The following is a 137,242-nucleotide window of genomic DNA, read 5'->3' as shown; positions in this document are numbered from 1 at the left end:
CCAGTCTAGCCATCGCACAACAAGGGATTCACTGGCATCCTACCTAAATGCCTATTTCCGATCTGCAATCCAGTCTATACCTCAATCCTATTCCGGTGCACTATAAGGACCGTCATGGGCATGCCCACATGGTACGACAGCCCGTTCACTAGGTTCCTCACTATACATTTAGTCGACTGGCTGGCTTTGAAGAGATATCACTGTACCTCCTCTTCCCGCAGCTGTATCTAGAAGATTAACAATGCAGCCGCCTACAGGATAAGGATTTTAAGAAGTGGATAGATAAGGTTCTTCTCCTAGTAATCTACCATCACCAGCTGAGCTCGATGGTTCAACACTACTTATTGAGCTATAATCACAGCATATCTAATGCCACGGCTCGTGGGGTCGAGCTCTGGGCTCAGCGAGTAGAATCCACCACTCAGCAGCAGCTGCTGCATTACTTTATCCTACTAGAATCTCTCCATCCGATCTAGGAAGATATCTTACACTGGATCGACTGGCCTGGATTACGTCAGTTTTAGAATATTCAGATCCTTCTATAGACTAAGAACCTGAAGACGATGACTAAGGATTGGACCTAGCAATAGATGATGCAGCGGTTCTATAGGTTTTGGGAACATGCCGTGGACCTCTCGTACACCTCGGCCAATTTTTATTTCGATATCGGAAAAGAGGTCTGTCCGGCCAGCCCCTCATACATCGCTATAGAGGGGGAGCCGACGGAGGAAGAGGATGCCGCACAGATATTAATATAGAAACAATGCTGCTTAGATTTATATACAGCCTGGATCTAGAGTGTATATAGGCCAAAAGAGGACGGACATCACCGGGTATTCTATCCCTTGAGTCTTTTGTATGACACGGGGAGCATCACGTTCGAAACACATTTAAACTCACGGAGTCGCCAGGCTGGCCTGCTCTATAGCCAGTTCTACTCCAGTGTCAAGGAGATCTTTACCGCGGGCAATGTGTATCCTTTCACCAACACCACACTGGAAATATTAGCCTTGGATCCGCAGTTACGGAAGACCTGGCAATCTGTCGGAGGTGGCTTGAGTCATGATCCCGTCGCCTTGATGCGGGCATATCTCTACACCAAGGCACGGTGCCATTGAGCCCTGACCGGATCTCCACGGAACTCATTTGGCACCCGGGAAGAGCACCGCGTGTCGCGACGACTGTTGGATCACATCGACTAAGAGTTTCGACGTCGGAATGTTTATCAGAAGACATTCACGAGTGGAGAGACTGCGCGGCCGTATTACTGCTATTCGATATCCACTATAAGTCGCTGGTTCCAGTAGAATATCAATAAGTTCTGTGTCGGGTTCGAATCGGTATATAGTTTCCATGACCACCACTTCGTCACGTGGGAGCACACTCGCATGATGCTTATGTTCCTTCACTGTTTACAGTTTTCCTATTCTACCGGCCTAATCTAGCAGGTTAGGGGATGTTGGCATGACGTCCGGGTGCAGTCTGACGTCAATCGGCCCGATGGGATCCAGCGGTGGGAAGGATTGGGATTCTGTGATCAGATAGCTTAATATGGTTATGCGTGGTTTCTCGACAAGGTGGATTAGTCTACCATGACCTTCCGGCAGCCCTTTGCGCAGTATATAATGTTCAACAACCCTTCGATGCAAGCCGCGTATTATACTCGGTATCGGCAAGTTCGAGATGTTCGGGTTGATTTTATCCGCGTAGATTAAGTATGTTAATAGATGATAGAATTCAGTGCTGTGCCTACTTACCAGGACTATCTAGAAAAGTACCTTCGTCAGCTCTATCTATATACCTTTTGTAAAGACGTCTTTGCACAGATCCGGCTATTTCTGCAGAAAGAAGCCGTTGAGGCGGCCTTGGCTAGGGAGACTCCCCTATACTAGCCTAGTGTAAATAAGGCGCTACAGGAACAATATCGTTCACTATATCTAGCGACTGGGAATCGGCTAGCCGTGAAAAGAATTGATATGCTCTTTACTTAGCTGTGGGAGTGGAAAGATGGCCGCTTTAAGCGGAAAGGATGGAGTGAGAAACTATATCGGATGCTTTATCGAAAGAGTTTCGAGGCTATTGCCCTGGTTCGTGGAAAGAATGCGGCACGGGCCTGGAAGCAGACCGTCTATCTCTTCTTACTTCGCAGCCACTGGCTTCTTCTATACTCACAGAACGGTAGTTTCATGCGGAAATCTAAAGAGGCTGGACGAGTGATGTGGTGGGGTAGCGTTTACCACAGACTTGATAACTACTATCAACGACTCGCTCAGTACGGCCCTCTCCCCCAGCCATTTCCAGCGTCCTCGATCAAGCATCACCCGGACCGGTATTGGCGAGGATCCTCCTCCGTTCTAGGATATATAGACTATACCGTTCAGCCTAAACAACGCTTAGTGCATCACTCCGACGCAGAAAAATATGAATAATTGCTAGACCTCCAGAGAAAATTCAATAACCATCCTTCTATTATCACTCCATCGGCTCCCCGGATCTATGAAATTCAGCGCATTATTCACGATCCACAAAAGACTTGGGCGCCAATGGAAACCTAGAATATGGAGACTTGCAGTATACAACTACGCAAAGTATTGGAGGAACAGGATCTTCTCCACCATCATGGATACCATCTTCGTGCTCGGAGAAAGAACCGACCGACTGTTTACAACGATTCTAACTCCTCTCCCGAAGTGGGTGACATCTCTGATAAGGATGATATAACATCAGATGAAGAGTCCTTAGGAAAGCGGCAGTTGCGACAGATTGACTATATCCAGAAAATCGAGAAGCAGATGTATCATAATATCCGCCAGAGTCGAAAGAAATCCCCTCAGCATCCTCGACTTTATGCGTCTATGATTAAACTATATGCGGCTTTACTTCAGCGGCTTCCTCATCATCCTAGGTCAATTCTACAACTACTCAATGTGAGGGAGAAACATGGGAAGGAAAACCGATCTATATCCACTCTAAAGCATTCAACTATGATGTAGCTGGCAGATCGTTATATTGTTATTGAAAAGTGGCTACATTTCCTTAAATGGATCCGGTTTTGTTCCTAGTGAGCGTAATTGTATCTATATATATCCGTGCTCAACAATCGAAACGGCACAGGATATACGGAGTTAAATTCAACGTGGAGAGATATGGTTGAATACCAGCAGTGGAATAATACAGATAGAGCAGTCCTACTATAAGATATAATCATCAATGTACTCGATTATCCGATTTATACAAAGTGATTAGCATAATGTGATGAACGATTGCTGTCAAGGCCCAGTGTTACGGGCTAGTCCCGCCTAATGCGCACTGTAAGGGCATATTAAAATAGAAAACATAACATGAAGAAAAGAAGGAAAGAAAACAACAAGATTCTCAGCTCGTACATGCAGTTCATATAGGGATAAGGAGCTCGCTGGTTCGGTCAATTCCTCCGTACGTTCAGCACCGTCTCGGTGCTTGTGAGGGAACTTCGTGTGCCATTCCCGTATGTTCGGGGCTTGCTCGGTAACGTTGGTACGGCCCTGGGAATAGTATCCCGGATGCATTTCCCAAGGGTGTTATCCTTAGGTGTCATGCTCAGCGCCTGTCCGGTACTCGGGAATATCTTCACGTGTCGCACGTTCTCGGTGAGGGCTTGACTGCCCGAACCTATTTCATATGAGGTCAGCTCATAACAGTCACGCTGGGAACGAGGGCGAGCCTTTCTATTTATACCTTTGAGGACAAAGGGCTTCAGAGAGGGGGAGTGATGTTACGAAACCAATCACCTGCATATGCTACGCGATATAAGAAACAGACCGGAAGGAACGATTGGACAACAGAAACGGAAAACCCAAGAAAGATACCGTCCTTCACCGCCTGATGACTAGACCCACCTGATGACTGATTTTTGTAGAAATCGCGAAAAATCGCGAATAATTCAAAGCGCGATATATCAACCAATATGGCTTCATATGAGCTCGCACTTGAAGCGTTACGCTCCTTGAAGCCGGACGAAAAGCCTAATATCAGTTTAGTTGCAAGAACATACGGTGTCAACCAATCAAATCTTTCAAAGCGTTTCCGCGGTGTTACAGGCTCAAAAGAAGCACAATATAATAATCAACGATTACTGAGCAAGGAGCAATCGAGAACGCTTATAAAATGGATCAATCAACTCACTGAGCGCGGCCTGCCACCTACGAATTCCATGTTGGAGAACTTTGCAAGGGAGATATCTGGTAAAGAGCCTGGCAAAAACTGGGCCTCACGCTGGCTCAAGGCTCATTCGGATAAGGTCATTTCTCGCTATTCCAAAGGCCTCGATTCGGATAGAAAGAAGGCAGATTCAGCATACAAATACACATTATATTTTGAGCTTATTGGCCGGAAAATCGAGCAATATAACCTCACGCCAGACCAAATTTATAATATGGATGAGAAGGGCTTTATGCTTGGTGTAAGCACAAAAGAGCGAAGAATCTTTACCCGGCGCAAATATGAGCAAGGAGGATATAAGCAACACCTACAGGATGGAAACCGGGAATGGATAACTACAATTGGCTGTATTTGTGCCAATGGAACCGCTATATCGCCTGCTCTTATCTATATGGCCAAATCAGGTAATTTGCAGGATTCATGGCTTCAAGATTTTGATGCTGAGCAACACCGCTGTTTCTTTGCAACCTCAGAGTCAGGATGGACCAATAATGAGGTCGGATTCGCCTGGTTGGTCAATGTTTTTGATAAAGAGACCAAATCTCAAGCAAGCCGGGGATGGCGCTTGCTTATCCTAGATGGCCATGGCTCCCACGTCACAATGCGCTTTATTGAATATTGTGATAAAAATAGAATCTTATTAGCAATTTTCCCAGCTCATTCAACACATACTTTGCAGCCTCTTGATGTCGCTATTTTCTCACCTCTTTCTACGGCTTATACGGAGCAACTGAGGCGCTTTATAAACGATTGCCAGGGCTTCACCCGGCTTACAAAACGGGACTTTTTTAGGCTTTTTTTGGGCGAGTTGGGAGGCTACTTTTACAAGCGAGAATATACTCTCAGCGTTCAAGCATACCGGTTTATGTCCCTTCAATCCGGACCTCGTTATACAGAAATTTACTAAGAAAATCGAGAGCCGGCCCTCATCTAGCGATTCTGGAGCTTCAATTATTCCCGCTGAGGATTGGAGACGGCTTCGGAAGCTTGTACAAGGCGTTTTTGAGGATTTATATGATCAAAAAGCGATTCAACTCAAGGATACGGTGCTCCACCTTTCTACAGAGAATATTCTACTCAAAAATGAGATTGCAGGTCTACAAAGAGCCCTCATTCATTCGAAAAAGCGCTCAACCAAGGGGAGGGCTTTATTATTCGATATTCCTACAGAAAATGAAGGTGGAGCACTTTTTATGAGCCCGTCAAAGGTGCAGCAAGCGCGGGATAATATACTCAAAAAGGATGAGCAAGCCGCGCAGGAGCAGGCTCGTAAAGATGATAAAAAGCTTCAACAAGAGCTTACAAAGCAAGCCAAAGAGCAAGAAAAGGCTGAAAGAGCTCAAATCCGGCAAGAAAAGCAAGAACAGCGCCTGCAAGAGGCTACGGAAAAACAACGCCTTAAGGACGAGCAAGAACTCGCTAAGTTAGCTCATTTACAGCTTCAAAATGATGTTCTAGCAACTCCAAGTGCTCCAAAAAGAGCAAAAAAGCAAGTTTCCAAGCAAGTAAAGGTAAAAGCGCAGCCTGAGGCTCATACAGAGGATAATGGGGTGGTTGTTACTACAAATCGTAGGGGCCGCGCGATCCGGCCCCCTGCGCGTTTTCGGGACTAATTTTTATGCTTGTTCGATTCCTTATATCTTATTTAGTGCTACACCAGAAATTTATTATAATTTATTCTTATATGGTGTTGTAAAGCTTCAAAATATTTTATATAGTAACCCGTCAAAATCAGTCATCAGGTGGTTCTAGTCATCAGGCGGTGAAGGACGGTAATTGGACTACATAAATCACGTGACCAAAGATATACTCGAAACCACAAAGACACCGATAAGATACGAAGTATATCTTATGAAGGAACGTAATTGGATAGTATATTATATACTTGCTATGGGATACTCAGGAATGAGTATAAAGTATATAATATAAAATATACGGAACAGTGTTACGAATCAACCTGTATGACGCTAATTTATACTATGACCAGGAAGGAAAGGTCACTTTGGATTTGCGAGCGTATGAACCATATGATGACAAGACCGGTGGAAGGATGTCAGGCTGAGACACCTTGGTACGGGACACGCACCAAGTCACGTGGAGATAAGAATAGGATACCACTGATAAGAAAGATAAATGGTAGACACAATGAGCTATGCTCATTGGGTATTGTTTGATCTACCATCTACCATCTACCACAAGTGGTAGACGATATACGACATACGGAACACGGAGGACTGGATATATAAGGACGTTCTTTACCATCATGTATTTAGTTCTTCATAGCTCTTTAATCTAAGTCACTTGATATTAGACTTTGACAGTGAGAGTCAGCAAGGCATTCTAACTCGTACGGGCACCAGGCTGTACGGGGGATCTCTTCTATCCTAGTTACGTTTAAGACTTCCAGACACAAGTTCGACTATTGTTACTTCGTTCACTCAAGCCACTCTATCGACGATTATCAAGGAACCTTTGTGTGGTTCAAACCAAGCCTAGCGTACCTCGACACAACCCTGTTTGACTAAGACAGATCCAGGTCCGTGACATCTACACACAATTATGTAAGGCCACCTGTGCCAGATAACTTTCCCTCTTAGGTAGACACACAATACAATATATTACAGCGTCCCACTCAAATTCTCAGATATGTCCTCCAATCATATCGTCCGGTAAGATATACTCGATATCTTATCGTGGTTTTGTATTTTTCAGTATATCTTTGGTCACGTGATTCCCTTAGCGTCTTTTCAGCGTGTACCGAACTCAGTGATTGTCCTCCAATCATTCTTTCTCGACTGTTTCTTATATCGCGTAGCGTATGCAGGTTTTTTAGTGCGTAACAGTAGAACTGTGCGCGCTATTTTAGTAAGGAGGTCTCTTGGCAAATCCTTGTAATGAGGACCGGTTGATATCCAATGAGAGCAGCTGAGTGGATTTATGCGCTGCAATAACCGTATCCGGGATACCCGTAAAATAACGTCTGTCAACTAGGTAATGCATACTATCCAAAACTCCACACCAAGAGATAGTGTATATCTAGTATGGGACATTCTCCTCTTCTTGATTAAGAATACAGGTTGCTGTTGGAAGCCTGGTAATTAAGGCAGGCTAATCCCTTCTGGGATGCTGCTCAAGCAAGAATCTGGCCAATTAGAGAAGCTCAAATGTATACTAGTGCCTTGGCAGAGGGTAGCGATAAGGGGCGGTATGTGACGGCCGCTAGAGGAAGGGCTTCACCGGCAGGGGATTAGACCTACGGAACGGTGCCCTAGCGGTACCGTTTCTGGGAATAACCTCACACCAGCTGTCGGTGCCATATCCGGACAAGTGCTTCGCTTAGCAGGGCGTAAAGCCGTATATAAGGCCAAGCTGCTGCGAGAGCGAAGCTGTGCTTCCTTTTTCCTCCCCATGTTCAATATTCCGTCGAATAGCTCCCTAGATAGTTGTAATGACAATTCTTGGTTTGGTACCTTCACACGGTATAAGCCCACGCCCACTCGTACATTTGTCAGAAACAAAACAACATTGACAGAAATACATTTTTGTTAAGGAAGCTGTGTTACAAGGATAATACACAATACACAGATTCCGACAGTTGCATACCTAGGTCTTGGTCTGAAATAACACGCCTACTGCAAGCCTTATACCAACGAAGCATACCCTAGGCAGCCCTGTTACAGCAAATACGTATAAGCTAAACTTTCATTGATTGAGGATATTAGAACCCATTTTCATGAAAAAGACTGATGACTCTGTTTCCAATCATCAAAACCAACAAATTCACCATTTGCAGTATCCCCAATGATGTAATCTCTGCTACCAGATGTCTTTTCTGTGATAAATCCTCTCTCATTTGATTGGCTAATCGATGCTTGGTTCCCAGGCCGTATAGAGAACTCTATACAAGGAGCCTTACAAGATGGCCTTGTAGTTATATGGTAGTTATTAGAGTTCGACTTTCTCGCGCATATCAGTGACCGGAGACAGGGTATTGAAGTCGTAACGTAATGAGGACTAGATATGTTTCAATATAGAGCCAGCGCTCTAAGTCGACTGTTGCAACAGTTGGATCACTGTCAACACTAACAAGGACCTGAATCTGAACCGTCTTTATAGTAGAGGCTATCATCGCACTAATATAGTAAAGATCACGTCGGGAGTAAGGATGAGATCTGATCAATATGACAGACAATTGATGGGTTACTCACAAGATTCCAAGGCCCAGAAGACCTGTCAAGCCAAATTTGATGCGAAAATTAAGCTTCAAATTCCATGAGATGTATGCAGAGAAAATTGCCAGGTAAAGATCTGTGGCGGAGTTCAAGGCTATGATAGCAGAAGATTCAGTTCTGGGTTATCAGGGGCTTGATCAAGTGGTACTTACAGCCTTAAAAATATCCATAATATCTTTGGACACGCAGATCCCAGCACTTCCCTTCACCAGTTTTATTGTTTATGGCCGAAGCATGCCCCGGGCATTGTAAGAAAATTATAAGAATGAAGAGGGTGTTTATGATAATTTGTGCTCCGATCAGAGCCCACAGCATGATCCGATGAGGTTTTCTGGTACCTAGTATGCTAATGATGAACATTGTGAAAGCAGTTCGACCAATCACTCCCCCTGCTGAGCAAAATGTCTGGGACAAGTAATCGTACATGATGACTTTGGGAACGTCTTCAGTATTTATATTCCATACTTGCTGACCATATCCATTTTCGATGCCAATCGTGAGTATTGTCGACCCGGTCAAAGAAGTGCACTAAAATAAGACTGTAGTTAACAACCGTATACCTTTCAGACGATTTCACATTGTTATACTGATTGGTGTTGCTAATCAAGGCAAAAATAACCAGCACATCGTCCTGCGCAAACTTCCCCATTCGAGCTTTGGACACAATCCTAAGTATAACGGTCACGATTGAGATCGCTGCGAATATCCAGACATCACGACGCAGCCCCGGCCCTAGGTTCAAGATTGAGGCCCCATTTGTGATGATCATTTTACGCGATGTTGTAAAGAGTGCCGTCAGCTGAAACACTGAAAAGAGCTGGAGGCCCTATGGTTGTGGCATGTCAGATCTGTTCAACGAAGCCTTCCAGATATAGATACCTTCATGAAGCAGATAAATTTCTACATAGATATGACATCGTGTACAAAGACCCAGAGATCGCCGCATAGGGCATACGTTACTCACCCTCAAGGCTTCCTCCTATCTTCAAGACAGAGATGGGGGCTAATTAACAAGTTACCTAGTGCGAGAACGGGCATACCAAATCCCGTGATTGGAGTTTTGTGGTCCAATATTTGGTTAGGAAATGATGCAAAAATTTCCGATAATGAATAAATCAATGATTGGTCTTGAGTAAGAGAAACTATCATTGCGGTTTATCAGTCGGCGGCGGGTTCCGATACCTGGATAGTCCACATATCGGTGGCGCTGACCGTAGATCTTGAACTCGGCATCGCCTATCTTGCGCACGTCGAGTTACTTGTGGGACTTCGAGTCCTTCAATCACCAAGCCGGTTAGCCTTCATTCATTAGTTAATCCAACCCTGTGTGCGAACCGATACGCCACGCTCTCTTCCCAAGTTCCCATCGGTAGGTACTGACTTCAATGAATAGATTTTCGTATCACACCGGAAAGGACCCCGATGAAGATGGTGTATATAGCGGTCAAAAGTTAGTTTTTCAATCCATTGTATTCCAAAGATTCTCGAAAGTCCAGGCGGCTGGGTTCCCGAAGAAAAATTCATCCAAGGGCAAATCTATAGATTGAATCAGCTAGAAGATGATTAATTGGTTAACCGATCGGGAGAAAGAAGCAACGGAAGCAGAGATTTGTAATACCTGTGCATCTTCAGTGGGAATCGTTGGAAGAGTGTCGCTACTATCATTAGGAAGTATCAAATTTTTTAGCCGAAGTCATCTAGATGAAAGTCAGATAAAGGCATAACTTTAAACTGAGCTTGAAGCTTGATTCTGAGGCCTGCACTCACACTCGTCGAATGTACTGGCATTATCATATCCTTGGCTTTGCCTATATCTTCCTGTGATTCCAATACGCGATAATACTGTTTTGTCACCCTATTTATAGCTTCTTCCTTTTCTTTTGTGCTTTCTGATGGGAGCAACACGGATTGTAGGAAGGCAGACGCGGCGGAAATGTACCAGTAGTAGGTGTACCCTGTTCCATGTTGTGTAATTCGTTGTTCTAACATCCCAATAACATCTTCCAGATACTGGATGAGCACGGCGCTATTTGAATTTATGAACAAATTGTCTGCATTTCTCCGCATTGAGTAAACTCGATCTGTAGATAGCCTTCTCACCGAGGGACCAAGAGGGTAGGACTTACTTTTGGTTATCAGGTTCGTGTAAGCACTTTGACATATCACAAGGGCAGCTCGGAAATAATCATTTCTCTGAAGTAAAAGAATGAAATTTCCTGTTTGAGTTAAGTCCGAGTAGAGTTGTACAATCTCTGCAGCGGCAGTGAGACAAGTGATTCTGGATAAGGAATACCGCGAGCTTGTTTGTGTCTGACGTGCAAAGGGCGCGTGGAGCATAACCAAAAATTGTCGAAGTTGGATATCAAGTAATATCCTTACCATTGTTCTCCTTCCGTTGCCGTGCGCCTGTCTATGGCTGCCGCCGCCGGACGGCAGCCTTTGGAGTTCCTTTGTAATCATGTCTTCATAATCCAGAACAGTTTCATGTACAAATGGGGAACTCATGTCATTTATCATTGAATTCAGAGATACTCTCAACGAAAAGCTTGATCTCGAAATGTGGAGATAGGAGGTTGGGGTGTGCTCGCGAAGTGATCTAGATGTCGGTCGACTGTTCTTCTCCAACTCTTCATCATGGACATTGAGTACGGTAGTCGTGTCTGAAGGAACACCGGCAGAAGCAGAAGGCATTCCTCGATCGATTGAGATCTGTAGCTCCATTTCTATTATGGTAGCCCAAAGCCGCCTGCGCATTTCCTGGTCAAAAAAGGAAACCTTCTCTCCTAGTACACTAGGATCACGGTGGAATCCAGCAGACATAGCCTCCCTTAACAGTGTCCCAGATTCCGTCCAGATGCGTTTTTTCTTCACAACATTGATCTGCTTGGCGAATACAATTAGGCAGCGGATTTGCCAGATGGCAAGATGCATGTGCTTGTAGCTTTGGCGCGCCAGCCATTTTTCAGAGACTTCGATCCAGAAGATTGCGCGTTCCCTGGACACGGAACTATCACCAATGTATTTTGGTTGTTCATGCGAAAAAAGGACCTCAACAGAGGCCATGACGAGTAGAAGGATAATCACAACAGCGGAATTAACCTGGTTTGGGTCTTGCCACAACAGCTCGTACTGTTTCTGGAAGCTCTGATAGTGTAATATCCGATATGTAGTTTCGACAGTGTCAAAGTACAGATTGACATGTCTGTCTAAAGTCTCTCGGTCAGGGAGCAATTGTAGTAGTTCATCATGCGTCAGGAACCAAGCATCATCAGCCCTGATACCTTTCCATTTGACCTGCAATGACTTTAATTCCCGCTGAACACGTGGTAAAGCGGTCTGACTGTGGATTGTGTCTTTCATAAAGGAGCGAAGTTCTGGAAACTGGTAATATGGGGTTAGGGTCGTATGATCACAGCGATTTTAGCCTAAGACAATGGAGCCTTACATGAGCGATACAGCTAGTTGCGTTGCTGCCACCATAATATTGGGTTCGGAAATTCTCTCCGCGGAAAATAACCGTTTCTTTTGGGATCGACTCCTGGGACCCCGCAGCAACATCTGCAACATCAGCGTTAATAGCAGGCCTAGCTTCTGCACCATTGGCGGCAAGAGAAACATGCCCCAACAGTTGCCATGTTCCTTGATTCTGGACAGCTTGTACAGTGGATGGGGTGTATTCTTTGCCACTAATATCAAGAAATTGGGAAGCTACTCGTGGTAATGAAGAGTAGGCAAGGTGGTTCCGCGAGGAGATACCATGAGAAGAAGGATCAGGTTGTTGCGGGGCAGACGACGACGGCGGAAGCAAACCTGGAGGGTTTGAGGGCTGTCGCGTCGCAGATAGTGATGATACATCATAAAGATAGGAGCATAATTCTGGTTGTGCGGCTTTTCTACAGCGGCCACACGAAGGCTCCTCGCGATCACATTTCAGTTTTCGGCGTCTACATTCATAGCATGAAAGAGTTTTCCGCTTTCGCTTTGCTTGGATCGGATATGAGCCGATCCTCGGAGACGAGGAAGTCCGAGCTGGAGGAACAGAGGACTGCATTATCACGTGAGGATGCTGGGCGTTCGTCGCGTAAGATGAAGGATGTCGAGGAAAGCGACGGCGGAGACGGAGAAGCCGTCGGAGTCAACTAGGTAGTTACCTAATGGAGAACGCGCTGACTTCGGAGATAAACTTTCCGTTCTGATTGGCCGATTTCCTCTACATTGTTATTGTTGGCTGCCAGAGCCAGATCAGGTTCACGACTCGTGTTCTTAGTCACTTAGAGATAGGCGCCTAGATTGGAAGATGATTTAATTTAATTCAATGTTGATTTCATGGATTGACACGCGACATGCCAAGTCTCAAGGATAGGTAAGAGATTCGAACATCCATCACTAATGGGTCGTTGGCAAAGAATACGCCTATGTCAGAGCTCGATCAGAACCACGCTCATGTATAGACTTCCTGTGCTGTTTCCTCCACTCTTTCTCGGTGTTCATGAGTAGATTTTGCACACATTTGTTGCCCTCTGGGTAGTTCTTGACCTCTTGATATGATAAGAGTCGCCTGACACTGTGAACTGTACTGACAATCGGCACCTGTGTTGTCGATGCTGCTGGTATGTACTGGCGTTCCGGAGGGTTTCCTTCTGTCATCTCGTCTGTTGGTAACGTTCCACGTTGTTCGTTGTAGCAAACAGCCGTTGTTTCGCTCGAAAGTGGCGCGGGTGATGAGGCTATCGTATCCATGGATATCAACAGTTGAAGTTGTTTTGTTGTTGACTTTTCTTTCGTTCCTTAGTAAATATGTTGCTCTCATCAACATGATGTCGCACAAAAAACCCTATGGTTAGGGTTCTGTTATGGTTTTACCCTTGAAGATAAAGATAGAACGAATTCGTTCCTTCCATTCTGTAATGACAAGGGTTTTCCTTTTGTGTATATGATGTCGAATTATATACTATCTCACCGAAAGAAAGTACCGTTTCTTCGTGATGGATTTCTCCACATTGGACACCTTTCTAGCATGTACTCCATGCGGACGCTTTGAGATGGCTCAGGTGAGTTTCATTTTCATAAAGGTATCCACAGCGATGTGGCGAGCATAGAACATCTGTCAAGGATGGGATGGGCATTACAAACTTACATAAACAGCGTCAACTGGAACTGTCCAGTCATTGATAGACAGAGGGATATATTCATAAGAATAAGTCCTGTTCTCGTCGTCCGTTACTTCGCTCCCATCATCGTCAGTGGCATTTGGCTTTTTCGACGATAAAGTTTCGCGATCTGGATTCTCAAGAAAGTCAGGTGAAAGCAGGGATGAATGGCCGGCCCCATCCATGCCCTCATTGAGTGGGAAATGTGTGAAACAAGACAATGACACACCGTGCGCATTTGGCGGATTGTAGTGGTCTGCATATAATGATGATAAAAAGTCCGGTAGGTTAAATATTGAACCAAGGTTAGGTACGCTCGGGAGCAGATGTGTTTCCAAGGATGGGATCAAAAGACCGTTTCTAGGATTGGTATTGCTCGCAGAAATATTGACTGCACTTGCCCTGTCAAGCCATCCATTCAATGTACTTAGTTCCTCTGTTTTCTCATCCCCATCCTGCCATTGCAGGTCGTTGTTCCAGATGCCAAGGTCTGAGAAATCATAGAATAGTAAATCATTGGGGGCGGAGTCAAACTCTGTACCTTGAAACTTTACAGGAATATTGCTCCACTCGGTTTCTTTATGATTATCTTGGCTTCGGGAGACTGTTTGCTGTCCTCGTCCCGTTGTAGCACTCGTTTTCATTCTCTTGCTTATATGCGTTGGGAAGCTTTGAGGAGATCTCCCACGCACAGTTATTGCCGAGCTCTTACTCCGACCAATGGTACGGCTTGTTCCATCCCCCAATATGGCTATTACTGTCACCCGAAGGTAGAAATATTGCCACTAGCACGCTTCTTTGCTGTCGCATGACGGAATTGTAATTTGTCCCAAAATATAGGGATAGAAAGTCCTGAGTTGTTCTCCATGTAATCCGAGATAAATTCGCCATTGTAGTCGCTTTTATCTAGCCAAAGGCAAACTCGAGGAGGCCCTTGGGTTGTTCGTGTTGTTGACACCCGGTCCGAATCATTTTGATCGCTTGACCGCTCCAGTTGCGTCGTGTTTGGCTTTGGGCTTGTGTATATAAGACCCACAGGGACACCCTCGAGGCTCTCTATGGCATCTAACTCAGCATAAAGACCGGTTACTCGTGAGGCGCTAGGACTCCCGTGTCTGATGTCGGTAATTGAAGTCGGCACAGATACTGTTCCCACAACCTTGAACTTATTGCGACGATAGAAAATAAGTCCGATTGTGTCCTTATCGTCCGTGCCGTTTGTAACATCGACCGCATGTTCGTGATGAGTGCTAGGTAAACCAGCTTCATCGTTATGTGTGAACCGGCCTTGTAGATATGCCTGAATCTTAATATTGGAAGACACTAAATTATCCACCGGATCCTCGAAAGATTGGCTTTGGGGCGAGGGAAGAGGCCGGAATGTTAAGTAGCTTTCGTTGCTTGCTGTTCTCTATCGAAGGTGGTCATGGGCATCAAGTGACAGAAGGTCAGGTGTTTACTCATTCCGATCCTGCACAGCACCGACAATGCCCAAACCTGACACTATCCCATTCCCCGACGATTCGTTTCCCTCCACGTTATCAGCGAAGTCGAGGTCTGACATAGTGCCCGGCCTGGTTTCGCTACTTCAAGACCGCGACGATATTACGTCCTCTCACGTAGATAAAGAATATCCGAATCCTACCTGGCCTCGATGCTGTGTCATGTAAGCAGTGAGGAAAGGCAGCTATCAGGGTCCACCGGTCACCGGTACAGACTAGAACTGGGATTGGCAATCTGCGATTCTAGGCCAAGTACTTCGTAGTAGTGTCGCTTGTAGTTTAAAAATCAGGGACGAAAAGATACCGTAGCCCATCACATTTTAGACCATACCCACATAGCACGACATCGGGCGGGCTCTTCTGGTTACATTCAGGTGGTCACAGTTCATCGTGACATAAAGGTACCAGTACTGTACCGGTATGGACAGGCTAAGCGAAATGCCCGCATTGTTGGCGTCGCCCCTACCAGTACTTACCGGTATTCTAAGGTTGCAGTTGGCAGACAGAAACTCGGAAATAATTCTTGGAAAACACAGATTCCCGACTTCAAAGGTTTAGCGTTCATGACAATATGAAACTTATAGCCTTTAATTGCTTGTGATTTCTCTTCTGACTGTGAAATGAATTTGGGATTTCCAGGTAATTTGTGATGTGCGTTGACCTGTCTGAATATATATTCTTACGTGTTTCTAGAAGATGACATATCCAGTGATACCTTAACGTAGGTATAGCTGCACATGCTCTGCTTGTGCCATACATGATAAGATTTTTTTTTATTTTTCCCCTGAAATGCTTTATGTTTTTCGACCACGACCCTCAACTGCGCTTTTGAGGCGACGTTCGGATAAACTTCAACACCGTACCGGTAGGGCTGAGTGTCCCCTCTACATCCGTTTCGATAATTCTCACCAATTCTAACTCTGTATCCGTATCAGCGTCAGAAATTAGCAACTCGAATTATCTTGCGTGACATTACACCAGACTTCGGGGATAATGTATTTGTAACCCGCTGGCTAACAAGAATCGCGTGCGTCTCTTCGTTCCCCTCTTCGAGTTCCCTGTGTAGTTGTGAATATCAATGACAGAGAATGACTAGTACCCTAGCTTCCAGCCTTTCCTTGGGATCACAACCATGCCAAGACTGACGGTCTTTGCTACTCATAGTGGCCGCGTGCCATGATTGTTGACCAGCCACAATAGGAGAATAGGTGTCTGTCTACTGTAGCTGCCATAGAGTTATAGTATAAGCTCTAGGGTTATGACTAGATCGCCAATGGTTCCACGCGCTATGGTGAGTGACTCAAACACCGTACCCTAGTCACTGCTCTTCGAAAGATACTTCGCAGCCTGTGGTAACAACTCTCTTGCTTATACTGAGAAATTCAGACACCTTTCGAAAACCGATGTTTTCCAATATCGGTGGGTAAACAGAATCTCCTACCTGAATTCATGCCAACATTAGTATTAACGGAGCGAAGCAACTTTATAGAAGGACTCGAGTTACCGACCACAATGTGTGCCCTACGATGCTTATGGGGAAATTTTGTCTGATCAGAATGTCGATGTTGTTTATGTAGCGACACCTCATTCTCACCATTATTAGCATGTTATGTTGGCCCTTGTGTCTGGAAAGCATGTTTTGTGTGAGAAGCCGCTTACAGTTAATGCCAACCAAGCGGAAGCGCTATGCAACGAAGCCAAGAAGATAAACCTTTTTCTAATGGAGGCTATGTGGACGCGGTTTCTACCCATAACAAAAGACGTGCTTAATGAGATACGTCGTGGGACTGTCGGCGAGGTCTTGCGAGTTCTTGTAGACACAAGTTTTGGGGACGAAGTCGAGAAAACATGGGGTACGGAACACAGGATGCTTAATAAAGCATTAGCTGGTGGAGCATTGCTTGACTGTAAGTTTGGTAGACTCATTCTGTGTGAGAGTTGCAAGTCATGCAGTTTTGCATCCTATACTTTGAGGTATTGACAAAAGTGACCAGTAGGAATCTACAGCTTGACGTGGGTCTTTTTATCCCTTTATCATGTCCTGCCTAAAACACAACGCAAACCCCCAACGGCAGTTTCAGCTCAGATGACATTGAACTATCTGACTGGCGCGGATGAGGCATCTTCAATTTTACTCACCTTCCCCACGACCGCACCAAGCAACATCGCAGAGTGGAACTCACAAGGTGTTGCTCTTACCAACCTACGGGTCTCTACTGACCCAGATGGTCGGAACATTGCAGGCCCCTCCATTCGTATACAGGGGACACGCGGAGAGATTCAACTAGATGGTCCATCGTTCCGACCCGAAAAGTATCGTATAATCCTCCGCAGCGACAATAAACACGTCGATGGCAGTGGAGTTGTTAAAGAGGTGGATCATCCCATTTCACCGGATGTAAAGGGCATGTACTGGGAGGCTGATGAGGTAGGACGTTGTCTCCGGGATGGTAAAATTCAGAGCGACTTGTTACGCTGGGATGAAACGAATGCAGTTCTGGCTGTTATGGATGAAGCTCGAAAACAAGGCTGACTCTCGTACCCAGATGCTATCGAGAGCATAATTTACTCAAGCTTCTGATGCTAGGCAACCTTTGTCTCCTTGAGGATTATAGTGATGTGATTTGGAAGTTGGAATAGTTCAAATAGATCATAGCTTACAAGGTTGTACCACCAGTCTTCCACTTATGAATAAATATATCCAAGACCCCACGGGAACTCTAATGATAAAAAATAATTATTATCATGCGTCATGATACATTTAAAGAATCCCAATACATAGCCTCGATTGTTTCTTTTCACAAAACCACTACCAGAATTGGGTTTGGCAGAGATTCATAGTAATAAATCACCTCTCCATAATCGCCCCGCTTGTATCTGAATGTAAGATCCTTGAACTGTTTCAAAGTCTAAGGCCGTTACCCAAGCCGTGGTACAAGTTACCGTCACTTGGAAGTATATTTAGGAAGAAGATTCCGCACCGCATGCTGAATAGCGGCTTCGTACCCGAATGTCCCTAAACCGACGATGCAAGCAACAGCTTTATCCGAAAAGTAACTGTGATGTCGCCATTGCTCTCTAGCATGAACATTACTAATGTGAACTTCGATGAACGGTATTGATACACCAAGGAGGGCATCTCGGATGGCAACGCTGGTATGTGTATAGGCTGCTGGGTTGATCACGATCAAATCCACTTTATTCCGAGCTTCGTGAATGCGATCAATCAACTGGCCCTCGTGATTGCTTTGAAATGCGTCCACTGTAACATTATGCTGCTTGCCTAATTCAATACATATGTTTTCAACGTCTTGAAGCGTAGTCGACCCGTAGATATGAGGTTCTCGAAGGCCGAGGAGGTTGAGGTTGGGGCCATTGAGGATCAAGATGGTCGGCATTGCGAGAGTGGTAGGGTGACTTAACGGGCGTCGTGAAGAATTTGACCCCTTCCTTTTTTCACCTTTCAAATGTACTGACAGAACGAAAAAAAAAGACCCTTTGTTTATGCCCAGCTGGGCAGTGGGCGCATGGACGCAGCGTAGTAAGCCTCAATACCAATCAAGCAGTGTATCCGTACAGAGTAACTATGGGTTAAAACGACGAATGTCACAACCCCACCCAACGGGGAAACGCTTTGCCGATGCCAGAGGAGCGCTGCAGCTGCGAAACCTCGGCCGAAACCCCGGCCGACCCACCAATGCCGCCGATTCATTGCTCGCCTCACCAGAATCACCAGCTTAGGTTTCATCGTAGCTAGAATAATAGGATTTAAAGCTGCAAGGCCATGCCGATTCCAATCATCTCTTGTAGTATGGAAATATGTATATTGATCACCGGAATAAAGAGTTGTTGCATTCAGAAATCGGAATATAGTAAGGTGGGTGCATATGGCACTCCGTCAATTAAGTATTAGGTCGTAAACATTCATCCTATGTGTAATGCACATTTCCAGTTAAAGATAGTAGGCATAACGAGTAATAAAGACGCTTCAAGGATGGACATCTGTGTCTGCAGCCTCATGATCATGCTGGGCATCTTGGGCAGTGAAGTATTGTTCTCGTACGGTGCGTCGCATAATGTGGCTGGGTGCAGGTCTGTTCGTAAATATTTCAAATTGAGCAATACCCTGCTCGACAAGCACGTCGAGACCATCGGCGACAATCCATCCTTGAGATCGCCGAGATTGCATATGCCGAATCAGTCGGGTGACCAGAGGTTTGTATGCAAACTAAAGGTTGTTAGCGACTTAAGAGTCTGATATACGAAACGACATAGTAGAAGAAATCATTGACCAACCTCAACAAAAACACCTCCCGTCGGACTACCTAACCAATGTTCTGGGATGAGCAAGTCCGGCGCGTCATTATCACCAACTTTATGTGCAGGGATGCAAGACACAATAATCGTGGGCTGCCACAAATCAGTAGGCCATGGAGCACTGAGTGCAGTGAGGACGGTCAATCGCAGATCAGGGAAGACAGTGGCAAAATAATCCGCAAGTCTACGAGCATTCGCTTCAGTTCGATTGAAAATACAAATGTTTTTAACACCAGCTTTGACGCAAGCATATATGGCAGCACGAGCCATGCCACCAGCGCCGATAATCAGCGCGCTCGTTTGTGATCGTACTGCATTCGCAGGCGAGAGATTTTTCTCGATACACGTACGGATCCCAATGTGGTCAGTATTGTAGCCTTTAAGGTATAACCTTGGACTGTCTTCGCGCGTAGAAATTCTTTCAATAACAACAGTATTGACCGCGCCAATAACTTTGGCATCGAGGCTCATTTCATCCATCATCTGCACAACCTCAGTTTTGTATGGATATACAATGGCAAGCCCACCCTGCGAGTCACGTTGAAAGACTTCGCGAATGCGAGCCAACCGATCACTTTCCACATAGTCACAAATATGCGGCATTCCACATGCAGCGCACGCAGCATTATGCATAGCTGGGGTCAAGCTATATGAAACATTCTGTCCAAAAACCGTGAAATGTTTCTTTGATCGCCAAAAAGAAGAATATAATGCTCTCTGGGCATCTGCCAGAGTGACCCCTCGACTCGTAGCTTGCGATGGGAGGACGACGGGAGATAAAAGAGGGTTCAAGCAAACAGATGAACGGCCAAATTCTCCCGTATTGTAGCAGCTCACCGGAAAGTCACTCAGTTTCTGTGCCTCTAGGATCACCTTGATACACCCAAGATTATCACTAGGTTCATGTGCCTCTCCAGTGAGCCTTATGGCACTGCAGTGTAGTAAGCTTGCTTTGTCAAAGACATCGGGCAGAGTACCCCAGTTCCAGTGTTCGGAAACCGATCCTTTTTGGTGGTATTTCCCAATGATCTTAGAACGGCATTTAGCAAGCTGTAATTGTTTGGCTAGGACTGCACTCGTGTCTAGTGAGACAACGATGATGTCTGGTGCTTGCCGAACAACGAGTTCTAACAAGTTCGCTTGAGCTATATAGCTCGTGGTCGTCGACATCTCTAGGTCAACGATCATAGGGACATGGCAGTACTTTCTCAATACTGCAACTCTTTGCGACAGTTGAGAAAAGATTTCATGTTGATTTCCAGGGGTCATTTCAACCAGTATTACGACTGCGTCCGCTCCAGAGTCAAGCTCCGTGTAGTCGGCTTGAATATCCTCTAACGATGACATTGGAACTTGCAGCGCATACGTGTGCGGGTGTGAACAAATATTGGCAAGTGCCTTTGCATCTTCAAACTGGGGGAAAATGCCATTGAGAAACCGGATGAACTCCCCTTCGGTCGCTTTTAGTTTGAGGGGTCCAAGTGCTTTATCGTCCATCAATGGTTGAGATATATTGAAGAACTCAAAGTTTGCAAACCTGCGGTGCAGCTTCTCACTCAACTGATAAGTTCTATACAGCCGGTTTTTGTCCGAATTGGTTCGGTTGATTATGTTCTCAAGATCCCTTTGAATGTGTATGATAGGGTTTGTCTGGGACAATGATTTCAATAGTCGACGCTGGCGGTTGCTTGCCATGGCAAAGAATCCGACAAGAATGCAACCTTTCTGTCTCGAGCCAATTATCCCACTAGTCACCTCATCTTCCAGATTTCGATATGCCGTTGCCCCATGCGCCTCAATGTATTCTCGAGGAGGGAGCCCTGTCCTCCCCGTGAAAACGGTGTCGAAATCCACAAATTCTCGCCGCAGAGCGGCGGATGCTATCAGACCAAGGGTTTTCTTGCCTGCGCTGGGAAAGCCCACCAGGATAATACTCTCATCACCACGATATTGCCTAGCTAATAGCGGCGACTCGTATAGGCGGTTCTCTGGATCGTCCAGACTGGGCGATCTATTGGGCGGCGACAGGGAAACTATGTGCCTGGAATGGCGCTCCAAGTCCTCTCTAGGATGAGAGTGGCTGCGAGTGGCTTGGCGCGAGGATCCATTGTTCTCTTGTTGCAATTGCGTCTGATCGAAGCTGCGCTTCCGTGAATTATCCAGCGACAGATCGAACGGACTGCGAGAAGGGCCGCCGACGGATGCTGTGTCCATGACTGCGGTCAGTGGGAGGAGGAAAACATCGTTGCCGAAAAGCTGGGGAAGAACCAAAAGGCTAGGAAGAAAATGGGGAATGGAGAGGCCCACTGCCTGCTCAGTGTCTACCGGTAGTGTCAAGTGTCAAGTGTCAAGTGTCGAGGGTCGAGTGTCGAGGGTCGAGTGTCGAGGGTCGAGTGTCGAGTGCCTTCAGAGGAGGATGTCCACCCGGAGGAGCATTAATCCGGCCCACGGGTCGGAACAGCGATTGCCCGGTCTCCACGCTCTTGCCTGGACAACCTCGAACCGCCCTAAGTTAGCATGGAAAGGGAACAGACACAATCTCAACAATCACCCACGCCCATCATACGACTCGGGCTTGCATGGGATTGGTGTATCATCATGACACGCCATGTCAGAACAGGACCCTCCTTCAAAACGCCAGCGAATTAACCAAGCCTGTGATCAATGCCGCAAGCGAAAGTCGAAATGCGATGGGGCCCAACCCAGTTGTTCAACCTGTGATAACCTCGGGAAGCTGTGCACCTATGGAACCCCGGTGAAAAAGCGAGGGCTGCCAACTGGCTATGTCAGAGGTATTGAGGCCTTATTGGGGCTATTTCAGCAGTTTCTTCCCAACGGAGAGTATACGCTGAGGAAAATCTTGAGAGAGAACATTGCGGGGCGAATAGTCGACAGCGAATACCTGGACAATGCGTCGGACATTTGGCGATCTTCCGACTTAGCGAAAGACTTTGATCAGCTGCTGAGTTCGGTGGACAACAACATAGGAAGTAGATTGACCTCAGAGACGATTCAACTTCCCGAGCTGCGAAATGCGGAGACGATAATCCATCAACGGCCGGGCGACCCGAATCTATTCGAAAGACTACAGCATTGCGCAAACCTACCCCCCCCGGATTACCCGCCAAATATTCAAGAGATAGTGGACTTTTATTTTCAGACCACCCACTGTTGGTTTCCGATCGTGGAGCGTCGCATGATCCTAAAGGCCCTCTACCGCGACGACACCGGCAATGGCCTGGACCGTGACTCAGACAACTATAACCTTTGCTTGTGGGCAATAGTGGGTTATACATCGGCCATCGCATCTGGCAAGTCCATTCCGTCGGATACAATCCATCCGCATGGCATTCAGACATATGTCCGGTTTTGCCTGATGAGAAGCGAGAACTCCTTTTCTATCGGTAGCGTTCAAGCACTTTGCATATTGGCGCTTCTCAACATCAGGCTGGAACAGTTCAACACGTCCAGGTTGTTGCTCCTGCAAGCATTCACTATGCTGATAGATGCCAATGTTGAAGAACGACAAAACTCTGAACGATATTATCATACACTGCATGGGTGTTTCTTCCTGGATCAAATACTATCGGCGTATCTATCGACAACCTCATTCTTTCCAAATACCTGGTATTCAATTATTGGTCATCTTGATGAAAATGCTTTGGAGGAGTGGGAGCTTTCTCCGCCCGCCAAAGGTCTTGACCCCTCTCGGATGAATTTTGACCGACAACCTCTTCGCACCATAAGCTCTTTCAACATGACCTGTGATCTAGTGAGCAGGATACCACCTCGTGGCGAGAGTAAGCTTGACAGAGAACAGCTGCAGGCGATCATAACCCATTTACAAAACTGGTATTCGAGCCTAAGAAAACACCACCAACTTCCGAAGCTTGGAACAGCAAATCCGCCTCTCTTCATCCTTCATCTTACTTACAATTTCGTCCTTTTACTCGTCCTTGAAGAGGCCGGCAGGGCTGGACAGCAGCATAAAGCACTAATTGATAAGACAATCTCCTCCAGTATAGAACTTCTAACTCAAGCTCTAGACCCCGGCCATGCATTATATCGAAATCCGCTCCTGATTCTATTTGCGTATCAACTGAAGACCTCGGTTGATTTATCTTATACCTTGACACCGCTAGATATAAGCCCGGCCCTTCGGTCACGCTTCTCTTTGTTGTTTGGCAGTTTTCAAGAAATTTATGATTTTGAGCGATCAACAGCACACAATTACTACCCTGCTGCGATAGTGTCTGAAACAAGTAATATTGCAACGACACACTCTGGCCATCCCCCGACCGTGTCTCCATCAATGGTGGGTAGCCAAACCATCATGTCCGATGATCGAGTCTATGTAAGTACCTCACACTAACATTCAACGGCACTATTTGTTATGCCTTCCCGTCGCTGACGATATCGTTACCCACAGACTCCTGTCAGTGATAGAAATGTGACAACCAGTCTGCCTATAGACGATGCGTCTGTCGAAAGGGATGACCTGGATGTCATTTTCGAGGATATTGCTGCAATGGTCTTGCCCAGAAGGTACTACATCAATGCGTTTTTCAGACGTTGTGTGTGTATTAAGTTCACTAAAACACAAAACAGATATGATGACGAAATCGCCGACTTTGCTCAGAACCTTGGCTTTCTGAGCAATGACCTCAACTTTGACTCGATGGCTTTCCACGGCATTCAAGGTGGTTCTTAAATTACAAGGACATTGATGATACGGATACATAGACACTTGCTTGAGAAGATCTCATAGACGCCCTACGAGCTGAAGGGGAACTCTGTCAAAATCGAGGATATCCGCCCTTAGTTTTTCCCAGGAAGCGATCCCCCTCTTCGCGTGGTCAGCTGGCACGGAAGGGTTGGGATCAACCATCGTTCTTGAGAATAACTCCATAGACACCCAGCCTTCATACCCAAGGTCCTTGAGGATGGTTCTCGCGATGTCTATAACGGGAAGGTAGCCACCTCTGTCTGTTTCGTAGGCGAAGAGCCTTGCATTGCGACTCCACGACATTCTAGGTGGCTGACTTGCGACATGCCATGGATGTCCCACAACTAACGGTGTCTCCATACGCTCAGCATCAACTAGCTGGATAAAGAACACTCTTTTGATGTCAACAGTCGCACGCATTCGGTTGAGGGAAGCTTCGAGGACAGTGTCTGCATTCGGGGTTTTACCCGACGGACTTGCTGGATCAGCCCATATCCGGCCGGCGATGTTGAAGGTGTCCAGGCAACACCCAAAGTTTATTCTGTTCACCCTTTCGACCACTTCCCACGATTGTTCCCAAGTATCAACATAGGTCCCCCAGCAAAGGCTTTCGAAGGCAAATCTCACTGGGGGCCTCTCCTGCAGACCCAAATCGGCAAGTTCGGTCAGGTCACGAACAAGAAGTTGCATGTCATCTGATACATCCTCCTTGGGTAGAAAGTTCGAGGGTATATGAATCAGATCAGTTCTTAGTATCTTGACCAGTCTGAACCATAATTTGATTTCTCGGATTCGTCGCTTGTGTTCCTCACGGTCTAAAAGACCACCGTAAAACCCGAAAGGCTGTAGATTGATGATCGTCAATTCGTAGAGATCACATAAACGACGGATCTCCCCAGCTGCGTCTATTAAATTCTCTTCGTGCGTTCCATTGGTTCCATAGGAATTTGCGAGGTATTCCAAATCCTCGTAGAAGAGCTCAATTCCTTCAAATCCAGCTTCGGCGGCTTGTCGAAGCTTTCCTGGCATGCCGTGTACCCAGGCGCGCCCAAGGGACATGGTTGATATTGCCGGTGCACACTGCATCGTGTGTGGTTGTTTGTGTATTGTTCTTCAAGGCTTTTATTAACCGACCAGCGAAGTGCGGTCAGTTAAAGGTTGTAAATCTCTAATGCAAATGATTCAGGATTAAGAGTCACCTCTGTCTAACAAGCATAAGACCCGAATGACGAGATGCAAATATTAAATGAATAATTTGTTAACAGATCATGAGTCATTAGTGGATGAAATTATTTATTTGGAACAGGAATGCGAACAAAATATAAGATAAATATCAAATACTACTAGGCAAGTCGCTCAAGTCGAATCGAACCAGGGAATTCTGTTCGGGAAAAGCCATTCCCTTGTCACCGGTATCGTCGGAGCAGGCCTCCCGAAGCTTTGATAGGCTGGTCCGGCGTGACCTGACGATGGGACTGAGTCAACCCTAACTCTCTCTAACTTGTCAATTGCGTAAGTGATGAGTTCTAACGTTATTGGATGTTCTCGATTGAATAGTCTTCCAGCATCTTTGAGTGTAAGGGTGTTGCAAGCAACTTCTAGGACAACCATCAGGTATCTGAATATCCTCAGGCGAACTCGGTCGACGAGAAGACATGGGAATAGTTACAAGCTCTGGTAACAAGGCTAAACTCGGATACCTATCTCTGATCACGACAATACTAGCACTATATTCGTTTTCATACACAAGACCCATCTTGCCTTCGAAAGACTCCTTTCGCGGCAAGCATACATAAAGTCTTGGCACGGCGAAACGCTCAGCCGGCGGGGAACCTTTCAACCCGCAGCTTGGGCGGTGGACGGAGGAAAACGGAAAGCTTCTCATTTCATAATTTTGCGCTGTACATGGACAGGTGAAGGAGACAGGTTAAAGAAAGGAGAAGCAATACAGAAAGGTTGTCCGTGCCGGTACATCATCTTTCATTCTTCTTCCTTTGTGTTTTGCTAATCTTGAAACTGAGTGCGATCACAAATTACCACTGCGAATATCCGACAAACTGCGAAGATGGCTTCTGATCTCACCATCGCTCTTCGTGAGTCTTACGAGCATGGCTCATCGTTCTTCAGTGACCCAGCAACACGAGAAACCAAGACAAGAATTCCTCTCCTGGGATATCCCATCCATCACTCCATGGCTCCCTTAGTCCAGAACTACCTGTTTGACGGCAAGAATTTACCATGGCAATACTATTTGTTGGAGTCAAAAGAGCCTAGTGATTTGCTGAAAGTCTTAGACGACTCTGCAGAGAACTGCATTGGTGCAGCTGTGACCATGCCACATAAAGTCACATTCATGTCTCAAGTGGATGAAGTCACATCTTCGGGGAAACTGATAGGAGCAATCAATACCGTGTTCCTACGCCGAGACAAAACCACCGGCAAACCGAGGCGTATCGGTACCAACACGGATACGATTGGTATAAGCAGATCTTTTAGCACCGTCCCATCGTCCGTGTTGTCTTCGGAAGCGAAGAATAAACCGGCTTTAGTAGTTGGTGGAGGCGGCGCTTCTCGAAGTGCCATCTACGCCCTGCACTATCTAATGGGCATTTCGGAAATATATTTGGTCAGTCGGTTGAAAAGTGAGACAGATGAACTCATAGCTTGGTTCAACCGCGATACTTCTCCAACTCCCGGTCCCGAATTCAGGGGAAAACTACGAGCACTGCATTCCCTTGATGAAGCGAAGACGCTTCCCGCTCCATATTATGTTGTCAGCGCCATCCCCGATTTCCCACCACAAACAGATGGAGAAAAACTATCGAATGCCATCACAAGAGAGCTCCTTGGACGACAGAGTGTTGCAGAGAAAGGTCTTTTATTAGAAATGTGTTACCATCCCAACATCAGAACGTCACTGTACGATTACGCCGAAAAAAACGGGTGGTATGTCATTCCAGGTACAGAGGCAATGATTTGGCAAGCAGTTGCACAGCAAGTCCTCTGGACTGAGAATGTGGTTGACAACGAGCTTTCGACCGTCGAAGATCTCAAGAAGATTGTCAGCGAGGAGATTTCAAAACGTGCGGCGAGCGCCGAAAAATAAAATCGTTCGTTTGGTTTACCGGAAACGCAGGAAACTTGTTCATAGAAATTAAATCGGTGTACTACCCATATAATTACTATTTGGCTTTTACAGCATGGAATGGGAAATGACATGAACGAACCAAATAAACCTTTTTTGACATCTGCCATTTGAGGATCGTTCAAGGTGCCGTATATAAGTGCCGGCTTCACAGACCCCACGAACCAATCTAGCTAGTAACTGCAGACTAGCTAGTTATATATTTCAGGACACAGATCATACTACAGAGTAGGATGTGGAGCCTGAGAGATGGGCTTACAACTTTGTCTGGCAAGACCATTGATTGCTTATAAAACCCCCCGGATATTTCACAGCAACAACTCATCTGTTTCATGTATAGTTGATCCTTGACGTAACCATTCCTGGTAAAGGCCGTAGAACGATATATGTACCCATATGACAATATCTTCTGAACACACGATAATTACCCCATACTGCTGAATTGCGTGAAATCGCCCCACAATCAATCCGAAGATCTTCAAACTCCCCACAGACGGGATCGACTGCATTGTCTAGATGCGTACTAGTACTAACAGTACATAACTACTACGTAGTGCATACTACGTGGTACTTAGCAGGCAACTTGGAGATTAGGAACGCGGTACGTAGCGTCGGCTAGGAGGTATGGAGGGGCTTCTTTCATAGATAAATAGACCCTGAGTGGCGCCCATTCCGCATTCCCCAGGCCTCCAGGTTTGAAAGACGCAGTTCGAGATTGTCAAAATGAAACTTACCAAAGATCTGCTGGCCTTGATGGGTGTTGGCATCACCGCAGCAATAGTCAATGCGGCTCAATTGCAATGCACGACTGATACATTCACTAAAATCCTCTCCTCTGACTCCTCTAGAAGTGAATCGGCCGTAGTACAATGGGCACACAGGGTCCTTAAAGGAGGAACATTCCAGGTTCCAGAGAGTGATATTGCGTATCCGGAGTCACCAACAGATCTCCCAGAGATATGTGTCCTTCAGGTCCATGTGACGTCGAGCCCTGAATCATCATATACATTCGGGTTATTTTTGCCAGTAGAGTGGAACGAGAGGTTCCTGTGAGGTTTTCTTTATGTGTTTCAGACATCCAAATTATCTAACACGACTCTACAGGGCCGTCGGTAATGGAGGCTTCGCCAGCGGTATATATTGGGCGGATATGGTGAGCGAGATTATATCTCCACTAGCGACGTTCAATTATTCAACTGTTCATACTAAACGTATAGGGGGTCGGAGCCCGATACGGATTTGCGTCAATGTCAACCGACACTGATCACAATAGCATCAGCACGGATGGGAGCTGGGCATACAATTCGCCGGAGAAAGTCGCGGATTGGGGCTACCGTGCAATGCATGGGTCTGTTGTGCTTGCTAAAGAACTAACCGAAGCATACTACGGAAAACGGGCAGGATATAACTACTATAGCGGTTGCTCCACGGGTGGTCGTCAAGGATTGAAAGAGGTAGAGATGTATGCAGAGGACTTCGACGGGGTTATTGCTGGAGCACCAGCTTGGTGGACAGCGCATTTGCAACCTTGGACTGTTCAGGTTGGCACATATAATCGTCCAGCAGCGAATGGCAATCAAATACCTGAAAGTCTATTTTCTTGGATTGGGGCTCGAATTATTGAGCAGTGTGATCCACAAGATGCACTCAAAGATAATGTGATATCGAGCCCGCATCAGTGCGAGCTTAATTTAGAGGCATTCCTCTGTCAAGGCTCGAACAGTTCCCGCCTAACGAATTGTCTAAGTGCTGCCCAGCTTGAGACTCTGTACAACATATACAGCGACTATGGGGACACTAATCAAACGTTTATCTTTCCACATTTACTACCAGGTAGCGAATCCCAATGGCCAGTCTTGATCAACAACGGTAGCAATAACCGATTGGGATACGAGTATGTACAATATTACCTAGGTTTGGGTCCTCGGTGGACGCCAGACCAGTTCGATTACAGAATTGTACAGTTGGCGGACAAATTGGATCCAGGAAATGCAACAGTCAGAAACTTTGACATATCTCCTTTCCAGAAGAGCGGTGGTAAACTTTTGATGTACCATGGCATGGCAGATGGCTTTATTCCAACCGATAGCAGTCGGTACTTTTACAATCAGGTGGCAAAAACATTAGCCCCAAGTGGTATTGATCTAGACAGCTTCTATCGCTTCTTCTACATACCTGGCATGCAGTATGTCCTCATTTACTTTCATCCCTTGAACTTGATTCATGTTGGCTGACACATCGTAGACACTGCGCTGGAACCCCAGACTCTATGCACGCTCCATGGTACATTGCCGGACCTAACCAGGCTTCCTCGCTGTCATCTGATCTACATAGTGTCGAACAGTACACTAACCCAATGGGAAATTAGCGAAGCCAAGGAAAACACCGAGATCTGGTTGATGGCAAGAGTATCAAATTTCTCATACACGACCATATATCGGCTGATAACCGGCATCAAATTGGGCATACTAATGGGCATCTGGAGGCAATGTTTGAAGGCATGGAGACCATGGGATGGCAAAATATCGGTTCTTCTATGCTAAGATTTTACATATAAAAAGGATCCAAATCCCTAGCTAGATATGTTTTAGAATGTGTGCATCAATATCAATTATTACCAGTCCCTATCTGACAGACGTTATTTTACGGCTATCCCGGATACGGTTATTGCAGCGCATAAATCCACTCAGCTGCTCTCATTGGATATCAACCGGTCCTCATTACAAGGATTTGCCAAGAGACCTCCTTACTAAAATAGCGCGCACAGTTCTACTGTTACGAAACCAATCACCTGCATATGCTACGCGATATAAGAAACAGACCGGAAGGAACGATTGGACAACAGAAACGGAAAACCCAAGAAAGATAATTGGACTACAGAAATCACGTGACCAAAGATATACTCGAAACCACAAAGACACCGATAAGATACGAAGTATATCTTATGAAGGAACGTGATTGGATAGTATATTATATACTTGCTATGGGATACTCAGGAATGAGTATAAAGTATATAATATAAAATATACGGAACAGTGTTACGAATCAACCTGTATGACGCTAATTTATACTATGACCAGGAAGGAAAGGTCACTTTGGATTTGCGAGCGTATGAACCATACGATGACAAGACCGGTAGCTCATTGGGTATTGTTTGATCTACCATCTACCATCTACCACAAGTGGTAGACGATATACGATATACGGAACACGGAGGACTGGATATATAAGGACGTTCTTTACCATCATGTATTTAGTTCTTCATAGCTCTTTAATCTAAGTCACTTGATATTAGACTTTGACAGTGAGAGTCAGCAAGGCATTCTAACTCGTACGGGCACCAGGCTGTACGGGGGATCTCTTCTATCCTAGTTACGTTTAAGACTTCCAGACACAAGTTCGACTATTGTTACTTCGTTCACTCAAGCCACTCTATCGACGATTATCAAGGAACCTTTGTGTGGTTCAAACCAAGCCTAGCGTACCTCGACACAACCCTGTTTGACTAAGACAGATCCAGGTCCGTGACATCTACACACAATTATGTAAGGCCACCTGTGCCAGATAATTTTCCCTCTTAGGTAGACACACAATACAATACATTACAGCGTCCCACTCAAATTCTCACTATCGTTCCTCTTGTTTACCAGCCGGATTAGTATTAGCGTCAAATCCATCCGTCACATAGTAACGGAAGAATTTTCGCACTAGCACTAATCCGTCAAGGATCAACAAAAGGAGATATATTGGGGTTAAAATGATTGATATTGTTGCACGATCCTCCCAACATCGCTATACTGTCAATCCTGATCCTTTTTATATACAAATATGTGGCAAAAGCTATCTTGCAAAACAAACAAGAATTAGAAATCAATCATTCGAACACATTCTGCTGTATTATCAATCTTTGGGGCAAATTGGTGCTCGTATTGCGTTGCTTTGTTGACAGTATTTGTTTAATATGGCCGTGTGGCAAGATTCGTATGTTGCTAGATTAGGCTTAGCTTATCCTGGCATCCGACACATAGTGTCTGTCACGTGCCCAACTAGTCCAGATACACTAGATCCCATAGTGGGACACTTAGACTAGAGAGAATCATCATCTTCATCCAATCATCGCTTCACCTTATAAGTTAGTGTCCCCGGGTTCTCAGATGCTCATCATGACGTTCTACTTGCTTTGATTGACTGGGTGGAAAAAGGCGTGGCACCAGATGACCTTATTGCAACGACATGGAAGAATGATACAACGCAAGCAGAGGTCTATCGCCAACGGCCGCTCTGTCCTTACCCGAAAAGAGCCTTCTATAAGGGTGAAGGTAACCCTGAACAGGCAAAGAATTGGGAGTGCCGGTCCTTATACTAAAATTTTATTGTTAGACCATGGACTCACAAAACAGCCTGGTACAAGACTTTTCTGCCGAATTCGAAGCACGTTTTGCCAAATATTTGTCCGTAGCATGGTCTTTGTCTCCATCTTCCATAGAGTAACATTTTCTAAATCTTCAGAGTAAAGGAAAACCATACCTAGTGAACAGCTGACCGTAACTGGTTTCAGAGCCGTTCAGCTCCAGTAATTCTCTTCAGAGTGTCCAAAGTATGGTGCCACACAGTACCCTGTGTCCCTCTGTTCTGTACCCAGCCGATAAGTTCATTACCTTGTCGCTCACAGCATCTCCATGTCCATTCATAGTATGCGAATCCCCTCGATCCTTTCCACTGATGGCTTTGGTCAGCTAAAATCCGCCAATCGATACAACTCCAATCTTGTCATCATTTGACGATAAAGCTAGTGGAAAGTGAGTATTGGTTGCCATGAACAGTTGTCACAGTCTACGCACCTCTGGATTCATATACGAGAAGCGTCCAGGAGCAGAAATAATGAACCGAAATACATTCTCACAAACATCCTTCATACCGTCCCAAATGTGTAGGTTTCTTTTGTTATTCGCCTACAGAGTGTATGTCATGTTTCATTTGCCTAAAGTCAGCCATACATCTTTGGCATCATCAATCCTCGATTTCTACCTTCCGTTCCTTTGCCTGTCGAGGGTCCTGGTTACTTGTTCTCTCCTTGCCTTTTGTGAACAAGGTATCTAAGGTTTGCTGGCCTGTTTCCTGCTTGGTACTGACTTTCACTTTCTCTGTTGTCAAGACTGGCGGCAACCCTTGGACACGTCGCTCTGCGTCTTCCAAGAGATCAATCTCACGCTCTCGCTGAGCTTTCACCGTGGGTACGGACCACGCAGTAGCAGAGGTTGATTTGTGAGCTAGTTTATACTTCGATCCTACAAGGTTCGTCTCATAGGTATTATCATCTTGCTTTTCAACGTACTATATCCCCAAAAATAAGGCTCACAACAAGAGAATATCAGTTGCGCCACTAATGTCAAGATCCAATGCACTTCAAAACGGTTTCTTACCTGATGCCCAACAATGAGCCAGTGATATTCGGTACCAATTGGCACACCGCTACCTCTTGGTGCTTTCCGCGCCCGCCGTTTGGTTGTGGTATAGTCAATCTCCCATCGATCAGGTTCAACCTTGGTTTCTTTCCAGACTCCTTGGTCATAGTTCCAATTGTGTGAGCCACCTATTGCCATGCCAGAGTAAACTTGGCCATGAAATTTCTTTAATGCATTATAGCCGCCGCCACCACCACCAACAGCGTAAAATGCGCGTTGCTCGTCTTTGCTCGGCAGGTTGATCGCTGTGCGACCTCCGTCGCTCGTTTCAAATAACTCCATGCCTTCTTCATCCTCGTCAACCACTATATTTGTCTTGTGGTCTGGGTTCACGTTATCTTCTAAGACCATATTTGGAGCATCGATTGACTTCGGCCCAGCGACAACAGCTTTTTCATCTCTACCTACGGCATTGCTGGATGATGCCGTGGCTACTTTCCTAGTCCTGGGCGGCATTTTACTGAGGCGTTATCAATATGGTCTGTATGTGTGTTTTCGAGGATGACTGATTGAGCGACAGAAAAATGAAAATGTACGATGAATGTTCAGACTGTTTTTCTCTTTCTCTGACGTTGCGCTCTTAGGAGAGTTACGTCATGAGCCAACCAGCGAAATAGTCTCGGGCGAGGGTAATACCGCCATAATTCTGTAACCCTAATCAACCGGTTTAATTATCAGCAGAAATGAAATGCATCTGCTTTTCTCTTGAAGAGCAATCCGATGCATGCTATTACTAGTGTTGCAATTGAAACGCAGGTATACACGTAGTCATTGCCAGGAATGGCCACAGCTCTGACGGGACACCCTACTAAGCCACCAGATGGTACATTTGTGAATTGTTGAAGTTCGTATGGTTAAAAGAAAGGGCAGTTATATATGATCTTCTACCATACACTCAAAAGATAATAAGCAAGACAGCCCAAGGATTACCTGACAAGCTGTTCTTGCACCGAGCAGTGGGATTGACAACGTACGCATCTATGATCTATCTTCTGGACAACACCGTCCAACATCTTTCCTTTTAGACAAGTATTATCTTATCTGAATATTACCGCTTGTTTAAATGATCACTTCTCGAAACCAATAATCAAGTCAGTCAAGGCGGTGACTCACAGTTAAGATCATATTTTGCAACAGATAGAAGGATAAATAAGGATTCCTTGACAAAGAAGTATTCATATATTCAGATCATGCGGCGAGTACAAATCAAAGAGTTAGGAAAGTTTATTCTTAGAGAACTGAATCAAGTCACCATTTTTTAGAATTATCTGATTTTGTATCCGAGTATTGATTGGTTTCAAAAAGAAACAACAGCGTTGGCACGGAGAGTGAGGGTGCAAGTATGATCATCCATCTAAAAATAGAATGCAGCTTTTGTATTAATACAGTTTCATTGTTTCATGATGGGTGCTTCCCTCTCTTTTAATCACACAACGAAACCAAACGATAATAACTGGGAGGCATTCCTGGCAAAATTTTCATCTCAGTTGCTATTCAGTCACGTACGGTACCAGCGCCAGAGTTCCTCTAAGTCCCAAAACTTATCTATAAAGTCTAGCCTTCGGCCCTTACATTCGACTTCCTAGTTCTGTATGGCTTGTTACTTCGCATTAAATTATACTATTGTGGTACAAATCGAACAATATCTCACAACATTCGTGAATTGAGAAAATGCAATTGAAAATCGAACTTCTCATCCTCGTCACTCTCACAAATCTGCTCCAGTTTGTTGAAGCAAGCTGGTGTCTGGGCACTGGAGTAGGCACATGCAATCTCAACATTGAGGGTAACCCCGTCATTGCTAACGGTGACTACCAATATGTTGAAACGTGGACAGCTGTCAACATCTTCGACAATCAATGCAACTTGATCGGATATCTTAATAACCCTATACAAGGGGTGGCTATTTATTCTCAATTGCCGTATACGGTCGTTCTCAAAAGTTTCAAAAACGCCTCTCGAAACTTTACATTCTGTTACGCGGGGAAATGCTACGTGAACAGCTTTACATTTCAAGAGATGGACCAGGATGGTTACTCGGTTATAGACGCGTTGCATGCTTTTAACTGCAGTGATGAGCTAAGCAGCTCATTAGAATCAATGACGGACGGATAATTTAGTAGTCGCCGTCAGTCAAGAGAGGTTGATTCCGCCCAAGTGTGATATTACGGTAATGTGGTCTAGTCATTTTCTAAGAGATCATGAAACTGATATGGCATGGCGATGATCTGCCATGTGGTATTTGACATTATTCTTCCGTCAGTGGTAGCTCGTTTATTTATTTCATCAGTTACCAGTGCTATACGGTTCGTTATTCAGTCGTCTTTAAGTCTCCGAGGCCATATAAAATACAGTCATCGATTACTTGGAATTAGTAAGACTTATCAAGCTTGTGGATACAGTGTAAAAAGAAATGTCGTATGCATAGTTGTACGACCAATGAATCTCTTTGTTCTGGACCGAGTGATAACTTATTTAATAAACCTGGCATTCTGCATATAATGTGATCATTTGGGCCAAATTAGGCTCATAAATTTTTAGGAATATTAAGAAATGGATTCCGAAAAGGACTCAATATGCACAGCCATAAGCAAAATGATACACGAACATATGACAAAATAAATGTTGACAGACGATCCCCTTTGGTCTCGATTGTAAAAGAAAGACAAGAAAAAGAACGGTAACCAACTGCGTTTCAGTGCTTTGAATGATTAGGAGATAAAAATATCTAATAGAACACTTTTGGCACCTGGTAAAATCCCAGATGTCCAGATATAGAAGCGAACTTCGTACCACAAGTCTTTTCAACGCTTATTCTCCCCAGATTCAACATTGCTCATCTCCACCGGTGACGGTGTCCGGCTGCGATCATCTGAACCAACAGCCCATGATGCCATTGTCTTGGTGATGGGGTCAGCTTCTGGATCTGACTTAGGCGTGGGCTGTTGTTCGTTGCGCGTAGTTCGACGCGATTCTCCGGTGACTGAATTGAAGTTGCTACCAAAGTATTTCGGGAAAATAGCTCCTAGGACGATACGAAGGGCTGGCATGCAAGCGCATACGATGGCAATATCGCATTCTAGAACCGACCAGTACACTGCCGGGGCATTTTCATCTTTCGACACCATTAGTATACAACGCTTCTTACATTTCATGTACCAAGGATCAATGTTTCCTGGACGTGGAAAAACACCCTATGACTTACAGGTTGCATTAGTGGATTTAGAAAATCGCACGAGAGATTCAAGTCGTAGGATGCTGACAAGTGTAATTCTGTGATGATGTGGTTGTTAGTCTTGATTCTCCTAACAGAAAATCCAGGATGATGGTTAATCGACGATGACTTACAGAAACCCAACGGAAAACATAGACAAAATCTGTAGCTTCTTGTGCCAATTTAGTTTAAGGCTCAGTAGTAGAGGGATTGGTAGAGAAATAATGGTTAGGTCAATGATGATTTCAATCGCAGCACGGATCCACGAGAATGTGTTAATGTTGATGCACGTTCCGGCATATTCACCTGTCCAACCATCCCAGAAGAACGATATCGGTGTGCATTGAAATATCATAGCGAATGTATTTGATGCCCCGAAGCAGATCACAAAAACCGAGATACCAATGGCAAACTGACGGAATAGGATCGAGTCGAAAACACGGAGATAGAAGAAGAGAATTGAAAGTTGAGTGAACATCTCCGAAATCATGTAGAATGCCTCCGCGAAGTACAAATCCTAAAAGTCGAGGAGTCAATAATCTGGCTACATCGTTGAATGAGGGACTCTATATTCAATAAAGAAAAAGAAAAGAAAAAAAAGGGTACTCGCCTTCAGCGTTTGTGTCAAATCGTCGAAAGGTATCGTCCATATATCCTTTCCCATGCCAGTTCTGGCCACTGCAAAAGCGAATTAATCGAACTGATTTCAGCCTGGATGTCTCCTTGAGTAGATACGTACTTGGAAAGAGAAGGAAATTCAATGGTAAAGCAAAAATCTATTTCACGCAACGTCAGCGAAGCTTTTTCTAGGTGAGGTTGGCTAGTAGTTACCAAGGCCAATATGATAAACCTATCATCCCAAGCAAAAAACTTGTTGATAAATACTCGGGCGTAGACTCGAAGTAGGACAAATATAATTGCAAGACTCCCAAAGGTCGCAGGGATACCGACCATGACTGGTCTAATATCATGAGATGGAAGATCACAAGCCGCGTAGGTCGCATTGGTCGTTGCTGTAAACGATATTAGTTCGGTGCTAAAATAAGAAACTCGAATACAGGTGTCCCTAGGGTTTTGACTTCTTACTCAGGATCTCCTTCGGTGTACATGTACCGTTCACAATGCATAATTGCACAGCGCCCTGAAAAGCCGTATCTGCACAAAGACAACCCAGGTCCTGGGATGGGCAATGAGAAAGTGGAAGCGAGTTCTCGAAACAAGTGGCCTAATTTTTTCCCATTATTGATGTCAGATAAAAAGATACCCACCCAGAACATTATGAATATAATTCAAATAGACCTTGACGAGCAGCTTACCGCACACGTTGGCAATTCGTCTAGCCAACTGGCGAAACTGAGAGCTGCCAGTGAGCAGGCCGCCAAAATGGACAAAACGACTTTCATCTTTGCGAATCAACACTTATTTGACCCCTCAGCAAAAGATTCAGCGTTTCCCAGTCGAATCAATTGTGTTAGTGGCAACATAGGGATAGCTGGGGATCAAAAGAGATTCTGAGCACTCTTATATGTTTATTGTTTAGAAAGCCACAGCCCCTCTAACAAATCCAGAGATTGGATTGGAGAACATCACTGTAAGGGAGTTATTTCTTTTTTTCCATCCATGGGTCTCCTTCGAATCCCATGCGCACAGATGATGTATCCTGAGGCTCCATATTGCTACTCCACATAGGGTTGGCTAATCAAACTGTCACCTTCCCAACACTGAACAGCATACGTGATAGGATTTCCAGCGGCCGATTGGAGCTTTCAAAGTTCCTTGCTCCTTTTTGTGACGTCTAGGCATTAGCCCTCTTACTAGTCAGAAGACATGTCAGATTTGTTTGACGCAAGGCACACTAGTCCGCTAGTGGCGCGGGGAGTCTATCCGGGGCGCAAGGGGTGTACATCTCCCGTCGATTGATAGGTAATAGAGTCCCTATCCACGCCATTAAGCGTTTGGATTTACGGATACCTCTTTCTAATACAGTATACAATCCATCTATTCTACAATTTAGACATTGCATAAACTGTATAGCCTATGTGTCATAGCTTCGTAGATCACCAAAATTCTAAATTACTCTCCGGAAGTGGGTCAACCTTGAATGTGGTGGGATGAAAGATGTTGGAGGCAAAATATCACAAGCTGGTACACATGAATTTTCCAGCTTGTATCCCAGCTGATAGGAGACTGAAGACTGAGATTGATCCGTGCTTGATGCCTCGGCGTTAAGAAAGTACATGTCACATTATCCAATGTCACTGGGCTAGGAAAGGAGTTGATCGCGATGAAACAGCTCTCTCTTGTACTCCGTAATTGTTTTCTTTGTCGGATCGACTCCGATTATCACTAGGGGATTGTTTATCATTTCGAGAATCATATGCAGAATAGTTAGCCTAGGCACTCCGAAGTAGATAGTTAACTAACGTTGAAACCTCGAATCTGACTAATCGACTACCTACTACATTGATTTGTTTTAATTTGTACAGAGTAGTCTTACCCTGAAATATTACCTGCTGACACAAATTAATTTCACAAATTGATTACTAGGATAATACCTAAAAATATACATGTATCTCGCTTTTCTAAAACGATCAATCCCCTAGTATGATCGTGATCAATCTAAAACACGATATTTTGCATTAACTTAGAATCGCTCTTCTGCCAAGGGTGTGCTTGTTCGATACTCCGAATTAGGCCTTCGTGATGCAATGACCGTGGTTTTATTGAAGCTTTGAATGGAGCTGGGTGGCTAACAACGCCAGGCAAGAATTCTACCACTGGATCAATTTCCTGGCCGTTCTCAATTGCTTTTCCGATCTGGAAAACGGATAGAGCCTGTGCTATGTTGATGAATAGGGCAGTGTCGGCTAGCAAGCGGCCAGGACATATTCGACGTCCGAAACCGAAGACTAGTGTATGCGGGTCAGGTTCGGGAATTTGTTTCTCGGTGGCTAGGAAACGTTCTGGTTTGAACTGCATTGGGTTGTGGTACACGGCTGGATCATGCGTAAAGAACCTGACTTGAAAGTTAGCATCATCGCCCATGTTTGATTAAAAGGCGTTGACCGAAATTTACTAACCAAACGTTAGGCATGATATATGATCCTTTCGGAATAAAATAACCTTCGCAAATATCGTCTTCGGTGGTCATATGCGGCAAACACATTGGTGCTACTGGGTGCCAACGAAGTACCTCTTTCACCATTGCATTCAGATACGGGAGATTCGGCCGGTCTGCAACCCCTGGTAAACGATCGGTACCTACAACTCGGTCGATTTCTTCCTGCGCTTTTTTTTGGGCCTCGGGAAATAGAATCATGGCCAGGAAGAAACATGACAAAGATGAAACGGTCTGTGTTCGATAGTATCAGCTTCATCTCGTACTCAAATCAGTAAAGGAATCCTTACGGTATCTGCCCCAGCTGCAAACAGGGACATGGCGGAACATTTCACGGTGAATAAATCATCTGCGTTTGAAATTGGTTGCTGGAGCAAATCTGACAGGAAAGATGGTTCATTGACACCTTCGGCCATCTGGTGCTTGACAAAGGCATACGGCCTTTCGGTGAGTTCGGACAACGTGGATCCCCACAAACGACCAATCTGTTTGAACCCTGCTCCAGGGAACCAATCTGGCAAGTGTTTCACTATCTTTGAATTAGTATATGACTCTGTTATTTGGATGAATAGGAGAGATCGTACGGAACGGAAGCATGTCGACCAGCCATGCACCAGGAACTCCAGCCCGCGCAAATTGATCCATGGCTTGGCCAGCCAACTCTACCAACGGATCCCTACCATTTTGTTCTGTCGTGTATCCATAAGCAATCTTGAGAATAACGGAGCCGGCCTCCCTATAATCCAAAAAGAGCGTTAGTGACTTCGACAAGGATTTTACGATCGGGAGAGAAACATACTTTCGGATATGCTCGGTGAGGTTATCCGGGACATCCAGTACGCGAAGCAGAAAATGACCGGCTTCTTTTTCTTGAAGGAGGTTGAAGCGTGCCGATGAATTATGCGAGCCCAGCACTTTGGACATATTTTTTCGAAGAGCTCGAAATCGATTGTTGTATGGAGAAAGTCCAAGTGAGTTCTCCCAGCCTATCCTACAAGGGAGAAATTCAAATTGGCCTTAGTTTTTGTCTTTCACCCAGGAATCATTCTAGATATTCCCACAAGAATGGAAACACACATTTCACCAGCAAATACCTGCTTTGGCCGCGAGGAATGTTTCGCCGAGCGCTTTTCCAACAATTCGAATGCCAAGCGAACATCGTGGACAATGACCAAAGTCTGGCCCATGATAGTAACGGAACTAAGGCCGCCTAAGCAAGTCAAACGTGTGAGAATTCAATAGATCATCTTGTATCGACTGCGAACGCACCGTATGCATCTTTGTGTTGCAACCAATGATTCCACTCTGGCTGCCCGGGCGGAGGTAGGTCGCCTAGATTCCCAACCAGAAACTTGGGTTTTGGTCCTGGTGGAAGAGGCGGTCGCCTGATGTGCTTGAACTGGGCAAGAATTTTGTAGATGAAAAATAGGCTGAGGCTGTAAAGCACGAAGCGCCCAATGGATACGAAATCCATCTTTAGATTGCAGGGTGACGCTCGGTACTATTTCTCGCGAACGCTTGGAAGGTGAATAGACAAAATGGTAAGTGTACCTAGGTATGCGCGGCGACCGAAACTGATGGCTATAACAGATGCTTGCTAAGTTATCAAAGACCTATAAGTACATCTTCTTTGTCCGCTTGTATTTAATAGTACCGCCGATGAGGGGCGGGGGAGTAGCATACCTACTGGGAGGATTGAGCCAAGCCCTTCACGCTTAAGATCCGGGACCCAGGCAAATGAGGGGGGTTCGACAACAGCGGTAATCACTAGGGAATCATGTAGTTACCTTTTGTCTGCTGGATTCCAGTTGATGCTGCAGTAGATAATCCTCCGTTCCCACATGGCTCATAGGAATTACACAGCGCATACCCCGTATTTACTATTGGCTGCATCCTGCCTGTGTCCCACTAAATCCCCTATTTATTCCTCTAGCCCTGTGTATTGCATCAGCTTTGTTCGTCGCTAGACTGCTCGGTTCAGACGCGAGAACCGTCAATGTGTCAAAGCGGTAGCTAGAGCAATACCAAAAATATGACATATCACTTTTTCGTGAGTGGCATTGCAGCTCCACCCCGCCGATTATTGGGTGGACGGAGTATTGTTTATCATCCTTGCATATAATCCACCAACACTCGTCCTCTGATTGGGGGTTATGAATGTGCAGTCACCGCAACTTGGAGCAGAGGGACTGTGACTGTTTCGGTGCCTTTGGTTGAATTCGATCGTGCATCAGAAGTAAAGATATCATTTGACCTTCTCAAAACCAGGAATACGAACAGGTGGGAGCATCCTCCTCTCGCCTGCATATACAAATTAGAAAGTTGTTTGCCAAGAGGAATCAGGGATAATGTGAACGACGTGCGATTGTCGATAGATGAATTGAATTTCGAGCTGATGTTAATCATACCCCTCAATCAGTAGCCCGGACGCCAAAATTCCTCGATTTTGGCTCTCTCGCCCCCATGAATATCAATACAAGATGCCATGACCATGATTGGTGTCTCTGAACCTGGGCTTTACAATATTTTCAATATTCGCAAGGGGTTGTTGAGTAATATCAAACCTGTACGAGCCATGAAAACAAGAAATCAATTTTACCCAGTGAATTGCAACTATGAAAGTCGCATTGTCAGATACAACAATGCGCAGAATTGTACCTGGGTAACACAAATAATCAGAAAGCACTAACTCTAGGGTGGTATTATTATCTCGCCACTAGGAAGTCCCTAAAAAGGCAGGTAGTCAAGTAGAAAAATACACTATACTTTTCTAAAAACGTAGATTAGCTATTACTTGAAGTCTTTTGAGCGAAAGTTTTCGTTGGTTTGCTGACTGTGAATTGCGCGCTGTATGGAGAATTGTCTTGCCGGGCCTCGCAATTCTTTTTTTTTCTTTGTCCGACTCCTTGTTATTTCGACGTTCAAAATGGATGACGCAGAGATCTATATCAGTATATGTACCGGGCCCACTATCAATGCGAGTAATGATCAAGTGCAACGGGTTTCTCGCATGTCAGCGACGAACATAGCAGGAAGGAGAGGACTTCAAGTTGTACAACAAACGACGCATGTGATATAAGTACCAGCTTGAATATAATGACCGGTCTTAGATTAGTTATATATCCTTACCGGATAAGATTCAGACATTACTGAGAATAGTATACCTAACCCGGAACCGTGCAAGTGTTGATTTCGGCTGGTTATCCTGAACAAGAATCTCTCTACCAATAATGGATTGGGCAATATGAAGTCAGTCTTTGAGAAGCACAATCTGTCCCAGTGAATTTGATTTTTAAGATTTGTCCAAATATCATTTGACTACGTACAGGCTACAGGTACTCTTGCTCCTCGGTCCAGTTTTGAGTCAGAACGTAGAAGATCACTCACAACACTCCTTGCTGAATGCATCAAACATGATTTCCGAAGTCCATTCTCCTTCTCAAGTTGTGGGAGAATATAATAGGTGAAAATAAATGTAGTATCTAAAATCATATAGATGCCTTGATTTGCTTGATGACCTCGAACTTTACTAGCTGGCGATCATAAAGGAGTTATGCACAACACATTTGATCAGATGGTTATGTTACATTTAACGACTATGTGGTGCCTGAGTGATAATTAGTTTGATTGTGGGTCGCGATCAGCATTGCATATGCTCAGTTATCAGTATTGAATGATTTAATCAAATACACCAATTAGTCGATTGGTTTAACTGAAAGATTAGGTATCTATACGAGGTTTTGACTACAGGGGAATCTGACAGGCGGCATGATGTTCTGTTTTGCAGCTACAACATCGGAAATTATGTAACAAAGCTGAAATCTGATGTTTGAATCAATGGTCCCATGCTACGTACCACTAACTATTCCCATATGCCCTCGAGCTGAGCAGAGAGGACAGAGATTTCACGGCCCTCAAGAAGACCCAACAGCGCTTCTTTGAGGATAGGCCCTAGCTCAAGAAGCTATCGGCGCATGGGGTGTTGGTCGTTGGTTGAATAATAAATAAATTCCCCGAGGGATTGGGGAGATAAAGGCCAAAGTAGAGACGGCTTAGCCGGATGCAAAAATGGCTTGTCTCATTCCCAGACAAAATGCGAACCAAGCGAGGGTAAATAGGAAAAGATAAGCTCTATCCTTCTGCCCAGATCGTAGCCTCCCAATGACTTGAAGTGACAATCGTCACTAACCTTCAGCAACGTATGAAGCCACAGACTTCCAAGCCACATGGCGCGTTCTGTTGACTGATGAGACAATCGAAGAAGTGAAGGGCCTTTCATCAATGGTCTAACACCGACTTCAACTCTCAGCGAAAATACCATGCCATATCCGGTTAAGCCTTTCCATTAGGAACGATAGAATGAGACGTCATTGTGTATGTGTTCCATTGGTGCTTTGTTGTTGTGCGTGCGCATCTCTGTCTCTGCCTATGTATTGCCCAAATAGGATGTAAGAAAATGTTCAGTGTTGCACAATATATAGCAAGGAACACTCACGAAGTATTTCCTTTATTTCTGCAAAATCTTCCTCTAATTTTTTGTCCCATCTCTGCCTCATTGCTTCGAGATCGGGAATCTGTGGTGGAGAGGAGGAGGAAGGTGGATTGGAGCCCGTTGAAGCCGTGGCAGATAGGCAATTTTGAGTTGGCTCAGACATTATGGCTGCTTGCTCGCTCGTACACTTCCGTAGATTATCCGTTGATATCCAACCCCACGGTATATATCTAGTCCATATATTGATATACCTAGATACTATGTCGACCGAGGATCTTAGGGTTAAATCTTTGGTTCGATGGAGCGGCTCGGAGCGCTTTCCCGACAGCTGCTAACTCAGTCAATACTAGCGTCCCGCGCCTGTAACATCCAGGGCTTATGGGGTGCACATTTGTTCGCGTTCTTGCAGGCTCAGAAAGTTCTTACCTTTTCTGGTTGTTCGAGTGTAACGAGGAAGATGTTTCGATATCATCAACCGGTTTGTAACACACAAGGTTGGGCTGGGCTAGGTCTGAGTTGTCTTAAATCCGAAGAGTTTGTTGGGCCATGAACAAGGAGACGAAGTATACTAGTAAAAACATAAATGAGCTACGGGGACGGGCGAAACTTCACCTCTTTATACCTGTTAAGTTTCTCGGGAATAAAGCCACATGTTTTCTAAGCAGATTAAATATCAACCATATTAACTTATGACTTTTCAGTGTGTCGCTGCCCAGTCTCCCCTTCTGCCACCTGGTTACAGCTGTGACCCAGTCTACCGACTCAATGGTCCAATGCAGTAAGATGTCAGTCCTCTCGCGTCGAGTCCTGCGCCACAAATAACAGGTAGTAAGAACTAGGAACAGTGGAAGAAAGAAGCAACGAAAGAGACGAACTCCAAAGAGGAGGCCCTAGCATCCAATAACACACATCCGGCTCCACTTCCCGTGCCGTCTTTTGTCAAAAATCGTCCAGTGTCCAAGTCGGTTCAATTCAGCCCTTCAGGAATGAACTAGTTAACCATGGAGTACGCCGTACTCAAGTCTTCGTTGATTCAACCACCTGCCGGGGTCTGGTTGCATCGTAAGTTGGCACTCATTTCTCGTCACCAGAGGCCAGAAGCCTCGTGCACGCGAGCCCAGGCCAAAATGTATTTGTGGCGTAAGTATTGTATCACCATCTCTCAGTAAGCCAACATGTCTTGCTTTGGATTCCTTTTATTTCTTCCATTTTCTACCGTCTTTTCTTTTTCTTCGTGCAACGTATCCCCGTGTCCGGAGTACTGCAATTAATTACTTTTCGCTTGCTGTTCCCTATACGGCAGCTGAAAATGGTGTGGATAAACGAAGGAAAAAGCACAGAAAGGAGTTTCATCGGGCATTCATTCGTTCCGTTGGGATACGGCGCTGTAGGAGATGTCGGTCAGTCAGGCTAACCCCAGCCTTGTTCAAGCTGCATATCTATCAACACTTGAATGAACCACTCTGACAGGAGTTGTCGGTTCAGCTTATCTGCATTGTAACAGGGATGTCATAGACTACGATTTTGATGCGAGAGCAATAGCTAATCTTCACCTTCGGGTTCCCACTGCTGGAGATCAACGGGGCGGAGACGCGCAATGGGGATGCTCCTGCAGTAGCATCAAAGTAAATCTCAGAATAATGTCGGGCAAACGCGTTTAATTGAAAAGTAAATTTGATTTCAGTGGCTACGTGGTTAAATTGCATTCCACTACTAATTGGCATACACACAGCCGGAATCCCGCTCGATCTGAATGTCTCTACAAAGTATCTGCAGCTGTCATGGACGCCATGCATCGAGTTTGCCGATGTACCGGAGATCGCCCGGTATGATGTAGATTCATCTTCCTCCACCGTTCTAGTTCAAACGAGCTTCTCGCTTGGTGCTCGTTCAGAAGGCCAGAAGATTACCGAAGGGTCAGGCACTTTTCCTTTTTCCGCCTGGCTTCAGTGCTACCGTCAAGCCCCGACTGTGGGCGATGATTGGCCCATTTGAGGAATTTTACGCTCCATAGTGCTATCTTCAATCGGCATTTGTATCTGATCATCCGGATGCAATCCATTGAATCTAACCTCAATGGTTTACATCAGAGTGAAATTCCCATGTGGACGGTGTTGATACACGTCAACCACATCGGTTACTCGCGTTTCGAGGACAGGTGAGTGGTTACACAGAACATGGTTGTTATTTACTCGTTCTCGTGGACTTTTTGCTTTGAAATCAACATTCAGCCTCAAACTCCTTGCTTCGTAATATTTGGAATATCTTTTGGAAACTGGAAGCCTTTGACCTTGTGGTTTCGTATCTACTACAATAGATGAGTGAAGGGTCGTTCTCAGCATACATAGTTCCCAGGAACCATGTATAGGTTTGCTTTTCCTCGTCCCTACACCTGATGTTTTTGCCTTCCGTGATTCGTCCCTGGAGTTCATCTTTGTGCATTGCATAGTTCCTTTGAATTTTCTCTTTCCAAGTGTACGTGTCGGCACAGATGAAATCTATCAGGATGGGGTACATACTATGTAACATTTCATGGCTCGGGTTATGTCCTTATCCAGATGATCGATTCTTTTTAGGCGTCACCTGCGAATTTCATTTGACTACGTAGGTGGTTAAACTTTCAATTCCAAGAGAATTACAATGTTCTGTGTTTCAGACAATGGTCGGAGTCATTATTCGAATTAAATGTATGTCCAGGCTGACTGACGTTCTATCGTCACAGTTTCAGCTAAGCCCGTCCAGAGCAGCAAATCGGCGAGTAAAAGCATATTGCTACTCTGTGTATTTGGAATATACTGTTACATTAACGCATAAGGAGCTTAGTGTCAGACTTGTGGTGGAACATTCCAATGTATTATATATTTGTTTTGTCTTCACCTCATAATTTGATCTATGCATACCTACACTTCATGGAAGTCAATATCACTAACAATATAACGAATAGTATAGTTGACCGAAAGGAAGAATAAGACAACAGAGGGACATGACGATCTTTTCGACTAGTTTAATAGTAATCATAAGCATGAGAGAGGATAATCCTCCTAGCTTTCAATTATCCAACCCTAAGCCTGTGTGATATGGGCAGTGGTTGTGGTCTAAGATTCAAGCAAGAAACAACATTGGTTAAACCCAGTCTACCAACCATCCAGCGGATAGCATGTTGGCATCTTATTCTTTGCCTTGATCGCTGAGTAATTCTATTTTCTTGGTCTTTTTGTAGAATTGGGTTTCTCTCTCCGTTTATTATCTCCATTTTCGTTATAGCCTCGAATTGCTGAGTGAGCCTTGTGTGGTGTTTGACTCGAATTGAAGTGAGAATGCCCAGATCATTCATCTTACATTTCGTAACATATGCATGTGTTCATTTAGATGAGCCTGGCAGAAGTATGTAGACAACAGGGAGATGCCTCCAAACCAAGTCTTAGTTAGTTACGTATCTAGAGATGATTTCCAAGTGACATTGTATCTTTACCTTGTATACATGTATATGCATATGCAAGTAAGTGCATCTGTAATAGTGATGACATGTTTCAACTGTCAAAAAAACTGTTACATGTGATGTATCTACATCTCAAGGGCAACCAATCTCTGGGCAGCAACTGCATGGCTTATTTTCTATCATAGTTAGTATCTTTAATCACAGGATTGATCGAGATGCGTGAGTCTCGAGGGAAAGTAGTAGCCTGATTAGCGTAGTACTTCATATATCGTAGTAATTCTTATATGTATGACACTCCATACCTAGGTATTAGGAAAGTTAATTAGCATTCATATGCAATACGAGAAAGATCTTCGTAGACAACAAACATATGCGCGTAGGTCTCGGATTGCTAAATAGTCTCAATGTTCACCGAGAAAGGGTTAGAAATTACATTGGTATCCTTTACATGTCCGAAAGCACCGATGTCAGTTGATTCTTCAGTCAAGCGAAGTTGAGTATTACACGTATACAAAATAAGACATGATTCCGATTGCTGAAGCCGAAGATGCAGCTATGAGCCCGGAAGTGATGGTAAAACCAATGGCATTGTCGGTAATTAGGGCTGGTCAAAAAAATGCTGTCCTGAGACTTTTCAGCCCAGGTACGAACGATTCGCGGTTTGGCTCGATTATCATCAGTCGGCTTCCAAGCCTCTGGGTACGACGTATGTGGTGTTACACGGGTACAACGACTGCGATTAACTAACCAACCTAGGAGTAACTAATGCGTTTCCGAGGCCCCCTTTTTTCCTTTCTAGTTGGGACATGTGATGACCAGAAGAAGCAAACACAGCACAGATCGTTGCATTGACAGCAGCATCTTGCATGTTCAGCCTCTGTTACTCTCGTGTTCCTGAGTCGGGGCAAACATTTGCAATTCATCTCACAAATTTGTCTCCATCCTCCCCCCAAAACTCCCAAAGTTTCTTTTCGCTCCTTTCTCTGTCTCTCTCTCCCTCCCTCTCTTATTGTTCTGAATTCTCGATGTCATTTTATGCTTCCTGGTTGACTTTAATATCTTCCCTGCGAATGATCTCCATAGTAAGGTGGTTATATATCTCTTTAATTACTCTTTTGTATCAAGAGATTATGCCAGTATTGTTACTTAATTCGGTATCTCATCGAACTTCTTGTAATATCTGAAGATGTTATACTCGCGACGACGGCAATTTGGCGACTTCAAGAGCCAGAGAAACTAGCCGCAAGACAATGCAAAACGAAGGCGTTTGTTGTGTTAATCGAGAAATTAAATGATTGAATGGCTAACCACTAGTAGTCACCAGTGTTCTTTTTGTAACTATCTACATGGAGCTGTTGTCAGTGCGTGGCCCAACAAATCCGAGTTGCGAGTAGGCATGCGTCGTAGCGAAGCCGGTAAGCTCACTTGAATACGCAAGCTAGAGTTGGTTTGAGGAGCCGCGAGTATATCATACTACTTGCGATACTCCTTTGAAAAATAAATGGATGTTGTTGTCGAAATTGGCCTAAATAGGCAATCTACGTAGATGACTCTGATTGGTCGGATGATTTATGAGAGCCTAGACCTAATACAGCTAGCGCCATGTAGGGAAGCTTGGCGTCTTCGACTCAAATTTTTTTGACTTCTCGCATCGGATCGTCACGCGTTCGAAACTCCCACTGTTCGCTTTTTTCTGAAATTTTCGCTCACATGAAAGCATAGTCACAAACACAAGCACTGTCGACTTTTTCCATGCTGTTGATGCATCCAGCAGCAGTGCGCCCCTTGTCACGATGGCCGGGGCACTTCGCGAACTCATCGAGCTCTTGTTGACTGAAATTGCCATCAGTGGCACCGACGGTAAGGAATGACTCTTTCTTCCTTCCTTCCCTTTCGGGATTCCCAAGCTGCCTGCCCTCCTACCCGTTACGGCAAGTCGCAATCTGGCATCACGTGTTTCCGCGACATCATTGCTCAATATTCGTTTCATTTCCTAACCTTCATTGCTTTCCATTGTATCCTATCATATCATGCACAGATACAAATTCAATTCACTGTCTCTGTCTTCTCGATTGTGCCTGGAATGCGCTAATCTCCTTTAGGAACCCGCTTAACGGGGATCTGGAGTCTGACTGAAACCTTCTACAACAACAGATCATCCGATGCTGGCCATGACACCAGCTCGTCTGGTTTCCATCTGGATCGTGCCCTGCAGGAGGACCTATGGGGCTGGTTGACGCTTAATCCTGAGGTCTCCGTCGGCCAGAATAAGCAGTACAATGGCCTGAGCTTGTCTGAAGCGGAGGCAATCGCAGAACTTCGGCTTTTTGTTTCCGAGGAACGTACTTGGAAAGCACTCACAGGTCATGAAAAGAACGAATCCAAAGTCCCAGCTACTGAATTCTTCCTGCTTTCTATAATCGCGTCTTGCAGATCCCAAGGAATCCTGCAAACCGACTTGGTTCGTCGTAGTGGTCAGGATGCGCGGTCTGTGCCGAAACGCACCGACGCGTTGAGGACGAAGGGCTACATCGACAAACGCCAAGTGCAAGCGAAGTCAGCAAAGACCAGCTTGTGCACGTTTTCGAGATTCGCCAATGCTGTCGATGGTGACGCCGAAAGACCGGAAGCCAAGTCGATACAATCCCGAGACATGATAGACTTCGATGCTTTCTGCCAGGACATATTCCGCATCCTCAAGCAGTACCAGATCATAGCTCGAAGTGACCTCAAAGATGAGCTCGGTTTTGATGACACTTGGCGGCGGCGTATATTGAGTAGAGCAATTCGAAAGCTCGAGGCCATTGGCTGTGTGCAGCGAGTGAAAGCACGATCACAGTTTCATGACACCATGAAATCCCTGCATCCCTGCGTTTTGTTAGTTCGTGAACCCACAGACGTCGACTTGAAGTTATTCAAAAGCGACTACAAGACCATACTTTCTGCTACGGATCAAGAAAATGAAGAAGTAGAAGACCAAGCAGAGATGCAGGCCTTTGACCACAGACTCATTCAATGGACCCCCGACGCAAATTTTGCAAACCTCATCGCCAGCCTCATCAACGAAAGTGGTACTGCAGGAAGAACGAATGCTGAAGTTATTAGGGATGGCTTCGGGAAAATATTTCGTCGCCCAAGTGAAAACACGTTGAATCGTATTACCGAGTGTTGGCAACTGTCGCAACCATCGCATCTCAGAAATAGTGCCATCGTTCGCGACACTGCATTGAACGGCACAGTGACACATTACGTTCACTATTCGTATTCCAATTTCAAGCAGCTGGTTGATACTGGCCGTGCTGATTGGGAGGCGGTGACTTTTCGTCCGAGAGATGCTAAGAGCTCCAAGCTCGCCATACCTCCTCCAGATGTTCTACCCATGACCGACCAGGACGGCTTGGCGCCCTTCAAGCCTCCAAAAGGAGCTACCGAGCGTGATCACTATTGTACGGTGTTATCCAAGGGGCTTAGCAGCTATACAACAACAAAAAGCGATCCCATACCTATGATCAATCAGAATGGGGAATTTGGTAAGTTGTACGGAACTGGGCATAGCAAACAATTTCACTAACAGTAGATTGCAGTGGCTGTGTTTCCGCGTGATGTTGACAGTTTTCCTGGTCATCGATCCATGCCCAAAACGCCATCGTCCCAGACAGCAGTTGAAAAGAGACAGATTGAACCTCTGTCGGAACTCATTTTTGAGACGGTGGTTGAGACACCAAGATATGCGCAAATGACAAAAGCGGAAAAGATTGAAGTAGAACTCAGGAAGAACGAGAAACCCGCCAGAGAGGTATTTGCAGCATTCGGTCTAGACGAAAGTTGGACACATGTGGCCGTACGGCTTATGGAGCGAAATGCCCCTGGAGTCTACATGACAACCAAAGGAAAAGCACGACCAGCCGGCAAACGCCAAGGGCGTCCTAAGGAAAGTCGCATCGCAGTCTTCAGGAGCTCTACTCTCGTTGAATTCCTCCGATCGCTTCCCCAAACTGCAACAGATATTGATCAAGCGATTCCGCGAGCTGCTATCTCACGACACACCACACGGACTACCGGTCTAGATTCCTCAACCATGACCTCAAACGACGACTTGACATCAGAGAAAACGCATATATGTGATGAAACAGTCCCGGCACTGACTTATTCCGTTCCTGAAGTTCAAATTGACAAGCAGAACGTTATTGCACCCACGCCAGTCATCACTGCATCGGACCCGACTGTATCGGAGTCATTTACAACTAGCCTAGATCGCTCTGGAATACAGAACGTGGCCCCATTGGAAACTGATGAGCGATATGCAAAGCCTACAACAACAAAAACAACAAGTGCGTCGAAGACCAACGAATTCAAGATCGATATCCCCCCAGATTTGCCCAAAGATATACTTCCAGATGCAATCGGGAGTACGAATGGAACTTCTGTTCCTGGCCCTGGTCATGATCCGAGACCTCAGGCTCCAGTCATATTTTCAAAAAGCAGACGTCTGGACAAGGAAGGCTCTGTTGCTCGTCTGAGGCGCACTATTATCATGGACATCATAAAACAGGCTGGAGGGGCATTTCCCTCTGGCAGTGAGATATGGCACGCATATGCAACGGTTTGGATGAAACATCTTAAGCATACCGAGAAGCCAGACTCAAGAACTATTAGAAACGTGGTAAAGCATCTCATCGACAGTGGAAAATTGCGACAGATAACCTTCAGCGGCAAAGGCCCAAAGGGTGTCATGGTCACTCGCAGTATTGTCATGACACCGGAAATCAGTCCCTCTAGCCCATTAGTGACGAGAATGCGGGAGGAGGTTTTGAAGTCGAATTACTATGTCCCAGATAATGTCGAGATAGACGCCAATATTACGAGGATCGTACGGGGTCTCAGTGGTGCGCCGACAGGCGTGTATACCAAACAGCTCCCTATTGAGCCCGAAATAACCGTCAATCTGCGGACAAAGCCGGCATCTGTCATAGCATTAGAGAGAAGAAAAGAACAGGCTCTTCACAAACGTCTATCGAAGCCTATCCGATTGATGGGTATCAAGCACAAAGGTAGACTTCAGACTTCCGAAGGCATCACTTCATTTTCCAGGCCGATGAGCAAGAGAGTCGTGAAACGCCATTCTCGTCCGCCTTCAGATATCGAGGAAGAGCCACTAGAAGAATCAACTCCGATGGATATAGGTGTTCCATCTATAAATCTTAAACGCCGGTCGCGTCAGGGACTGTCGGATCGCTCACTCTCAGAAGTTAAGAGACACAAACGGACATATACAGAATCCCGTTATGACCGATTTCTGGACGGACTTGAGGATGTTGCGCAATGGGAATTAAGTAATATGTTGTTGAGTGATGCTGAACGGGCTTCCTCTTTCATTCCAAATCCCATAGAAGACAGTGCGGGCTTCATTCACCATACCGTCAATGCGGCCTTTGAACAAGCGCCTATTGTTGGAAATATACGCTTTGCAGGGGAGAAGAGAAAGAAAACAGCTGCGTCTTCGATGCCAGGTCTGAGAAGACGCCGACGCAGGTCCTTGATGGCCCCTGAAGCGAAATTCAAACTGATATCGCCGCGAGAAAGTTTGGTCGCTGACAATGCACCAAAGCCCTGGCCCATTGCTCATGCTCAGCAACCAATAGGGGACGATTTGTATACACAACCTACTGATTCACATGCGCTCGAGCCATCCAGTCCAGCATATGAAGAAGCGATCTCCGATCATCAGGCTGAAGGAAAGACCAACTTGATATCAACTAGGAGAAGACGCAGGGGGTTGAAAACTTTGTCCAGCTCGATGATTGAACGAATCAAATACGCAATAGTAGTCGTTAGAACTATCGCAGGAGGGACTCAGGGGAGGACTGTGGAATGGGATTTGGTGACGAAGGCTTTCCCCAGAGAAGATCCGGAAATTATCAAAATGACTGGTAAATTGCTCTTAAACCGTGATCGACGCCAGCTGGCACAGATGCAGGACGAGTTCCGGGTCAAGTTGCTCGCTGAATATAGGAAAGAAAACCCCTCAATCCCAACCATCAACTTCAATAACATGGCATCTTATGATTGGGATGCGGCAGTCACGTGGGCAACTGCCCAATACTATTCCCCTTCGGCTCGAGATGTCCCCATGTTGCCAGGATCAAGAGCTCGTCTGGTACAGGATCTTTCACATCGCGTAGACCGAGTTTCTGATGAGTTTGAAATGATATATACATCCAATCCCACATTAAGCGTGGCGAAGCGAGAGTCACTTTTTACGTCACGACCATTTTTGAGTAAGTTGAATACAGCGGCCGACCATGATCGTGATCAAAATGAAGACAAGCAAGCAGTGAAGTGCTGGATACTATCGAACGTCGTCGCCCAAGAAGCAACGTACGATGCTACCGATGCGCGGATGAAATTATCTCGGTTTTCCAGTGACATTATTGAAGAAGCAATCAAAGAACTCATTCGAGATCGCTTCATATCGCAGACTAATCGTGGACGTGTCGTTCCGGGCCGCAATTTCATATTTACAGATAATTTCTATTTCACCTTTGGACGCAGAAGGGCAATCGATTCGGAAATACTCCGTCAAGCCTCAAACTATAAGCGTGTACTTGACGATGATTTCAAGCGGGATGGGGTATCTCAAATCAAATACGATGCATCAGATGGAGAAGTTCTTGCAGTCATGGCGTTGGCAGCCAATGGCCGGGTGCATATTTTCCCCAACGATCCACCTGCAGATCCCTTTGGTCTCACTGAAGGCAATTATGAGACGCGGACCTTGGACAAAGCAATCTTCAAATTCCAAGTGGATGTTATTCCAGACAGCAACAGATACGAATACGGCAATCCCGCCAGGAACAAGGCCAATGGGCGTTACCCGCCTATTGAAGACGAGGAAGTAAAACAGCTTATGAGCGGGAACTATGGAAATGAGTCTTTGGCAAAAATTCCAATATGGTTGGACATCAATGGTAACGTGCACGAGGAGTTGTGGGAGTCCATTGTATCGGCAATAGTCGGTATTCTTGCAATACGGCCAAAGATTGACATTGCCAGTCTCCATGAACAACTGCAGAAATTCCTAGCCCCCTGGGATATCGAACGTGTGCTCATCTGGCTCGAGAAAATGGGGTTAGCTGAAAATGAAGGCGCAGCTGGAGATGAAGGTATCTGGTCAGTTAAAGAGTATTGGTGGATGATCTGGGCTTGATCAATCACGGCACGTCTAGCTAGTGTTCAATCTTGTATTCTTACACATTCTTTTTTCTTCTGGCGGATAGTTCGATTTGTTCTATAAATCGATTGCCCTCGATCCCAATTCAATGTAATGATACGTCTATCAAAATATCCATGCATATAGATATCCAAAGTCACAATATCGAAATTCATTGGACACAAGCTACTGAAAACAAGACACCGGTCAACTACATAAACGAGCGCTGTACCCGTGTTGTCGGTCATTCTTGCAACTACTCAAGTACTCAAACAGTACATAATTCAAGCCCTCGACAATGATAACCAGTATGGATCTAGTCAACAAGCCACAAAATGAGACCGGTAAAGCAAAAATATAATTGAATTGAGATCGTGCATCTACCAGGAGGAATCTAACTGCAACGAGGTATGGCTAAATATGTGAATGGGGAACTTAAGTTGATATTGCTGATTAGATATCCTCTGAGGCAGCGATTCGTCTCATTATCATAAATATCAGGGCAATGAGTACCCCGACGATGGCTCGGTCCAGCCAGGAGCCATCTTGAGAGGAGTTTGTTTGTGTGTTTAATGGTCTGCTCATTGTGTTATTGTTCGACGTAACTGTAGATGTGGTTGTGGGTGTTGGCCGTAGAGTCGTCGGTGATGTGTTACTCTCAGAAGATGGAGGAACCTGGGGACCAAGAATTGAAGTAGTTATTAAAGTTGATGAGGAGGGTTCTTGATGTGCTGGGCTTATCGTCGGTGCTGAATTTCCATCATCTTCACTTGATAGTGCACTGGACTCCTCGTTTCTATTAGTTGAATTGGCCAACGACTGTGAATGACCCTCATCCGAGGGTTTCTTATAGCTCATCCTCAGTTCCTCGGGAACAGTCTCTCGATCCTGATCGTCCACAGATATGCCCTTTTGCGCGCAAATCGCCCGCCACTCATTCAGAATTTGTTCATTTGTCTTTCCACTCATGCATTCACAACTCCATAGTCGACTTTTCTGGGCCCACATCCTCCGGACATCCTCTGGTGCATCTAGACCGCCTATTTGTCCCTTGGCATCTCCATCCATAAAGCTTCGAATGGCGGTCAGTGCAGTGCGAATCCCCCACGCAGGCTGCCATGTCTCCTCGTGGTGGCCGCTTATACTTAGACAAATCTCGCGATTGACTTCGAATCGTCCAGAAGGTGTTAAAAAGCGAAAAGATGGGGGTCTCAAGGGGTACGTCGGCGGCAGGACAATGCGGCCATGGTAGATTCCTCCGGCGTACGGTGACGGGGCTGGAGGACCAGCCAGCGTGAAGTGCCAGTCGAATAGGTTCGAGTCAGACACGGGGTGTGCGCAGAAATGTGGCGATGGAAAAGGCGATGATTCTGAGAGTTCCGCCGCCTCCTTCATCAAGCGCCGGATGGTGGGCGACATGGTTCAATCTGAAGATAATGTGGCTATTCTTGCGTGACGTTGCGGTTTTGCTTAGGGTCCGGCTGTATGCGGGCGGCGACCTGCCCTTTGGTTCAGTAGTGAGGAGTTTGATCACTAAATAATCGAGACTGTTATAATATATACGATTCTTTGTTGATTATGTATCCCAGGATTGTATGGCGAACGACTGGACGATGACCACTGGTCCGTTCAGTGACGTCGGTAAGCGTGATGGCGATAGGCGACTTGTAGAGGATCCAAACTGCCAGCAGTGGGTGTATCGAGTATTGCGTGTCTTAGGGTATATGGTGCGCTTAGATAGGAGAATAAAAAAGAAGAGAAGGAGAGGCTGGTTGCTGGCATAAATCATAAGCTGTTTAGAAAGAATGACCAGCTGGCATTTTGGTTGATTGAGGGTGGCCATGTTCCGGGACTACGTAATGCCACGAAACCCTCATCACATGAACTTTCAGGGTTGAGTCTACTCTGCTGTCTACATTCCCGAGGTCGTATATCCTCTGTCATATAATTCACTGTTATTTACTCGTGGATTTAATAAGTATTCTTCGAGCCACGATATTGTAAATATTGGTTTAACCCCCCCAGCTCTAGAATAAAACCCCCATTTTCGAAGAGAGAGTAGAAGAGTGGAACGAATCCGATATAGTAAGCGAACAATTCCTCCGTACCGATATATATACACACATGCAACTTAAATGAAATCTCAAACGCCAAACAAATGTAGTAACATCGCAAACAAGCTTGAAAACGCACACATGTGTGTCCGTAATTACATGTCCATGACCAGCAACACTAGTCCCAGTCTCGCCAATCATCTCTGGGGCTTCCAAACTGATCCCGGGTGATGCCGAGCACTCGATCAGCTTTGCTACCAGGTGAATGACCAACTCGTCCTCGTTTCGGCTTTCGTGGCTCTTCATCTTCCGAACTCAAATCATTTTCGTCATCGTCGCTGTCTTCATGATGCAGTCGTGGCGATTTGGGTCGTAGCGTTGTCATTGAGACTCCAGAGTTCGGCTGGGAGTCATTGGGCCCACTCTTGGAGAATCGTTGCATGGGAACAGGTCTGGTTGAAGTTGGGGTTGTATTGTTAGGGTTCATCCAATGATCATAAGATTGCTGACGTTGTCGTTCTAGCCATTGTGACATTTCGCGCTCACGATCCTCTCTGATACGGTCTCTTGCTTCCAAGAACGCAGGACTAGGCTCCCAATACCATCCGTCGCCGGAGGTATTGCAGATAGGAAGAGCCCAGAGAAGCGGGTTGTCACCAAACAGATGTCGCAGGTTCTGCTTCCATCCGTGGTTGAAGGGGCTAGGGATGTTTTCACTGTCTCGCGAGTCAAGGTAGTCTTCGTATCGCTCACGTTCTCTCTGCCTTTCTAAATCTTCATATGATCGATGTAGAGCCTTTTGAGCGGGTGTGCCGTCAGCATTAGATTCCCGCAAAAAGGACATATAATCCTCATGGTGGCTGGTTTGGGCTTCTGCAATGGGAGAAGGCCGCTCTTCGCCTTCTTCTGCACGTGTCACACCTGGGATAGCATTGGCATGCGCTTCAAGTATTTGCTGCCCATAACCTTGTAGTCGCTGAGTAAAATTACCGTTCCTCGTAGGATGGCTGCCGTTCTGACCATGTGCTGCTTGGTAATCGTCACGTCGGCGGTCGAGAGCTTTGCGAAGAGGGGAAAGATACCGGGTCTTCTCCAGCGACTCGATAGTAGTTAGATTCCGTACAGCCAGGCTGATGTGCCAGGCAGTAAAGCCGGTCAACACCAAGCCGATGATTCCAGAAATCACGGCAAGAAGAATAACGTTTACAGGCATCAAGGTGTTGGCATATACAACATCACTCAGCACTTCGTCCCAAACCCAAAGACTAGCTGTAGCGAAACAGACCCAACAGAAGGTGGAAGTGTAAATAAGGAAGAGCATGAATGCCTTGTAGTTGCGAAGTCCCACGCATGTAGCCAGCCACGGACAATGGTGGTCCATCTTTAAAACACATCTCTTGCAACTCGAACAATGGTGGGCGCGATCAGGTTTCTGGCACTGACATTTCTTACAGAATCTGGCACCGCCATGCCTATTGACTGTATAGCTCTGATATTCGGGTATTTCGGTCGTAGGAAGGTGACTATACTGGCCACGGCCGTTGCCGCGCTTATCTGACGAACCGAGGGGAGAGCCGGGGTCTGTAAACACGGCAACCGTATACGATAGATTCAGCATTATATATAGGATGACTCCTACTGCGGAGCTGGGCAAACCTGATGGAAAGACAGATGATTAGTTTGGAATCAAGAACTAGTGAGAACGTCACACACCTAGCCATCTACTGTTTGTAGGTAAAAGGCCGATACCGGCATCAACCCATACCGCCCAGGTAGTCAAGCCATAAACGAATGCTAGAGGGAAATATGAAGCTATTATGACACACGTTCGCTCAACAGCGCGAGCCAGAGAGCGGGTCCGCCGTTTGGGGGATAGCATTGGGGAACCGGAGGTAGCCATTTATCATCTGTTGCGAACTCTCTCGTCGAGTTATGAGTATTGAATATTGAACAAGGATCTAGATCTCGAGCGAAATGAGGAAAGTGAGCTGCTGTTGTAGAAGCGCATGCCTTTTCATCCGTCGAGTTATGTCGGGGTAACAAGTGGTCCGAGGATGCCACAGCTAAACGAATGTCTGAAGGCAGACAATAGTGCAAGTGTTCGCGGCGATATGCAGTCTATCACAAATTGAACAACATCCAGGTACCGCTGTTGCCAATAATAAATCAAAGTCAAGTCGTGACAGACATTATGAGCGGTCAAGGGACCTGTGTCTGATTGACAGCAGCCTTTGGATGTTGTAAGTTATTGATGTTTCGGGATTCCGGACGAATACTCATGAGCTACTAATACGAAAAAGGGAGCCTGTTACCGTATTGCACTGATGGTGTGGATCGTATGCCGTATTATCGGCCCACCCGTGTCTGACGTTACGGATGTTGACTGGCTCTGCGTATAGCGTTACGTATGTTCATATCAGCCTCACACGGAGTTCAGGCTGTTCAGCCACAATTTCATTTCATTACAAACCAACATACGTACGGTACAAACATGACATGACATGACATACTATACCGTACATGTACGCAGCATTGGGGTGTTTTAGGAATTCTGCGATCTTCTGAGTCCGGTTGACAACAACTGGATTCAACACTCATTGTCACTCTTCGAGATCTACAGTACGGAGTAAATACACTCTACTAGAACACTCATCTTGACGAATAACGAGGCTTAGCGGCGGGCCAGCCTGGCGCTTGTCGCTGTTTGGTACGGGTCAGGGACACGACTGACAGCCGCGATCATTGGACTATTCGACCTGCACCGCCCCTCTTACTCCGTATTTACTATTCCGTAGTTACAACTCATGCACTTTGTCTTCTACTTTGTCTGTCGCTCTCGTTTTCTCATTTCTTCATCTCTTTTACTTCGGTTCGATCATTTATTTCATTGCTCATTTATCAGTCAGTCGCTCCTTTGGGGCTTTCGTTCGCATCACCTTTCCGCATACACTTCCAGTCGTTCAGGAGTATACAGGTCGACCGAGTTACAGGCTGCTCAGCCCAGGGTTTCATAGCGCTCCTTGTGTTGTGTACACATCGACAACAAAGCATATACTACGTACGCATTCATGACACCAACCCTACACTAGTTTCGCCGGCTTCTTTGATCAAAATCTCCCAAACAACCCAGGTGCTGGGTTATTCAACGACCTCATCTTCAAAATGGCCGCCAACGACTATTATGGCAACCCTCGACCTCAACCTGCCCACAGTCAACCCCCGTCCTACCATGACGACGACTACAACCGCCAGAGCCCGGCAGATAACTCACATCAATTACATGCCTTTCAGTCTACACCATCGCAAACTCCCTACAATCTCCAACACAACAACTACGGTCATCAGCCTCAATACAGTCAGAATTCCTTCGCCGATGATACGCCGTTTGTGGGCGGGAGAAACCATCCTACTGACCAGTATGGGGAAGACATTCCGTTGAAACCAAATGCTCAACCACCGCAGGCCGCAGACTCGCACTGGATGAATGAGAACACAAATTACGATGCAGGAATGCCGATGGATCCAGTGATGGGCTCAAGGAAAAAGCGACGGCGCACTCAGAAGGGAGGATTTTTTGGCAAGCAAACTCCATGGGTTACATGGCTATTGACCGCAGTTGACATCGGCGTTTTTGTTGGAGAGTTGATCTACAGTGGTAAGCACACTTTCTTCATTTTGATAAGAAGACCACGGCCTCATTCACATCTTTTAGCCCAACTCACCGGGAGTCCCATTGAACTACATCCTAGCTTTAATCCCATGGTCGGACCTTCTCCCTACGTTCAAATCAATATGGGTTCCCGTTTTGTCGCATGCATGAAGAATATTCCCGGAGTTCAAGATGCCAACACAACGATCAGTTGGCCTTGTCCCAACACAACTTCTTCCGACCCCAACGCCTCTACGAACCAGTGTACGCTGTCGGAACTATGTGGCTTCAGTGGTGTGCCCAACCCTAAACCAAACGGTTCTCTAGACGACCAGCCGGAACCCAACCAATGGTTCCGTTTCATTGTGCCGATGTTTTTGCATGCTGGACTTGTTCACATCGGATTTAATATGCTCATGCAGATGACTGTCGGGGCGGATATGGAGAGAAGGATTGGATGGTGGCGTTATGCATTGGTTTATTTTTCAAGCGGCATTTTTGGATTTGTTATGGGCGGTAATTATGCAGCGCAAGGTATTTCGTCAACCGGCGCTTCGGGCGCATTATTCGGATTGGTCGCATTAAGTCTATTGGATCTGTTGTACACCTGGGGGGAACGAAGGAGTCCATGGGTCGAATTGATTTTCCTCATCATCGAAATCGGTGTTTCATTCGTGTTGGGACTTCTCCCCGGTCTCGACAATTTCTCCCACATCGGTGGATTCATCATGGGATTGGCCATGGGTCTCTGCATGATGCGATCTCCGAATTATATTCGCGAGCGTATCGGTCTTCAACGCAGACCGTACGTGGTCATGAGCGGTGGCGCCGGTCCTCGACCCACCGACGACGACAATAATAGCAACGTTGTCAACAACAACAACAACAACAACACTGACAATAGCAAACAGAACAGTCCGATGACCCCTGGACGCTTCATTGGCGTCTTTCAAGGAAGGAAACCGCTTTGGTGGGCGTGGTGGCTAGTTCGAGCTGGAGCTCTGGTGGCCGTCATCATTGGATTTATCTTGTTGGTGACGAATTTCTATAAGTATCCCAAGTCGAATTGTTCTTGGTGCTACCGATTGAGTTGTCTGGCAAGTTTTCCCATCCATAGCATGTCAGGCTGTGAAACTAACAGTCAATCTTTTATAGCCCATCAAGAACTGGTGCAGCATCGGTAACCTGGACCTAACATCCACGTCATCTTCGTCATGATTCTGCCGCCAATTCATCTACCTCATTTATTTTCAAGCAAGCAGCCGGCGAGAACCGAACTCATATGTCCAAAGGCGGAGTCAGCAGTGGAAATAGAAAGATACCCATGTTTATTGTTTTCATATTTCAAGTGAACCCCTTCATTACCATTGCATCTCCCCTATTCTCTGAAAATATATTCTCTAATTTGACGGCGTTATTGCTTTATCTCTACAGAGAGTTGTTATCTATTCCATTTCAATGTGGTTGCACTGGATCATGGGCAGATGGGGAATATTACTCTGGACTGAGGTGTTTTCGTTATTTCATGATTATGCCTTGGTTTAAGGCAGTTTCGCGTCTAATGCATTTCACTAATTGAAACTTGGACCTAGGAAATATAAGAGTATCAGAGAAGGATTTCATTCTACCAGACTAGTTATTAATAATAATAATATTTTTCCCCCATGAAGGAGCTTCAATGGAGAGCAGCGAGGGAGGACTATCCGTCATAATTAATGTAATTATTTATTAGTTCAACCAATCCCCCAGTCTTGGTGTCCGTCCAATTTCACCCCTTGCTAAATTCTTCAGTCCTCGGTTCGCACCTCGTTTTTCTCGTATTAGGTTCATTGAGTGATTATAAGTTCGCCAAAAAAAAAAAAAAAAAAAAAAAAAAAAAAAAAAGAACTCCAAAAAGGGCATCCATCCGCTGATTCGTAATATTTCGTGGTATGTGCATTAATCGTTTTCTCCTCTTGATGGCCGATGTATTGTGTTGGCTGTCGGTTGCGGTGCAGCGTAATGAGACAGTAGACCAAGAGAGTGAAGAGGTATAAAAAAAGCCACAAGGAAAACTCCATGGTTGCGCCAATTGGAAGGAAAGAATGGTGTATAAACGCTAAGTTTCAGGAAGCGAAAGAGGAATAAAAAATGAACAGGCGATCTAATGCCTGCGACAGCATGCCACGCAGTGTTTGCCATGCTTCTAGCGCAAGGGAATTTGAAAAGTCCAGCTCGAGCGTGGTATCATCATGCCGCGGCGCGAAACATAAAAGACAACTGTTGTACAGTGGCAGGAGGGTCCCTGGATAGAAATTCGTTCGCGATTACGATGCCATAAAACTTGTCGGAATGGCTGATGCTGTTGCCGGACTGATATAAGACTGGTCATATTCGCTGTGACCTGTGAGAAGCCAGACCATACGTCCTATCTTTCGGAAAAGCAGCTGTGGAAAGTAAAGGAGAGAAGCCCATATCAACAGAGACAGGAACACCAAAACAAAGGCGTTTGCGACACATTTTTCTCCAGGAGTCATGACGTAGACACCAAATGTCACCTCATATCGATAATATTGTAGACAGATATGATCGATGCAGCGCTGGACGAGATTGCGACTTCTGCCGAGCGACTTTGTAGAGCGGTAGCTTGCGCTGTGCGTCATGGACGAGGAATATTTACTAATGAGCTCGTCGACTATGGGCGGCGAGTGCGGTGACGCATGGGCTGTCGTGGGAGGTGTATAGAACGAACGCATTTCGGTTGTCATTGCTTTCTTCGTTCGAGAACAGAGAATCGGGTGGAAGACGTTGTTGACCTTGATCTCAACAAGACTGCGCAGCGTCGCGACGTGGCTGTGGGCTCCGCACCAGGAACAATGAAGCACTGCCAACGGAGCTTGTTTCTTGAGTGCAACCGATAGATCCAAGTATGTATCTGTCACCAGAAGCGACTCGTGATTAGTCCCCAGATTCACAAATCGAGGTAATCTTAGACCAACGCGGCAAGCCGGGCAAGCTTCGCGGGACTGAGACCGTGACTGAATGGTCTCTGGAGTGGCGGCTCGGAACGAGGGAGGACTGGAAGAAGCCGACCCAAAGCCTAAAGCTAGGTTGGTTGCGCGAGCGCGAGGGGAAGGGAAGGAAGGCGGATTAGTAATGATGAATAGCGATATGAAATAAGCAGCTGCACAGGAGTTTTGTCGGGGGCTGAAGATCGGACTCTAGGAGCTAGGAGCTGGGAGCTAGGAGGTGACCTGTCTCTTGGGCAGCAGGGGGAGAGAGGGAAATAGCAAAAAGAAGGAAAGCGAGAGTGAAGACAGGTTAATCAGCAGTCAACGAATAGCCGCAGACGCCAACCATTCGGAGCTTCGCCTTGTTCCATTGTGATATGTTTCTCGTCGATTTCTCTGATAGGACAAGTCGAGCCCAAAGACGAACGCAGCTATTCGGATTCCCGGATGGGGCGTCCGGATGCCTCGGAGCTTGGTTCTCACGCGAGAGCGAATCAGAGCGCTCACAGGGAAAGCTTGCCTTTATGGGTGGACCAGTAGATGATGCAAATGGCTGAAACATTTTTGGTCAATTGGGAGGTGGTGATGATGGTGAAGATATTCAAGGATGATCAAGGGTTCCCTGCTAGGCGTGTGTAGCTAGCTCTAGCGGCATATTAATTGTGGAAGCTTATCGTATTCAGGGCTCGAGGCTCGACCGCGAGCACCGCCCGAGTGGGCCGACCATATCCAGGAGTTACCTAGTCTAGCCCTAACTCTATTACTTCTATTCACTTGGACATCAAAATTTGTATGGAAATCCATCCAGGTGGACAGCATCGTGGAGAGCCCACAGAACAAGTCCACGAACTGGACTCAACGCTGCTCTCGTCATCTGTGCCACAGTAGTACCAGTCAGATCTGGATCGCGATACCGAGGCCTACCGTGCCTACCGTAACAGTGCAGTGTTCCGACCCATCGTGCTGCATACATAGTACGTACGTACACTCCCCAGAAAAGTTCCTGGTACTGAATGAAGATAGACGCACAGAATCTAGTGCATGGAGATATGCAGCGAGCAGTGTCGTGTCCTATGCCAGCCATGCCAGTACATATATGTATGTAGGTGGTTGCTACGGAGTTACCATAGGTAACTATGGCGCGGCCAGAGTACTCTCAATCACGGATCGGCCCAGCCCCTTTCCTAACCCCCCCATTTTTGACTTCAAAATTATATAGTTAACATATGCCTTCTACATTTTATAGAAATGTTGTTCCGATCAAGCGACTCCATTGTTAGCTGCGACAACAGTTGGTGGTTCTGTTGAACGTTTTAGCCTCAAATGTGGTCGAGTCAGATCTGCAACTGTAAGCAATTCCATGCATACTAAGCAGTTAGTAGTATAGTACGTATTCAGATCAGCTAGTTAGTTAGTTATATTATGGGGTGGCTATAGTAATTGGCGCTCAAGTTCACTCATCGGACAGGGAAGGTGGCTTCTCGTATACAGAGTGCGTAGCCGATACCGATACCGTTGCACACACTAGTAAACTAGGTACTTTGCAAAGCCAACCCATGCAAGAAGGCTTAAGCATTGTACTTTAAGGAGTGTCCGCATTAGCGCACAGGGGAATGTACAAAATTTACTTCTTTTTCCTCTTTGGGTAATATCAGTTTACGCCTCTTGTTCTGTGGTGGTTGTTTCCTTCTGATGCTAGCATCAAAATATAATGTATTTCCCATCACTATATACTATATACTATATACTGCCTGCTATAGTTAATATACATCGAGTAGACATTATGTAGTGAATAAGGATAGTCGAACTAGAATCTAGAGATACTCGAATGCAGCTAAGAGTAAGCATGCCAACCACCAGCCAGAAACCAAAACGTCCTTCCTAGCTGAGCTTTGATGGGTGGCCGGACATGTCACAGATGGTACTTGGAGAATGCAGGCAGTAGATGTGATAGAGGCGGAAACGTTTGACGCAGCCGCTGAGTTCATAGCGGCACCGCAAGGGTTCACAGTTGGCGTAATAGGCGAAAGCACAGCACAGGAACTTCGACCGTCTGAGTTCACAACTTCCATTGTCCCCGTCATATCGAAAGCAAAGCTCTCGTTAGTGCCCGCACAGGCGCTATTGGCTGAAGCAGCGACGAGATCCGGCGGTTGCGCGCCGTTTCGGGTCGTGAAGATGATGCTTTTCGTCAAGGTGAGCCTATTTTCCTGGCTTTGAATGGTGCTGTAGGGTGAGATTGGTTCTGGGTCCACAGAACAGTTGTTTATAAACAAGGACCAGGTGAGCCACCATTGGCCGTCAATGCCATTTAGTTTGGAAGTAGCGGCCCAACTAAAGTTCGGGTCACTGCTTGAAGAGTTTAACGAGGGGAAATCCGTGAATGAAGACATGATCTCGTCGGAGACGTTGGTGACGCTCGAGATGGAGAATTGAATAGAAGGATTGAGGTATGGCGCATATTGACTGTGTTGGATAGCGAAAACAATCGGCAGGAGAGGGTTTGGTGCGTAGGTATCGTTGCGCGGGAACACAAGGTCGACTTCGACGGTGGCAGGGAACGTCAAGGCCCCCAGTCCAGAACCGCTCAGCAGTAAGGCAACAAGCAAAGTGAGCGACATGTTGAGCTGGGTGGCTTTGACGGGCAGGGAGGAGAGGGGAGAGCAGCGGAGGAAATCGAAGTGGTGAAGAAGGGAAGCAGGATAGACGTGAAAAAAAAAAAAAAAAAAACAAGGGGAAAGCAGATACTAACTATGTAGTACATAGTATGGATGGGGCACGGCCAGGATGATCGGAGACACTTCCAGCGGCTCTACGAGCCAAAAGCTAATCACGACGTCAGCAAAGGCTCACACGTGCGCGTGTTACTGGTGTGGCCAGGGGGCTCGTTGGCGACGTGCAGCCACAGTAAGACAAGCAACCGTGACGAGGATACTAGTAGTTATACTAACTGTGTGGTATAGCTGCATCTTGAGTCTATTGGGTGCCGGTATGGACTCCCATTGGTCGATTAGCGCCACTGCTGGGATGCTACAGAGGATGTACATACTACAGAGTACGTACTAGTTAGGTACCTCGCGCAGATTTAGACTTTAGCCCCAACGACATGGGGCGGCTCGCGACTCCCGAACCACGTAACCCGAACCCTATGTAGTAACTAGTTACTTGACTACTTGTACTACAGTAGTAGGTACCTATAGGTACATGTGCTATGGTTACTGGTACATGCACCTGAGGTATACCGGTATGGCCGTTATTAGGTTATTAGGCTTAATAGGCTTATTAGGATGCACTTTGAGGTTGCATCACATGCCTACTGGTCTTGCAATGCTTACCACCATCACCATCGAACCTTATTTCCATAAATAGACATGCTCTGTAATCCAGGCACTGTTCTGCTAGAAGCGGATTTTCCTATGTGAAGAAGGGAAACATGCGGCGTTCTCTGTTGACATGTCGACGCCGTGTAGGGCTGCATGCCGCGTTTGGGAATCCCAGCACTTGCAAATTGAGCCATCGCACCCAGCTACAACTAATCCAGCTACAGGCGTAACCCAACATACGCAGGACAGACACTCTGTTGGAGACCAGCAAAGCAACTACCTAGAGATGAACGTGTCGCTCACCAGCGGTACGAGGCTTGGGAATAGAACGCTGGATCCAATGTAACCCCAACACCTTGGTAGGGCACGTGTTGATGTTGGAGGTCTTTTTACTTGCATGGAAGCTTCTCTCTTAACGCAGGCAATGGGTATTTGTGCCTTTTTTTAGTGCATTCCCCAAGGGGGCTGTTCAAAATCCTGATTATCTCCGGTACCTGGCAGTCGAAAATTAATAACTTCCCATAAGGGCTTTCCTTTAGCCCCCAAAACGCGCCTACGTGCTACATCTTCGTAGCAAAAGTACGAAATATCTCGTGCGTAGTTCGCTGAACTCTGTCCCATTATACCCATGGATGCTACGGCATCCAATGGCTATCTTGTCTGTAAATTGATTGTTGGTGTTGGGGTTACATTGAATCCAGTTTTCTAGCTTTTCACTCGCATGGAAGGGCTATTTGTGCCTTGTTAGGTGCTTTCCCCAGCGAACCGTTCAGAATCCTAATTGTCTCTGCATACCTAGTACTCGTAACCTTGCAGATGCACTTTCCTTTAGACCGAAAAACATGCTGACATGCTGCATGATCGTGGCACGTGTAGGGCCATTATACAAAATATCTCGTGTGTGGTTCACTGATTCCTGTCCCATTATATCCCGTGGATGTTGTGGCGTCCAATAACTATCTGGTCCAGAGGTTAGTCCAGGTTGGATAGTCTATGCTATCTCGAATATCGTGAATATCATGCAGTGGTCGATACGAGCGAGGAAAATTTGATATATTCTCTCGCAAGTCCATCATACAGCACTTCTCCATCGTTAAGTGTGCGATCACTCCTTTCCACAAAAGAACACAGCTATAAGAGACATAGCCTTGAAGTCTGAACCTTGGCGTCTCAAGAACCGCCTAGAGGAAGCCATTACGGCACCTTGTCTTCCTTTTGTTTTTCCAATCTACTCATCTCATACAATCGTTAGCAATCATGCTTTATTCTATCTGGCTGCAGATGGTCCTTGGGGCCATTAACTTTGTCCTCATATCCTCGGTGCAAGCTGGTTCCTGGTCATCAGGCTGGTCTGCACTGAGGAACTCCGCGAGCCCCAGCTACCGTGGAATAGGAGATTCTTGTCCAACGCGCTGCAGCATGTCAGGAGCCTCATATGGCAACTGGTCGGTTTACCACAGCCTGGAGGAAACCCGTTTGTGTGAGCAGACCGTATTCTCTCTTTTCAATATCCATGATACTATCGACGACCCTGCCAGACAACATAAAATATACGCCTGTTCATCTTACGGTCCAGACTGGGTTAACATGCCATCCCAAGCTTCTCCGGCTGTGGTTGTCAATAATACAAACACGACGTATCAGCTGGGGTGGTGGACCGATGGCAAATTTCAACCAGCAACCATACAGAGCCTGGCTCGGGAAATGGGGAAATATTTTAGGAACGGCCATGGCCCTATAAACCAGTCCGCAATTCTCTTTGCTCAGGCTGGTGGCGGTACTGCCGGCATTTACATTGGAAAGGGGCTCCAGAACGAGGGTATTGCCGATTTTGCTCTCAAAAACCTGCAAGATAACATCCAATCCCTCAACGTCCACAGCGGAAATGTGGCCATGCAGCTTTGTGGTCCCGGCTATGATCCTGATCACACCTTTGGCTTTATCGCTGCTAGTAATGGCACCTTTACTCAAGTCCAGAATGCCATTCAGGCTTGGTCCAAGGGTGACTGCCTCTCATTTTACGCGTCCCAAAATATCAGCGGTCCTTCCTATTTTACCACACTCTCCCGAAACGCAACTATTGCTAAAAATGGAACTATCTCAACAAATTCGACTTTGAATCATTCCGCCCGTAGCTCCCATGGACATTCTTCCCATAGCTCCCATCGACATTGGGCCCGTGGTGACTGCACAGCCATCCAGGTTAAATCTGGTGATTCCTGTGCTTCTTTAGCAGCTGAATGTGGGATTTCTGGGTCAGACTTTACAAATTACAATTCAGCATCCGACCTTTGCTCCTCACTTCAGCCAGGTCAGCACGTGTGCTGTTCGTCTGGGACGTTGCCGGACTTTGCGCCGCAACCCAACGCTGATGGATCGTGCGCTACATACACAGTTCTCTCCGGCGATTCGTGCTCAGCAATCGCAGCTACCTACAGCCTAACACTCGATAAGTTGAACGACTACAATAAAAACACATGGGGCTGGGGAGGTTGTAATGACTTGCTAATTGGTAACATCATTTGCCTAAGCTCTGGCTCAGCGCCGATGCCAGCCCCTGACGCAAACGCCGTGTGTGGTCCCACGGTGTCTGGCACTAAGGCTCCTACAGATGGGACGGCCATTGCAGACCTCAACCCTTGTCCTCTTAATGCCTGCTGCAATATCTGGGGTCAGTGTGGTATCACAGCTGAGTTCTGTACAGCTACAAACTCAAGCACAGGTGCACCAGGGACAGCCGCGCCTGGTACTAATGGGTGCATTTCCAATTGCGGCACAGACATCGTCAAGAGCGGTGCACCAGCCACATATCGGAACGTCGCTTACTACGAAGCTTCTAATCTTGACCGAGCCTGCCTCTATCAGGACATATTGCAAGTAGATAGCTCGTTGACGCATTTGCATTTTGCATTTGCCACCCTGGACCCAACCAACTACGCAGTCAGCGTTGGCGATGTACTTAGTTCGTACGAATTCGAGAGCTTGAAGCGCTTATCCGGACCCCTCCGGATCCTGACAATTGGCGGCTGGGACTTCTCGACTAGTCCCAGCACCTACACTATATTCCGCAATGGTGTGACGGCAGCCAACCGTTTGACTATGGCGAAGAACATTGCGAACTTTGTCATAGACCATGGACTGGATGGTGTGGATATCGATTGGGAGTATCCGGGGGTATGTATAAGAGACGGTTCTGGCAAATGGACGAAAAGGTAGAAATATGCTTACCTCACCTAGGCACCAGATATTCCAGGCATTCCACCCGCCAGCAAAGACGATGGCTCGAACTACTTGAACTTCTTGGTAATTTTGAAGAATCTACTGGGTAGCAAATCATTGTCAATCGCGGCCCCAGCATCCTACTGGTATCTAAAAGGCTTCCCCATTGCTCAAATCAGCAACATCGTAGACTATATTGTCTTCATGGCCTATGATCTCCATGGCCAAGTGAGTATCCAACGCCCACTCCTGATTTTCTCTCTCTCTCTCTCTCTGTTGCTAATTCCTATCTAGTGGGATTATGGCGCGAAAAGCTCTCAAGAAGGGTGCCCAACAGGCAATTGTTTACGAAGCCACGTGAACTTGACTGAAACGGTGTCAGCCTTATCTATGGTCTGTAACCTTCTTTACAGAGTACTCCCATACTTGGAGCAAGACTGATAAGTGCATATTCGCCGTCGTTTAGGTTACAAAAGCCGGCGTACCTTCTAACAAGGTTGTCGTCGGAGTTTCAAGCTATGCCCGCTCTTTTGCGATGGCTGAAGCCGGCTGTTACACTGAGAACTGCTTCTTCACCGGGTCTTCATCTGTGTCAAATGCAGAGCCGGGCGTCTGCACGAATACGGCGGGATACATTTCAAACGCGGAGATTAATGAGATTATGGGTAATTCGAGCCGTGTCACGACTTCATATGTCGACAAGTCAAGCCACAGCAATATCCTTGTCTATGATGGTACCCAATGGGCTGCCTACATGGATGACACGACAAAGTCTGAACGCGTGGCGTTCTACAAAGGTCTTGAAATGGGTGGTGGCACGCTTTGGGCTTCCGACCTTTCAAAGTATAATAGCGCTCCTTATCCAAGCAGCAGTTGGACGACTTTCCGTTCAAACGTTAGAATTGGAACGGATCCGTACGCTGAAGGTAGTCGGACCGGCAACTGGACGACCCTGACCTGCGATGACCCATCCGTCACGAATCTCGCGAACTTGACTTCAAAGGAGCGGTGGGACCAAATGGACTGCCCTAATGCCTGGGCAGATGCCATGAATGTCTGGTTTAACATTGACAAACCTGCCAATTCATTAACCTTTACTGAGTCAATATCGAACACCCTTCACGCCCCTGAAATGGCCGATTGTGGGGACTATAAAGCCACCAGCAATTGTATTCAAACTTCTACTTGTGTGTCAATTATAGGAAACCATAGTGGCCCGGCTGCCTATGCCATCTGGAACTCGATGATAGTTGTGCACGAGGTGAGTCTAAAAGAAGAAACCCCCATGAATGTCCTCCTAGCTATCAGGATGGAAATTATTGACTCTGGTTATTCAGATGTATATCACCTATATCAACGCTCTACACGATGCTTTCAGTGACGTGATAAACCCGGCACTCCAAAATCTAGAAAACACGTTCGCGCCCGTCTCCCCTCCAAAGAGTGACGAGTGGCTTGGTATTCTACTGTCTATAATCGGTCTCGTCGGTACCGTCGCCGGTTCTGCATTTTTCAATTCATGTACGTGCTGCTGCCTCCCTTTTCCATCCTTATTTCACATACCCTCTTCCAACTTCCCTCCGTACGTCAACTATCTAGTCGCCTGCTTACATCTTCAAAGTCTTGTCTGCTATGCCATATTTTAAAGCCAACAAAGCTCTCTACGACAACCTAAAGGATACCACTAAGGGCCTTGTGTCGTTTGGCACAGGTCTGACTGGAACATTGGCTAAACCAGGAAGCGTGTCAGCGTAAGTTGTTCCACGAATATATCATACATCATTTACAGGCAACTACTGAGGCTGACACGGGTTGCAGCGGGGATTGGACTGTCCAGGACCAGGCTGTATTCTCCCAGTACATGGGCCAGTCCATCTTTGCCTGGGCCAATTTGACCCAGGTAGCATTGCGGAATCTTTTCAATGGCGACCAAGATGGACTAACAGCGCTCACTAATCTCATTTCAGACGGTAAGTTCATCGAAGGTGCTGTCAACGGAGCAGGGAATTACCCCCCGACAGGCTCTGGCCTTGACAACTCATACGCCGCGCTGGAGGCAAGTGTTGCTACGTCCTTTTTCGCGTTTACAATCCCTGCTCTCTGGAAGTTTTCGAGCACGTACGCGTTTGTCCTCGACTCGGGCGCTTCATGTGGCACTACCGACCCGCTTTCCACATACATGAGCAGCGCCGTCATGACTGCCTCTGGGTATTGCTTCAACAACAATTGGTATTACCTAGTCTACCCTCACGAATATCCAAGCTCCAGTTGCTCAAACACTCCTGAAACCCCTGCACGATGTGACAACTATATGTTTGATGCAGTTCCAGGCATCAAATCACTGGATGGCTCGTTTGGGGGCGTCACTCTCGCGGATCTCATTGTCGGCGCCGTGAACACCTACGTGAGCAACGGCAACTCAAACACCGGCACCGTCGCTAATCCCGCCAATTCGGGTACATTGGATCAATTGTATAACCAAAACATCACTACGCCTGGATATATCACGATTCCGGTCTGCAGCCCCAGCACGGCCGAGACAGCAGTCAACGCCAAACAAAGCAACGTGGCCAACTATCCCTGCAATGCACTGCAGGCGATTAGCGACTGTGGCGACTCGACGTTCGTCGACCAGACTAGCGCCGCGTCGCCGAAGGTCGACGACTGTCTGCAAATCGTGGCCAACATCCAGAATACGCTGGGCGAGTGGGAGGTGGAAAACGCCGTCGAGCAACAGCATCAGTTGGTGCAGTATGGCACCTGCAAATTTGGCGTCCAGGGTAAAGGAATTAATGGTAACATCGACTTCCACATTGGCGCCCAGGACATTATCGATATCATCCATTCGTCGATCAGCAAGTTTGCTTCGAACGGCGTCGTCGGGTCCATGGGAGAAATGAACTGCAACGGCAACGTGAAACAGCAGGCAGTAGAGTGGGGTCTTTACTAGGTAAGGCAAGACAGACGAGTGCTTCATGGGGGGGGGGTATGCATACCATTTTGTATAGAAGATTCGAGTTGATTACGACTTGCGCGCCTTGGTTGTTCATCTACCAAGTGAGTCAGATTACCTTTCACTGATCATATAGCCAAATCCATCATTCCTGTATATAATATATTATTAGATCATATAGTATGAGACATGTCCTGCCTAGGTGTACGGCTAGAAAGAAAATAGAAAGGTGACTAAAGTGAGAGTGTTTGCTAGTTAGGGCTATTGGGATCCCGTTGTGGAAATCACGCGACAACCGCATGAAAGAAGCTGAGATCGAAGTTGTGTTGTGCCGAGAAGTTTTTCATCACGGCCGTAAATCGCCTGGTATTGGAATATTATCTGTGTTAAATATGGGCCCATGGAGTTAGCATACTTCTACCATACTCAGTCACCATTGAGTTCAATTAGGGCTAGTTTTAGGTACCTAGGTATTACATAGTTAGGATAAACAAGTGGCTTGTGTAAGCTGACACGATGCACCACCTGCCACCTGCCTTGGCACAACCTCGCACATTGATCTCACGTATCTCAAATGTTCTTCCCTTCTGCTGCTTTCCTTTTCCACACAAGCATCCAACTTATTTCGCAATTCTACACAAGCTTACTCCGTTGTCTATTCTCTAGCGCACCACAACTGCCGCTGATGTCATTTGTTGGGCTTGATCCACCTTGTGCGGGGTGATACGATACGCATACGGTAGGCTCTGACTCTCTGCGAAGCCACCATCACATTCCACAACAACTCAACTTCTACCGAATGGTGCTGCTACATCTCCAACATGACTTCCGAAAGCGACAATCCGCTCATTAAAGCCTTGCCCCCCGCAACCGATTACTTAACGTACCTGACCCTACTCGAGTACCAGCTCACCCCTGCACGCCTGCCGACCCTGCACCGACTGTTACAAGATGAGGTCCTGACGACAAACATCGGCTGGGACTTGGTGCAGATTCTCTTGCCTATGCTTCCACAATCGCAAGACTGCCTACAAGATGTGGCCCGATTGGGAAATCCGCGAGAAGTCATATTGAGAGTCTCGGATAGCTTGATGAAGCTAGAACCTGGTGATGACGACGAGAGCGAGGATGAGTCCAGCAACCAAGCCTCGGAGGCGGCGAAAATACCTCGTCATGTAATGCAATTCAACTGTCTAGTCGCCATGTTGTCCGTCCTTCACCGTCGCATCAAGACTAAATTTCCTAGCCGTTTTATCGCCACGTCATTACAAGCTGCGCTGGAAGCTTACAGCTCAATGCCGACAAACGAGACCACCAATGCAATCCTAGAATTCTTACGAGATCTGTCTCCATCGAAGCGACCGACATTACCACCTCGTGGAACAAGCAGTTCCTCTGTAGTACGGGTGTCGCAGGCCTCGGCCCCTGACCCCGAGGCTGCATATGACGAACCAACTGCATTCGATGACACGGCTATGCAACGAAAGCTAATACAATTTGGCCTGATTGAGGTACTAAAGACGTATATGCTCAGTCTATCAACTCCAGATAACTCTGGGTTATGGCTTGCTTTGAGATTGCTAGAAAAATCAGCTCAGCGGGAGAGACCATCAACAGATCGCATTTCGAGGATTCGAATGTATACAGAGGATGAGCAACTCAAGGAGCGAGATTTAATAGTTGGGAGGATCTGCGTACGTCTACTCCTTATTCCACATTCAGTATGTGTTTTGCTTTCAAAACGACTGACTATACAGTAGGCTCTATCACGAGACATTGGTATCAAGGATGAAGATCTCTTGGATATTGTTTTGACTCCGGCAGAGTCCCATCCCCCACCTATCGATTTTGAAGAGATACCAAAATCAGCAGAGGAAATACCAATAGAAAGACATGGCGCTTTACTCTTGCTAGCTGCTCGGTCTTCCGCTGCCACTTTGTTTGAAGGTGCTGAAACTGCACGAATCCCAGTATATCCGGACATAGGAGCAATTTTGTCGAATTTTGTCGGTTCTGACATTGCAGATCAGGCTGCAGATGAACAGGCTCAAGCCCTTTACGACGCGTTGTTAGCACTTACGATAATCTCGTCCCAGAAAGAGGTTGAGAAGCCGGCGGATGATGAGCAATTTGCAGCCCTGGTACTCGCATTGACAAGATGCAGTTGTCGTCAAACTTACAATGGTCTTCGAAATATTCCAGCTGCTATCGTACACAGTAATCCGTCCCTGGAATCTCGGTTCAATTTGATACATGATATTATACAAACGGACGAATTACTCTATGCTCGAGAAAGCGCAATAGGCTGGCTCAAAGATGAGATATTGATGGCAACAAAGACTCAAGATGAGAATGATAACATCTTCATTGACCCACAATATTTCTCAAAGATCTCGACGTCCCTTTACAACGCTTCCGCGTTTCAGACTCTTGATATGTCCGAAGAGATTGTCATTTCATGGATTAGCTTCTCACAATCCCTCGCGCCTTACCTTCATGCCGCTCTCAACTTATACTACGTCATTATCAGCTCGCTTCAATTACGCGAACAATTCAAGATTGAGAATAAGTATGCTTCATTCCGCAAAAACTTTCTCGAACCCTTGAGATCAATCTGTCACGCATTCGAAGAAGACTTAGTGCAGAATGGTGGCGATGGGCATATCGAAGCCGTCGTGGGCGAGGAAATGTGTCAAGTCGGAATGGCGCAGTCTGTTGGGCTGTTGTTTCATATTATCGAACAGGTTGATGAGAAGCTGGGCGAATTATTCGGAGACGAATCAGTTAGAACTTAGCTTTGTACTATATACCCATAACTATCTGTGGAAATATATTTCATGATTTTGAATCTCTCTATGCGTCTACAAATAGAGCTGGTGACGATAACTATATCTGGATTCGTTAATTCGAAGGAGCGACAATTATGTACATCAACCTCTGGATCATAGGAAGCTCTTAAACATACATGGTTTGATGGATCAGTAATGCCAGCACTGAGCCAAGTAGAACTATATCACAAGGAAGATAGTAAAAAAGAGCAAATACATCACAAGAACAGAGGGGAGCATCAGGGGAAAAAGAGATAATATCACGGAGCCATCGATTGAATCCTGAAATCCCAAATCTCGCAAGCAAGAGGGTTGAGGTAAGTACACTGACTGGTTCTCAGTGGAGGCACCGAATTGACTATATGCGAGAGAACCGGCCCATTGTGAGTGGGATCAGAGATCGTGATCGCACTGTAAAGCGTGGTTCGGAGGACAGGTCGAGTCAAGCACATGAATGGAGATATCGAATCCATCAAGAGGCTCACGCGTGGCTTCCTAGCTTAAAGGCGAAATATCAAAGATCGAAAAGAATTTAGAATCGTATCACGTCGAAATGTCATGTTCGTCCGGTCTGTGCGTAGAGGTAATGATTCGACTTGTCTGCAACAGTCTTTTCAGCTCCTGCGTTCTTTGACGTGTATCTGACGACCGAAAATTCATACCTTCAATACCTGAGAGAGAGAGAGTCGCATTTGCCCTCAGAAGTGGAATCTAGAGAATGACGCACTGGTTGGTAGGACTAGCCGGAGCCTTGACTATATTGAAGTCCCACGCATGTTAGTATCCTTTCTTCACTCAAAATCAGTAACATACGGCAAAAAAGTCTGACATACCGGTCTCAAGGGGGTTGAATTTAGGAGCCATTTTGCTAAATTTGGGGAGTTCAAAAGTCGCTATGTTTCATATTAGCTTTGATGTCTCCCTTCCAGGACTAAAGATAGATCATGGAACGTACCTGACTTTGAAAATATTTGTGAGTGTCAATGAGATGGATGCTGATGGGAGAGATAGAAGAGATTCCAGGGCAGAAAGAAGGGATGAGACTGTTCTCTTTATGGCTTCAAAGATGAGATATCCTGATCTGAAGGGATACCCACAGCATCAACAAGATCTTCGATTTCTTGGATACAGTTCAGTAAGCAAATTGAGGGTGATAGAGGTTATTCGTTGCCTGAACGCCACTCTCTGACTTGAAGAGACAAAAGAAGATGAAGAATGGCAAGAAGTTGAGTCGGCCATCTGTTCGCTTGGATATCACTGCACTGATTAATTATCAGACAATGTCATAGACTGCTCTAACTAGCATCTATTGTTCCCAAATCGAATAAAGGATTTCATATTATGCTCAAGACTATTCAATATCGTGAGGATAGACCGTTCCTCGCGTTGCCATTTCCGGTCGTCGGCCAGAATGATGTTCTGCTTAGTATTGTTCTTCTGCCGTGGCCAATACGCACCCGTGAGTTAGGGCTTGGAGCCACCGGAACAATAGTAAGAGAATCTAATCCACTTCACATTGATTTCGTTTTTTCTTTCTTTTCTTTTGTTTCACTTTTTCCCTTTTAATATCCGTTTCATTGCCCACATCCCTTCTCATCCTGGTCGTTTGCTTCGCAGTTATTGGATGCCAGGATCCAGGGCTCCGTTCGAGAAGTTCTGGACCTGCATTAATCCATGCGTGGTTTACACTTGTACAGGCAAGAGGGAAGGGTTGTTTCCCCGGTTCATACAATGTACAACTCTCTCAGCGACTACATACTCAAATTGGGTGTCATAACTGGTCATTATATATGGCTGACTCGGTATCCAACTATGTGTAGACCTCCTCAGTCAACGCGTTCAAAGTCAACCCCTCCTTGGCAATGTCCTCCTCGATCAAAAACATCAACGGCATCTCGACCAATGTACCCTTGACTTGACTCAACTGTTCTTTGACCTGTTGCGCCCCCTCAGGCCCTGGTGCAAAATTATCCCGGACAACATGGCCCCATTCGTACTTGCTGGGTCGCGTAATTCGCTTGCCCTCAGCTTGAATATCCGCCTTGCGGAAATTGTACTCAAAGAACTCTTTGTAGGCATCCCAATTACGAACATAGTCATCTGGCACAATATTGAATACTTTGCGGAAAACCTCGGTGTTCGTCCGAGCTCTTGAGTTCCATAGACTCTGGAACGTGTCGGACAGAGGATCAGCAACGACCTGGCTTTCTGGGATACTTAGATCAAGCTCGTTGGGGACTCCGACTGGCTCGCAGTTGGCATTAGGCTGTGAATAGTCCTGTGACTTGAGCAGGCCCAGGTGTTTGCGAAATAACTCGCGTCGAAGCGAGGCGGCAAAGCGACTTGCCTGGAATGGCTGGCCATCCATGCTGGATTCAAGTGGCGTGGGATCTTCAATGACCAGGGCAATTTCAGAATCATGTGTTCCAAGCTGGGAGCGGTCATTCAAGTTTGCAGACCCGCAAATTACTATACGATCATCGGCAATTAAAACCTTTGTTCAAACATTAGTTAGCAATTGCATAAAATGCCACGCAATGAAAGCGAACAACGAAGAAGCTAATACATACCTTGCTATGAATGTACAGCTCCTCGGTAATGAATGCGTCAATTTCTGGAAGATCACTATCCCACGGAACAGTGCGGATATCCTGACCACCTAGCATGTAACATTCACTAACCGAGTCCCACCGGCCAGAAGTTGCAGAAGGATAGGTCTTTGCTGCCTGCTGATACCGATCATACGATTGAGTAGTGTCATATCCTTTAGCAGGAGCACCAGAGCCATAGCTACTGTATCCCACTTCGGCAGCATCATGGTATTTACGTGCGTCCTCGTAGTTCACACCGCTGGCTTTCTCCGCCTGGAGCATGGTGCTGTTGGTGTTGATCCGATCGTAGTTGCGGAGGTTGTAGAATCGGATGTATTCCACCGGGTTAAATCCTTCCTTGGCGATCAATTCCATGATACTATTTCCTCCTCTGTTAATGGAGTTGTATTGAAATTCCATAATAGCACGTGTGCCTAGCGACGAGTCGTCTCTCAAATCGCCCGCAAATGCCGGGACAGATGGCATGACCACAATGACCTTGTACTTCTCACCAGCACGAGCGGCTCGAAGAATGCGCTCTACAAGAGCAGCGCCGATCTTATTCTGAACGGGCTTCTGACGGTCGCCTGTGGCTGTGATGAAGAACTGATTCTCAATGTACACAAAGTGACGACTGTTGCGAATAGCACCAATATACGCGTCCTGAACTGAATGCTCCGTCGGTATACCACCACTCCACTGAGAAACACTTCGCACCACCTGGCACGACTGATTGCCGTAGGTGCGTCCAAAGTTGGTGATATAACGGTCCTGGTACTGATGAACTTGCCCAGCCAACTGTCCACGAAGTGAATGACCAAAGCCACGAACATCGCTTAAAACATTCTCAGTGGTAGATCGACCTGAGCCACTATAGCCGGGTTGGCCACCGTCGATTCCTCGTGTTCCATCCTCGTAAAGATCCCGTGTCTGCGTTTGTGATTGTTGTGACTCTTGTCCTGGTGGAGGGGGAAAGTAGGGAGCTTGTGCTGGGGTCGATGAGTGCGAGCTATACTGTGCAGAATCATAGCCTGAGGGAGAAGACGCGTAAGGAGGATTTTGATACTGGCCAGGAATAGTGTTGCCGCTTTGTGACGGGGCTGGGCCTGGGGGAGGGGGTGGATAGTATTGTCCGGGCGATAGAGTATTCCCTGTGCTCGAGTGGCCGGTATAAGGAGACTGCTGCTGATGTTCTTGACTTGGTGGCGGCGGCGGGTAGTATGATTGACTGCCAGTTTGCGACTGGCCCTGCCATTGCGGTTGCTGCTGTTGAGTACTTGGCGGCGGTGGTGGTGGCGGTAGCTGTTGTCCTTGATTGGGAGAGGTTGGCGGGAAGTACTGTTGTGCAGATGTTGGTGGGTAGTACGACTGCCCTGGCTGCTGTGCGGGTGGCTGTGTATGTGTCTGTTGCCAGTGAGGTTCGGAATTCAGTTGACCTTGGTTTGGCGGTACTGGTTGAGAGACTCCGTGTTGAGATGGTTGTGGTGTTTGCGAGGCAGGAATGGAGTTACCCTGCAGTTGGCTGCCTCCTGGCCTCCGATACAAATCAAGTCTCTGGTACTTTTGCTGGTTGCGGTCGCGGTATTTGCTGGTATAAATGTAGTTCCAACGTTCTACAAAATGTCTTTTGAGATCTTCTACAACAGGGCCACGTAGACTGATGGAAATATCGGACCATCCCATGCGTCCGGTCTGTTTCCTGTCAAGTTGGTTTTCTTGCCAGTTAGAAACCTTTTGGAAGTCGAGTACACGAGCGTTATTGTAGTCTTGACCGGGGAAGACAATTTGCGACAAATCGCTGGGGTGCACGTCGGCAATGGAATGCTGGTTCGTGTCCCATCGTCCGAAGCATAGGTCAAGCCCGCCCATGAAAGCAATTCTACCGTCAATCAGGCATAGCTTCTCATGGTGAGCCCAGTACAGAACAGTGTCACCCACGCTACCGTAGAGTGCCTTGAGTGATTCACCGGGTAGCTTGTTGATTACTGCAGCATCGAGAGACAAGTTTTGAAACGATGTCGTCAGGGAATTCTTGATGTCGGCGACATCTGGAATATGGTCCGGGTGACGGAATACGGCGATATTGGGATGAAGGGCTTCTAGTGTATGTTTTGTATGTGCAGAACTCACTGCAGACAGTCAGATCCATCATGTCAATAATCATCATATTATTTAATATATCTGAGGACGTACAAGTTAGAGCCGCCTCCACCTCCTTGTAGACGATGATGTTCACTCGGACGCCACGTTGGGCAGCCGCTTGCAGCATGCGGTCGAGACGATACTGTTCGTTCTTGGCCGGAGGACGTCGCAGATATAACTCTGGTGAGAGCCACCCTGCAACATCGACATTAGTAAGTAGCCCGCAAGGGAATAGGGCGACTTTGAAGCCATACAGTCTAGAATCCAGATCGACTCCCTCGCACTCTCGAGGGCCCTGGACACTGCCCAGAAATAAGTGAAGCCATCGACATGCCATTTGACGTCGTTGGCCTCTCGCGTCGGCGCAAAGCTACCGAAGCGATTTCTAGAGTTGGCATTACCGGTACTGCTGGATCCGTAGCCTGCATAAGCGTCGGCATCGATGGTAGTTCCAATCTTCTGGGCCAGCTGTGAGCCTACGCCAGACACAGTCTCTTCGAATTTGTTGAGGAAGCTGGAGAGTTTGTCCTGCTTGGGCGGTCTGTTGGAAGGAGGCGGTTGTTGGCTGTAGCTTCCACTCTGGTACGGCTGCGGCGGTGCCGTAGCCGACCCAGAGTAATAGCTCTGTCCCTGTCCCTGTGCTTGTCCAGGACTTGTCCCGTATTGGTCTTTGAGCTTCTTCAGCCCATCCGAGAGAAACCCACGCGCTGTGTCGCTGAGTCCTCGATCTCCTCCTCCACGTTGACCGTCTGTCTCGTCGTCGCGGCCGTCGTTATAGCGACCGTAGGCTAGTGGGTCTTGTCCTCCCGACATCGCTGCTGTACTGTACCTCACGCCAGTCAAGACGAGTGTGTTCCAAGATGATTGTTGATTTTTAGGAGTTGTCCTCTCACAAATCAGCAATATTTACAAAGTCGAGAACAGCATCGGCGAGAAGCAGCGTGTTAACATGAAACGTCAGCTACGAATACTAATTTCATTACGGACGTACTCCTGCACCCCCGCCGTCCGGGCACCACGCGCATGTCTCAGGCCCCGCCGAGAGCTTGTCATCGTTCTCGCTACTTACTGGCTCGTTGCGCGACGATTGTGGCAGTGAACACCGAACGTGGATTATGTTGGTGGGATTATGAATACGTGGCCGTGGCTATTGGGTGAATATTAGATTGGCAGATGCGCCAGGGTGGTGTGGCGCAGGCTGTCTGCTGTTACTCTTGGCTGTTGAAATGTCTTAGTTTCAGCTGGTCTGTTCGGCAGATCAGATCGCGTCTCTTCCTTCTTTCCGAGGAAATGTTGACAGCATTCTGAATGTCACGATAAGTGTTGCGATGAGTGCATGCGGAGATAACTACTGAGGTACTCCGCACGCCGGTTGCTTGGGAGCGCCGCCGCGGACAAATCAGCTATTAGAGAAGCACAAAATGGAGACACCGAAATAGGAGCAACCACTGTTGATTTGCTTTTGCAATCCATTTTATCTGGGCGAGAATTGGAGATGAGGTGACGAATTTGAATGAGATATCTCAGTGGTGTCTGGTGCTTATCAGTCACGTCACCAGTAACTAAGTTATTGAGCATTATATAAACATGACGTCTCCTGCCGCGGGGTACTCTGTACACCGTCGACTTCGACTTCGACTACGACTACGACTACGAGCAGGTATCGACATCTGGAGCCATTCTCTTTCTTCAACATTACCCAGGTAGTATAACATTGAACCATTGCAATTGAAACATGTCGCACCTCAACATCGCAACGTTGGATGTAAGTGCTAATTCGACGATTGATTATAATTCATCCCACTCATTGATAAACAGGCCTCGCAACATCCCTACCTCCCGGCATCATCCCAGACCCTCTTCGCCGCCAAGGCCAAGAAGAAGCTCAGCTTTGAAGAAATCTCCCAGGAAATTGGCCGGAATGAAGTAGCCACCGCAGCTATCTTTTATGGTCAAGCAAAAGCCTCACCCGAGGACATCACAAACTTGTCCAAGGCACTCGATATCCCATACGAGCTACTTGAAGAACAGCTCAGCGGATTTCCCGACCGTGGCCGTTCGGTGGAGATGCCGCCCAGGGAGCCGTTGATCTATCGCTTGTTTGAGATTGTGCAGAATTACGGGTATGCATACAAGGCGGTTTTAAACGAAAAGTTTGGAGATGGTATCATGAGTGCGATTTCATTCTCGACCAAGGTTGAAAAGGAGACGGATGCGGATGGGAATAATTGGGCTGTGATTACATTGAGGGGGAAGTGGTTGCCTTTTTCGCGATATTAATGAGGTCTTGGTTCTTAAACTCTCGATATAGTATATCAATGTAATGACTGCCTTCGATGCATACATATCATAAACTCTTCGCCAAAATTGTGGTTTGTTTCACCCTATCTGGCCACATCTCATGTCAAATGAGGTAAAAAACTCGGCCAGTTCGTGTCTATAAAGGCATCTGGAGGCGATAAGAAAAGAGATCGAAAGATCTCCACAGTCATGAAAAGCCGACAAAGGATATATCCGAGCATGGTCAAGAATAAAAAGCTACTATAGATGACTTCGTGTGCGCTGAAGATAGCTCCGGACCCTAATTCACCAAAGCGCTTGGAAATCCTCCGAAGTCCAACCAAAAGGGCGCCAATTGAAGTGCTAAAAAAGATGGATACGGTGATATATATGCTGGAAATTCGCCATAGCAGGCGCTCTATGGGGGTTGGAAAGTGAGAATTCCAAGCAAGGCAGTGTAGCCCGCCGAAGGTAATTGCCGCTGTGATCAAGCCAGCCATGAACATGCGACCTGCATGGCTTTTCATTTCGAAGCAGTTGCTCGGTATCCAGGGATGGGAACGCGTCAGGCCTATGGCTCTCGGCCCAAGGAGTCCGATACTGTCCACCTCTGCTTGGGAAGGGCGTCTCACTGCCGTAGTGTAGAAACATGTCTGGATATCTTGTGGTTTGTTCCAAAGTGTCACGTAGGTCACCAAGGATATAGCAGCAAAGGCCAGAACGGAAATCTCCAACGGCATTGTCGTCAGGTTTTCTGTCTTTCGCACAATCAATTGGACGATGAGCCATACAATCTGAGCCAGCGTTATCAGCTTGAGTAGAGTACCAGCCTTGCTCAAGTCATCAAGACGTTCTGTTGGCAAAGATGGAAGCGAATCAATGATGCCTTGTTTCCTCGCCAAAAGGAGCTGCGAGGCATCTGGTACCCAGACGTTTCCCTGCAATGGTAAAACATTGTAAAACCAACCTATTTTGTGGTGTTCAAAGGTGACCGATGTCACACTTTCCAGTGCACTTATGACGGTCTTGCGATTTTCGCAGTCAATATTCCAGTCGACCTGGCCTATCCACGGTTGCAAACCCTTTATGAGACTTTCATATGCATCTAAGCCTGCCCCAACCCCAGACATTTTATCGAAAACCAGATATTGAAGATGTTCTGGCATGTTGGTGACGTTAACTGCAACTCCCGAGCTCGTGTACCTGATTTTGATGTGCTGATATTCGGATTTCTGGTCATTGTTCGATTCCGTCTTTGCTTCCGCCTGGCCAGCTTCTCCATCAATATGGGAATTGTCGCTATCACTCAGTCCACTATTTTTGTGTGATGTGGTTAGGTTCTTTTCCCCACTGAGTTTTTGGAGGGAAATATGCCCGACCATTGATGAGTTTATTGATACAGTCTGTTGCAATTGATTTTCCTCGTCTGAACGGTTGTGATGACTATGAAAACGATTTCGGACGTTCACAAGTTCATCACCTACTGCTGCTGCTTCTCCTTCTTTGTCATTCTCCTCTTTCCACTCTTCTTCTGTTTTTTGACTGTTGTCCGGGAATCGAATAGCAAACCCACCCATGTCGGCAAAAAATGAGTGTGCTAGCGTCCAGTCGACACGATCCCGCTCGGCCAAACTTGTGAATTCAGGAGTAACTGACTTCGCCGCAGCAAGGTCTGATGCGGCCTTCGCAAGAGCGATTTCGGGGATTATCGCATTGATAAGCATCCATCTCACTTTACGCTCGAAGTGAAGTACCTTTTGGCCAATTTTTTGGCGTTTGGTTTGCGGTCGCGATTGAATGGGGACATTGAGGTGCTGGATAGACCATGTACATAACGCGATAATACTCAGAGAGCTCCATAGGATGTTCAGTGTCCCGCGTACATTTGCACTTGAAACGTAGTTGACCTCTGTCGGGGGAAGGGTGCAGTTGACTTGGAAAGACGTCACAGGCATGTTTTGACTACCTAGGTGGTGGAAGAAGTGTGAATTCCCTTTTCATCACTTCATAGCATCCGACCGTATATATAATCGATTCAATGTTAGGCATGGCTGGCTGGCTGGCTGGCTGGCTGACTACTAAGGCATTGCTGGTAAGTTGTAACAGGTTGGCTACACTATGTATAGCAGTTGCTGTTTCAAGCCGCAGCAAGGCAGAGCTGGCGCTTCCGCCATGGAGACGCCAGAGCCAATGGAAAGGACTGCAACACTCAACATGGTTGAATTCGTTAGGCCTCAGCAAATGCGAGGCAGCAACAGTCAATCAGAGCACGGCATTTAGCGCCCGACGACTCAGAGTGAGAGCAGTGCAGTGACTACCTACCGGTATCGTACCGTACCATACCCAAGAGCTCTGTGAATATAATAGCATTGAAGATTTTGCGTGGGAGGATGAAAACTGGGTTTAACCAGGAGTGTACTGTATCGAGCTGCGAGCATTTCGTAACAAGTAGATTGTCTAGTGGGTAACTAGGTAAGTTAACTAGGCACGTAGTGTATACATCCATGTCTAACCCTGCGCTAACCGCTGTGGGATGGCGTGCCTAATTCAGCCATTCCGAACCTCTGAGGAGCCAGAGTGGACCCAAAAAGCTTCATTTGAGAACATTCTCCAAAACATCAGCTACATACAAACAACAAAATGGCTACCTCCACTCCACCAGAGGATCTCCAAGCAGTCCGTCAAAATGACTACCTCAAGTTCAAACGCTATGCCGCCTGGACCTTCCTCATCGCTCCCCCCATTCTCATCGCTCTTCCTCCCCGCAAACTCGACTTGAATACCGCCGCTCTCTCCGCTGCCTTTGCCATGTCCGCCAACTATCTCTACAAGGACAGCAACCCGCACGGACGGGGATTGCTTGAAGATCTCGGTGTTAAATATCTCGGAGCATCGCCGGTCTCAACTCAGTCGACTTCATCCCGCGACGGGATCACGAATTTATTCAATACACTACCTACCGAAAAGGCAGAAAAAGTCCAAGCACAATTGCGCGCGGCCAAAGAGTCCTCGATCAATACACAAGAAGAATTGGAAAAATATCAGTCTACAAAGAGATTCGAGGACAGATCAATACCGGGAAAGATTTGGATGGGATCGGAGGCAGAAAATTGGAAAGAGAAAAGGCTACGTGAAGAGCAGGAGGCCTTGGATGAGGGGAAGGGGTATGGCGATCTGATTATGGATCATATTTGGGAGGTGTGGAATTGGGGAAAGCCGAATGATCAGAAGAAGAGGGATGAATTGAAAGATAAAAAGGAGGGTTCGTCATAGTCAGTATGGTTATGTGTACGATACGGAATTCTGCAAAAAAATTGTATAATAGTAATAATAATGATCATTTATGACCTAACTGTCTCTTGGACAAACAGGAAACCTGAATAATTATCGTTCAAGTCAGAATCTAAACAGGTAGCAAGTCCAGTTCGGGTCACTGGTACACAAGAAACCCCGTCAAGCAAGTGCCATGTAGGCGGGTATCATCCCCAAACACCATTTTCAAGCCATATTTCAATCACTATCCCAGCAATATCCCAAGCTACAAAGCAAAATCCTGGCTCCATCTATGAAGGGTGCCAGTACAAAATCCATAATCATCTCACATACAAGCAACCTCAACAATACATGAACGCCGGGCCTCAGGTCCACGGTAACCTCCCGATAATAGTGTCAATCTCATAGACATGATCAATCAAATCTTCCCCTGCAGGCCTTGGCCCTGCCCACCATTCAAAAATGCCTATAGGGCAATGACCATGATCCAACCCGAATGCCCTGCACCACTAAAGGCGTCCCTTCAGGGTGTATATATAAGAATATATATTAAAAAAATGAAGATTTGTAGTGGATGGCACGATCACGAGCGTGCTATTCTCATCCTTGGTATAGATAAGAAGTGAAATGGAATCACGAGTCCATGTTCACTTGAAAAGTTGGAGATTTCCTATCTCATTGCTGAGGGCGATGAGGAGCATATTCTCATTTGCTATATATTCGATAGAGCCGCCCATGTTGAGAGACGGGGCTTCTCCCATGACGACGTCTCCGCAGTTGTCGACTGGGGTCAATTCACCATTCATGTGAACGTATTTGATGGGTGAACTCCAACTGGGGTCGGGTGCGGGTGTCGAGGCAACTTGCAAGGCAGCATGCCGTTGAGTTTCAGCAATCTCATTCGGCTCTGTTTGACCGTGGAAAACCCGACTATTGAGCTGGGCTAGCATCTGTGGATGGGCATGGACAGTCATGGGGGACATGTCCAACTTGATGATTTGCCCGTTTTGGACATTGCGATTGCGGTTGCGGTTTCGGTTGCGGTTGCGATTTCGACGTTGGCCTCTGCCGCCTTGGCTAGAGTTTGGTCCTTGGAAAGAGACTGATCTTTGGTGACGTGGAGGGTTGATAGGAGCCGGCGATAGAGCTGCAGTTTCCATGCCACTCATGACGATGTTTCCGTCAATGTCTCGAAGTGGCTGTCTTTGGTATGGATGAGAACGACGACCTCGTCGATGAAAATTGTGGGTGTTGCCTCTGTGGCGGTAGTTGTTGGGACGTTGTTGAACGTGAGCCATTGGATCAAGAAATTGAAACGATTGTTTGCGAAATGGACTTTGGTTTGAATTGGTTTGGTTCAAATTGGATTCAATCGGACGAGGACAGAAATTGGTTCAGAGAAAAAAGGGTTAAATTGAAGAGATCTGAGACCGGGGGCCCTCCGGATAACAGATGCTTGCAAATGTAGATTGATTGATTGAGTTGCAAGTGTCCCGCCGATGAAGCAATTATTTTGGTTGGGATCGATTGTATGGTTGATGGGATTGAGATTTGATCCGGAAGTCGACTCGGGAGTCTGAAGGGCAGCCCGGCAGTCGAATGTGATTGAGAGTCTGAAGGGCGTCTCACAAAAAATGAGGTTGTCAAGTTGGGACTTGTGCGTACGAAGTCACGAGTTTGAGCTTTTGAAGGTGCAAGCTGGAAACAAAAACTTATTGGTTGAGGCTCAGTGCTTGTGTAGCAATTGTTGCTGTTGGAAGGTATAGTCGTCGCGAGTACCTTGGCACGATGCGTTGGCGTCAAGATCCCAGATATCAAGAAAACAATTAACCATTTATCCTCTCAGCTTTTTTTTTGGGCGTTTTTGAGGTTTTGAACAGAACACGCATAAAACCCGGTTTATCTTGAGCTTTTACCAACCACGGGGCCTCTATCAATCTGTTTCAACGTTCCGTGAAGTCAATTCAAGTGCGATACAGTCACAGTGAGCCTGAAGAAGAGAAAAATAAGGAGAGGAAGCGGACAGGCAAGAAGGCTAGATTTATAGACAGCCTTGCATGTCAATCCTTGGTTCAGTCTCGACGAGGCGCCTGTTGCCTGTCTGAAGAAATGTGCTGGAATTGGTCATAAGATCATATTCAAGAGGCCCTTCCGCAATTCGATTCCATGAGATACACAGCAATTTCAGGCAGTCTTCAAATTGGGTTCGCCAGAACCATGAATTGATGGTCGACGCCTGATTGACAGAGCATAGGTAACTAATTCTGGCCTAGGTAGAATAGAGATATCAGGCCATCTGTTGCATAACGATATAGTCGATTGAGTTCTGCGGCTTGGGGTGCCGTCAATTGAGTTTGCAACCCCCAGGCATCCACACCCACCCCGATCGGGTAACTGACTGGTTGGAGACAGCGATAGGCTGCAAGCACATTAAACTCTTCAATTGACATCAATTGATTGTATTTTTGGTCAATTAGTAGTTCTGCCTGTGGTGCTGCTTGTGGGATTTGGTCTAGCCCCTCAGCTCTTGCTATCGCCGACAATTGCAATCCGGACGGCGTCGCGGGGAATGAGCAGACAGACGGACGGCCGTCCATCTACTCTCCCTCCCCACGAGTATTAAAATCCCTAGCACGCTTCGTTTTACTATTTGCGACTCCATTGTTCGACGAAGTGCTCTCGCGTTTCCTCTTCTTCTCCGGTTCGGCACTGAGTTTCTTCCGTCGTTCTTCCTTTAGTTTCAATCGCCGTTCTACTTCCTCCGAAATGTCGTCCTTCTGAAGCGCAACAGGCACAAAATCTTCCACGGCGTCATGTTCTCCCAATATTTCTCGGGTAGTTCTCAGCTTTTTCCACGATGATTGATTAGCCGTATAGTCGATGCTTGAACCTTGCCCTTCCGACAAGTCATTGTCCCACGACCGCTTTTTGCTCGTCCCTCCATCTTTTCCTAAACCGCTTTTCGCCGTTTCCACCGTCGGGTTACTGCCGTTCAGTTTGTTGGGTACGCGCCGTGCTTTGGCTTTCATTCTCGGTTTTTCACTGGTTGTATCAATTCCACGAGATAGCTAGTCACCATAGAACCTCATTAGTACATGTTTTGAGGAAAATACAATTAACATAACTTACAAGCTGGGTTTTCAGTGTCGCAAACTGGTCAGCCAACCTTTGCGCACTTTCCAGGATTTGTGAGACTTTTTGTGGCGTTAAGTCGGCTTTGAGTGATTCGATTAGCTGCAGATGGGATGATAAAGTAGAGCTATGAGTATCTAAACTCTACAGAAATATTATAAGCATTTTCTCAGTCAGATCTTAGTTATTCAGGTAGCTCCGAATCGTCTTACCTCTGATATAGACCTCTTTTCGCCAGTACTTTGGCCAGAAGGCGACTGCGTGAGATGCGTCATTGGGACCATCGTCTTTCACTACAAACCAGATAGAAATGCCTCTTCTAGTATCGGTTCGACTAGAAAATGGTAGAGATGAAGTTGAAATTAAGCAGACACAAACAGCACGCCAAGCAAAGTAGTCAGGAACGTCTTTTTGCGCCTTTCCTTTTGCGGCGGCGTGACGCAGCTGACACATCACGACTATCCCCGCATTTTGATGCTTATCGCCGGGCTATCACCAGCCCCTTCGTAGTACGTGCATTTCGAAAAGAGAGATGACATGCGCAATATACAGTATATTCATAAAGACATCGTACAGCTTCTAAAGAATTAATCAATTAATCAGTCATGCCCGTATTGTGGCTACATCAACACCAAGTCTTCAACGCCAAAAAATATACCCAGTTAAACACTATAAAAACTACCATGCGCCGAGATCATGATCAAACCTCATCAATTCCTTTTCTGCATCCTCGACGTCCTTCTTGGCCTTCATGCGCATATAGAAAATAGGACAGTCTCGCGCTGAGCAGATGACCTCGCAATGCAAACTGCCTTGGCAGCGTTGACACTGTGTCCATAAACGGCCAAACCGGACCTCGAGATCAGATGTCTTCTTCAACGTTCTGGCGTACAACTCACCTAGCCTTGGTCGGCAATTCTCGCAAACAGCTCCGGCCATTTCATCTTTTCCAACCAAAGGCTTCTTGCATCCCATACAGGTTTGCGTCTTCTTTGCAAATTTCATCAGGCCGCCCAGAGTGGGTGCGGCGACAGAAATGGATCGAGTGTGCTCGCCAGTAAGCAGTTGTGCTGCCTTCTTCTCACCCAAAATAGGTTCAAAGATACGGCCGAGGGGATTGGCCAGCTGATTGTCGAGGTAATACTTGGTGTCGATAGGAATGTTGTTTTCTAAAACATAGATGGGATCCTCGGATTTTTCGTAATTTTTCGATCCTCCAGCACCCTTAACAATAACATAGGCCACACGATCACCTAGTGTTGGCGCGGACCCAGCATCGCGCTTGCGCATACGCTCAGCGAGCTCAACATGAGCTTGTTTGGCGGTGTAGTCTGATTTCGACAACGCTTTGGTGATCACCAATTTAGACAAGTCCACTTTGTTCTGCAGAAGATCGGATATCATATTCTTGACATAACTGCACAAGCATGTTAGTAATTTTTGCTAAAACCAGAGAAATTGAACTTACTCTTGCGCGCCGTTGATATCTCGGTCGATCAAAATCTTATTCAGCACCGTCTCGATGACTGTTTGTACAAGTCGACAGTTGTCTCGTCGAACGGTTTCAATACCCTTGGTATCCATTTTATCGTACTTCTTTGTGTTGGTCCAATAAAGTCCAGCGTAACGCTTTTTGTTGATCAGCAGGTACGGAAAGTAAACCTTTTCAAACTCCAGCTTGATTGGCTTGATGAATTTCGATGACACATAATCGGCAGCCTCCTCGCCTAGTTTCATCGCTTCTTCAAGTGTTCGAACACCGAATTTAACCATCACAGAGTCAGTGTCTCCATAAATAACTTGAGCGTCATGAGAATAACCGTTCGCGATGGTGTACTTCGCTTCGACTTCAGCCTTGGTCTTTTCGATCATCTGTCGACCGTAACTAGTAGTACTACTAGCAATCTCCAGACAAGGAAGTTTGCCAACTGTCGCACCCGTCAAACCGTACACACTGTTGGCGCTGACTTTCAGTGCAAGCTGACGACCGTTCAGAACCGCCTTTTTGAAAGGGTCCTTTTCCACGGCTAATTCTTTCTTTGCCCTTTTACGTGCACCCAAAAGCTCTTCCAGAATCTGAGACAACAATCCCTTCCGAACCTTGGTAGTACAAAACATATCACCATTGGGCGTGACAATGTAATCCTCATCCTTTTTGAGGTTGAAATGCTCTACTTTGTGTTTGTTCAAAAGGGTAGTGTAACACAAGTTGTGAGCTTGGATAATAGACGGGTATAGAGACGCGAAATCGAGAGTCGCTACAGGCACGTCATAGTAACCTCGAATAGGCTCAATGACCGTAGCTCCCTCGTAATCTCCGTCATCCTGTTTGCTCAGATTCGGAATGACCAATTGTTCCGTTCGAGCTTTGCGGAAAATTTGACTGATAAACTTGACTTGCTGACCACGAGACAAGAGATAATTGAAGGGCACACCTGTGACCCTAGCCATCTCGGTGTAATTGACGAGACACATCAACTTATCCATCAATCTCTGTGGAAGGTACGCATCTTTCAAGCAATAAACAGCCAACCGTCTTCTGGAGTCTGGAGTACCGTTGAAAAGTTCTGTGATAATGGTATGGTGAACGTCTTCTTTCTGCTCCCCCAGGAATTCAGCGCAGACGGAGTTCAAGGTGTAGCTTCGAAGCTGATGGTCTCGTTGAACTAACTGAAGAAGGTCAAGTTGGATTCTGCCATTCGTATTTGTTGATTTTGTGTCACGGTTTCCCATCTGTTTGCTGGAAAAGTTCGTTTCCTTTGCTTCTGACTTTATTTGAGGCAATCTCGTCAAGTATGGAAACGATTGACACTTCAGGTGTTTTGCGCGGTCAAGTAGGTATGGAAAATCGAAGTTTGCAATGTTGTATCCAATGATGACGTCCGGATCAACTTTTTGAACAAATTGTTGCCAGGCTGCAAGCATCTTTGCTTCGTCTTTGAATTCAAAGATCTGAGTGTTGACAATCAGACTGCACGTATCCAAAACAAACACATTTCGAACAAACGGTTTTGATTCTCCGTAGCGAGTGACGACATTCGCGATTTGAATGACAGGATCTTGGTTCGGTTCTGGGAAGATTCCTTTTCGACCAGCACATTCAATATCAAAGGACAAAATCCGCAAAGGCGCCATTTTCGCCCATTCTCCATCGTGTGAATGTGCAACAAGGCTGGTGTAGGGCATAAACGCCTCAATCTGACAATTTGATTGTCGCTTCGCTTCCGGCACAAGTTCGTAGTCCCCAGCTTTGGCTTCTACCCAGGACATGCCCGAAATCTGGTCAAAAAAGGTTAGAAAGTCCGTCGTTGGCTCAAGATGCTGGGAAAGAATTTACCCCTGTGTCAATCATGAACCTCAACACGTATTGGATGTTATCAAATGTCACTACACCACCGTCATCCCCTGATGGCCAGAGTCCTTTATAGTTGTAATTCGCGATACTCTTTTCGAGACCGTTTCGTAGTCTGCTGATATGTTTCGGGTCGGTCACAGTGATCTTGATATACCATGACTTTAGATTCCCTTGGAAGCCATAGAGATTTTCTTTCTGCGCTAGATTTACTGAATGGATCATGCGCTCATGCATTCCGAACCTCTGTTCTAAGAAACTGGTATATGGCTTAACGTCCTCAGGGTGGAATCCGACCGGGGCCGCAATATAGAGATAATGGCGAAAGCCTTCAACATGGAGAAGGACAGAGTTTCCTTTCTACAGAACAGTAAGCTCAGATCATCCCAGCGGGTTTTTATATGGGACTACAAACCTCAGTGACGCCGAAAAGCTTCACCGCAGTACGACCATTTGATTCCCCCTCTTCGACATCAATCTGCTGAAAACACAAATTGTCCTTTGTATAATCAAAATCACCTAGCGGTGGACGATCCCATTGTTGATCCTTTTCTGCATTAGACTCCTTTAACCCGTTGATATCTTGAGTTAATTTCTCGAGATCCTCTTCGAATCGACTTTTCTGTTGCATTTGGCTTGACCCGAAACTCTTAGGGGCGCTGCTTCGAGGGGGCACATTCAAGCGCGTAGAAGGCTCGTCGACATCGAGTTTACGTTTCTTGGGCGTATTATTTGGTAGTAGGTTTCCGGTGGTCATCGTGGCATCGGTGAGAATGCGCTTCTGCGACTTCAGGGCGTTTTCGGCCATGGCGAATGTGCTGTAAGCCAAGAGGCAAACAAAATATAAATCGGATAATTCAGATCAATTTCAGATTCCCATGAGTGTAGCTATGGGTCCCGCAGCATACAGACAGTTAATCAGTCAGTTGTGCATTTAGTAGAATGTAGAAGGTAGAATGTTCATTTTTGGGGCTGCCGTGTCGCGCCTGTGACGTGATACCGCGATTTCCACTTTACGCGTCTCTGGTCATGTGATCCAGGCCAATTACTCTAGGGTTAGGGTTATATACAATAGACAGATCCACCAGAAGCTATTGACTTTCTGTTTTGGGTAGTTAGGGCTAAGCTCGACCTTAGGGCACCAATAGCACATCGGTTTTCCAGACCACAATACAAAGTTTTTGGCTCGCTCTATAACTATTGCACAGGCTGTTGGGGAGGATACGACTCACTTTCCAGAGTATATCATTTTCGTAGCCATCTAGGCACATTTCAAAGAGCACCTATATTGTGGAATTGTCCAAGGAGTGAACAAATCCGAGAAAAAAACATTCGCCTTAGTTTTTTCATAAACCAAGGTACATTTGATGTTTGGACTATCTTCAAAGCGCAATACTTGTTTCGAGAAGCCGTCTGATATAGCCTGTAGAATCAGTGAGGGCCGTTACAACACTTCCAGGCGGGAACATTGAAGTTTTAGCTCACCTTGTAGGATTTCTTCGGATGTTTTTTCCCTTGCAGTTGAGCATGATGATTCTATTGGCTCGTCGGAATCATATAACATGTTTGGCGTTGACATTACAGATACTTGGTGCTTGATATGTAAGGTGCTTCTTTCATCTATATCGTACTCCTCTCAAGCTGCCAACGATTTAGATACATGTTTAACTTCCAACCATCACTCATGGCGCATAGAAACCGTATTCCATTCTGAGGGTACCGCGTGCAACCTCACCACTCCAGTTGACATATACCTAGATAATCGGCCAGTAACCGAGAGGCTCGATCATATCGGCAACTTCTATCAACATTACAAGGGGCCTTGGAAAGTCACTATCGACGTTTGCTGTATGCACTGCTTAGTGTGAAAGAGACCGTTTCGTCTACCTGGATGTTGTTCAGTTGTCTATAGCCGTCAATTGGTCTTTCATGGATGTGAAAGGAGCTCGGGTTTTATCAACACATATAGGAGCACTTTCTCTTGGTGTGTGAGTCGTAGGGCGTCAAGTGTTGAGTGGATTTCACGGACTGCTTCGGTCGATGCTTTCATAGGGGAAATAACCTCTTGTTTCACGATTCCAACAGGCATGGTATCGACTGCACATGGTAAGCAAGAGTATCTTGTGGCGTGTCAGGTTTTCATTTTTATTTGCACTAGGCTATAAGATTGAGTGAGGTATAATGCAACAAAGATTAGAGTGTATATGTGCACTATTATCCTGGGACATTGAATTCTTGACAGAAAAACATTCTCGGGTGGAGGGTTTAGAGAAGGACTGGATTTATCTGAGTAGTTATCCCTTCCCATTATTACTAAGACCCCTAAATCTTGGAGGACATGCAACCCGCTTGAAGAGCGGAGGGTCGGGAATCGGAAATGTCTCTCTTCCATCGGAACTGCTGTATCCGAACCACAACCCTAGCCCTACGCAACATGGGATTTCACTGTTGTCAGATCGTAAATACTAGTTGACATATTCTAGTATGGATACACCTTAGGATAAGCCCTGGGTTCTTTGTTCCATCTTGGGAGAGAAACAGGTCCACGTACTTGTGTTCGGCTTCAAAAGAAGGAGGGAGAGCACAGGAACGTTATGAAGCGACATTCCTCTGCAGCCAACTTGTGAAAGTTGCGATGCTGAAGGCACGGGTAAAGGGATTTGAACATTACATTCCAAGCAAGTTTCTATGTAAGAGGTATGTTAAGAACATTAAGAACACTAAGGAGGCTACGGTAAGAGTAAGACGCCACCCATTTCCCTTTTCGGCCATTTCTTCGTTACCGAATTCCTTCTTGTTGGCATTGACAAAGACTCATGGCTATCTGGGTTGCCGAGCTCAGCCTGCCTGGCGCTGATCGGACAGCCAGACTATTTCATTTTCTTCTCTCAATTGTTTGATCCCTGTCTATCTTTCTATGCATCATGAATTCTTCATTTTATACAAAGTACATCGACGCGAAAGCTAGATGATGAAATTTAGGAAGAATCAACCTGCTTGTCCGATTCGAAAAAGCGGAACACCGCTATTACGTATCAATCGTTGCAGAGAGCTACGAGGTATAGACCTATAGTCAGTTTTTTCTATGGCTTGCTCCAGATTTCACGGATCCGAGTGAAGCGAAGGTTGAGCTCACACTTCGGGATTCGTCGTATGTGGTAGACGCACATGTCAATTCTTAGCAAGGCGACTGATTGAGCAAACGTGCTTATTCCGGTGGGAGTTCTCCAGATGAACATAGACAATTCGGTTCCGGCTCGATGGAAAATAATTTGCTACCCCATGTAGAATAGAGGCTTCTTATTGTTTCTGTAGTTCTATAATTCTACCTATAAAATCACCTGCAATGACCAATAATCGGCCTCGGCCCGCGGCTTCGTCTCTGACGAGTAACGATTGATGAACCACATACGTAGTTTATTTCTCTTCGGGCAGGTCATCACCCAAAATCGGCTTTCTTTCTCTTGCATCTCGCTCCGAACCTTACGCAAAGATCCCGAATAAAAAGAAAGCGACAAACATGAAGCCGGCTGGTCGCACATTTATCATCTCCGGCGGATGCTCGGGGCTTGGCCTGGCTACGGCCCGCGACCTACATCAAGCTGGAGCTTACGTTGCATTGTTGGATGTGAATGCGGACGCTGGCAGGGCTGTCATCCAACAACTTGGGGAACAAAGAGCAAGATTTTTGCAGGCTGATGTGACTGACACATCAAGCCTCGAAGCTGCAGTCAAGAGCACTATCGAATGGACACAACAAACCGGATCTGTGCTCGCTGGTGTTGTCGCAGCAGCTGGAGTTGGTTTGCCCGCAAAGGTCAGTGCCTGACTAGGAGCACTTCTTTTTTGCATCTATTTCTACTTTATACTGAAATTAATTCTTATAGATCTATGATGCAAGAACAGAGTCGCCGGTTTCGATGTCAAGTATCGACTTCGTCCTCAACATTAATATTCGAGGAACGATCGATCTCATCCGCCTCTCTGTACCGCACATGGTCAAGAACTCTCCCTTAACGGAGGACGGTGAGCGAGGAGTCATAATTATGGTTTCATCTTCCGCTGCATTTGACGGACAACCAGGCCAAGTCGCATATGCCGCCTCAAAAGGAGCCGTGGCCTCAATGACGCTACCACTAGCCAGAGATCTTGCGCGGTATGGAATCCGTGCAGTCACAATTGCACCAAGCCTATTCGACAGCGCCATGACCCGTCAGTTGTCTGACAAGGCTCGTAAGAGTTTGGAAAGAGTGATGGAGTTTCCAGTCAGAGCCGGCAATCCGGAGGAATTTTCAAGTCTGGTGATGCAAAGTGTGACGAATTCGATGTTAAATGGTACTGTGCTTCGACTCGACGGTGCCATGAGAATGCCTAGTAAAATGTAAATCAGTTGAATTCAATATCCGTCTTCTTTTATTGCTTGTTTTGCGAGAAAATGCGAAGGGCAGACAGAATTAACAAGGAGACTAGACCGACCGGAGATAACGGGAGATAGAGCAGCGCGGACAATTCAACCGCATATAGACTAGTGCCCCGCGGTTTCTCCGATGATTCTCGTAATGATCCCCGAGATCGACCATCACTTTGCGTAGTGGAATATTGAGGATCATTGTTCTCCAATACCCTGACTTGTTGGCAGACCCGTCTTGGGGCAGTATGTGTTACGATGCCTTCAATTAACAAGAGTGAATGGGATATGACCGAAAGCACAGAACTATGAGATCTCGACGAACACACACAAAGAGCAGACTAGGCTGCGTCCAATGTAAGCAACGGCGAATCAAGGTAGCGTACACATTCTGGATATGATTTTGCTATGATATTGATTTCTGGATAGTGCGATGAGCAGAGACCGGCTTGCAAAAATTGCCTCAGACACAACATCGATTGCGCCTACTCCGTCTCGCCGGTCAAGAGCCGATTATTAGCCCACAATCCAGCTACACAACCGAACGCATCCAGCGTGACCCCCGCTGAATCTACGATTATCACCACCGAAAATGATATTTCAAGTCACACAGCATCACCGTCGGTCGTGTCCACCGAGTCCGACCCGTTGTTAATATTGAATCCGCAACGCGATGGCAGTCTCCCGGCAGCCCTACATCTACGCGACTTGGAATTGATGCATCATTATTGTCTTGAAAGTTACAAGTCAATCTCTCAGGATGACGCATTTGCACAACCCTTTCAAAAAGAAGTTCCCAAAATCGCCTTGTCGCACCCGTTTCTGATGCACGGAGTTCTAGCATTGTCTGCCTTGCATTTGGCGTACTTGAACAAGGACGGTGACCGGGTTAATGAGTACGATGAGCTTGCTGCCGGACATCAGACACTGGCACTGGCTTTGTTTAGGAAGGAGTTGGACAATATCACGCCGTCGAATAGTGCAGCCCTTTTCGTGTTTTCAAGTATAGCGACCGTGCTCGCCTTTGCCTCGCCGCAAATCACAGGAATGCACTCTTTGTCACCGATCGATGAAATGCTTCAGATCAGCACTCTATGCCGGGGAATTGCTGAAATCCTCCAAACGTCGAGGGGGTGGCTGGAAAACTCCTCAGATAGTTGGGTTACGGATATGCTCTCTTCTCGAAGTCGATCGTTGAATGTGCAGCCACTGCCCGCAGACATTGAGGCAAAGCTCGCTCCTATTTATAAGCTCAATGCAGATTTAACGAGAACTGGGCTGAACATCCAAGAAGCAGTCGCGTGTGAAGAAGCGATCTCTGCGCTGTCACATTCTTTCCAGCAATTAAACTCGGGCTATCAGGACTTGACTGTTTTCAGGTGGCCCATCGTCATCAAGCCAGTTCTATTTGCGCTCATGCGAGACCATCAGCCGATGGCTCTGGTTGCGTTGGCCCATTTCTGTATACTGCTTCATAGAGTATCCGACCGCTGGTGGGTTGAAAGCTGGCCTCGATTACTACTACAATCGATCCACGACCAATTGGATGTCTCTTGGAGAGAACATATCCGATGGCCAATGGAGGCTCTTGGGCTATCGTCCTGATGGTGACTCAGCCTCAAGTTAAACCTCGCAACACGGTGACAGCTAACCTGTCGAACCAGCTGGCAAGTCATATACACGACTGAACATGTAGATGGATGGCTGGAAAAGGGCTAAGGTGGGTAGATACTAGGCAGCGAACTCTGTTTGAAGCTGCTTGACATAATCTGCTCGTCCACTATCTGCATTGGTTGGACGAGTCAAAACGTGCCATTTGGCATATAGGAAGTATACATTGTTGGGCTTGGCCGTCATAGTTTTCTCAACAATTCTCGTCTATATTTGAGCAAAGGGCATGGAATTCGGTGGAATATGAGACGGTGGTCTCTTTCGATTTCTACGGCGCCCTTGGACAGTACACCAGGATTCTCGGTGCTATTTGTGCTGAAAGACTGTAATATCAATACGTCCAGGGGAAAAAAGACCCAGGACGCTCAGTAGAATAGAAAAGTGTAGGCAGAGAGGGAAACCTGTGGTGGGTCACTGAGGGGAAAAAATGACTCAATTGGTTAATCACACACGTGACCCCATCGCCAGATCATTTGTTTCGTTTCTGAATCCCTGCAACTACAATCCATCAACAACTTATTTGCCGGTCATTCGACTGTGTGATTTTTCTCTTCTCTCTCGATTGCAAGGCATTTAGGCAGGCTTGACTGCTTAATCCCCGAGATGTCATCGTGCGCATCCAAGTAATGCTCGATGAAGCACAACATCATCAACCTTCGCAATCGCCACCAGCTGTGGAATCACTTGATTTGTCAGTCATTAGGAAACATACACTGGACTTCATCACAGTTCAAAGATACTGGCACGTTGATTTCTCATGCAACTACTTTATGTAGAAGAATAAGCACATACTGCCGTCACTAGCTCTTCCATGACACACAACAAAAGCTACACCTTTTTGGTGTCTGTACGTCAATATGTCCATGTTTCGTTCTGCAGCAGATATTTCGTCCTCGGATCCGGAGTCTAGTTCGGAAGAAAGTGACAATGAAAGTCTGCCAGAGATCCACGTCGAGGCCGAGCAAACAACGGATGCATCCGCCAATTTAGATGAATTGCTTCTAGATGATTATGACCTTCCTACACCAGGGCGTCTAGGACAGGACAACATCCTGGGAGGTGCATTGGATCTCGACGCTGATGGCCATGCATCCGTGATGACGTCTGCGTTACTTGAATTCTTCTGTCTTACTCGTGCTGCCGAATTTCTCAATTCACAGCCGGGATCTTTTGGTCGGTTCACCCGGGATTCTCCAGAGGTCAAGCAGTTAGCAAAGCAAATGTTCCGTTATAAGTCCCAGTTTCTGTCATCCCATGGAATTGTAGCCGGTGGTATTGAAGACGATGATTGGGAGAGGATCCGTCAGTATTATCGAGACAACCTGGACATGTTAGGCAACGCAGCCATTGGAGATGCGAAACTCGATAATTTATCCGGGAGACCGACCTCTCGAGAAGGGAAACATGATATTGTTCGGCCTCCATTGACTAAATCCCAGTCACTCATCTCTACCACCAAGGTCTATCAAGCCGCTATTGAGCAGGATCCTTCGAGTAACAGTCACTGGAACCTACAAAAACGCAGCCAAGGCCCTCCTATCAATCAAGGCCACTCTGAAAGTTTTCTACATCTCAACAACCTCCTACGGGCTCCTCATCTACCTGTAGGTGAGCCGGGGTCCATGGCGCTGGTTAGCACTAAGTTCGAGCCGGCAATCGACCATACATCCAGGTACGCTTCGGAGTTCTTAGAGATCAAACTGCTAGGTCGAGGCTCGTTTGGTCAAGTTTTTGAAGCGCGACACCATGTTGATGGCCAGAGCTATGCCGTGAAAAAGATACCGCTAAGCAAGTGGCGATTGGAAATGCTGCAACAAGAAGGAGTTCAACATTTGGAGCACATATTGAAAGAAATTAGAACATTGGCTCGTTTGGAACATAAAAATGTTGTTCGGTATTTCGGCGCTTGGGTGGAAGAAAAACACGTATACCCGGAAACTGCACCTTTAGATCCAGCAGAAGACATACACGTGGAGTTTGAACCACCCGAAGAAAAGTATGATCCTGTAGAAGAGGATCAAAGTTTTGGAATTGTATTCGGTTTGTCTAGCAATGACGGTGAATACGACGATGATAACAAATCCGAGTCTCGCAGCCACGGAACCAGTGCCTGGTCTAATCCTCGCCCACGTCGGGATAGTCGTTTCACCAATACATCATCACTGTCGAAGAAGAGCACAATCCCAAGCAGTGGAGACTATGACGATGAAGATGTAGAATCTATCCAACGAAATTTTAGTATCCCAAAAGCAGGAGTGCTTTCAAACGACTATACATCAACAGGCGATTTTACAGGCACAGATCTCTTCACCAACGATATGAGTGAAGACCCATCGAAATTTCAACTTACACGCCGAGACAAAACAACACAAAACCAAACTGTCGTCCTTCATATCCAGATGTCGTTGCATCCTCTAACCCTAAGTACATTCCTCAACCCTAAACATCGTTCAACTTCAGCCTGTCATTGCTTCCATCTTCTCCCGTCTTTACGAATACTACTTGGCATATTATCAGGGGTAGAGTATCTCCACTCCAAGGGAATTGTCCATCGTGATTTGAAGCCAGCCAACATATTCCTCTCGGCTTGTGAAGATGATGAAGGTGGCTGTCACTCTTGTTGCGGAGCGAATGACCAACCCATCAGAAATCAGTACCGTCCCCGTATAGGAGATTTTGGACTTGTGGCAGATATATCTCATTGCGCCGACACACCAGTTCCTAGCGGCGTAGTTGCTGTCCAGACTGGGCAAAGCCCGAGAAGACGACTTCGACACGTTGGCACGGAATTCTACTGTCCACCAAAACCAGGCTCTATTTCAGATCTAGGCTCGAGCCAATACGCAATCAACGAGAAGCTAGACGTGTTTGCGCTAGGTGTTATCTTGTTTGAGCTTCTTTACCGCCTGACTACCAAAATGGAGCGACAGTTAGTGTTGTCTGAATTGACTCGTCGCGGGTTACAGGAGGGCCTTGTCCGGGTCCCAGAAGATTTTGAGGATAAGATTGAATGCGGTCGGGTCAAACTTGCTAATGGCATTTCTGTTGCTGAGTCGCTGTCTAGTTGTATTCAGGGCATGCTGCATCCTGACTCTAACAGACGGTGGAGTTGTAAGGATGTCCGAAAGTCATTGCAGGAGATTGTTTGTATGATAGAGAATGAGCCATCGCTTCGAGATTAGATTAGAATATGGCATGATGACGATGATATGAAATAGCGGTTTTTGAATAAACTGAACGAATTTGGATAGTTAAGCAGACAGCTGCCTACATTGTTATTTATTTCTCCAAGTGTCAACCCGCGGGTGTATGTGTGAACACCCCTGAATTGTGGTTTGAGTTGGGGTCCACTGGTCGGATGACTCCAACATTGAAGCAGACAGATGTCCTTCAGATAGAAGACAAGACAGTCAGGTAGTCATTCTGTAAATACGAGTGTACCCAGTTCAATGTTCAACCTGTCACTTTCGTAATCCATCTCAACAACTTCTCTAATGGCAGATATAGCCACTGGACTCCGCGCGAGACTCAACGTGCTGCTGACAACCGTTGTCGATGATGAGACCATAGCATACAAGAGTCAATCATGAGCGTTTTCTCTGAAGAATTGAAAGGGTCCTTCTTACAGATGCTCCAAGTGACCACAATCCTGTTGAAGCGAGGATTAGGTAGGGTACATATGATTTGTGATCTATAGACTAAAATTTCTCGACCGATTTGATTGATTATTTCAATTAGTAAGAACTTGTGTATTTAACATCAAACCAATACTCTTTTCGTTTCCTAGCATGCATATTTTGTCGGCTAAAGACCAGAAAAAAAAATCAATTCAAAGCTTGGCTGCCTGCGCCTTTGCTCGAGCCTGCAAAGCCTTCGTCTCCTCCTGCAACGCTAAGCCCATCATAATTTCTTCGCTACCTCCTCCAACGACATGCACACGGACATCACGACTGATTTGCTCCACGCGAGCACCTTTACCCCCTTTATTATACCCTGCACCACCAAATATTTGTTGAGCTTCGCGCACGCTTTTTTCGAGTGCTCTTGTAGACATCACTTTGAGTAATGCGGTCATACCGCCGATATTGACCGCATTGGGACGATCTTTGGTAGTCTCGATAATGTAGACTAGCTGTTCCAGGAATGATTGAGCAGGCTCAATGAGCATGCCGCATTTGGTTATTTTGGACTGGATTGCTTGTCGAGTAATCAGGGGTGCGCCGAATGTCTCTCGCTGGACTGCGTAGTTGAAGGCATCCTGGACACAGACCCGAGCTAACCGGAGAGCTGCGCTAGCCAGCGATAGGCGTTCTGGATTGAAGTCTAAAAACGAGAGAGAACGAATGAGAAGATGTATTTGAGAAGAAGTTTTCGCGGTATCTTACTCGACATGATAATTTGGAAACCTTCGTTCTCATTTCCTATAAGATGCTCGGCTGGAACACGAACATCATCAAATTCAAGGAAGGTGGAGCCTACGCAACTGTCAGATTGAGGAGTATTTTTTTCAAAGTACAAATGTTCTTACCACTAGCATTCACACCAGAGTTGTGCATACGCTTGCGGTTCACGCCTTTCTCCTTGAGAGGTATGACCAAGACGCTGACTCCCTTTCGTCCTGGACCCCCAGTACGCACGGCAGCAGTGCAATAATCAGCCCAGATACCATTGGTAATCCACTTCTTTGCACCATTCACGATGTAATGGTTTCCTTCTCTTTTTGCCGTGGTGGTAATATTTGCGACATCCGATCCGGCTATGTGAGATCATTAGACTATGGTATAACGGACTGAAAGGGCCCACGACTCACCATCCGGCTCCGTTATTCCAAGACAGAACCTAATCTTACCACTGGCCACTCCTGGAAGCCATCTTCTCCTCTGCTCCGGTGTACCAAATCGTGCTATTGGAGGGGTTCCGATGTTGTTGCCTGCCCCCAAACCCCAAACAACACCGACAAATCCACATCGCGTCAATTCATCGGCAACAATAAGCGAGCACCAAGTATCCCACTTTTCGCGAGGTACGCCGCCAGGGAGAGCTATATTAGCAGCATCTTCGGGGCTGGTAAGGGGATGAACAATGCCGAATCCCAGCTGATGGTGGTGAAGGCGCACTTGTTCCGGAACCTGGCCTGCCTCTTCCCATTCTTGAGCGTGCGGAATGATATTTTTCTCTACATAGTCACGAACATATCTGCGCAGGTTGTAATGAGTCTCGGTGTAGTATGGATGCTTAATGTCGAGTTGCGGTAGAAGAGGCTCACTGTACGGAGCGATCACTGGATAAGAAGTTGGTGCCATTTTCTATTTCATGATATATGTAGATATTGAAGAATGATCATACAGAGACAATTGTAGGGAAAATATCATGAATTCGATGGGATAAACCTCGCTTATATGGCTTCTATCTGAGTTGTTCTTGATAGATGAGCGTTGAGGATAAGCTTGTCATCGAAGCTCCTCCGCACCGCCCGTCGCATGTTGCAAATGTACCTCGGCTGGTCAGTCCCTTCTTTCCTTTTCTGGGTAAGCTGAGCACGCCAAATTTTGCTTGAGACTAGGCTCATAGCCATCCTGTGTATTGAGCTTTAAAAAAAAAAGGAGCCAACAATAAAATCACAAGAGAGAAAGGAACAAACTGTCGGATCACTTCATGGACCTAAAATGCCAAGCCTGGAGTGTCCCGCATGGATCGCGCTTCCCCAACTCTCTCAACGCCATCCGTGAACCACATCGACATTGAGCAGCTAATGCCACTAACTCATATCGACAGTATGACTTGAATATATTCTAGTCAGCTCGCTCAAAGATACTTGCCATGGAGAGCCTGGAAGATACCTTGCGGGCTGCCAACAACAGCGCCCATACCATTGCTGGTGATGCTCCAGTAGCTCAACAACCACTGGCGCGATCGGAGGAGCTAAGCGCCGCAGTTTCTGATCCTGTACTCGACAACAGCTACCAGCTACCAGAAACCACAAGTGATCCATCGAATATTCACCCAGCGTCGTCGAACACACCGCCCGATCTCGAAGATGATGCCGTGTCTGAACCTTCCTTTCCGCAACTATCTTACAACCCTGCGCTATCTGCAGAGGAGAGACTGTCAGATGAGGTGGGGGGCGTTGATGAAGAACCAACGGCCCCTTCGTTCAATCGGTCTGGTTCGCCCGTGAATAGCACTCAAAAGAGCAAGGGATCATTCTATGAGAAAGTCGGCGAGGAAGGCATCGTGCGCATGCACAAATTCACGCTCTACGAAACGGCTACACGATACTACTTGGTTGGGATCGATCAGCTAGATACTCGCTACAGAGTCCTGAAGATTGACCGGACATCCGACTCGGATGATCTGAATCTCGTGGAGGACGACATCGTTTACAGCAAGCATGAGATGAACCAACTACTTGAAACGATCGAGGATGGCAACAAAAGCTCGGGCGGTCTGAAACTCAGGTGTAGCGCGTGGGCACTGCTTGGTTTCATCAGGTTTACTTCGGCTTACTACATGTTACTGGTTACGAAGAGAAGCTCTGTAGCTAACATTGGCGGTCATTTTATTTATCAGATTGACGGCACGGAGCTGATTCCACTCATCACAACCGCATCATCTCGTGAACTCGAAAGAAATCCTGAGGAAGCTCGTTACATAGGGATTCTGAATAACCTCGACCTATCCCGATCGTTCTACTTCAGTAATTCGTACGGTATCACGCGCACACTACAGCGAAACATCTCGCGAGAGCGTCAATCTCTTCAGGAAGATCCTGACAAGCCACCCGTATACGATCATAATTCTATGTTTGTTTGGAACCATCACTTGCTTAGTCCCGCTGTTGCCAACCTCAAATCGGCCTATGATTGGTGCCTTCCTATCATACATGGCTACGTCGACCAGTCGGTTCTCTCGGTTTATGGACGATCAGTGTATATCACTATAATTGCACGTCGATCTAGGTTTTTTGCTGGAGCACGATTTCTAAAACGCGGAGCCAACGACCTCGGTTATGTTGCGAATGATGTCGAGACCGAGCAGATCGTATCGGAAATGACGACCACTTCCTTTCATTCACCTGGACCTAAGCTTTACGCAAACCCACGTTACACCTCATACGTACAGCATCGTGGGAGTATTCCTTTATATTGGACTCAAGACAGCACTGGTGTCAGTCCAAAACCTGACATTGAACTCAACCTTGTTGATCCTTTTTACTCAGCAGCTGCATTACATTTCGATAATCTATTCGAAAGGTATGGGGCGCCGGTGTATGTTCTGAATTTGATTAAAGCGAGGGAGCGAACTCCCAGAGAATCAAAACTGCTCAAAGAGTTTACCAACGCTATCAACTATCTCAACCAATTTTTACCGGATGACAAGAAGATAATATACAAGGCCTGGGATATGAGCCGTGCTTCCAAGAGTCGTGACCAAAATGTCATAGACACCTTGGAGAGCATTGCCTCTGACGCTCTTCCTATTACTGGATTCTTCAAGAACGGGGATGACAAGGAATCGGGCCTGCAGCTGCAAGATGGTGTTGTAAGAACAAATTGCATTGACTGTTTGGATCGAACAAATGCCGCTCAATTCGTCCTCGGTAAAAAGGCACTAGGCTATCAATTACATGCCCTCGGGGTCATAGAAGGAACACAAATTGAGTATGACACTGATGCGGTCAATATGTTTACAAATATGTGGCATGACCATGGAGACACCATTGCCATTCAATATGGTGGTTCGCATTTGGTCAATACCATGGCGACGTACCGCAAAACAAATCAATGGACGAGTCAATCTCGCGATATGGTTGAGAGTTTCAAGAGATACTACAACAACTCTTTCCTAGATGCCCAACGGCAAGAGGCATACAATCTCTTTCTTGGAAATTATATCTTTAGTCAAGGCCAACCTATGCTGTGGGACTTGACTACGGATTACTATCTTCATCATGTAGATCCACGTACGTGGTCCAAATTGAGACGCCCGAATTATATCACTTGGTACACCCCAGAATATCTTGAAAGAGGCAATGAAGACAGCAAATGCCCCCCTCCTATCGCTCCCAAAGACAATCCTCTGTCAAATTACGATGACTATTGGGTAGAATACTACCGCCCAACCTCAGTGACGTCGTTTGGGAAGATATATCCGTTAAGACTCAACTCGACGATGAAATATCTTCCCTTCCGGTCTACTCAAGGTGGTCGTTATGATTTGAGCCCATTTGTAGTCAGGCTTTCTCCGCACGAACCGGCAAGTCGGGAGCGGGCAGCTACTCAACAACGGCCAACATCATCACATCAGAAAAAGGGAGTGACCATCCAGGAGCCCGAGGTTTTGAGCGATCAGTCCAGTGGAACTTTCCATGGCGCGAATGTTATGGGACACATCCATACTTGGCAACATCAACCACCATCTGCAGTGAAGATCCCTCCTTCAACGGGCATTATGAAAGGTGTTACAACTAAGACGTCTCCTGATCAGAGTTCAGGCTTCCCATCACTCGAATCTTCTACAAAAGCGAGCAATAATGGGGCAGACGGTAGTCCAAGTAAAGCGCAAATCACCCAGTGGACCCTCGGCCAGCTGGTGTCAGATTCTTTGAGTCCATCTGTCACCTCAGCTGAAGCGGAAGAATATGAAAGATACATCAACCATCCACTCAAAGTACCGCTGGTTGTAACATCAGACGATGATATCGAAACAGTTCTGACGTTGCGAGAACAAGGCGCCAATCTTGAGTTCTTAGAATATGTCAATAAAGCTAATGGTATTAATTCTGGCGGAATGCGAGACACATTTGTTGCCGAAGAAGATCTCAATGATTACACTGAGTTTCTGAGCGTGAATGAGGAAGGATTGACAGTGGTAGCTGAGGACTATGATAAGAAAAGATACAAGAGGTACAGACAGTGGCTGAAGGGGAAGAGTCTATTCAAACAGAGGGTAGATCCGTGATCGAGCATTTGCCCTTTCACCTCCGGTTAATCACGACTTGACGACCATAGAATATGATTAATGATACCCCGTTGTTTTAGCATGACATCAAAATGAAATAAATTCAGACTCGGTGCGGACCTGTAGCAATCAGGAGTGATTCATTTGAAGAAGTAACTATCATCCAAGTCTACATCATCTATCTGGAGCAGCCCCTTCAACTGCTCGTCTACTTCAACAAGAGCCTTAACATCGTCGTCTATATTGACATCCTTATCATCCACCAGCCCGACTAAGTCTGAACCCTCTTCGCTTCCAATCCTTGTAGAAGTTGCCCCCCTCACACTTAGCTTCAATAGATATACGGCCCCTTGCAGCTTTGGTAAAACATTACGCAACTGCAATTTCTGTTCCGAGTCCTTCGTGCTAGACTCATCTCGAGTGACGTTGATCCAGCATTGACACATAGCAGCTAAAAGATCACCCCTATACCGCCATATACGTGGATGCCCATTCAAGATGACAGCTTGCGTGGTTGCAATACCAGCAAGAAGTAAGGGCATATATGCCGTGCCGAACGGGTTTGACAATGTACTATAAACAACCGGCACGATTTCTTGTAAGTACTTTGTTGTATGGATCCCGAGTTCCTGGATGAGTTTTGCCAACTGGTGGAGGAGGAATGTAGATAGCCTTGGGTATGGGAAAGATGCGAGAGATGAGATCTCCTCATTTGCGGAGGCAGGGGAGTATGAGCTGACGTGGTGGAAGGATGATATGACGTTGTCACGAAGGAGGGTTATGAGACGGGTGATGTATAATGTCCTGTCATCCTGCTTGGTAGCGAGCTGGCTAAGTTTTGTGTCTCGATCAGTATGACAGCGAGCTTTCAATGTTAGCAGGAGAGCTGGGTAGGCTACGCCAAGAAGCTGCAGTGACTCGTCTTCAGGGGTTATTGTCGGGAGGGAGAGGAGACATGACGTGAGCGCGTCATCAAAGACCGAGGAAAGGTTTGTGCGTCTTAGAAGATCAGAGTCACTTTCTCGAATTGGTGTGAGAAACTTTATTAAGAGGTTGCAGCCGCGGTATTTGAAAGATGAGCTCTCGTCGTCAATAAGGGACAATATTGGCGGAACATAAAAGTGAAACTGGTTCTCTAGGCGGTTGATATCCGAGGACTATATTGACATTAGCCAAGACTTCGCAAAGTATGTTCCACGTTCAACTTACAGTATATTGTGCAAGAATCCACTCCAGAACAGTCGTCGTATAAACATCCTTGTGCTTCCAAGGCTTGGCCTCGGGATCAAAAAGACTCTCATCAAATCTCGGTTGAGGTAGTGGGTGAAGATTTTTACGACCACTGGCTGTGATAGATGGGTTTTTGGTCTTGGCGAAAATTGGTCTTATCTTGGATTCACAGACACGTTCTAGGATAGCCCAGCATTTGAGTTGTCTTTCCGGCTCCATGTATGACTGGAGAACTGTGACGGCATCCTGGAGACTTGTATCCGTCGTCCAGGGGTCGTGTGGAGAAGTAAAACTCAAGAGAGTTAAGAATATTTCATCTGGGTTCGTGACTTCTAGTATTGGCACTATGTCATTAAGTCGTCTGATGCATGATATGGCAAGTGTATATGTGGTTTGCTGGGCTTTGAGCGTAGCAGACAACCCAGACTCTTTATCTTCTGCAATCATATTAGACCTCGTAAAAGCCTCTCTGGGGCTTCATATCTTACTATTTGCTGAATAATTTGCCTCTAAGGACGCAGCGAATTTGGATGATGGCAAAGATAACCGGGCCAGCCAGGCATATATTTCCCCAGCAGATTTCTTGTCTTCTTCTGTCAATGGTGTCTCTCGAGGATGATTTCTCAAAACATGTCCAGTTGCTAGTATGTTTTCATTTACCTAGTACAACAAATTAGCCTGGTTAAATATTCGAACATGCGAGGTCTAGGACGACATACTGCATCTTGGGCAAGGTGTGCAGACACGTCCATCCACAACGCATACAGACTAATCAGTTCAGATGTATGATCCGCATTTTCGTCCAGCATAACAGGTTCTTTTAGATCTCCAGCTTGAATCGATTGCCTTACGGCAAGACGGATATTCTCCATGGGGGCAAGCTGCCCTGCAACAGGACCTGAGACTATTTAATCGGAGGTAGGTAGGAGCATGAAAGTGACGGGTTGTATTCGACGTAAAGGTGATTTAGACCTTAGGTGTGCCTCTAAATCAAAAATGATCGAGCACTTGAACCATAGGCGGTTGACATGTTAAGGCGATAGACTGAAATTATATCAAAATCCCCATCCCATTCGCTCAGTGGATGACGTTCTGTAATGCAGCGTTACTTGTTTGGGACTAGCGCTTGGATAATTAATTGTCTGATTGGCCAAACCAATTTACAACAGAGTATGTAACTATACATTCATCGACAATATCCATAGCAATCTTCGGAAGACAAAATATATTTAGAATCAATATGGAACAAAAGGGGGTACTGTAGTGCTCTACTGCCTTGTTCAATGCTGCAAGGGTATCTCTCTATATCATATGCCCAACTCCGCCCTACGACTTTTTAACACCTCCAACGCCTGATCCTTGTCGGTATTGTGAGGATGAAGGAGCTGCCAACGGATCAGCATCTCTAGAGCAGAAGCAAGCCATCTTCCGTTGGGAAGTTCAAATGCAGCGGAAACCTCCTTGCCATTCGCAATCGGTCTCAGTTCTGTCACTTCAAGAAGGTCTTCTTTCTCTAAGTATGAGAGGAAGGCATCGAATTCTTGGAAAACTAGCGCAAGGTCAGTGGTGTGGTTTGTCTTGTAAGCAATATATTGGCGTACCTTTACGCGATTCGACACCCGCCGCAATCTCTTGCAACAAGGCCATCAAGACAATCAGTCTCCAATCTTTCTTCCAGGACCTGACTTGGAGTCCAACATGTTGTCTAACCTCAGCAGCTGTCCCAGGGATGCTGTTGAGAATCACCGATGATTTCAAAGCGCTGACCTCCTTGAAAAGTTCCGCTGCGTCTTTCAGGGCATTGACTATTTTGTTTTCCATGCGAAGATTGTCCCTTGCGACTTCCGCTGCCCTTGGTATAATAGGGGGTTTCTCTTTTTTCGGACCCGGTTTACGTGCAGGAACAGCGACCCACGGGACAAACGCAGCCATAACCCAAGCATAGAATTCCTCCTCATCTCGAACAAGAATTTTTTTAATGTGCTTGATCTGTTGAAGCTCGTCTGTTTTGCGTATGCGGTTGAGTATTCGATCTAGAGCATCATAAGCAAGAGACCAGGAAGTCGTTGACGCCTCGACATCATCATGTTGGTTTGCAAAAATAGTAGTGTAAAGTCCAAGGTCATCTATGTACTTCAACCCAATTCTAGGATCCGGCCCTGGGTAGGAAAAGTCAATACTAGAACGGCGAAGCTCCTTCTTTATTTTTCCAGAAACCTACCTCGGAGGGTTTTTTCCATCTCGATTCCCACACGTTCCTTGCTAATTTTCAGTTTAAAGGCCTTTTTTATGTCTTCATCCTGCATAGCTTCCTGGGTCTTCTCGTCGATGTGATAGCCCAGCCGACTCGCAAATCGGATCAGCCGAAGTACTCGTAGAGGGTCATCCTTGAATGTCTGATATGGTTCAAGTGGAGTCCTGATCAGCTTCCTTTCCATATCATCCAATCCCAGTCCGGTAAAATCCTCTAGCATCGACGTGTTCAAGTTGAAAAACAATGCATTGACGGTGGCGTCTCGACGCAGAGCATCTTCTTCGGCTGTACCAAACTCCACCTGCGGATTCCGACTAAGCTCGGTGTACGTTTCTTTCCGCAGATTGACGAGGTCGATATCTAGACCAAACAACCTCGTAGTCACAGTCTCTAGATGCTTGGACTTTTCCGGATTCGCTTTGATTGTATGGACTTTCAACATCTCATCGGTGAATGCAAATTCCTTGTTGTTCATATATTTTTTCAAGTTATCAGATTCCTCTAGATATTCCTGAAGGTATGTTCCAAACCTCAACCCGGTCATTGTGCTGATTGCGACGTCGATATCGTGACTCGAAACACCCAGCAGCTTATCCCGTACCCAACCACCAGTGAACCGCAATACCATTTCTTCTTGCGCTGTACGACCAACAGATTGCTCCCTCTTCTCTATATATTCTTTCAAATCCAGCAACAGTCTCTGTATGGTTTTCTCAAGCGGTGTAAGCTCGATTGTTGGCAAGGACCGCCGTCTCATTTTCGTTCCTTCCATCTTGCCTTGCCGAGTCTGTGTTAGCTTGATCCGTCGAAAACTGATTCCACCATCCGAGTCTGGATTTTTCCTTTTGTGTGTTGGCATGTAAAGAATTTGCGGTGGGCCTGTCAAAGAGGAAGACTTGCGATCGAAAGGTTTGCCATATGCGGCCAATCTCGAGGTGCAAGTCAATGGCAAGCTGTAATAGTCGATCTTGACGAGGGAATAAATCCTAGGATTCCATGGGCGCAGACGAACGTTCGGCATCAAGGGTCAAGCAAGCATCGCGGGGGGTCGATTCCGGACGTGGTTCGCTCAAACGAGTCACAAAAAAGTTGTCGTTCTCCGGGACTGGCGTGACTCACTCGTCTTTCCCGTGTTCTCGTCCGAGGTGGTCCTCTGTACGAGATCACTGATTATTGTAGCTGTCGTCTCTCGAAAAGCCGAGGCCACCGTAGGTGCTGGTATCGAATAAATCAAGCTGCTAATAGAGAAAGAGATGTCAAGATTGAGCCTGAAGCCAGTATTAAAGACGTCAGTGACGGGCTAGGCGGAGGATATCGAGTCTGGCATGCGCTATGAAAGGCGACTGCAGTGATTCTGTAATAGAAAAATTGCACTTGGGGAAAGAGTTACGGATTGGGCTATGACAGTCGGGGGGAAATGTGAGAAAGTTATTGTACGTAGGAGTTTTTGGTCTTGAAATTCGGTCGGCAAAATTATTATTACCGGTACCTATGTTTGATGACGGACAGCGCCTGACGGACCAAGCAACTTCCCTCCCGCAACCTCCTCCTCCTCGTCCAACATCCAATTTTACACAAGCTTCAGCACACATGTCTGCGCAATCATTCTTTCCGCCCTCGTCAATGCATAGATGAAGCGATTTCTGCACACTTATAATTCTTCCGCAGCGTTAAGGAATTCCTACCTGCGTCCATGACATCACCAGAAGATGCAGCTCTGGTCAAGCCTCCGCCATCCTTCTCAGGAGCTCCCATCACTGTGCCCAAGTCGAGATTCGATGCGGACTCCGTGCAGAGCTCTTCTCGGCCGCTCAGCTCGGAGATACGTGAACCTTCGGTCATAGGCTCGCCCAGAACCCCATTCTCTGCCAGGAGCGAATCTCAGTCTCGCTCTTCATCGCCCAGTAACCGACTTTCAGGCTCTGCATCTCTCCCTCAGCGATTATCGCTCGGTTCACCACTCGGCAGCCTTCCAGACAGCTCCGACAATACAAGATCTTTAATAATACGTTCCTTTTCTCCCTCAATCGGCATATTTGCTTCGGATGACACGGAGGATTTAATAAGACAAAAGGGTTTCAAAAATGGCCTGAGAGAGCTGCTACGACCGTTCGGCGAGAATATCACCGGGAAAGTCGTTATTCGCGATAGTACGGGGATGAGTCGCACTTGGGAAGATTATGGTGTCCGTTTTGTAAATCTATCCCCAAGCAGTGACCGCGGAAGTCATGCTCCTCCCACATCGCCTTTGGTGCAGCTTGAAGAGGTACTGCAAAGACGCCTCGATTCTATGGATGATTCAACGAATAGATTGTCGCGTCACAGTCAGGTACCGCTCAACAACAAATATCTCGCTTCTCCTTTATACCAGCTGCTTTTGCGCCGAATCCTATCCATAGACCAACCTACACCCCATGAAACATTCTTACATCCGGTAGCCTGCGTGATCGCCATAAGTTCGCATAATAAAGCTCCGCTCGAATCGCTGCGGCAACTCTATGCTCAGACAACTCAAGGCGATACAGCGCCGCCCTCTTACGTACATCCTGAGTTTCTCCGATACTATGTTTTGGTGCACGATGAAGATCGAAGCGATATCGCGGAATCCACCACGCTCTACGATCAGATGAAACGGCATTTCGGTCTTCATTGCCACCTTCTCAGGCTGCGAAGTGATCAATGCGTGATTACTGATGATGATAGCGTTGAAGTACCGCCATGCGAATGGTTGTCCCCTGATGAGGATCTTTCAAGCATGAACGAAACCAGTAAGGATTCAGCCTTCAATTTGCCCTGCCGCGCTGACATATTTTCAGATGCATTGATAGATTTTGGAACCGGGGTTTATTATCTTTCCGAGAGTGACATATCGGCTATCAACTCTTTGGTGCGTGAACTGGTGGTTCAATCGGTCATACCGTTTATGGAAAATAAAGTTGCATTTTGGAACGACCAAGTGGCGTCAAAGCGACGAGGGATTAGCGGAAGGTTTATGTCAATGTCCAGGAGATGGACTGGCTTTGGCTCCAGCTCAAAATCGACTTCTTCGGGTCCATCCTCGGGGATGACGGGGAACTATAATACACTACATGGCTTCTACAAACATGATGTGCCGGAGGCGATCCTTCGAAAGCTTGCTGATTTTGCCTTTATGTTGCGGGACTATAAACTTGCTGCATCTACATATGACTTGATTCGTTCGGATTACGCAAACGATAAGGCGTGGAAGTATCACGCTGGTGCTCACGAAATGTGTGCAATGAGCACACTGCTTAATCCTTTGACGTCTGCCGCGAGGGGCAAGCTCGAGGGAATCGATCAGATGATTGATACAGCATGCTATTCCTACCTCACGCGGTGTTCTGACGCGGTCAGCACTCTGCGCTGTCTTGGACTTGCCCTTGAACTACTCAAATCGAGGGGTGGTTCTGCGACTGAAAGCGCGGCAAAATGGGCCATGCGTGCCATAGAATTGGGTCTTGCTGGTCCCATTGGACAAGCACTTCTGACCGAACGTGTCTCGGCTTGTTATGCTTCAAAGACGACTACTGGTGGTGCAAAGTGGGGAGCACGACATAGAAAAGCTGCTATGTGGAGTGTACTTGCCACCGACAGTTGGTTGAGACTGGGTAAACCTGCACTCGCCTCCGTCTGTCTGGAGGATGCAGATAATTTATACACAGAAATATATGATAAAGACGGCATTGTTCCTATGCCTGAAATGCGGATGTTCATCCAAAACCTGCAGCGAGCTGTCAAACTTGAGTATCTTGAAGCAAAGGGCGTTGATACCACTGATGAACTGATGATGGATCAAGAATTGGGGACAGAAGAGACCAGCGAGAAGCTAGACCATCGAACAAATCGCAAATCATTGATAATGAATCCCGGCCCTCTTGACGCAGGTCCTCTTAATCCCATGCCACATGACGGCAGCAGCTCCAACCGACCTGATGATGATTTTGAATAAGGACAGGGATGGTAGGCGTCATACAAGTCCATATACGACAATTATAGATAGATTACGGGCTTTGATGAGTTTATAAATATATTTCTTCTGCACATTCTACAGGCTCTTTGGAAATAATCGTTGGTGGAGATTTGTTACCCTCGGGAAATTAAGGGCACATCCGCTCAAGATTGCGAGCTTACACATAGAATATGAACAAATAATCAACTGATATGATAATTGCAGCATCTTCTGTTCAATGTTATATTGTACATAGCATGAAGTGAAATGGAAGGAAAGGAGATTGATATTGACAGTAAAACAATCACGTGGGGCTGTATGATACGTACGCGTCTTATCGATAAGGTTGCTGTAGCACATGCTGACCCAACAACATTCAACTTCTTCCGTCCTGTCACTATGATGGTTTCTCAACTCATTATTTCATAGAGAGAACTGCTTCGAGAAGCTTTAACTCATACAATATTATTATTGCTCCAACTCTCGGACCTTCGCAACACTCGATTGCAGCTTTGCTCGCCAACACTCGAAATAAGTCGGTGTCGTCATGAGCGATCTTCTGAAGTATATCCTATCGCATGAAGATGCTTTCAGAAAGTATGCCAGTACTGCTCCCATACAATTAAATTTTGTACTAATTTTGAATCGAATGTCAGAAATCGATTACCTTCTCTATACTCAGACTTTGCCCTACAGAAAAGCACGAACCCTGATGGATACGCTGTGAATGTCGCGGCTTGGGAAACGGCCCTCACGAACGCGGCACGTACCGGCCATGTGACGACCAATAAAACCTCGAGCAAGAAACGCGACCATTTAGTCTTGATTGCAGATGAGAATCTGTTACACATGTTGGAGTCCCCAGAATGGGGCAGGCCGGTGGCTCTGGCGAATGTTTTTGTACGATCACTTTTTCTCCCTATTGAATGTCGGATCATTTTCACTAACAATATGATACGATATAGGATGAGGCGATACAGAAGCGAAATATAGTTCCTTTAGAAGTCTACAGATCCAGTAATTTCAGCCTATCGACGAGCCGATGGAGAGCCCTCGACCTGGGAGTGCTGAGCCCTTGGAACGTCATGAACTGGAGTTTGAGACAGCTCAAGGGACTTGTTGTTGGGATGGATAATGGTTCTAGAAAGCTTCGCAGTCAGACACTCGTGCTTGTGGATAACCTCAAGGTTTGCAAGACACTATCTTCAGTTTGGTTTTGACGTGTTCAGGAAAGCTGATATTCACGGCACAATATAGGAGGCTGCGAAACAAGTACTACTTTTACAAGGTAGCCAGAAGGCATCGTCGTTAGATAGGATATATTCTAAAGAGAGATTTACAAATACCTTCGGCACTGTGCTAGGTGATACCGAGCTCTCAGATAACGACATAGAGGCCCTACTAATTTACCTCTCACGGGATATAAATGCCATATCTTATGATGGAAAGGTCAACCAGCTCTCGAATAGTTTGAATGATACAGGAGAATAATTGACTAATGATTGTCATAGACGATCAAATTCCACACTGGCAACGACAAATCTCCAGTTACCCCCGAAGATACAACCATAGCTCATATGAGGGACCTCATCTCAAACCTGGCCGAACAGATATCCCGGCTTGAAGATAAGATTGGCGAATTCAATGCCAACGCGAAGAAGGCACTCGCCAACAAAAACCGCATATCTGCCCTCTCAGTCATCAAGAATAAAAAGATTGCTGAACACAATCTTAACCAGCGCGTTAATACGCTACACCAGCTAGAAGAAGTATACAACAAAATCGAGCAGTCGGCAGATCAAATTGAGATTGTGCGCGTCATGCAAGCCAGCGCGGGCGTTCTTCGAAGTCTACACGCACAAATGGGCGGCATCGAAACAGTTGAGGATGTCGTTGAGAATCTGCGCGAGGAGATGTCCAAGGTCGATGAAGTCGGCAATATCATCAACGAGGCTGGTCCTGTCATTGATGAAGGAGAAATCGATGATGAGTTGGAAGCACTTGAGACCAAGGAACTCCGCGAGAGAGAGGAGGAGGAAGCCAAGGCTACGAGGCTAAGATTGGAACAGCTGAAAAGCCACGAACAAGCCGCTCGAGAGACTGCTGCGAGGTTGGCGGAAGCCTCAAAAACAGCAGAGACGACGGAAGATATCGATTCAGAATTGGCAAAGAGTATTGGTCAACTCTCGACCATGTCCTTGAATGACTCGGCAACGACGGAGTGCGAAGAGAAGTCCGTGACTAAACAGCCGGTACTTGCAGAGTAGTAGTGCTAGCGATTCTAAATACCAATTTGCTTTTGAAAGGCCATTCTATATCCGAAAATTATGTACAGTGAATCTCATGTCTAATGCGATAAAAGTGGTATCAACTATTTCCTTTCGTGGAGGGCATCACTATCAACTTATCTTGCGGGGTAGCCATTACTTCCACCATGCACATGGTCGACAGATGTTTCGTTGAGAAGTGCATATAACTGAGAGGTTCGCCGCGGATTTCCTGCTACCTCAGCCTGTGTTGGGCTAGTAGATGGTGCGTTATTTTGGACATTGGCATTATTGACCGGCGCATTCTCATCTTGTTGAGAATTTTGTTTGGGTTCTCCCTGGTCTTGCGTTTGCTTCTTGATCATATCCTTTTTCTTCCTCGCATTCTCAATCAGCCGTCTAAAATCATCGTTGTGATTCGCAGACCATGCAGCCGCATCGAAAGTCTTTGCCATCACTGCATTGGGTCCTGATGTTATTCCAGACTGTTGTGCGGCCCCGCCCTGTGTCCTCTCCCAGATATCTAAGTCTCGACGAAGTTCATCCTTAGTCTTGGGATTTTTGGCGTCACAGTTTGCATTCCATAAATTCATCCATTCGGTATGGCGTCTTTGTAGTAGAGGTCGTGTGCCCCAGTCCGGGATGCCGAGATCTTTGAGTTTCTTGCGTAACATGTTGTCTTTGAAAAGAGAATAATTCAATGTGGGAAGGCGCTCTAATGGTTTAGCGGGACTTTTATTTTGTAGAGTCCGAAATGAGTTCTGTGGTGCTCTGTCGAGAATTAGTCCCAAAGTTTATCTTACAGGCTCTCGAACAACCTACCGTGAATAGAGATTCTGAGAACTCGGTACGCTCTCTTTTACAGGCCCTTTGCAGTTATCTAAATGGTTGAAAACCGCTGCTTCTTTCATTCGACGATTGCACATAGGACAAGGGACCAAGCCATCATCTGAACAAGTTAGAAGAAGGCTCTTAGCAAGAAGCGAGAATGATAAGTACCTGGGATGTAGTCCTCATCCTTGCTGTCCTCTATAATCTCGGTTTCCACCGGCGTGACTTGTCGCTCAATCTGTCTCCCCTGCGATCTTGTCCTTCTCATCTCGGGCTGCGCAGGAACGGCAGGAGCGTCGTTGGGTTGGTTCAATCGCCGTTTCTTAGTCGCCGGATGCGACAAAGCACCATCCTCCTCTTGGATTTCTCCTGTAGAATTGGCCGTCTGAGGCAGTCGTGCTAGATCAAGAATATTCGATCGAGCATTTTGGAAGCTTTCCAGAATTTCCTGAACAGCCCAATTGCGCCTCAGTTTCAGTAGCTGATCCGAACTTCTGCAGGCTGGGCATTTCCCTTCGCTACTTAGACATCTTCGAATACATATAGAGCAGAACGTATGCGAGCACGATGTGATGACGGGGTTGTTGAAAAAGTCCTTGCAGATTTGACATCGTAAAGCGGACTCGAGTGGCGCGACAACAGGGAGGGAGGAGTTTAGCCAGTCCGTGGAGTCTGGGATATCAAAGGGGCGGTCCATAATCGCCGTTCATCTGTAGACGTTGTCCAGGAAAGTCTCAAATCTAAGGTCTGCTAGACGAGACACTTGGTGCGTGGTTGACAAAAGCGAGTCAGAAGGTTGAGAAAGACTGCAATCAGCGTGCCAAGAACTAGCTCCGATTTAAGACGCGTTAAGTGGCCCAGCACGCGTCTCCTCCTCGCTACTGCCTTTACTGCGACAGCTTTCTATCCAAATATCCCCAACCACAGTATAAGCGAATAAAAATGGCGGTGGATTACAAAATATATCTCGCTGAGAATGTGCTCAGCGAGCGCCGTGTGGTAGGAGTTACGCATACTCGTTCGATCTTGAAGATACTGACATATGAGTCGAGGTTACGTATCGGCTGCTCAGTCGAGCTTTGAAAGTCCACAGTAACCTTGCCAAGCAGTGAGTGTCCTTGAATTGTACAGAAAGCTACGGATACCATTCTAACCTGTTTAGAATGTTGTTTGACTTTCATAAAACGGAAAATGGAAAGAAGCCCAGCAGTGTATCCGCGACTTATCTGATAAGTGGAATTCAGGCGGCGCAAAAACTACCAGCTGCAAATGGTGAGTCCAACGATAGAGAGGATACAGCCATGAGAAGCAGCCCATATATGAGCTCCATGCCTCAATCGAATGAGAAAGAACCTTCTATGCGCACAACGTCCTTTGTGTTGGCGAGAGAAGAGGATTTAGATGGTAAGAATACTGGAGGCATCAAAGGATTTCTGAAGCTGAACACGAATATGCAGATGCCAAAGCTACATTTGAATCTATATCGATGATACACATTTACAGCTTGCAGTCGAATGAACTTCCGGATCTCAACGCTCTGGTTGATGTTAACCGAGAGATTCTCTCAACATTCGGCAGTGAAGATCCTCTAGAGTTAGGCAGGCAATGGGGAATGATTCAGAATCAGAACGTCAAACGCAGGAAGCTAGGCAAGCCGCCTCCACCTGTAGTCGCGCCGGCTGTTCCAAAGGCTGCTGAAGCGCTCAAGAAGGATGTCCCTAAGAAAGAAGCCGCGCAGCCCAAAAATGAACCCGAAGTCTCGTCAAGGGAGTCGGCACAGCAAAAGGCACAGCCGAAGACAACGGAAAAGGCGCCTGCCCGTAGGAAGGGAGATCTCTTCTCCTCTTTTGCGAACGCCAAGCCGAAATTGAAAAAGGAGGACTCAGCTGCTTCTAGTGTAAAATCGGTAAGTATTTTGAAAGTGTTCTGCCTTTAGCTTGACTACCACTGATATACATTTTCAGACAACCGAGAGTGTGCCAAAGAAAGGTGAATATCTCTTCAAGAAAGTTGTAGCTTCAGTTCTAACACGAAGCAGGCATGTTCGACGATGATGACGACGCCGAAGCTGTGGAAGAAGAGGAGCCGTTCTCGAACAGCAAAGAAAGCAAACCTATGTCGAACCGCGAATCACGAAAAGAGCGTGAAGCAAAATTGAAGCAAATGATGGAGGATGACGACGGTATACCTCCTTAGAAGAATGTGACGACCGAAGCTAACGTCTACTAGATGAAGACATGCCCGATGCCACTGAAACCCCTGTAGAGTCTGCAGCCGAAGAACCTCAGCAGACGGAACCGCCAAAGGCGCCGGAGCCCGAACCCAAAGAAACAGTCACTGTTCAAGGCGGACGACGCAGAGGCAAGCGGAAGATCATGAAGAAGAAGACTGTCAAGGATGATGAAGGCTATCTTGGTAAGTTTTTTGAGTCTTCTCCGGGAGGGTCGATTGACTAACACGAACTTTTCGCAGTCACGGTCGAAGAGCCGGCATGGGAGTCTTTCTCTGAGGATGAACCAGCGCCACCGCCAAAGAAGAAAGCTGCGGTTAGTGCAACGGGAAAAAAGGCGGGCCAGGGAAATATCATGTCATTCTTCTCCAAGAAATGAGACCGTGTATTGTAGATTGTCAAGATACCTCAATATCTGCAAATGATAGCTTCACAGCCATAGGCGGCAAGTTCTCCTTCTCGCCGGACGCTACATTCTGCGTTGTTCTATTTGCTGCATCAGTCCGTCAAGTTAAAGCGCGGTGAGGTAAATGTTGATTGCGTGCAGGAAGTATACAACAGTGTAGTATAGCTGGACGAGAGATGGTGGAAGTGAGGTTGCATCGGCCAGGATGATCTGCAGATGCAGCAAGACCTTCCTTCCTAATGTGTCAGGTGCGGGGGGAGGTTAACCGAAAGTAAACAAACAATTCTTGAGCATCACCACGTCTCAGCTAAGACTTCCTCCCGCTTTTAATCTCTTCTTAGTGCTCTCCTAGCCATACTGTATACGAATTCAGACCCATCCGTCGACGATTCTACCAATGCTTCATACCCTAGCTTTCGTCCCGCATTAGGTACCTAGCTCGGCCTTCGGAATGCAAGTAGCCTAGTGTCGTACCTCGTACCCCTTCCCACGGCTCCACGGCCTTGATCGCGTGGGATGCTCGGCGATTCCCTGTCTCTCCTATTTAGAGTGTTGATCATTGCTGTCGGAATCCAAACATATTCCCTCCGCTGGTCACCCGAACCCCGCCCATACACGTAGATAGAAGAGGCGCATCGTCTCTGCCAGTTGCTCCTCGTTTGCATTGCTTCCTCGCTCTAACCAGCGATGGTTGCTTCGATTAAGACACCGGCCATCCTGGCTGCGATTGCTCTTTCTGTGCTCGCTGGAGCAAATGCTGCTGCCCTACATCATAAACCCGCTCTGGCGCGTCGGGGTTGTCCTGATTATACTGATTATTCCCAATCTCCCCAGTAAGATTTCCCGCCTCGAAGGACGCCCTGGCTTAAAGAAAGGGCTGACAACATCATATAGTGCTCCCTACAGCAATGGACCGCTCCACCTTCCTTTTCAGCGTCCAACACAAGAGTGCCGGACCTTTGTGTCGAAAGCTGTAGAAAAGGTCATCTCCGAGGTGACTTCACGACTTGTGGATCCAGATCTCGCTATGTTGTTCACAAACGCGCTACCAAACACATTGGATACCACAGTCGCGTGGCACGTCCCTGCCTCTTCCAGCTCGGTGCAAAAACGAGCATCTGACGCGATATGGCCAGGAGCTCAGTCTTTTATCATCACTGGCGATATTAACGCAGAGTGGCTGCGCGACAGTGTGAACCAGGTCATGAATTATCAGACTCTAGCAAAATCCGACGCAGCTCTCTATCAGTTGATCCTTGGTGCCATCAACACCCAGTCGGAGTTTATCATCAAATATCCATATTGTGGAGCGTTCCAGCCACCACCTCCTAGCGGTCTTGCGCCGAGCAACAGTGCCCAGATGGATTTTGTCACTCCAGTATATGACAATACATTTGTTTTCGAGTGCAAGTACGAACTTGACTCATTGGCAGCATTTCTTTCCCTCGGAAACCAGTTTTACAATGCGACTGGATCTACTGAATATCTGTCAGACCAATGGTACACAGCGTTGGATACCGTTCTGCAGACGTTGGATGAGGAAGCGAAACCCACATTCGACAGCAACGGGCAATATGTCCCCAATGCCTACACATGGCAACGACAGACCACCTTGGGGACGGAAACCCTCTCTCTCGCCGGTGAAGGAAATCCATTGAATAGAAATATCGGTCTTATCCGTAGTGCCTTCCGTCCTAGTGACGATGCAACTATTTTTGGATATCTCATTCCAGCTAACGCCATGATGTCAGTCCAGTTGGGAAGGACTGCCGATACTCTTGAAGCAGTCGGTGGAAACAAGACGCTCATTTACGACTTGCGTACGCGATCGACAAAACTTCACCAGGCTGTTTTAGAATATGGAGTTTTCGAGCACCCGACGTACGGCAAGGTGTTTGCTTTTGAGGTGGATGGATACGGAGGCCGCAATGTCATGGACGATGCCAACGTCCCCTCTTTGCTAGCTCTTCCCTACCTGGGCTTCTTGGATGTGAACGACGAAACGTACCAAAACACTCGCAAAATGGTTCTGAACGCCCATGGCAACCCCTACTATTTGAACGGGTCAGCTTTCCATGGTATTGGTGGACCCCATGGTGAGTACTTTGATTCCTTTCAAGGAACTGTCCGACCAGAAAACAGGAGCTAACCATTTACCTCTATAGAGGGCTTAAAAACCGCATGGCCAATGTCGCTCCTCATTCAAGCCCAAACAACAGACAACGATACCGAGATCATGGAATGCATCAACCTCGTGGTCAACTCGAGTCGTCTGGGGCTGATTCACGAATCCATCAACGTCAACAACATCACTGACTATACAAGGTCGTGGTTCGCGTGGGCGAACTCCTTGTTCTCGCAGACCATTCTCAAGCTTGCAGAAGAGAAACCGTATTTGATTTTCAATGACAATACTCCTTATGTTCCTACGTAGACTATATTGGGCTAGTGCTTTGATACAAAACGGTGGTACGCCTAATGAAAGACACAATGATTATAATGAATCAAAGCTTATTCCTAATCTTTTTCTCGCAAGAGCCTTAGCAATTTCGGTTTGTTTTATATTAGACAAGTGGTATCCATAGAAGTCTAAGAGCTCGAGTCTAAACTAAAACTCTTCTCAAACAATCCGTACCTCCCAACACCCTCCGACCCGTCACAGGGCATCTTCCCTTTCCACTCTCCCACTTTCCTTCCCGACTCTTATTCGACTCCGTAGAAGCATTGTTCCCATCTGCTTTAGCTTTATCATTATTTTGGCCATTTTCTCCAGAATCCTCGTCCCCTTCATCAGGAGCATCCCACGCTGCGCCGCCATCTACACCATTCATGAAATCTATTTGTCGTTCGTGATCACCATTCAACCATCTAAACACACAGCTGTAGCAAAATACATATCCTGTTTGACATGCGGTAGGGTTCGTGAGAGGGTTGAGACAGATGGGGCATGCGCCTGCATTATCTGAATCCGGAGCCGGAATTGGGACTGTAAAGATGGGGAGATAGGAAGTTGATGAAATGGGTGGTTGGCGGCGGGATGGCGAGGCTTTGATAGCTGGTTTTAAGTTGGGTGAAGGAGATGCTGTCGTCGTGGTCGTGGCTTTTTTCTTCAATGACGGGTCTGTCATACCAGTCACCACTGGAGCTGGTAAATCGAGCGTCTCAGTGACTTTGCGGGCTAGTTGTCGCGAAAAGTCGCTTGCGTGCCACCACTCGAGGAATTTGAGGGCAAATATTGATGCTGGGAGGAAAAATCGTAATGATTGTAGGAGTTGGGGGTATACATTTTGGGGACTCAATAGTCCTAGAAGTCCTGAACCGGGACGTTGACGAGCGCTATTACTAGGCTTTGATTGCATGGCCATTGCAATGGCGCGGTGATCGGCTGGTCCCAGGCGACGAATGCGCGTTCCGATCAACCATAGGAACGGCGAGGAGTATTTTGTGTTATCGAAGAGATATGCAAGGTTAAATGCAAGTATAGAGAAGTAATACGCCGCATTCACAGATGGATATATATTCCGAAGGAACCATTTATAATAAAACATCATACGCTGTTTAATTGTCGGATTCGGGGGCAAATCGTCGTGGCGGCTGTATCTTGGTCCACCGAGTAGGGAGGACGATTGCGGCACGACATGGATATCGTAGCTTTCGTCGAGTTTGCGTTTGAGATATGGAAGTCCCACCATGATGGCTAAGTTTTTCCACACATCAGACGTACGCAGCCTGAGGGTCTCTCGGACTGCTGTCGCAGCGCCAATCTGTGCTCGGGGTACCTCGCCATTCTTTGTGAAGAGAACACGTTCGCGCTTGAGGGAGTAGAAGTTTTCGGTAAATGAGCCGCCAAAGGTTCGGAGATAGTATCGCTCTACCACGAGTGATACAAGCGCATAGAGCTCGTCGAAATTATTGAGGATTCGGAGAAGATACCGGGGATGTCGATGGGTCGCGACTGCTAGTAGGTAACGGATTGAGGGGGGAAGGAGCGAGGAGAGTTGTTCCTCAGCCAGAAGCTCTATAGGATAAAGAGTCAGTCTGTATTCCACGGTATCTCATCGGAGGAACTGCGACACACCGAAAAGCGATGGCTTCAAGTCGTCCAATTCATTCTGTATGCTGGAAGCGTACTCCATGTCTGCGGTAAGAGTTCAGTGTCTGGCTGGTGAGCCTCACATCCTCAGAATCAGAACGCAAAATAAACAACAGTTAGTTAGTTCTGCCGTGGTGATTACTTGAGATCATAGAGAAGTTGAAGAGAATGCCATTTAACGGAAGGTGATGGTCGGGTAGACTGCTTTAGACGTGACGTCGGACGAGCCGAGGTTCAAGTGGAGATGCACTTACCATCAAACCCTAACCCTACATAATTTTTCCGTCTACGCCAGTAGGTGTCTTAAGGTCTAGGAAAATGGTGTCGTTAGTTTGAACATAATGTACAGTGCTATGGACCATAATATACAATCAAGACAACTGCTCAAGTGTCCTCATCTCCTCCACAATCAATGGTTGTGCCTTTTCCCACTCGTTTGAAACCAATGATAGACGGAATGTGTTGGCATGTTGGCCTGCAACATACGCGCATTTTGCAATAGCGGAGATTATGCCAGCATCCGGTTGAACAGGGGGGTTCTCTCTTCCCATCATTGAGATCCAAACAGCCAAACATTCTCGCGCATGGGCCGCATTTCCAGCTTCGGCGTGAACCCGGAAGAGTACTTCATAATCATCAGCTGTTCTTGAGCCTTCATTGAAAGCAATTGCATGCCAGATTTCGTAGAAGCCATCGACATCACCAAGCAATAATCTCAACTGCATGGTCTCCCGAGCGTCTGTACCTTGCCATTCCAAACCAATTTCATCCATCAACGTGCGTATTCGGAGAGCTTTTAGCCGGGCATTATTCTTATTGGCGTTCCCATCAGCCAAACTGAGAAGCAAAGCTCTGTACATCATATTGTAAAGGCGATGTTTCATGATTATTGTCTCTCCGCTGAGAGATAGGTTGTCCATAACACGCATTGCCGATTCAATATCAAAATCGACCAGCTCTGAGATTGTTCTTTTCTGTTCCTGGCTCTCCAGGCGAGGAACAAGGAAAGCAGACGCTATTTCAAATGCTTGAAGTTCACTTAATCTGTATCCGGAGGCAGTCTGCTCCAAAAACAGCTTCCATAGATATTCCTTCGTGTAGCCTGGATGCTGAAGAGATACCGCTACAGCGCTGAGCATTAAACGAATTGTAGATTTTCGGTTAGAATCAGTCCCCGCAAAAGAATAACAATCTCGCAGAAGCTCGGTTGAACCCATATCTTGGGGGCCGCTTCCTAGTTGCTCAATTAGTTCGTCTGGAGACAATCCATTGATAGTTTGAAATATGGCTGAAAGTTGGCGTTCCTGGTGACCTAATTCATCTCCCACATCTGCCGTATCATAGTTGGATCCTGACTTTACATCTGTATGAACCGATTTTTGTCTCATGACAGTAGAAAAGTTTCGTCTTTGACTAAGATCGATGCGAGGCGGTGGCCTGGGCACGTTGGACATCGGCTGGTTAGATTTGTGTTCGGTAGGCGTCGAAGATTGTAAACGCACCTGGTAATCTTCTTCAGCCAAAATAGAACGTTTCTCAGAATCTGGGCCTGTGACGTCCTTCTTAGGAGCCCAGAGTTGTTCCAGATCAACATCTGCCCTCTTCTCTTCCGTGAACATCTGGACAACAATCCTTGTACCTCCCTGGACTTTGCCAAATCCTTCAAAGCCTCCTTCTCTCATGTTCTGAATAACACTTGGATCATCTACACTGCCGATGTTCACGCATATCCAGCCAGTAGTAATTCCGTCATCCGATGTATCCGCGGTTGTCCCAGCACTGCTCGCAAGCCGAGCACGGCGAGCTTTGCGTCTCAGCTTGATTTTCAATTCGTTGCGTCCAAGTAAGCCATCAGCATACGGTCGGAGCTTGTATGTAGATCTTAACCATCGACAAAATCGATCTGCCGACACGTTCAAATGTTTTACACCTCGAGCTGATCCAATGACCATAATCACGTTGCCTCCCAAGGCTGGAAGAGGATCTCTTCCTCGCAAATCCAGTAAGACCATGTCATCCAATCCAATTTCGAGCGACAAATGTTGCAATATTTCTCGTGTAATGGAGGGCGCATTTTCAGGAACATCTGGAATCTGCTGCTGCCTGGCTATGGGGTGGGTTGTCTCAATGACTGGTTCAACCTGCAGGTACCATGGCACATCTTGAGAGGAGTTCGCGGATTCATTTGGAACTGGAGCATCGTGATGTAGTTCAGTTGCAACATCTCGATCGGATGTATGATGATTCGATGACTCCATTTTTAGGTTAGGCGTAGTGAAGAATTGTCTCATTTGCGGCGATCGCGAGGTTTGAGCGATAGTAAGACCTGAGACTCGCACAAAAGACCGGAGTACATCATGGCGACATGAATGGCACCGCGCACTGCGCACTAAAGAAGCAGCAGCAGCCATTCTGATGGTTTTTCGTCGCTGCTGTGGTTGAGATGAGCTTGTTATTAAATTGTTGGCGGTTTGATTTTAGGAGGCAAGCAAACACTGCAAACTCCCGATAAGTTAATCAGTTTAATGCAAACACTGCAAACATCTATCTCTGCCACAAAATTTATTCCTCGGCGGGGCAAAAGTTATCTGCCCGCTATTTTGTGATGATTAATTCTTAGTAGTCTTGCTACTCTTCTTCAAATAAAACTGGCGAGAGAGTGATTCTCGCTTTTTTCTTTTCGTCGAGCACATTTGATATCTATCCCTATCGAGGTTCTCATCAAAATGTCGATGGATTTGGACCCCGGTGTCCCGATTACGGATTATAATGCCCAGCAGCAACCAGAAGCAACGTGAGCATCTCATACGTTGTTCAAGTGACGGGTTTTTGCTAATTTTTTTCTAAGAATCCTTTGTTGCAACTGTGGCGCTCCCATAGATGGTACAGCATCAGCTGGTATGTTTCTTGATGAGATAATTTGTTGATATAAGGGGCTAACACAGGTTAGGCGCATTATGCCACGATTGTATAAAACTTACTGTCGATATCAGCCAAGATATTCAACGTGAATCAGCTCTTCATTTCTGTCGTGATTGCGAGGTTAGTTCAGGAAAACAGCCGTACCATGTAGCTTTCTAACATTTCCAACAGCGATGGCTCCAACCACCAAACACCTGGGTTAGTGCCGCACTCGAATCGCGAGAGTTACTTGCATTGTGTCTTCGAAAACTCCGAGGCTTGTCGAGAGTCCGAATCATCGACGCCAGCTTCATTTGGACCGAACCGCACTCGCGCCGTATCAAAGTCAAGATCACAATTCAGCAGGAAGCATTCCAAGGCACGATTCTCCAGCAGACTTTCGAGGTTGAATATGTGGTCTCTACACAGCAGTGTCCTGACTGTGCCAAATCCTTCACCCATCACTCTTGGCGAGCTTGTAAGTTTACACTATGCCATATTTGTAGGAGTCTTCGTGCTGACTGAATTCGTTGTGTAGGCGTCCAGATCCGTCAAAAGGTCCCCCATAAGCGAAGCTTTCTCTATCTCGAACAGTTAATGCTCAAACACAACGCTCACCGAGACACAATCAACATCAAAGAGGCTAAGGATGGCTTAGATTTCTTCTTCTCGCAGAGAAATCATGCAGAGAAAATGGTCGATTTCTTACAATCTGTGACACCTGTGCGTGTCAAGAAGTCCCAGGAGCTCATTTCCATGGATATTCATACCTCAGTACGACAATATAAAATCACCTATTCCGTCGAGTTGATACCCATCTGTAAAGATGATCTCGTCGCTCTTCCGATAAAACTCGCAAGGTCACTGGGAAATATCAATCCGTTGACGTTGTGTTTCCGAGTTGGCACCTCAATCAGTCTCCTTGATCCCAATACATTGCAAACAGCTGAAGTGCCAGCGCCCGTATATTGGAGACAGCCTTTCAAGAACTTGGCCGACGTGCAGCAACTCGTTGAGTTTGTAGTCATGGATATCGAGCCCGTGGGCGAGTCAAAGGGACGCTTCTTCTTGGCTGAGATCACAGTGGCACGTGCTTCAGAGATGGGCGTGAACGACAACACATACTTCACAAGAACACATCTGGGCGGTGTTCTCCACGTTGGTGACTCCGTACTAGGTTACCACTTGACTGGAACGAACTTCAATGACCCCAATTTCGACGCAATTCAAGAGAGCAGTCAGTACGGCTCCACCATTCCAGATGTTATGCTAGTCAGGAAGTTCTATGCTCGCAAGAAGAAGCCCAAGTCACGCAACTGGAAACTCAAGCGGATGAATTATGAAGAGGAGGAGCCCAGCCGCAAACAAGATTCAGATCGCTTAGAGGCTGACTTTGAGATGTTCTTGCGCGATATTGAGGAGGATCAGGAGCTTCGAAGCACATTGTCACTTTACAAGGCTAAGAACGAAAGTCGCCGGCCTGAGAAGATGGACGTTGTCGAGGAGCAGGATGAAATGGCTGATGATAGCAGTGAGGATGAGGCACCGAAGATCAACATGGAAGAATTGTTGGATGAATTTGATGAGTTGAACATGGACGACGCGGAATAGGTTTCTGGGAAATAAAAATGCATGTCATGAAGATATGAATGGACTCAATGTGCATTTGTGGTTAGATATCAGGGTGTTTTGGCGTTTCTAGTTCATTTCATTGAAAGTACATATAAAAGTACATACTGACCTGATACCTTGCAATTGATCTTTGTTGAGTGCTTATGAGTAGATGTCACTTCCAAGGTTCTGGTCGACATTTTATGTATGTCAATCACCGCCTTTACACGATACCTATAGGTCAGACTCTATCAGACGTGGGCAAAAATGCCGGCAGAAAAAAAGCGGAGATACCTAAATTACCCCGAAAATAACTTTCTCTGCCAAACCCGTCGATGCGCCGACAGCAATCATCCTGCATTCTCAACAAGATCATAACAAAATGGCTTCTCGAAAGCGGAACGAATTTCTTGATATCGACGATAGTGATAACGATCAGAGCGATAATGGCTACGACTCTGAGGCCGCCGAGGAATCAAAAACTCGAGCATCAAAACGACGGAAAATTCTAGATAACGATAACAACCTCTCAGACTTGGAACACGACGACAACGACGACTTCGAAGCAAGTGCTGGTGAGCAGGACGAACCAGTACAACATGACGATAATGACGACACACAATCCTCAAAGACACAGAAAGAAAAACCGCTCAAAAAACCACTCAAAATCAAACCGCCCAAAAAGAATAAAACGGGCGTCGTGTACCTCTCCTCTCTACCTCCATACCTGAAACCAATGGCTCTCAAAACGATGCTTATCCAACGGGGGTTTGGGCCTATTACGAAAGTCTTCTTGACACCGGCCGTACATTCAACGAGTGGGAGACGCAATAATAAGCGCAAAACGTATTCGGATGGATGGGTGGAGTTTGAATCGAAGAAGACGGCGAAGATATGTGCGGAAACACTCAATGCAAATATTGTGGGTGGGAAGAAGGGAGGTTGGTATCATGATGATATTTGGAATATGAAGTATCTACGGTACGTTCTCCTCGACTTTTTTTGGAATTGAGTGTATGCTAAATGCTAATTTGTGACGGAATAGGGGCTTTAAATGGGCAGATCTGATGGAACAAGTACAACGAGAACGATCGGAGCGCGAAGCTCGACAGCGTATTGAAGATATGCGTGCTCGCAAGGAAGATAAAGTGTTCCTTTCTGGCGTTGAGAAGGGCAAAGTCGTCGAGGGAATTCGGAAGAAGAGAGAAGAGAAAAAGAAGGCGAAAGCCAATGATGGAGATAGCGATTCAAAAGCCGGGGATGCGATTGATGATCTGCAGGTTCGTAGGGTTTTCAGACAGAATGAAGTCAAACAGAGGAAAGAGAATGAAGATATTGGTACTATTGGGGCAGATGCGAAGAGAGTTCTTGGAAAGATTTTCTAAGCAGTCACCCTTATGTCTTGTATTAGTTTTTAATACACCATATTCTATACTGTTACTTGGACATCATACTGCTCGTCCTACCGGATACACCCATGCATAGAAGCGTCAAGAGTTGAAGCTTTATTTCGTTGTATACAACTTATGTACAAAATTCTTGGTAGGAGACATATGTATATACAGAATTATGTACTCTAAGAAGCATCTTCTGTTGGATGGGATTGGGGTATCATATCTATGTGTCTTCTCTTTGGTATTGAGAAGATTCACTCCCTCCTGGAGGAACCGTACAGAGACCGAGGCCTCTAACATATGGCGTATACAAGGTGTATATCGCTGCGGCGACACTTGAATATGCAGTGATGAATTGTCCCTCTCTCATTCTGCATATCTTTTCAGGCGAGAAGCATCGGCCTCGATAAAGTGGTTTCAAATATCTTGTGCGCCATACAGCTGATTTTGCAGCCAGCTGGGAAAAGATAACCGGAAGCCACTTCGAAACGTGCGCAAAAGAGTTGAAGAGAACTCTCAAATTCCAAAATACCACTTCATCCGCTCATAGACAAAGAAGCTAGTGGCACTCATAGGAACAATCTTGAGGTATCCAATAGTAAGACCAACCCAGAACCCTCGGAAGCCTTTCTCTAAAAAGATCTTGCGGGCTGTATCGGCAATGTTAAGTCGACGACCATCTCCAGTTGCGCCACCGACTTGCATTCTTCGACGGATCACTTCGAGTGGGTATGCTGATGTTTGTGATAGAAGGCCGGCTACAGCGCCAGCGAACAGCTCAGCGGACGCAGTGAGTTGCAGGCGACGTTTGCCCTGCCGTTTCTTCGATTTGCTAGGAGCGTCTGAGTTGGGTATCGTAGTATATGGCGCAAGAGCTGGACGACGGAGTACATCCCCAACAGTATCATGCGTCAGGAATGATATTCCAGCATATGGGATCATGCCGAGAATGGTAGCGGCGAATCCGCGATAGAAGTTGGCAAGGCCAGACCGCGGCGTTACGGCGTTGATGGATGTTGAGATTGTCTGAGCAGTAGCCATTGCGGCTGATTGATTGGCGCCGATACTTGCAGCCACCGGCCGCGAAGAAGCCTGTTCATGGTATATCTGTCTGCAGATGGCGGAATAAGACGAGCGTGCGTTTCGTTTCGTTTCGAATGCCATGCGCACACGTACGACCTCTAATGGGTATGTGAAGAACACCGACGTCACTCCGGCTAAACTGCCAGATATCAAACGGCGGAACGGCGTTTCTTTTTCTCTGGATGGAATAATAACCGCTCTGATCTGTTCATATGCAAGAAATTTGATGGCAGCGTAAGGAAATATTCGTAAGAGGGTCGCCGAATGTCCTTTATAAAGGCCACGAGAGCCCTCGTATTTGTGTATGTCGCGCATAGCCAGGGCCAAACCTGACCAACTTCCGGAATATTTAGCAAACTGTGGGTTTGACGCTTGGAAGAGGATTTTGACTCGATCAAGGGGAGCAACGACAGTTTTAGCCTATGTATTACAATCCAAATTAGCATCCTGATAAGTCCAAAATAAAGGCATATTCAACCCACAGCGCACCCCGCTAACCCTCCAGCCAATCCACTCCGCAAGACATAGTCGAGACTTCGCTTATCGACTGCTTTGACATCTTTCATTGTGCTACCATTCGTTCGCTCTTTCGATCTAACTCTATCTGCTGCAGCCGGTGCTGTGGTGTCCTCTGGGTTCTCAGCCATTCCGGACGAGCACAGCGAAGAGGCCTGTCGGGATACCTCCATGACTCTATCCGACAGTCGTGGGCTTATATCTCTGATGAACCCTTATTTGCGCAATGAGATGGTCGGAATATGCGAGTTGTATAGGTGGCACATGGTCTGAAAAATCTATATTCACAGTATTCTGTCGGTATGTAATGTAAGTGGGCGTGCACAGATTGAATGTCTGTAAAGTGGCGCTGCGATGATGATGTCTTTCGGAAGAAGGCTTTAGGAATTCGGCTATCAGAAAAGCATGGACTCGGCTTTGCGACGAAGTTCTTTGTGACCACGACTTCTGGGTGTTTTCAGTCCGACATATGCGAAACAAGGCGATATTCTATACAAACCACGATCAGGATCTGTGCCAGTTCGAGATCCGGGCTAAGAATGCGAATTAAAAGGCAAGAGATTGGATCCCCGACGGAGGTTCTCGAGTTGCCATTCCGCCGGTAAACGCCCGAGCCTTAGCCGTGCCTGCCGAGACAGAGAGCGCGGAAATACTCGGCAAGTCTTGGCATCTGGAGTCTATCATGCGCAAAATTTCCGCTTATAGATGAGGTGGAGGAAATAAATGTGAATAATTAACTATGTCCATTTCTTTTGATCTATATAGATGATAGAGAGGCGTATGCGAGTGTGAGACGTCTTATTTTCAAATATTAAAAGTACCACCAACACTCTCTCATCGCGAGCCAAACTCCTATATCAAGCCCACACAGATGCTAAAACATGCCAACCCAATGCCTCTCAGGGAGACGTCTATAAGATTGATTCTGCTCATGCGCCAGGTTGTATGCATGCGTCCAATGATGTATAAGCCCGATAGAAAATTCTCTAACTCCAGCACCAAATCTCAATAATTCAAAACCACCTATATGGCCACAAATCCACTTATGATACATTGTAGAAACGTTCGCTCAAAGAGCAAAAGTTTGTTTGCCTCACGACTTGTACCGTGATCCTTGGCGGCTCAAAGGCTTCGCTTGTTTACTAGCCGCCTTCAGCTCTTTGGGCTCGTCTGTGGCCCTCTTTGCACGCTTCGTAGGGCGAGCTGCGTCGACATGAAGGTGTCCGTTCTCATTCACCGCTGTCGTATTCTTCCACTTGAGGCATCGGTGTTTTCCGTCGTCAACATAGGTCTTTGTTCTGGTGGACATGCGCTTAGCCGGGATTTCTTCAGACTCTGCTCTCTCTGCAGTCTGTGTCAAATATTCACGGCGGTATTCCATATGCTTCTCGATAATCTTTTTCTGATTTGAGAGTTCCTTCTTCAGCCTCATCTCCCGGAAGCCGCGCGGATCAAGCCACTTGATCAACTCATCTAATTGATCAGGTTCATCGTAGAATGCCCAGTGTAGAGCATCCGGGAGACTTGTTCCTCCCTCATCACGAGTTTTGCGTTCAACTGGACTGACTCGATGCTCCTTGACATATATCTTTTTGATGCTTTCTGGCAGTTCCAAGAATCCCTCGCGTTCCATATCATCAGGCCCTTGAACCCACAATCGACCATTTGCATACTTTGCATCGGCGGTAGAGCTGTTCGGTAGACCTTCATAGGGCATACCGTTGCGCTCAAACCACCAATATCGATTGCAAAAGCGATCTTTGCCCAGACATCTTGTTCTTGGACAATCTGCCTCGCGGAGATCATTATCAATCACAGCAATCTCGTCTTCCAACCCTGCAATTTTGGTTTCCACCTCGTCGATCTTTTTCAATATCCTTTGGTATTGCTTAGATCCCTTTGGCTGCTTCGCCAACTGCTCTCTTCGTTCTTTCTCGGCTTCTCGTCGTCGTTTGCGCTCTAAAATACGATCCATTCCTCCACGGAGCGATGGGCCACGGGGATTGTCGTCCTCCGTATCCATGATGTCGTCAGTATCCACATCATCCTCGGATTTCGTAATTAACATAGAGTCTTGATTCTCGTCATCTAACAACTTCTCCTTTCCGGCCTTGTCAATTTCCTTCTCTTTCTCTTCCTTTTCTGGCTCAGGTTCGTGCTCTTTCCTCTCGGCATGAAGCTTCTTCAACTCCTCTTGGCTAAAAAGCGATATTAATCAGCATGAGTCATCTAGTTTGATGATCATGTACTTACAGTAATTTCCGAGCTCGTTGGTGCTCAATTTTCTCCTTTCGGAACTCTGTCATCTGATTGCTACATTCTTCCAGGTAATTTCTGATCGCCTTAGTTTCCAGACTAAGCATGCAGATTATCTGTAGGGCACGGATGCGAAGGTTGACGTCGAGAGTCAAGTATTGCTGGCTAACACTCTCTTGTGTCGGTTTGATGTCCACGGGTGTAAGATGTTTCAATATTTCCTCACAAATCGCTTGCATCTTTGGTCGTACAGACAGTTGATTGAGGAGCCCGGCCATGATCAACTCCCATCCACCATGGCGAAAATCGCGTTTCCGCAATTTGTCAATCCAATCGTACTCCTCGAATAACGACGCTGCCCGATGAATCAGAGGTTGTCCCGGGTCCGCTCCATTACTAGTTTCAAGATGTGATTGTAGATTAGCAGCCTCGGCCTTAGCCAGGCTACTTCTTGTGGTCATTCGAGTGACAACTGGCTCGGGTTCAGGAGTAGGCTCTTCCTCCTCCTCTTCAGATCCCGATTCATCGGAAGAATCATGTGGTAAGTCAGGCAGCGATACTTGAATTGCTCCATCGTCATCGTTTGCTGCCTTGACTAGCTTCTTTAGAACTGCACAATGGACCTCAACGAACAACTCGCACGTCACGTCCTCTGAAGAAAATCGCATAGCTTCCACAAAATCATCGAAAGTGAAAGAATCCAATTGAAAAACTTCGCAATATACATTTAATGTATTCCAGGTTTCGAGGAAATGGCTGACCGATTCGGGTTTGATCTCGTCCTGTAATAGATCGCTGTCGTCCGAAATATCTGCACGAGAATCGACTCCAAAGCTCAACTTCGGTCGAGTTCTGCGGTCGGGATCATACTTAATTTCCAAATCTTCCATTGGGTACTTGGGAGCTTGTTGGGGAGGAGGTGCTGTGTTGATGACAATGGTAGGCGCAACTGGCAGTTTTTTATCGATCTCCACATCCTTGATAGGGCGGTTCACCGTCATACCGTTCTGTTTAGCAACCAGAAAAGATGGGTCACCATTTAGTGAGCGTTGGTATTCTAAAAACTGTTCGGCTTTATTCCTCGCCAGCTCTTGAGGGGTAAGCTTAACTTTCGGAGCGTTGCCGGTAGCTGGTTTGAGCTCAGGCAATTTCTTTGACGAGAAGAATCCGAAATGCCCTTCCTGGTCCGCCTTTTTCATGGCCTTCTTTTCAGCGACACGAGCACCATACTGAAGATGCTTTGGAACTTCGGTCTCAATCTTGTACTCCTCTGCAATAGTCGGCTTGACTAACCAGGGAGCCCCGCTCCATGATTCGCGAGTAGTGTTGTTCTTGATGAAAGCACGAAGCATTTGCTTGGAGAAGGTCTTTCGATCACGGGTGATATGGTCCTGATCAAGGAGGGCTTCTTCGTGCGAGCGGTCGATTCTGATCAAATACCGCGCATATGCCTCCGACTTTACGCCTCCGTCCGGGTAGTATTGTCTTGGAATACTCATTTTGTCTCGAATTATGCCGTGCAAACGGGTATTATCCTCTAACACTGTGGTGACATGCTCTCCGGGGTAGAAATCTTGCTTGAACTCCTAGAATGTATTAGTCTTCGAACCGAATAGCCAAAGGCTCGAGGCTTACTTCGAAAATTTCGTCCACTAATTGCAAAAAAAAAGTAATTAGTCATTGGATCATGTAATGAATCATTTGGAACACGTACCAAGATGATCAACTCTTGAAACAGTTGAAAATTGCACTCTCCTCAAGATGGGCTCCTTCAGAGCATCTGGAAAAGCACTATTGAGCTCTCGAGACTCTGTCGCCTGCTCTAATTGTTAGACCCAGGCCGGAAAGAGGTGGTAGCTTCAGAATTGTATGCGTACTTCACTCTGAAGGGCTTCAAAAAATGTCAAACCCGAGTGCCCAGTTATCTCACAAATGAATCTCCGTTGTTTGTAAAAGTCCATCCTATGCAGAAAGGATTCATAGCTTGTAAAGACCTCGTTGGTCTCGGGGATGACCCAGACCTAATAAGCAACGTATTCAGTATGACTTATCTTTCGGGTATATCCAAGAGGCTATCGTTCGTACCTCTGAGCTATCATCTTCAATTGTCGGCCGGGGAAGGTATTGGACTGGTTTCCTCTTGAATAATACCTGAAAAGCTGGTTATTAGACGTTTCGGATGATGGGAGACCTAAGCAGTTCCTACCATCGTGGTTTACCGCCGGAGGCAACAATAATCTCCCGACATAGATCGGATGTAGCGGCGTGGATCCAAAATTAAGTCCAATTGCGGTTCTATCACGGCCAGATGTTTAGATTTTTGTCTTGCACGAGCGTATGCTCTTCGCAACGCGAAGGAGCTTATCCATACCGATGTACCCGGATTGGAGTATTGACGTACAACTATTGCTCCCCGCACGCGTGCAGAAAACGTGGAACGGATCACTTGAACGAATAGGTATAAGAGGCAAGACGAGAAGCTTTGGTGTTGACTAGAAAGCGCGTTGTGGTTCGGCTGCGAGGCGGGTTCGGTGGGAGCTAGGTAGAGGATGGATAAGGTGGGAGTAAACGCGTTTTCGAAGCGGGGCGCATGCGCATCAAACAGTTGTGCGGAGATGCAGATGTAGGGCTAGAAGGAAGTGGGCGATAAGGTGGTGGTTGTTGATGGAGATGAGGAGGAGGAGGATAATGTTGTTGTTGTGGTTGTGGCTGTGAGTTGAGGGAGGAGAAAGAAGAGAAAAGAAAAAAGCGCCTATTAGGAAGGAAGCTGAGGGCGCCGGTGGAGGCCAAGAAGGAAAGTACAGACCCTCCCGGGCGGCAGGGCGCACGTTCATTGGGCCAGACGAGGAGAAGAAGGACTGCGGGCGACGGGCGTGGATGAGCGCACTAAAACGCGCCGGGGAACCGGTCCCGCGCCTTTTTCTCTGTTTGGCCACACCCACCTGCTTTCCCCCATTATTTGTTTTGTCGTCTTTTGTACGCATTCTAGTCCATGTTTGCCCATGTATTTACCCTCTTTTCGATCGTCAAGAGTTGGAGAATCGGGTATGCTGATACATTTGAGGATCCGCGCTGAGAAGCCGCCGCTGTATTAGGAATCCCGATTAGCCCTCCCGTGTTGGGGCTCAGGAGAGTCGACGACAGTTCCACTGTCCACATGGATC

At 46.5% G+C, this 137,242-nt stretch overlaps 45 protein-coding genes across 45 annotated transcripts; 19 read left to right on the top strand and 26 right to left on the bottom strand.

Moving 5' to 3' along the window:
• Positions 1-10,096: 10,096 nt before the first annotated feature.
• Positions 10,097-12,483, bottom strand: EYB26_002345 (uncharacterized protein; the record flags this gene model as incomplete). The annotated part of the gene is made up of 4 exons (XM_054261650.1): positions 10,097-10,129; positions 10,200-10,483; positions 10,559-11,813; positions 11,878-12,483. 4 exons carry the CDS (start codon positions 12,481-12,483, stop codon positions 10,097-10,099), a joined length of 2,178 nt encoding a protein of 725 aa, XP_054117625.1.
• A 1,859-nt stretch (positions 12,484-14,342) lies between these two features.
• EYB26_002344 (uncharacterized protein) lies at positions 14,343-15,146 on the bottom strand (the record flags this gene model as incomplete). The annotated part of the gene is made up of 2 exons (XM_054261649.1): positions 14,343-14,991; positions 15,043-15,146. The coding sequence occupies 2 exons, from the start codon at positions 15,144-15,146 to the stop codon at positions 14,343-14,345; spliced, it is 753 nt and encodes a 250-aa protein (XP_054117624.1).
• A 1,547-nt stretch (positions 15,147-16,693) lies between these two features.
• On the top strand, positions 16,694-17,617 carry EYB26_002343 (uncharacterized protein; the record flags this gene model as incomplete). Its single annotated transcript, XM_054261648.1, has 2 exons — positions 16,694-16,991; positions 17,079-17,617. The coding sequence occupies 2 exons, from the start codon at positions 16,694-16,696 to the stop codon at positions 17,615-17,617; spliced, it is 837 nt and encodes a 278-aa protein (XP_054117623.1).
• Positions 17,618-18,029: 412 nt separating this feature from the next.
• On the bottom strand, positions 18,030-18,482 carry EYB26_002342 (uncharacterized protein; the record flags this gene model as incomplete). The annotated part of the gene is made up of 1 exon (XM_054261647.1): positions 18,030-18,482. One exon carries the CDS (start codon positions 18,480-18,482, stop codon positions 18,030-18,032), a length of 453 nt encoding a protein of 150 aa, XP_054117622.1.
• A 590-nt stretch (positions 18,483-19,072) lies between these two features.
• On the bottom strand, positions 19,073-21,615 carry EYB26_002341 (uncharacterized protein; the record flags this gene model as incomplete). The annotated part of the gene is made up of 2 exons (XM_054261646.1): positions 19,073-19,312; positions 19,381-21,615. The coding sequence occupies 2 exons, from the start codon at positions 21,613-21,615 to the stop codon at positions 19,073-19,075; spliced, it is 2,475 nt and encodes an 824-aa protein (XP_054117621.1).
• Positions 21,616-22,009: 394 nt separating this feature from the next.
• Positions 22,010-24,112, top strand: EYB26_002340 (uncharacterized protein; the record flags this gene model as incomplete). Its single annotated transcript, XM_054261645.1, has 3 exons — positions 22,010-23,755; positions 23,831-23,946; positions 24,010-24,112. The coding sequence occupies 3 exons, from the start codon at positions 22,010-22,012 to the stop codon at positions 24,110-24,112; spliced, it is 1,965 nt and encodes a 654-aa protein (XP_054117620.1).
• Positions 24,113-24,163: 51 nt separating this feature from the next.
• Positions 24,164-25,213, bottom strand: EYB26_002339 (uncharacterized protein; the record flags this gene model as incomplete). Its single annotated transcript, XM_054261644.1, has 1 exon — positions 24,164-25,213. One exon carries the CDS (start codon positions 25,211-25,213, stop codon positions 24,164-24,166), a length of 1,050 nt encoding a protein of 349 aa, XP_054117619.1.
• A 979-nt stretch (positions 25,214-26,192) lies between these two features.
• EYB26_002338 (uncharacterized protein) lies at positions 26,193-27,233 on the top strand (the record flags this gene model as incomplete). Its single annotated transcript, XM_054261643.1, has 1 exon — positions 26,193-27,233. One exon carries the CDS (start codon positions 26,193-26,195, stop codon positions 27,231-27,233), a length of 1,041 nt encoding a protein of 346 aa, XP_054117618.1.
• A 762-nt stretch (positions 27,234-27,995) lies between these two features.
• EYB26_002337 (uncharacterized protein) lies at positions 27,996-29,640 on the top strand (the record flags this gene model as incomplete). The annotated part of the gene is made up of 4 exons (XM_054261642.1): positions 27,996-28,321; positions 28,377-28,425; positions 28,490-29,457; positions 29,517-29,640. 4 exons carry the CDS (start codon positions 27,996-27,998, stop codon positions 29,638-29,640), a joined length of 1,467 nt encoding a protein of 488 aa, XP_054117617.1.
• Positions 29,641-32,004: 2,364 nt separating this feature from the next.
• On the bottom strand, positions 32,005-33,193 carry EYB26_002336 (uncharacterized protein; the record flags this gene model as incomplete). Its single annotated transcript, XM_054261641.1, has 4 exons — positions 32,005-32,061; positions 32,114-32,224; positions 32,301-32,606; positions 32,696-33,193. 4 exons carry the CDS (start codon positions 33,191-33,193, stop codon positions 32,005-32,007), a joined length of 972 nt encoding a protein of 323 aa, XP_054117616.1.
• A 2,348-nt stretch (positions 33,194-35,541) lies between these two features.
• Positions 35,542-37,354, bottom strand: EYB26_002335 (uncharacterized protein; the record flags this gene model as incomplete). Its single annotated transcript, XM_054261640.1, has 8 exons — positions 35,542-35,852; positions 35,943-36,010; positions 36,086-36,468; positions 36,562-36,629; positions 36,691-36,727; positions 36,783-36,964; positions 37,038-37,176; positions 37,268-37,354. 8 exons carry the CDS (start codon positions 37,352-37,354, stop codon positions 35,542-35,544), a joined length of 1,275 nt encoding a protein of 424 aa, XP_054117615.1.
• Positions 37,355-38,570: 1,216 nt separating this feature from the next.
• Positions 38,571-40,543, bottom strand: EYB26_002334 (uncharacterized protein; the record flags this gene model as incomplete). The annotated part of the gene is made up of 7 exons (XM_054261639.1): positions 38,571-38,967; positions 39,032-39,303; positions 39,360-39,598; positions 39,654-39,805; positions 39,869-40,060; positions 40,147-40,279; positions 40,339-40,543. The coding sequence occupies 7 exons, from the start codon at positions 40,541-40,543 to the stop codon at positions 38,571-38,573; spliced, it is 1,590 nt and encodes a 529-aa protein (XP_054117614.1).
• Positions 40,544-43,436: 2,893 nt separating this feature from the next.
• EYB26_002333 (uncharacterized protein) lies at positions 43,437-43,724 on the bottom strand (the record flags this gene model as incomplete). The annotated part of the gene is made up of 2 exons (XM_054261638.1): positions 43,437-43,495; positions 43,565-43,724. The coding sequence occupies 2 exons, from the start codon at positions 43,722-43,724 to the stop codon at positions 43,437-43,439; spliced, it is 219 nt and encodes a 72-aa protein (XP_054117613.1).
• Positions 43,725-48,793: 5,069 nt separating this feature from the next.
• On the top strand, positions 48,794-54,207 carry EYB26_002332 (uncharacterized protein; the record flags this gene model as incomplete). Its single annotated transcript, XM_054261637.1, has 3 exons — positions 48,794-48,860; positions 49,103-50,530; positions 50,585-54,207. 3 exons carry the CDS (start codon positions 48,794-48,796, stop codon positions 54,205-54,207), a joined length of 5,118 nt encoding a protein of 1,705 aa, XP_054117612.1.
• Positions 54,208-54,663: 456 nt separating this feature from the next.
• On the bottom strand, positions 54,664-55,629 carry EYB26_002331 (uncharacterized protein; the record flags this gene model as incomplete). Its single annotated transcript, XM_054261636.1, has 1 exon — positions 54,664-55,629. One exon carries the CDS (start codon positions 55,627-55,629, stop codon positions 54,664-54,666), a length of 966 nt encoding a protein of 321 aa, XP_054117611.1.
• Positions 55,630-56,442: 813 nt separating this feature from the next.
• On the bottom strand, positions 56,443-58,143 carry EYB26_002330 (uncharacterized protein; the record flags this gene model as incomplete). Its single annotated transcript, XM_054261635.1, has 2 exons — positions 56,443-57,920; positions 57,978-58,143. The coding sequence occupies 2 exons, from the start codon at positions 58,141-58,143 to the stop codon at positions 56,443-56,445; spliced, it is 1,644 nt and encodes a 547-aa protein (XP_054117610.1).
• A 1,283-nt stretch (positions 58,144-59,426) lies between these two features.
• Positions 59,427-61,131, top strand: EYB26_002329 (uncharacterized protein; the record flags this gene model as incomplete). The annotated part of the gene is made up of 3 exons (XM_054261634.1): positions 59,427-59,919; positions 59,977-61,010; positions 61,069-61,131. 3 exons carry the CDS (start codon positions 59,427-59,429, stop codon positions 61,129-61,131), a joined length of 1,590 nt encoding a protein of 529 aa, XP_054117609.1.
• A 1,088-nt stretch (positions 61,132-62,219) lies between these two features.
• On the bottom strand, positions 62,220-62,648 carry EYB26_002328 (uncharacterized protein; the record flags this gene model as incomplete). Its single annotated transcript, XM_054261633.1, has 1 exon — positions 62,220-62,648. One exon carries the CDS (start codon positions 62,646-62,648, stop codon positions 62,220-62,222), a length of 429 nt encoding a protein of 142 aa, XP_054117608.1.
• Positions 62,649-64,717: 2,069 nt separating this feature from the next.
• Positions 64,718-65,524, bottom strand: EYB26_002327 (uncharacterized protein; the record flags this gene model as incomplete). The annotated part of the gene is made up of 1 exon (XM_054261632.1): positions 64,718-65,524. The coding sequence occupies one exon, from the start codon at positions 65,522-65,524 to the stop codon at positions 64,718-64,720; it is 807 nt and encodes a 268-aa protein (XP_054117607.1).
• Positions 65,525-67,483: 1,959 nt separating this feature from the next.
• Positions 67,484-72,395, top strand: EYB26_002326 (uncharacterized protein; the record flags this gene model as incomplete). The annotated part of the gene is made up of 7 exons (XM_054261631.1): positions 67,484-69,400; positions 69,464-69,673; positions 69,740-69,838; positions 69,912-70,706; positions 70,783-70,966; positions 71,067-71,196; positions 71,264-72,395. The coding sequence occupies 7 exons, from the start codon at positions 67,484-67,486 to the stop codon at positions 72,393-72,395; spliced, it is 4,467 nt and encodes a 1,488-aa protein (XP_054117606.1).
• Positions 72,396-73,219: 824 nt separating this feature from the next.
• On the top strand, positions 73,220-75,193 carry EYB26_002325 (uncharacterized protein; the record flags this gene model as incomplete). Its single annotated transcript, XM_054261630.1, has 2 exons — positions 73,220-74,092; positions 74,159-75,193. 2 exons carry the CDS (start codon positions 73,220-73,222, stop codon positions 75,191-75,193), a joined length of 1,908 nt encoding a protein of 635 aa, XP_054117605.1.
• Positions 75,194-77,036: 1,843 nt separating this feature from the next.
• EYB26_002324 (uncharacterized protein) lies at positions 77,037-80,772 on the bottom strand (the record flags this gene model as incomplete). The annotated part of the gene is made up of 4 exons (XM_054261629.1): positions 77,037-77,720; positions 77,797-79,946; positions 80,011-80,154; positions 80,214-80,772. 4 exons carry the CDS (start codon positions 80,770-80,772, stop codon positions 77,037-77,039), a joined length of 3,537 nt encoding a protein of 1,178 aa, XP_054117604.1.
• Positions 80,773-81,694: 922 nt separating this feature from the next.
• On the top strand, positions 81,695-82,239 carry EYB26_002323 (uncharacterized protein; the record flags this gene model as incomplete). The annotated part of the gene is made up of 2 exons (XM_054261628.1): positions 81,695-81,724; positions 81,778-82,239. The coding sequence occupies 2 exons, from the start codon at positions 81,695-81,697 to the stop codon at positions 82,237-82,239; spliced, it is 492 nt and encodes a 163-aa protein (XP_054117603.1).
• A 119-nt stretch (positions 82,240-82,358) lies between these two features.
• On the bottom strand, positions 82,359-84,194 carry EYB26_002322 (uncharacterized protein; the record flags this gene model as incomplete). The annotated part of the gene is made up of 1 exon (XM_054261627.1): positions 82,359-84,194. The coding sequence occupies one exon, from the start codon at positions 84,192-84,194 to the stop codon at positions 82,359-82,361; it is 1,836 nt and encodes a 611-aa protein (XP_054117602.1).
• A 685-nt stretch (positions 84,195-84,879) lies between these two features.
• EYB26_002321 (uncharacterized protein) lies at positions 84,880-85,512 on the top strand (the record flags this gene model as incomplete). Its single annotated transcript, XM_054261626.1, has 1 exon — positions 84,880-85,512. One exon carries the CDS (start codon positions 84,880-84,882, stop codon positions 85,510-85,512), a length of 633 nt encoding a protein of 210 aa, XP_054117601.1.
• Positions 85,513-86,159: 647 nt separating this feature from the next.
• EYB26_002320 (uncharacterized protein) lies at positions 86,160-86,810 on the bottom strand (the record flags this gene model as incomplete). The annotated part of the gene is made up of 1 exon (XM_054261625.1): positions 86,160-86,810. One exon carries the CDS (start codon positions 86,808-86,810, stop codon positions 86,160-86,162), a length of 651 nt encoding a protein of 216 aa, XP_054117600.1.
• A 1,299-nt stretch (positions 86,811-88,109) lies between these two features.
• EYB26_002319 (uncharacterized protein) lies at positions 88,110-88,919 on the bottom strand (the record flags this gene model as incomplete). The annotated part of the gene is made up of 3 exons (XM_054261624.1): positions 88,110-88,580; positions 88,642-88,788; positions 88,857-88,919. 3 exons carry the CDS (start codon positions 88,917-88,919, stop codon positions 88,110-88,112), a joined length of 681 nt encoding a protein of 226 aa, XP_054117599.1.
• A 403-nt stretch (positions 88,920-89,322) lies between these two features.
• On the bottom strand, positions 89,323-92,804 carry EYB26_002318 (uncharacterized protein; the record flags this gene model as incomplete). The annotated part of the gene is made up of 4 exons (XM_054261623.1): positions 89,323-90,061; positions 90,113-91,923; positions 91,982-92,356; positions 92,412-92,804. The coding sequence occupies 4 exons, from the start codon at positions 92,802-92,804 to the stop codon at positions 89,323-89,325; spliced, it is 3,318 nt and encodes a 1,105-aa protein (XP_054117598.1).
• Positions 92,805-95,516: 2,712 nt separating this feature from the next.
• EYB26_002317 (uncharacterized protein) lies at positions 95,517-98,009 on the top strand (the record flags this gene model as incomplete). The annotated part of the gene is made up of 5 exons (XM_054261622.1): positions 95,517-95,813; positions 95,884-96,377; positions 96,636-96,650; positions 96,709-96,781; positions 96,834-98,009. The coding sequence occupies 5 exons, from the start codon at positions 95,517-95,519 to the stop codon at positions 98,007-98,009; spliced, it is 2,055 nt and encodes a 684-aa protein (XP_054117597.1).
• Positions 98,010-98,932: 923 nt separating this feature from the next.
• EYB26_002316 (uncharacterized protein) lies at positions 98,933-101,257 on the top strand (the record flags this gene model as incomplete). Its single annotated transcript, XM_054261621.1, has 1 exon — positions 98,933-101,257. One exon carries the CDS (start codon positions 98,933-98,935, stop codon positions 101,255-101,257), a length of 2,325 nt encoding a protein of 774 aa, XP_054117596.1.
• Positions 101,258-101,904: 647 nt separating this feature from the next.
• EYB26_002315 (uncharacterized protein) lies at positions 101,905-103,378 on the bottom strand (the record flags this gene model as incomplete). The annotated part of the gene is made up of 4 exons (XM_054261620.1): positions 101,905-102,398; positions 102,461-102,550; positions 102,604-102,831; positions 102,886-103,378. 4 exons carry the CDS (start codon positions 103,376-103,378, stop codon positions 101,905-101,907), a joined length of 1,305 nt encoding a protein of 434 aa, XP_054117595.1.
• Positions 103,379-103,895: 517 nt separating this feature from the next.
• On the top strand, positions 103,896-107,036 carry EYB26_002314 (uncharacterized protein; the record flags this gene model as incomplete). Its single annotated transcript, XM_054261619.1, has 1 exon — positions 103,896-107,036. One exon carries the CDS (start codon positions 103,896-103,898, stop codon positions 107,034-107,036), a length of 3,141 nt encoding a protein of 1,046 aa, XP_054117594.1.
• Positions 107,037-107,176: 140 nt separating this feature from the next.
• EYB26_002313 (uncharacterized protein) lies at positions 107,177-109,138 on the bottom strand (the record flags this gene model as incomplete). Its single annotated transcript, XM_054261618.1, has 4 exons — positions 107,177-108,193; positions 108,246-108,703; positions 108,755-108,926; positions 108,986-109,138. 4 exons carry the CDS (start codon positions 109,136-109,138, stop codon positions 107,177-107,179), a joined length of 1,800 nt encoding a protein of 599 aa, XP_054117593.1.
• Positions 109,139-109,573: 435 nt separating this feature from the next.
• On the bottom strand, positions 109,574-111,277 carry EYB26_002312 (uncharacterized protein; the record flags this gene model as incomplete). The annotated part of the gene is made up of 3 exons (XM_054261617.1): positions 109,574-109,815; positions 109,868-110,425; positions 110,488-111,277. 3 exons carry the CDS (start codon positions 111,275-111,277, stop codon positions 109,574-109,576), a joined length of 1,590 nt encoding a protein of 529 aa, XP_054117592.1.
• Positions 111,278-112,213: 936 nt separating this feature from the next.
• Positions 112,214-114,490, top strand: EYB26_002311 (uncharacterized protein; the record flags this gene model as incomplete). The annotated part of the gene is made up of 2 exons (XM_054261616.1): positions 112,214-113,288; positions 113,337-114,490. 2 exons carry the CDS (start codon positions 112,214-112,216, stop codon positions 114,488-114,490), a joined length of 2,229 nt encoding a protein of 742 aa, XP_054117591.1.
• Positions 114,491-115,037: 547 nt separating this feature from the next.
• EYB26_002310 (uncharacterized protein) lies at positions 115,038-116,757 on the top strand (the record flags this gene model as incomplete). The annotated part of the gene is made up of 5 exons (XM_054261615.1): positions 115,038-115,087; positions 115,147-115,390; positions 115,456-115,677; positions 115,748-115,939; positions 116,002-116,757. The coding sequence occupies 5 exons, from the start codon at positions 115,038-115,040 to the stop codon at positions 116,755-116,757; spliced, it is 1,464 nt and encodes a 487-aa protein (XP_054117590.1).
• A 137-nt stretch (positions 116,758-116,894) lies between these two features.
• EYB26_002309 (uncharacterized protein) lies at positions 116,895-118,285 on the bottom strand (the record flags this gene model as incomplete). The annotated part of the gene is made up of 3 exons (XM_054261614.1): positions 116,895-117,528; positions 117,580-117,706; positions 117,757-118,285. The coding sequence occupies 3 exons, from the start codon at positions 118,283-118,285 to the stop codon at positions 116,895-116,897; spliced, it is 1,290 nt and encodes a 429-aa protein (XP_054117589.1).
• A 245-nt stretch (positions 118,286-118,530) lies between these two features.
• Positions 118,531-120,197, top strand: EYB26_002308 (uncharacterized protein; the record flags this gene model as incomplete). The annotated part of the gene is made up of 8 exons (XM_054261613.1): positions 118,531-118,587; positions 118,641-118,696; positions 118,751-118,992; positions 119,046-119,494; positions 119,553-119,577; positions 119,627-119,770; positions 119,818-120,003; positions 120,061-120,197. The coding sequence occupies 8 exons, from the start codon at positions 118,531-118,533 to the stop codon at positions 120,195-120,197; spliced, it is 1,296 nt and encodes a 431-aa protein (XP_054117588.1).
• A 714-nt stretch (positions 120,198-120,911) lies between these two features.
• Positions 120,912-122,658, top strand: EYB26_002307 (uncharacterized protein; the record flags this gene model as incomplete). The annotated part of the gene is made up of 3 exons (XM_054261612.1): positions 120,912-121,057; positions 121,119-122,320; positions 122,390-122,658. 3 exons carry the CDS (start codon positions 120,912-120,914, stop codon positions 122,656-122,658), a joined length of 1,617 nt encoding a protein of 538 aa, XP_054117587.1.
• A 169-nt stretch (positions 122,659-122,827) lies between these two features.
• EYB26_002306 (uncharacterized protein) lies at positions 122,828-124,360 on the bottom strand (the record flags this gene model as incomplete). The annotated part of the gene is made up of 2 exons (XM_054261611.1): positions 122,828-124,242; positions 124,303-124,360. 2 exons carry the CDS (start codon positions 124,358-124,360, stop codon positions 122,828-122,830), a joined length of 1,473 nt encoding a protein of 490 aa, XP_054117586.1.
• A 328-nt stretch (positions 124,361-124,688) lies between these two features.
• Positions 124,689-126,728, bottom strand: EYB26_002305 (uncharacterized protein; the record flags this gene model as incomplete). Its single annotated transcript, XM_054261610.1, has 1 exon — positions 124,689-126,728. The coding sequence occupies one exon, from the start codon at positions 126,726-126,728 to the stop codon at positions 124,689-124,691; it is 2,040 nt and encodes a 679-aa protein (XP_054117585.1).
• Positions 126,729-127,043: 315 nt separating this feature from the next.
• EYB26_002304 (uncharacterized protein) lies at positions 127,044-128,829 on the top strand (the record flags this gene model as incomplete). The annotated part of the gene is made up of 5 exons (XM_054261609.1): positions 127,044-127,111; positions 127,166-127,215; positions 127,268-127,359; positions 127,411-127,696; positions 127,757-128,829. The coding sequence occupies 5 exons, from the start codon at positions 127,044-127,046 to the stop codon at positions 128,827-128,829; spliced, it is 1,569 nt and encodes a 522-aa protein (XP_054117584.1).
• A 382-nt stretch (positions 128,830-129,211) lies between these two features.
• EYB26_002303 (uncharacterized protein) lies at positions 129,212-130,214 on the top strand (the record flags this gene model as incomplete). The annotated part of the gene is made up of 2 exons (XM_054261608.1): positions 129,212-129,810; positions 129,875-130,214. The coding sequence occupies 2 exons, from the start codon at positions 129,212-129,214 to the stop codon at positions 130,212-130,214; spliced, it is 939 nt and encodes a 312-aa protein (XP_054117583.1).
• A 525-nt stretch (positions 130,215-130,739) lies between these two features.
• EYB26_002302 (uncharacterized protein) lies at positions 130,740-131,995 on the bottom strand (the record flags this gene model as incomplete). The annotated part of the gene is made up of 2 exons (XM_054261607.1): positions 130,740-131,726; positions 131,789-131,995. The coding sequence occupies 2 exons, from the start codon at positions 131,993-131,995 to the stop codon at positions 130,740-130,742; spliced, it is 1,194 nt and encodes a 397-aa protein (XP_054117582.1).
• A 920-nt stretch (positions 131,996-132,915) lies between these two features.
• EYB26_002301 (uncharacterized protein) lies at positions 132,916-136,287 on the bottom strand (the record flags this gene model as incomplete). Its single annotated transcript, XM_054261606.1, has 7 exons — positions 132,916-134,020; positions 134,076-135,664; positions 135,714-135,730; positions 135,793-135,895; positions 135,956-136,099; positions 136,164-136,229; positions 136,285-136,287. The coding sequence occupies 7 exons, from the start codon at positions 136,285-136,287 to the stop codon at positions 132,916-132,918; spliced, it is 3,027 nt and encodes a 1,008-aa protein (XP_054117581.1).
• Between the last annotated feature and the right edge of the window lie 955 nt (positions 136,288-137,242).

This window comes from Talaromyces marneffei, chromosome 1 (assembly GCF_009556855.1).
Source record: "Talaromyces marneffei chromosome 1, complete sequence".
NCBI classification, from domain to species: Eukaryota; Fungi; Ascomycota; class Eurotiomycetes; order Eurotiales; family Trichocomaceae; genus Talaromyces; species Talaromyces marneffei.
The sequence above is the reverse complement of the archived record's forward strand: the minus strand, read 5'-3'. Positions and strand labels throughout refer to the sequence as shown.